At 43.3% G+C, this 131,155-nt stretch overlaps 3 protein-coding genes and 1 pseudogene across 5 annotated transcripts; 2 read left to right on the top strand and 2 right to left on the bottom strand.

The window, feature by feature from the left end:
* Window positions 1–13,610: 13,610 nt before the first annotated feature.
* MTHFSD (methenyltetrahydrofolate synthetase domain containing) lies at window positions 13,611–33,957 on the bottom strand. 3 transcript variants are annotated; one of them, XM_037877953.2, is made up of 8 exons: window positions 33,692–33,957; window positions 33,011–33,114; window positions 31,232–31,345; window positions 30,304–30,417; window positions 27,037–27,127; window positions 26,219–26,331; window positions 25,378–25,503; window positions 13,611–15,444 (listed from the first exon to the last, which is right to left on the bottom strand). In XM_037877953.2, exons 1-8 carry the CDS (start codon window positions 33,717–33,719, stop codon window positions 14,923–14,925), a joined length of 1,212 nt encoding a protein of 403 aa, XP_037733881.1. In that variant the 5' UTR covers window positions 33,720–33,957; the 3' UTR covers window positions 13,611–14,922. The 3 variants fall into 3 exon arrangements, with proteins under 3 accessions (XP_037733881.1, XP_043382200.1, XP_037733882.1); XM_043526265.1 differs by having other exon boundaries at window positions 33,788–33,957; XM_037877954.2 differs by lacking the exon at window positions 31,232–31,345 and adding an exon at window positions 31,396–31,509 and having other exon boundaries at window positions 33,692–33,844.
* A 2,758-nt stretch (window positions 33,958–36,715) lies between these two features.
* LOC114019393 lies at window positions 36,716–36,870 on the bottom strand (annotated as a pseudogene).
* Window positions 36,871–42,069: 5,199 nt separating this feature from the next.
* FOXC2 (forkhead box C2) lies at window positions 42,070–111,988 on the top strand. The gene is made up of 2 exons (XM_007072736.4): window positions 42,070–43,979; window positions 111,624–111,988. The coding sequence occupies exons 1-2, from the start codon at window positions 42,669–42,671 to the stop codon at window positions 111,660–111,662; spliced, it is 1,350 nt and encodes a 449-aa protein (XP_007072798.4). The 5' UTR covers window positions 42,070–42,668; the 3' UTR covers window positions 111,663–111,988.
* Window positions 52,992–55,721, top strand: FOXL1 (forkhead box L1). Its single transcript, XM_007059324.3, has one exon. The coding sequence runs from the start codon at window positions 53,797–53,799 to the stop codon at window positions 55,051–55,053; it is 1,257 nt and encodes a 418-aa protein (XP_007059386.2). The 5' UTR covers window positions 52,992–53,796; the 3' UTR covers window positions 55,054–55,721.
* Window positions 111,989–131,155: the final 19,167 nt, after the last annotated feature.

Below are 131,155 nucleotides of genomic sequence, written 5' to 3'. Positions count from 1 at the left end.
CCAGAGTTAAACCTCTAGTGAAGCCAAGTGCCTATTAAACAGGGTTAGGAAAGAGGAGCAAAATGCCACCTTGACCTCAGGTCCTGGGCTGTTGCTCTGTATTTTAGGCCCCCGGGCCTTGTTGCATGGCCTCATGCCTCAAGGAGCAAGTCTGATCACTGTATTTCAAGTAGGGCCCCTTGAAAAGGAGGAGGGGGGCTGCGGTCTTTTGTAAATTAGGAAAATGAACCAGTGCATGATTTCAAAGGACTTGGCGGGGCTTGGAGGGGTCTGGCTTCCGGGTATCTCCCCCCCCCGCCCCCAGAGAAAAGGGGCGCAGCAGAGCTAAAAGCGAGGAGGGAACTGTCCCTTTCCCGGAGCTGCAATACTCGGCGGCAACGCAAGGGTTACCTGGCACGGAGGCCGCCCAGCAGAGCCCTTTAACACGGCTCTAGCGCCATCTGCCGTCCGCTCGGGGTGCGCTTCTTCAGGCCGTGCGGGGAAGGAGCCACACGTGGCTGGGGCTGCCGTAGCGTGTTTCCCCCTCCGTCACACCGTCTCGCGAGCACAGCTCCCCTCCTGGCACGAGAGCCCCGCACGCAACCCCGCCAAGGGCCTGAACAGTAGAGCAGGCGGAATAGTGGCGAGGGGGGGGGGAGCCTCCAGGAAGGTCCATTCAGCTACAAACCGTGGCTTTGTTTCAGTGGGGGCTGCTAGTCTTTTAGGCTGTGTCTACATAGCCAGCTTCAGTAGGGGTAGCAATATTACCAGGGCAGTTCCTGGGGTGTTAAATGCTTGTTCAGACTCCTGTGCAGAGTTGTTGTTGCCCTGCTGGTCCATGGGTCTTAGGGAGACAAGGTGGGCAAAGGGAATATCTTTTATCGGACCAACTTCTGTTGGTGAGGGAGAAAGTTGGTCCAGTAAAAGATATTCCCTTGCCCACCTTGTCTCTTCTCAGACTCGGCAGAGAAGTCAGCTCTTTGTGCAGTCCCCCCCCCCCCCCCCCCATTTCCCCCATCAATAATGCATTTTCATTAAAAGCAAAATGTTCCGCAAAAATCAGTTCAATTCTGATGATCCTTTCAATTTTTCCACACACACCCTACGCCCCAAAACCCCCCAAACCAAACCAAAAGGAGACAAACGTGTCAATCCAAAACTAACCGGAGCAAAATGATTTGCATTTCTGGGGTCCAATAACCAGATATGTGTGTGCGCGTTTCATTTCAGATTTGTCATTAAAAAAAAAGCCCTTAAAATATGTGTGGGAAAAAAATCTCAAATGAAACCGGTTCATTTGAAATTTTTCACAGAAATAAAACTGGTTCTTTTTCACTGGCCCTAGTTTATATTCTGCCATGGTCACTACTAGAGGAGCTACAGTGCTGTTATCCGTAGTGGGAAATTTTAGACAAGCGGTAAGTTTTTAAAAAGCCTCGAAGAGACAAGCCTAAGTTCCATTTTCAGAAGTGATTGAGGTGCTTAGAAGCCTGCATTTCATTGACTTAGTTAGACTTCTGTTACTTTTGAAAATGGCATTTTGGCTCCTAAGTCACATAGGCCCAGTTGCACAAGGATACCAATGAAATCAATGAGAGTTAGGCACCTGAATTCCTTTGAGGTGCGGGATGATAGGTGCTTTTGAAAAATGTGGCCTGCCGTGGTTTTCTTCCATGCATATTTTTGTTGGCAAAAATGTCTGCCGAAAGAGAAGGTGCTACACATGCTCAGGGAAATATGATCAGCAGAAATGTTTGCCCAGTCGTGGTAAAAACTCTGTGGATTAGGGAGTCATCATCAGGGACAAGAAACAATAATGTGTGCATTAAGTGACCATTCGTACAGCACGGATAATGAATTATGAGTAGCAAATGCTCAGAGCATTAGTGGTGGTTAATAATTCATGCGATTTGTATATAATAATATTAGTGATGGTTAATAATTTGTTCATATAAACCATTCACTGGACAGACTTGAGGAATGAATAAATGAGTAAAATTCAAATGCTCTTCACAATTTGTGATCAGAAGAGGAGGCCTTTATTTATTGGTTGATTATTTTAAAATTAACTGGCCACTCCAAATAGTTCACCCAGGTCTATAAGAAAGTATAAGGGTCAGAATATTCTCCATTAGGGAGGCAGCTAATAGATTCATAGATTCATAGATGTTAAGATCAGAAGGGACCATTATGATCATCTAGTCTGACCTCCTGCACAATGCAGGCCACAGAATCCACTCCTGCGATAAACCTCTCGCCTATGTCTGAGCTATTGAAATCCTCAAATCATGGATTAAAGACTTCAAGGAGCAGAGAATCCTCCAGCAAGTGACCTGTGCCCCATGCTACAGAGGGAGGCGAAAACCCCCCAGAACCTCTTCCAATCTGCCCTGGAGGAAAATTCCTTCCCAACCCCAAATATGGCGATCAGCTGAACCCTGAGCATAAGGGCAAGATTCACCAGCCAGATACCCAGGAAAGAATTCTCTGTAGTAACTCAGATCCCACCCCATCTAACATCCCATCACAGGCCACTGGGCCTATTTACCATGAATAGTTAAAGATCAATTAATTGCCAAAATCATGTTACCCCATCGCACCATCTCCTCCATAAACTTATCGAGTTTAATCTTAAAGCCAGATAGGTCTTTTGCCCCGACTGCTTCCCTTGGAAGGCTATTCCAGAACTTCACTCCTCTGATGGTTAGAAATCTTCGTCTAATTTCAAGTCTAAACTTCCCGATGGCCAGTTTATATCCATTTGTTCTTGAGTCCACATTGGTACTGAGCCTAAATAATTCCTCTCCCTCTCTGGTATTTATCCCTCTGATATATTTATAGAGAACAATCATATCTCCCCTCAACCTTCTTTTGGTTAGGCTAAACAAGCCAAGCTCCTTGAGTCTCTTTTCATAAGACAGGTTTTCCATTCCTCAGATCATCCTAGTAGCTCTTCTCTGTACCTGTTCCAGTTTGAATTCATCCTTCTTAATAATAAAGACTATTAGTGTTATTTGTATTGTTGTCTCATGTAGTAGTCCCAATCAGGTTCAAGACCCCATTGGGCTGGACATTGTACCAACACACAACAAGTGACAGTCCCAGCCCCAAATTAGTTTTAACTCGATCTTGGAACAACACAGCATGGTCCTGAAAGAACTAGACACTGAAGGCCTGATTCTGATCTCATAGTTTCATAGGGTATGTCGACACTGCAATGTAAGCCCAGGGTTAGTAGAACTCAAGTTAGCAGATCCTGGGTTTGTTAAACTAGGGCTTGAGCATCTACTACACTCATTTGTAATCCCAGGTTAGGAATTGTTCAACCCTGGGGATCCAGTGTCTACACTGCATTCTAAGGGCCCAAGTCCAACCACCCATATGCCATACTTCCTAGCACCATTCCAAAATATGGCTTTGTTTGAAGTGCAGTGTGGGAAAACTTGATTGTTCACTGAACTTGATTATACAGGGGACAAAGAAAATTGGCCCATGGGATTATGGAATACTTTCGTGCTCTGGGAGTCTGTCAAGTCCAGTGGGGTTGCATCCACACTGCAGAGCAATAGGACTTGAAACCTAGGTCCTGACTTGTCTGAGGCTCAGACCCTCCACCTAGAGAGTCCTAGGACCCTTGGTCCAAGTCCTGGGTTAGCAAGATTTGTGTGTAGACAGAAGGGGATTTAGGCTTGAGCCAGACTACATTGCAGTGTAGACACACCCATAGAGGTTTTAGTCCAGAAGGGACCATTAGAATAGCTACTCTCACTACCTGTATATCACAGACCATTAAATTTCACCTAAATACCACTGTGCTGAACCCAATCTTTCGTAAACGACTTTTACATTGGTGTGACGTCGTGGATGTCTATGGTGTTAGTTTCTTATTTATACCTTTGTCAATGAGATCAGAATTAGTCCCGGAGAATGCAGAAATAGATACAACCATATTTTAGCAGAAGCTGAAATTTCATTGCACCGCCTGGCTTCATGCTAATTACTGAAAAAATAAGCAAACATACCTGAGAAAGCAAGATGTCAAGGAGCCTGGGAAGTTTGGAAGGAACCTGTAGTGCCAGGAGTTCATGCGTAATAAGAATTGCTCCTACAATTGTATTTATGTAGGCTTGTAAAGAAATGGCCCCATATATCAACTGCCTGAGTAATCACTTCCTGCAGCGGATGAAAACATTACTTTCTGGAGCCTAAACAGCACAAATTACTGGAAACCCTCTGAAAATGTGATCCTCAATTTAAAATGTGAGAGTTAATCTCCTTTAAAAGATTAAGCTAATCATCCTAGCAGACTGTTCAAAATCACTGTGAAGTGACAGCAAAGGATTTTTGAACATTAATGAACAGCAATACAGATGTATTTGCAAGTTTGTTTAGTGACTGCATCTTTCCTCTCGGGCTTTCTCATGCACCATTCTTAGAGAAGGCTGGCCTTTTCTGTACAGGTAAGGGATACCATAGTATCAATAACTGTGGTTCTCCAGCTATGGTCAGCTGGTGGATGATGGTCTTCCATCTGGTCAAAAAACTGGTAAGCAGAGCAGGAATCCTTGCAGCTAAGAGTAGCCCAGTTCAGGACTATTTTAGGGTTTCTAGAAGCTATTTGGACCATCTGAACTGTGTATCCTATGCAGCTCCTCTCAGTCTGGCTTTGTTGCATGTTTCTTTGGGGAAAATTCAACTGCACTCAAATTTGCTGATGACTCCAGAATTGGCAGGGGACACAAACACAGAGAAGGATAGAGCCAAGCTACCAAACGGCCTGGCAACATCACAGCTCTGAGGTTGCAGACAGTGAGGTGAGGTTTGAATCTGTTCAGTGAAAAACCCTGCACTTAGGAACAGGAAATAAAAGAGCTCAATATACAAAACCAAGCTACGGAAGCCAGCATACTGAAGTGAACTTATTACCCCCCATCTCCTTAGAGCTCTCCTAATATTCCTCAGTAGTGTAACCAAGACTATAGTTTGAGCAGGAAAGCCGTGAGCTCCGGACTGAGCAGTTAGGATCAAAGTGCAAAAGCACAAAGACCACGGCTCTAAAAATTTTTAGTGAATGGTTCACTGAAATGACGATGCTCTTACTTTAATAAAGCCACTTTCATACCTGCTGGATTTCAAAGTATGTTGTGTAGGTTACCAATTGCACCAGCAAATTTCTTTGCCCATCCTTGAGGCCCTGCCATCTGCAAGGCAGAAGGAGTTGACTGGTTAATAGCATTACATGATCAGATAGGCCAGGATGAGAAGAATATTGTATGCAAAGAAAATGTAATATGACCCAAATGGGAATCTGGTTAGAAGCCTGGAGATAAGCTCTTACCCTTATAAAGTGAGCCAGGTGCTTGATTTTTTTGATCGAAGATATCTGGAAGATAAAACAAAATAATAACAAACTCTTACATAGCATTTGTCATCAGTAGATCTCAAAGTGCTTCACAAGGAGAAGCAACATAATGCTTCTTCATTGTGGCAGGCATTAACCAAATCAGAGCAAGCAGCGCCACTGCAGAAATGCCGCCGAGAAACGGCAATGCTTCTCGGTGGCATTTCGCCGGGCGGTTCTCCAGTGGCCACGCTTGGCGGCGGTATGTTGGCGGCGCAGTGTCCTGCGGGCGCACAAAACTGCCCCGGCGGGCACCATGGTGCCTGCGGGCACCGCTTTGGGGACCACTGATCTAGGGCTTAGTGCTTCAATTCTCCCATCTGTAAAATGCAGATAATATGCATAGACTTTAAGGCCAGAAGTGACCATTATGTTCATATAGTTTGACCTCTTGCACATTTTAGGACACAGAACCTCAGTCACTCACTTGTGTAATACGCCCATAACTTCTGGCTGAGTTACTGAAGTCCTCAACACTTGGATGCTCTGTAACCTGAAGTCTTTAAATAATTTATTCTAGTTCAAACCAGCAAGTGACCTGTGCCCCATGTGGCAAGAGGAAGGTGAGAATCCCTGCCTTGCAGCTCTTCCAATCTGACCTGGAGGAAGATTCATTCCTGGCCCCAAATATGACGATCAGTTAGACCCCCGAGCACATGGGCAAACCCCACCAGCCAGACACCTGGGAAAGAATTCTCTGTACTAACTCAGAGCCCTCCCCATCTACTGTCCCATCTCCCATCTTCAGGGAGCTCTGCGAAGATTAATTAGGTAGGACCATATCCTGCAATCATTTCTCCTATTTACTTCAGTGGGATGTCCATGCACAGAACAATGACAGGATACATCACTCTAAACATTTATGAAGTACGTTGAAGGTTGAAAAATGAGAAGGACTGAGTTTTTTACCTATGTAAGGATGGGAAAGAAATAGGGACTTGTGTTATTTATAATAGACAGCAAGAACAATATAGATGAAAAGATGGGAAGCAGCTCACTTTTCTGTTGAGACGATTATCTTCTGCAGGTGGCAATGAGGAAATAAAGTCTTTCAGAGCATAAGTGTTGAGGAGGGCTGTATATGCTTTACAAGCTAGCAGAGGTTTCAGACGGCCAGAGACACAGATGTTTCCTCCACTGAAACTGATCTTAGACTGGTCTTGGTCAAGACCTTGAATTAGAGAAATCACAGAGAAAAACAAAACTCCTCACAAAAGAGCTCCCTCCCTGTTGTGGTTTTCAGCGCAAAACTCTGGAGAGTTTGATTTAAAAAAATTAACAGGCAAACAATATTTGCTGTTTTTCCCTACCAGCAATATAAACCTGTTGAATGGTTTTCAAGAATTTAAATTTTTGCTGACAGTTTTTTCCCCCAAAATTTCTTATGATAAATTGTTGCCCTTTTATTGACAAGCTGTGGCAACCTGAGCCTGCAAGCTGCTTCTCAGGGACAGATCCAGGAGTAACCTCAATGAAGTCAGTGTGGGGGGTGCTGCATGGAGGTCTGCCTACATGGAAAAGGATCAGGGCTTACATGACTTCCCAATTTATGAGGAGGCTGTTTTGTTTCTGGTTGGTTGTTTTGTTTTTTTTTGTGTGTGTGTGGTCTCTGGAACAGTCTCTAATGCTTGCATCTGTCATTCAGTTACTGAAGTCTTCACAGCAATCGACCATGCTGACTCCCTGTCACTTCTGATTGAAACTGTGTGGCCAGAGACGGCTCTAGGAAAACTTTCATGATCATATCGTTTCGGAACTGAATGGCAGCGAGCCACCTCATTTGGACTGTTAGATTACAACACTGCTTCATATTATAGTGCCACACACCGGGGCTCTGACGAATATCGTTTAACAAAAGAAAACCAGCTCCAGAGTGCCAGCGTTCTAATGCCTCATGTCCCTGGTAGAGTCGCGGCTTTTTTTGCTACCATGCTTCCATCATGGCTTGTCTATATTGAGAAGTTAAGTCAGATTAAGGTAGGGTGTGAATTTAAAGCCGAATAGCTATTCCTGATTAACTCCTTGTGTGGACACCCTGATTCTGGTATAAGAGTGCCTTATTCTGTATTAGCTAAATCCACTTCTAAAGTTGATTTATTCAACAATAAGAACATCCACATAGGGAGTTAGAGTGCCTTATTCTGAATTAGCTTAATCCATCAGGAATAGCTATTCTGGAATAATTTCCCATGGAGACAACCCTCAGCATCTCTCCAACCAATATGGATAAAACCAGGGGGATCATTCTTGAAAACTATTCATTTATTGTAACACCTAGCGTGGTTGCTTGCACATTCAGAGCCTGATCCTGTTTTGCCCTCTGCACCTTCAGCTGCCATTAAGGTCAATGTGATTTGATAGCACTCAACAGCTCCAGGAGTTCTCATCATCTTGCAGGATTGAGCCCTCAATGACAGCATGCAATAATAAGGCTCTGATTTGTTTGTGCCATGAAAACAGCTTGAAAGAATGCACCAACCACAAGGACACAATAGAGACATCAGGCTGCAGAAAGAATAGAAAGACTTCATTTTAAATTGCTGCTAAACAATGCTGGCTTCGGCCCTGGTTGGGTATGTCTCAGTCTGTTGTTGAACTTTTCCTCCCATTGCGTATCAAAGTGAGTTGCATTCTGTTGTGTGGTTGTGAGTGAAACAGACATGAAAACTGCATGTTAATGACATGCACTGATCACGTACTGAGATCATCCATATTATATCTATCTAAGGTACGTAAGTGGCCCCCCCATTATTGTAGTAGTTGAACGCCTCACCATCTTTGATGCATTTATCCTCACAACACCCATGTGAGGAAGGGAAATGCTATTATGCCCTTTGTACAGATGGGAAAGAGATGCGCAGAGAGGTTAAGTGACCTGCCCAGGGTCACACAGGAAGTCTGTGGCTGAAGAGCGACTTGAACCTGGGTCTTCTGAGTCCGGGGCAGGTGCTCTCCTTACTCCCAATATTATTGTATCTATCATGGATTAGAAATGAACTACATCTGCAGAAGAGCATAACCTGTGCTCTGATTTATAGAGCAACAAATGCACAGCAACTGGTACTGTAATGATCATTCTTAGGATTTACATAAATCTTTTCCTTTTCAAAGCTTGTTAATTCACTGTAAACCATTCAGAGTAGGGACTTTGGTCAGGGCTATATTGAAGCCCATTGCTATGGCTTCAATCCCTGGAGTCATATGATGAGATCATACTCTCATGATTCATTAAAAAAGATGCTGTTTCTAGTTTTTGTGGTTGCAATGAAAAACTTGAAAGTGCAAACAGTATAACTGATGACTGCCTGAGTCTGCCGAAAGCCTGAAACAACAGATCCCAAGTGGGAGCGAACTGCCAGATTCATCTTAATTCTGAAATCTGCTGCCTCCCCAAGTAGGGGGTGGCTGTTGGGAAGACTACACCGGGGGGCAGAGAAATGGGGGCCCACTTACAGATGTGCATATGGATCTGGGTTGCCTTAATTCAGCCCTGTTCTTTGGGTTATTTATATAAACAGTAGTTACTACATCTTGCATTTGGATTTCTGCTTTAGCTGAAAGATGTGCAAAATCACAGACTGCATCCTCGACCCTGACCCTAATTCCCTGGATGTCAATGACAAAACTCCCACTAACTTTAAGAGTGCAGGATCAAGCTCCTGTTGAATATTTAATTGAAGAGGCTTCTGGGTGACATGTATTTCAGCAAGCGTATGACATCCTCTGCACGTGTAAAATGTGGTCCTGAGTGGATAAAGTGCTGGTATTTTGAGGAAAACTCTTTTATTTCTGGCCAAACTACTCCTTATTTGCATGAGCTTACAGCAACAATCCATGAGAGATGCCTGACCTAATACGCTGTGCAAGCTTGTCTTCAGTAGGAAACAAAGGTGTGCATTTAACTCAAGTTAGCTGACACAAAGTCAAATCCTGGTGAAGACATGGAGGTTTGCAATTTTCACATCAGTTAGCGGGTCAAGTTAAAGAGTAGGGACCTGCTAACTCATGTGAAAACTACACATTGCCTTGTCCTCTTTAGGATTTTACCTCGTGTTACTTACCAAATGTTAGCAAAGTAGAGTTCAGAACACACCTTCTTCTTAGTGGAGTCAAGGCCTAGTAGATGGATCACGGATCCACAGCTGAGATCGGGAGTGAGTGCATGGGTGGAAGGATAGCAACACAACATCATTGACTCCAATGCTAACATTAAATAATGCTTATTCTTAGCTAAAACTGTTGGGTCCTGATATTTCAGCTAAAGGTTGTTTATTTTTCTCATGGTGCTAACCACAGATCTAATGTTATGTCTGGTAGATAAATCTCCAAGAAGGCTCTTCCGAACTGGCCAGCGAATCACTAACTGGTTAATCACTACTGCAATCTCTGCTTTAGCAATACCTATGACTGAAACCTTTTGAAGTCTGTTACTCACTTTGTTCTGAGTGGTAGCCGGGGTAGTCTGTATCAGCAAAAAGAACGAGGAGTCCTTGTGGCAGCTTAGAGACAAACAAATTTATCTGAGCATAAGCTTTCATGGGCTAAAGCCCACTTCATCAGATGCATGCAGTGGAAAATACAGTAGGAAGATATATATATATATATATATATATATACATACATACAGAGAACATGAAAAAATGGTATCTTCCTACTGTATTTTCCACTGCATGCATCTGATGAAGTGGGCTTTAGCCCACGAAAGCTTAGGCTCAAATAAATTTGTTAGACTTAAAAAGATGGATCTTCATTTAAGTGTGTCTCTCTCTAAGAATGGATTTAACGTAGGGCATAGATATGGGTTAAACATGGAGCATAGTTACATGGATATGGAAACCCAATCAACAGCTAGATCTACGCACACCTTGTCAAAACAAAAAAGAGCCTCATATTGCACTTAGTGTGCTGCTGTCACACCATCTAGAGATGCAGCTATCTTTTTGTGCTATGGGCTTTATACTAACAGAGGGCATAATAACAAGCCCTAAGTTTATTGCTCTGTTTCACTATGTTATGAATATAGCTGACCATAAATCAAGTCTTACGGTTTCCATCAATTTTTTGAAAAACATGGATTTGCTAAATTACCAATGAAAGTGTTAAAAATGAGCTTTAATTACACAGTTATATATAAATACAAAGTACTCCACGTATAAACATTTACCTAGGCAGAACTGCTATGACAAAAGCATTAAAAATCTCAGCTGTGATTATTCTTAATAGTAATTTATTACCTTCAAATTTTAGGAAAGAAAATGAGGTAGAGTGAGGAGTAACCACAAATTCAAGTGGCCAAGTGAAAATCAGAAATACAGCATGGGAAATTGAGGTGAGAGAGCGGGTGTTGGGAAGACGACTTACTTTTCAAATATTAATCAGGTCAGGTTGTGGGGCAAAATTAGCTCCCAGTTCAAAGATTCACGGTTTGCGAGGCCAAAAGGGACCATTATGATGATCTAGTCTGACGCCTGAATAGCACAGCCCATGGAACTTCCCAAAATAATTCCTAGAGCAGATCTTTGAGAAAAACATCCAGTCTTGATTTAAAGATTGTCAGTGATGGAGAATCCACCACCATCCTTGGTAAATTGTTACCCCTTATTTCTAGTCTGAATTCGTCTTGCTTCATCTTCAAGCCATTTGATCACGTTATACTTTTCACTGCTAGACGGAAGAGCTCATTATTAAATATTTGTTTTCCATGTAGATACTTACAGACTGTAATCAAGTCACCCCTTAACCATCTCTTTGTTAAGATAGATAGACTGAGCTTTTAAATCTATCATTATAAGTAGGGTCCTACCAAATGCACAGTCCATTTTGGTCACTTTCACAGTGATAGGATTTAAAAAACCATAAATTTCATGAGTTCAGCTATTTAACTCTGAAATTTCAGTGTTGTAATTGCAGGGGTCCTGACTCAAAAAGGAGTTGGGGGATGGTTTTTTTGATTTTTTGATTGGGGATTGGTCCTGCTTTGAGCAGGGGGTTGGACTAGATGACCTCCTGAGGTCCCTTCTAACCCTGATATTCTATGATTCTATGGTCACAAGGTTATTGTAGGGGGTGTTGCAGCACTGCTACCCTTACTTCTGCGCTGCTGCTGGCCGCGGCGCTGCCTTCAGAGCCGGGCAGCTGGAGAGCGGCGGCTGCTGGCCGGGAGCCCAGCTCCGAAGGCAGAGCCACCGCCAGCAGCAGCGCAGAAGTAAGGAGGACATGGTGTGGTATTGCCATCCTTCCTTCTGCGCGGCTGCCTGCAGAGCTGGGCCCTCAGTCAGCAGCCGCCACTTTCCGGACACCCAGCTCTTTGTTTTGCTGCTTTGGCAGCAGCACAGAAGTAAGGGTGGTAATCCTGGCCGCCCAGCTCTGAAGGCAGTAAGTGTGGCAATACTGGGACCCCCTCAAATAACCTTGCAACCCCCCCTGCAATTTCCTTTTGGGTGAGGACCCCGAATTTGAGAAATGCTGGTCTCCCCTGTGAAATCTGTATAGAATAGGGTAAAAGCACATAAAAGACCAAAGACCAGATTTCATGGCCTGTGACGCATTTTTCATGGCCATGAATTTGATAGGGCCCTAACTATAAGGCATTTTTTCTAATCCTTTAATCATTCGCGTGGCTCTTCTCTGAAATCTCTCCAATTTATCAATATCCTTCTTAAACTGTGGGCATCAAAACTGGACAAAGTATTCCATCAGCGGTTGCACCAGTGCCAAATATAGAGGTTAAATAATCTCTCTACTCCTCCTTGAGATTCCCCTGTTTTTGCATCCCAGGGTCAAATTAGCTGTTCTGGCCAGCGTGACACTGGGAGCTCATGTTCATCTGATTATCCACCACAACCCCAAAATCTTTTTCAGAGTAACTGGTTCCCAGGATACAGTCCCTCTACATTCTTTGTTCCTAGATGTATATGTTTACAGTTAGCCATATTAAAACATATTATTTGCTTGCACCCAGTTTAACAAGCAATCCAACTCGCTTTGAATTAGTGACTTGTCCACTTTATTATTTACCTCTCTCCCAGTTTTTGTGTCATCTGCAAACTTTATCGATGATGATTTTATGTTTACTTCTAGGTCATTGCTGTACGCTATTTGACATTTTTATCAAAGAACCAATCCCTGTGGGACCCCTCTGGAAACACACTCTCTCGCTGACGATTCCCCATGTACAGTTACATTTTGAGACTTATCAGTTAGCCAATTTTTCATCCATTTAATGTGGGCCATGTTAATTTTATATTGTTCTAGTTTTTTTTAATCAAAATGTTGTGCGGTATCAAGTCAAATACTTACAGAAGACTAAGTATATTACATCAACACTATTATCTTTATCAACTAACTGTGTAAGACATTTAAAAAAAAAGGCATTGAGTTAATTTGACTGGGTCTATTTTTCATAAATGCTTGTTGATTTGCTTTAATTACATTATCCTCCTTTAATTCTTTATTAATCGAGTCTCATATCAGCCACTCCATTATCTTGCATAGGAACAATATCAAGCTGACGGGCCTGTAATTACCCAGGTCATGCCATTACCTTTGTTTATCTAATTATGCTGTTTTTAGACTCATATAACCCCATTGGCATCAGTGAAGATGTACAGGTATAGATCATCACATAATTGCCAGTGATTTTGGAAAGAAGTGATACTGGATTATTTTTAGTTTGCTTTTCAGATCTTCTTTAAACTGATTATGCAATGAACATGTTTGCAAATTGTTACACAGCCCCCCTTCCCCTTATATTTTAAATGCACAACTGCCCATGCAAAAAAGCAAAGAGAAATGCTTTGCATATTTTAGCTTTAATTCACCCTGAGCAGCATTGACAATAATTTGGAGTTTGAGGAACACTCATCACTTGAGAGCATAATTTTATTTCTTCAGAAGTCTCTCCTTTGTTTTCCCTGCAAAAAGTTAAAGCAATGCTTTCTTTGAGCTCTCACATAGACAGCTTTGAGAACGTTTTCTTTAATACTGCATGAAAGGTCTTCCCCACTTGAAGCATAATAATCTGCTTAAAATATACTTAGTAATACCCTCTGGCTAAGAAAAATGTTTCCAACTCCTATACTTAAAAAAAGAAAATATCCATTTAGAAGCTTATTTTGACTTTTTGCCCAGGATCAATTGCAAAGTGCTTCTGTTTAGAAAGGATAGTTCAGCCAAAATTCAACTTGTTTTTCAAGAATAAGGAACTTTAAAAAATAAAAACCATACTAAATAAATCATAATTCTGCTTTATTCCGTAAAAGCATGTGTGTGTATGCATATACAAGCTAGCACCTCCCTGTCAGGTAAACTTTCCTGTAGCACTCTGTACTCAAACCCATATCAATATCTGGCATCCTGGTTACAAAGGAAGACTGCAATGCTGTAATGGTAATGAGAAGGCACAGAATGAATACGCTGTGTTGATACCTTGGTAACTTTTCAAATAACTTTATGCCTAATCAGTTTCCACCAGTCTTTGCAGTAGAGGCCCTGAATCGTCTCTCCCTTACATCTGTTTTACGCTAATATAACTCCACTCACGTCAGAGTTATGCTTACTTTACATCAGCAGCACTGAGAGAAGAATCAGGCCCACTGTCTTGAAAATAATTACATACCACATACCAATCTAACCATGAAAAAGGCACCCAAAATAGCCGGAAAGAAAAGTGATATTCATCTTATTTCCCAGACCAGAATAAAATGTACAAACTTGAGAGCGAGTTAAGAGAGGGACCCTGTGGGGTGCTCACTGCTGTCAGTTTCAGAAGAAGTCGACAGGTACTGAGGATGCTCAGCAGGAGAGATGGTAAAAAAAACACCAAGAACAACGCAAACCAAAACAAACACCTCCCCTCCCCCACAAATCACAATCCATCAAACGGCATTGACAAATTGCTTTTCAACAAAACATTTCTGTGAATTTTTTTTCTATTTGTCACAACATTTTGTTGCAAACCTCAAAACGCCTTTTTTTGTGTGTGTGGTGGCGGTGGGGAGGGTGTTTCCTAGCCAGCTGTCCTCAGCACCTCACAGGATTGGGTCCTGTCTGGGAAGCGCTGCATCCCACAGACTAGATTTTTCAAAAGCTCACCTCTAAACGTGTGCGCACAGCTGTGCAGGTACAATTCACTGCCAGCACCGATTGACAGCATATAGGCACCTGGCTAGAATTGTGGGCACATCGATTCCTCGGGGCAGTTTTTCAAACAGGGCATGTGTGCAAACAAATGTGTATGTGTGCACGACACACCTGTCTAGTGCACCACAACTACTGGGACCTGAAGACATAAACTGAGTAACTGTATGCAGAAAGGTCCAATTTGTCATCTGCATAGGCAAATACTTGATTTGCATGAACATTTGTAGAAACAGTCAGCAAATCAGCTGTGCAACTGCCTGCCTAATGTGCTGGAAAAACTGGCTTTTAAATTCTATTGTTTGACAATGCTTAGTCCACAGAGTTAGAGACTGTGCTGAGATCTTTGAAAAACTAGGCTGGATTCTTGCTGAGCAATGAAGAGATAGCTATTTTTTCTATTCTTATTTGTTTCTCTGTCCATTGATTTCTACTTGCCCTTTGTTTCTCTGGTTCTTGGCCATCTCAACTCGCAATGTCTGACCCCTGAGGCTTAAGCCTTTCAAAGAGGATACAACACTCTCAGCAGTCGTTTTATCCGTGTAATCAAGAAAAGCCCTGCACTGTGCTCCCTGCCAACTGAGCCGCACCGGGGATGCATGGAATTCTCTTAAAGCACTTTTTAACTCACTCACTCTTGTGCCTGGAGGTATATTACCTACATAGACAGTGGTGAGTGCACCATGTGTCTCTGATTTGGTATTTAAAGAATCATTTCCAACATGATAATGTCCAACTTGGGCCAAGGTAGACTCAGTTTGGAGTTTTGTATTTCCAGTCTTGGCATTTTCATCGGAGTCTTCTGGTTTCCTGGCATTTGGAAAGTCTGGATGCTCGTCTTTCAGGATAACATCTTTGCCTGCCTGCTTCTCTCTGTAGCGAAGATTCTTTAGGATTGGGATTCTTTCCAGCATCTCATAGCTAATCTAAAAAAATTAAAACAGAAACAAGTTTGAGGGTGGTGGTTTTTTTTTTTTAATTAACCCAACATATACGGTCAGATCAGACTCTGATCTTGTTTTGTCATCATCCTTCAAAGTGCCCAGAGCATTCAACAAACTTTACTAACTGTGGGGCTGACTTCTGACGGTACTCCATAAATATACGTGGCAGGGCAACAAAAAACACTAGTCACTATGCAGGCTGCACATTGCGGATCCAGCAGAAAATTACCAACCAACCCAGAGCTACTGGACTTCTGAATTTGCTGACTTGTGCATCTTTGGATTTGCAACTTTAATGTTGCATCAATACAAGATTCTGCATATGACGTATATTATGTGTGTTAAAATCTACCATGCTTCCCTGGTGGAAATTGGCCAAAAGTGTATTAATGTTTTTCTCTGACAAGTCGCCTGTCCCTGTCCCCAAAATCTCCCTTACATCATTTCTCACCATCATAGGCACATCCCCCTTTCTGTTGCACTCTGAGAGGGATAGGGAGAGGAAAACACATGAGGCCACTCAAAGTCAATGGGGTGGGGTTGGTCTTCCCCTATCTTGCCAGGATCTTTAGGGGCAGCTGGTCTTTAGAAAGAGGCCTGCTCTCTCTCCATCACACCCCAGTTATCATAAGCCTCATCAGCAGTGGCCCAGGAAAGACTCCTATTCTCACGGCTGAATGCTACCAGTCTGGGCCATGAAAGGGCCCAGGCTACAGCCCATGACTTACAGGAAACTCAAGAACTCCCTAATTACTGTATAACATGGTGGGGCTCTCAGCCTCTGAAATGTAGCAAAGCCACTGCAGTAGTTGGAAGGAGAAGGAGCATTGCTTGCTTGGCTGTTGATGAGCTTGCAGACACAAGCAAGATGTTTACCTTGCCCGCTGAAATTAGTGGGGTGCCAGGGCACCTTGTCAACTTCACCTCAGTGATCTACAAAAGGGGCCAGCCAGCTGCCAAGAAGTTGCTGGTGGTAGATGAGAACAGGTGGGGCATCAGGGCCCATCTAGGGTACAGGGGTGGCAATTCAGCAGAGGTCTCTCCAGGGTTTGCGCATGCCTCTGCAGGATTTCAGGTTTGTGAACCTCAAAGAGTTTTACTTTCAGGCTCAGACCAAAAGTCAGGCCTGGTTTCCTCTTATTTTGGCCTAATAGTTCATATACGACCCAGTGATAGAATGAGAACAATTAGTTTAAAACAGAGGCTGCCTCCATTCTGGCCCCACATTGGTCGAGAGTAAAAGGTGCTGGAATTGGGCCCTTAACAAGCAAACTTTTTTTACTGCACTGTAATTCGTCTAAAAGCAAACCCAAGCTGGCAGTTCAGAGATGTACATGTTTCCATAGCAGCCATGGGAGCCGCAGCACTCTGAAAGGTAGATGCCATTTGCATATTTTGATGAATTATAACTCTGCTGATTCTTGGAGAGAGGCGTTTTTCTCTGCCAAGTACTTTCAGACTGCTGAAACTGACAGCATCTTCCCCTGGGCCGGGCCATATGACATTCGACCAATGGCTGAAGCCATCTTCCTTTGTTTTTCCTGGCCAACAATTAGGAACATTTGTTGTCCTCTGTCAAGTTTCCATGGGAAACGCAAGCTCTACGCTAATTAAACCAAACAGGGGAAAACATTTTTCTGCACTCCTGGAACTAATCACTCCTGTACCCAGAAACAAGCCCAGCCTATTACGAAGCAACTGTACAGTTTCTTTCACCCGAAAGTCAAACTTCGCTCAAAACATACACCCCCAATCTTTAGAAAGATCAACAGTACCAAGGGCAAACCCTCACCTCTTCACACGGCCTGCGTACATGGGATGCGCACAGGGGTGGGCAAAGAATTCCCAGGCCCTTCAGGACACTCTGCAGACAAGACCGAATTAAAACAATCCAGAGCCAAGGGAGACTTCCGTGCCGGCCACCAGGACCAACCCCCAGCTCTGACGTGGCCCAAGCTCGCTGTGTGTGTGTGTGTGTGTGTGTGTGAGATTTCAGCAGATTTCAGAGTTAACATTAAATGGGGCAGTTCATATCTCTTGGAGTTATTGCTTCAGGCTGACTGCAAAGTCCAGGAGGCACCAGTTACACTTGGGTCAGGTTTTCAAGCTTCTCTTTGTTTCCAGGGATTCTGAATTCACCATGTGACTGCAGGGGCTGGGGGCTGCAGTCCCTATACCTTGGTACAATGGACACTATAGAGTACTGCCTACAGCTTCCCTCTTGCACCAGTAGATCTCACACTGAGATACACCGGTGACAAACTCATCTAGGATAGATGAGACAAGTGCTCATAGCTGAAAATCCACCCTGTCCTGCCCCCCAAACCAGCCTTCCTCCTGGAGATCCAGACCCAACAATGGCTCCTCATGTCCTACTACTCCCCCACCCCTGCCCATCCCAAAGAACCACCCTCCTTCCGCTGCCCGTTTCATGCCCACAATGGGAGCAGGGCAACCCAATCTGCCCAAAGGATGTAGTCCTAATCCTACGGGAGTCTTGCTGGTCACTTCCAAGGGAGTACAACCAAAATTTCCTAACTCCCCCACCAAAAAAAGAAAAAGAAAAAAGAAGAGGCAGTTTGGGGTTTCAGTGTATGCATCCAACAAACCCATTTGTGGAGTGGCTGGGCAGCTAGGGAGGAGAAGGGACATAAGCTGCTTGCTCGGTTGTAAAATACCAAAGAACTCTTCTGCGGTAGGACAATGTGTTGCTAATTAGAATCATGCAAAAGCTATTTTTGTCTCAAGAGCTGCAGTGATTTGTCTAAAAAGAAATGTGGCACCTTAGAGACTAACCAATTTATTTGAGCATTTGTCTGGAAGTGGAGGGAATCCGAGGACAGTCTCCTCCTCCAAACTATCCATTTCCTGGTTGGACATGGGCAGTAACTTCCCAGCCTCATCTAGTCGTTAAAGCACAGAACTGAGACTTGGGTTCTACTCGGATGGCCACTGGTTTGGTAGGTGGTCTGGGTAAGTCATGTAATCTCCTTCTGGCTAGGATTCCCCCCTCTGTAAAATGGTGATAATTTATTCACCTATGCAAAGGGCTCTGAGATCTCGCTGCGTGGGGGAGGGGGGGAAGCAGGGGCATAGTCACCCCCCCAGCGGGGGGAGGGGGGACACAGAACTGCTCCGGGGCAGGGAGAGTGAACTTCTCCGGCGTTGGGCAGGGGCGGGAGATGCCAGCTCCTCTGGCTCTGGGCCTGCGGGGGAAGATTCAGCTCCTCCGGCTGCCGGGAGGGAAAGTGAGCTCCACCAGTGCCAGGGGGAAGGGGAAGCGGAAGAGCCAGCTCCTCCAGCCTCGGGGCTGTGGCAGGGAGAACCAGCTCCTCCAGCAATGGGTGTGTGTGGGACAGGAAGATAACCAGCTCCTGGAACCAGCTCCTCCAGCTGCCAGGGGAGAGTGAGCTGCTCCGGCCATGGGTGGGGGGCACAGAAAGTGCCCCTCCAAAAGCAACTACATTTTTATTCCTGTGCACACCCCTGCTCTGCATAATGGCTTGTATGCTCTGGGATTCTGACACCTTTTAAGTGCAGGCAAACTGCATAGTGGCAGTTACCGGACATGTTCACTGCGGCTGCAACCCCATCCCCCATCGTGAGCCTTAACCATGCCAGATTAATGCCATGTGTGGGCATGGCTGGAGTCAGAGCGTGATGAAACTATCCTGAATTTTGCTTCCGTGGGCCGCGGCAGAACTATCCAAGACCCCGCCAAAAAATTCAGCTATTATCCAAAGCTTCCTTGAAAACTAACTGATAATCCTGATCTTCCAGCAAGTACGAACCCTCCACTGCAGTAAGGCTAACAGGGCAGATGTGCCAATATCCAGCTAAATCAGATTTTCTGCCAGAGAACTCAAATTTGATGGTTATATTCTGCTCATGGGTGGCCTCTTTACTACAAGCACTGATTTATGGAAAAGCAGCTCAGAAGGGGAAATTTCCCTTCCCCTTTAGAAGCCTGAGGAAGGCAGGAAGTTGCTGACATGGTGACTGCCCAGACAAATCTCCTTCAACATAATCCTGAGAGTCCACCATGCACTTAGAGACACCTGCTTCAGTCCGGTGTCTGTGACTTGACAGATGGGCTGCGGGGAGTTTCCCACTGAACAGAACCAGCTCATTCTAGTGGGGTCTCTGGCATGCCGGCCAGCACCCCGGTAAATGTAGCCATTTAAAGATGTGCATTTAAACTGGCAGTACAGAGCACAGTGGCATTCTGTGGCAAATCCAGGCGCCACGTTCAAAGCCACAATGGTCCCCCCGGAAGCAGGGCCAGTGCGGTTCTGACGTGTGGCTGGAGGAGGAAGGGAGCTGTATGCAGGGGGAGGGAGGTACTTCATTAGTAGTGTAAATTCAGCTTTGCAAAGATCCACCTGTCATCAGGACCGGATTAACCAAGGTGCACTCAGTGTACTTGCACAGAGTCCCCAAGCTCAAGCGGCCCTCTGACCAGGTTTGGGCCTAGGGTTGCCACCTGGCCAGATTTTAACGGGCCTGGCCAATTTTACTCCTGCCTGGCTGGTTGTAAGGTGCCTTCCCTCCCCCGCGCTCTTGTAATGTTCAAGTTACACGTGAACCGAACCACCCCCCCGCCCCCCCCGCCCCAGCACCATGCAACTGCCAACTGTTGCTGTGTGAACACATGGGGCTGCCAGTGGCTGCTTCTGTTACGGTGCCCAGGTCACACAGCCACTGGGACTGCTGCTGGCACGACATCCGGGTCCCACTCCACATGCCAGGCCCTCAACATGCTGACACGGTGGCTCCTGCCCCCCTTGGTGCCAGAAAGCAGGACGGACCCAGGTTCACCAGCAGGGAGGAGGAGCAAGGAGCGGGAACTGGGTGGGGAAGGCAGAGGCTCCTGGGAACCTGGAAGGAGACTGTGGCTAGCGGACTGTGGCTCCTGGGAGGGGGGCGGGTGTAGGGGTTCAGAGGCCAGAGGGGTTAGACTGGTGTGTGTGGAGGATGCCTGGTGGGGGAAGGGGTCATGCTGATGGGATCTGGCTAGCTTAAGGAAAATGGGGGCCTCCCAAGTTCCATACTGCACAGGCCCCCCAAACGCTTTAATCTGGCCCTGCCTGCCACACCGCACATGGGGCTGGTTTGGACAGGAAGAGCTGCCCAGGAGAGGGGTAGGAATAAGATCCAGCAATCCCTCACAGTACAGGCTGGCCAGTCCTTTCTTCAAGATGGCGGCGCCTTGGGCCATCGGGCTGAAGTAATCTACAAGGAACAGCTCTGCAGCCGCACCACTGCGTGTGCCTGAGGACGCCTCCCCCCCCGCCCCCCCGGGCTCCCCAGGGAGATACCCTGCTTCTTGTGCTGTGCGTCTGTGGGTGTAACCTCTACTTGGATGGCCACTGGCTCGGTAGGTGGTCTGGGTAAGTCATGTAATCTCCTTCTGGCTAGGATTCCCCCCTCCGTAAAATGGTGATAATTTATTCACCTATGCAAAGGGCTCTGAGATCTCTCTGCGTGGGGGAGGGGGGAAGCAGGGGCATAGTCTTAGTCACTTCGCAGCCAACCTGAGTGGCACGTCACTGTGCGCATCCCTGGAGAATGTCACTACAGAGCCCTACTGCGCCCTGTTTCCGCACTGACCCATGCATCTGCATAACCCATGGTTCTTCGGGCTGAGATGCTATAGGTTTCTTTCCCTGTCACTCAGGGGAGAATATGTCTGTCCTTCAGAGGAACTGTGGGAAGGGCACTGGAGGCCCGCCTGTGTCTACACTGCAAAGGGGGAGGCTCCCAGTCCAAGTAAAAGCAGAGCCTGGTTCTACCTCACCACCCCACCTGGGCAAGCTAGCTTGGACCTAAAGCACCTCCCAACCTGGGTCAGAGGTTTTTCTGTGTGAATAGTAGGAGTGTTAAGGCTACAACCCAGGTAAGAGCCCAGTTGGTTGGCAGTGGAGATATACCATTAGCGAACTGCCTGTGTTCAGTGTGCATTAACGTTTACATGGGTTTAAAGCAATGGCACAGACACAGCCTTGCTGCAGACACATATTTTATCATTCGTGTGCATCCACAAAATGTCCAAACACTTGCACACAATGTGAGGGCACAGTTAGGGGGGAGGGCAGCCAGGCAGCCTGCTACCGTCTCTACAGAGAATGTACTTCCGCAGCTCACATTTGGGTCTCTTCATTACTTTAGTCTATAGATGCACTTTTTACTCCTGGGGGAATTCCCTGCCACTGCGCACACGCAGAATGCATGTGTCTAGCAGATTTTTTTTTCCTCCTGCAGAAAATACATGCTGCCTGAGAGGCTCTGCAGTTATGCCTTTCGCCCACCTGCTCTGCTATGGCACCAGAACAGAGGCTGCCAGCACACCGCTCAGAGCAGTCAGCAGCCGATAAGGAGAGAGCAGAGACTGCATTTCTCACAACACCCTGTCTGTGGCGCCAGGTTTCAGAGTAGCAGCCGTGTTAGTCTGTATCCACAAAAAGAAAAGGAGTACTTGTGGCACCTTAGAGACTAACAAATTTATTTGAGCATAAGCTTTCGTGAGCTACAGCTCACTGTAGCTCACGAAAGCTTATGCTCAAATAAATTTGTTAGTCTCTGAGGTGCCACAAGTACTCGTTTTCTTTTCACCAAATTAAGCACATCTCCCAGGGCAATGCTTAGCAGTAGCCTAGTGTTTGCAAGCAGGAATACCCTACTGTATATAAACCCTTAAGCCATTGTTGTCTTTGCTTGAGCAAGCCATGTTTCTGAAGGGTAAACTTTTGTTACAAGGCAATTTACACATCTAACAGACATCCCTTACTAAATACACTTAAACTACATTCCATTGACAAAACATCCTGTTTAGAAGTTGAGTCTTTTATCCACTACCTCTTGGCTAATTTATTTTTGCTCAGAGATACAGGAATGCAATGGCAAAGCCAGGATTTGAAGGAGGAGAAAAGGATGTAGGATTGGGAGTCATGAGCCTATGGACAAACTCTTAAATACCCACAACAAAATCCTGTAGTTTTAAGACCTGCAGATTAACTGGACCTCCCAGCTCTGAGACACTGTGTGTAGCAGTTATTCACAGGGAAACGCCCATAATGACAAGGTAACAAAAACAAGTACGCATGCTACTTTGTTCCCAATGAATTAACAGCCCGGAAATCTGTTGTCCTTTTAGTTCTTTAGCAGTACCAGAAACATGGATGGTTGTTACCACGCTGAGGAACAGAAATCTAAAGAGTCCTCCCCCCACCCTGATCTTGGTCCTCATTCATGTCTTAATAGTGCAAGTACTGATGATGTGTTAGGGAAGGGTAATATTCCCGCCACTGAATCGTAGGTGGTACAACTACACAAGCAGTAGCATTTCGGTACAGTACATCTTCAATATCTTCCCTTTCATTCCGAAGTCCCTTCTTGTCCCGCCATCCGCATGTCCAATGCAATATTTTCCTGTGTCATTTCAAGTCCATCTGACCTCAGTTGTTAGTGTTTCAGGACAAGGACTCTAGTTAAAACTATCAAGGTTGGGTCCTTATTAAAATTTAGGTTCCTAAATAATGGCTGTTTCCTGCAAGATGCTGAGAGCTCCTGGGAGGTGGGGAGTCAATGGGAGAAGGATGTTCAGTCCCCTGAGAAAGTGAGCCTTAAAAATGGCCTGATTTTCAGAGAAAACAAGCACTCCAAAATCTCTCTGAGAGCTGTGGGAGCTCAATACCTTTGAAAATCAGGTCACTTTCATTTAGGTGCCCAAATATGGACAAGAAGCCTAAAGTCAAGCACCAGCTTTGAAAATTTCGGCCCTCGTCTTGGTGGAATTAGGCCCTGATCCAAAGCCCACTGACGTCAATGAGAGTCTTTCTGCTGACTTCCCCGGGCTTTGCATCAGGCACTAATTGCCATTCTACTGAAAACATTCCTAATAGATGTATGTTATTTTGTGGTGAAAACTATACAGTCCATGCTGAACGCATGAGAGAAGAGACACAAACGGTAATGAATAAAGTCAAATCAAGCAATGATGGGAAAACAGGTAATCACACCCAAGTGTGAACACCACCACTGAAAATAAAATGGTTTCTGACACAGCATAGGAGAAGTATGCTTTGGTCAAATATGTCTGATCAAGTTACAAATGTGAACAGATGGAAGTGCCTTAAGTGCTGGTAACCCTTTGTCCCAAGCGCTGTTATATGACTGGTCTTTAATCTCTCTCTGATAAGTGAAGAAAAGAGAAAAAATGCAAAGACCACATCCATTTTGATACACAGGTTAGCTAGAGACCAACCTCATCTGTGAGAGTGTCAAAAGCAGCACAAAGATTAAAGGACTTTTCAAGAGATTTTGTCTTCTCCAGACCTTTGCAGATTTAGCTTGTGAAGGGAAGTGGAGAGAAATGCTAGCAAGGTAATTTATTGAGGCTGAATTCCGACACGAAGGGAGAACATGATCAAAGCCATGCTGGCAAGATGGATGGGGCACAAGATCTGGGACTTCAAACAATTCCATTAAATGAGCTTGAGTATAATAAAATCTCCATGTGAAATATTTCAATTATGAAATGCACCAACACAGAAGGAGCTCTCCTTAACGCAGCCACAACCAGGTTAGAATACTCCCCCCGGACAGAAAAATAAATAGAATTGTTGGAGTTATTTGTTGCAGCTAAGTTACTTTACAAGTTTAGCCCTGTCTTCTGTTTGCAGTGTTTGCCAACTGATCCTGGCTTCTACAAAAGTACTAATTTCTTACAAGTATTTCCTGGATAGTTTATGCAAACAACAATTTGCTACTCATTAGCTGTAGTGTGCAAATTGTCACTTAAGTCATATGGTGTTGTTTCTGCTGCCTGACTGGATGACTTGAGAAAGACAAGGTGGGTGAGGTAATATCTTTTATTGGACCAACTTCTGTTGGTGAGAGAGGCAAGCTTTCAAGGCGACACAGAGCTCTTCTCCAGGTCAGATGACTTAAAGAAGAAAACAATAAAAATCAGATTATAAATAAAGCCCTTTCCAATATGAACTTTTAGACAAAATCATTCATGTGAACATTTGTGAACATGTTTGGATTTGTGACCATCTCTGTGAAAAGAAGTGGTGATCATCCAGATGAGCGAGCAACCAACCAACATAACTCCAGCAGCGTGGATTCATCATGCTGGTGCATGGACGTATTTAGAAATCCCTTTCTGTACTATTCAACAAGCTCGATATCTATATATTATTTTAAAATAAATCCCACACCTAACCACCGTGCAGCAATGCAAAAACCAACATTCCTACCACTAATTCATAAAACATACACTTACTTTTCCTGCAAAGATGGACTGGCAGACATTCCACTCTGGATTTACAGCATTAAGCTCTCCCTGCTGTATTGTCTCATGAAAAGGAACAGAATCAACTTCAACGAGTATTCAAGAGGCAAGACAAACTCTGTGGGGCAGATCCTGAGCTGCTGTCAGTTGTCACAGCTTTACTGACTTCAGCAGACCTAGGACAATTTAAGTCATCTGAGAATCTGTTCCTGTATGGCGCAACCTGAAATCCACAGGATAGGACACCTCACTTTCAAATGCATGTCTCATTTTTGCCACTATCATTTACAACAACCACAGAGACAGCTGAAAACAACATGTCTTTGCCTATTTCCATTTTCCAAACACGTCCCTGACCTTCCTAGTGTTGCTAATGCAACAGACTGCAACCTGATTCCACTTTGTTTACTGGTTTTTATATCATCACCACCATCGAGAGGCCATGGGAATGTTCACACTGGCTATATACAGTGTTTGTTAGTTGGAAATGCAGTTCTCATAGATATTCAGAGGATACACATTCCAGAAGGATTAATGATGTACAGAAGGAGAAGGTACATCATTAGCTTCAGAAGCAAGGATTTGGTATCAATAAGTCATCTTTAGCAGAAGTAACCTACCTTATGCCATATTATTCCTTGTGGTTTTGGTCGTTTGCAGCCTGTTTTAATGGTTCTTGTTGGAGTGAGGATGTAATCCACAGTTAAATCATGGTCATCAAGCAGCTCTTCTGCAATGTCAACCACCTACAACCAGAGGGAAGAGAAATTTGGTAAGTATTTAAAACAACCCCACCAGAACTGTGACTTCGCATGGAAAGTCTCACTCCAGACAGCTTCCCAGATACCAAAAATCTTTCACTTAAGATGACAAGATAAGTAGATTACACCAAAACAACCCCAGACACAAGTCAGCCCTGCTCTGCATCTACTTAACTGTTACAACTGGAACTGGAGTGACTACTTGATTTTTTCAGTTCAGGGACTGAACTGAAAATTTCATTTGAGGTTGATCCAAAGCTGAAATTTTGGGGGGGTTTTCCTTGACAAAATCAGAAACTAAAAAAACAGTGTTTCATTAGAACCAAAATAGTATTTTTGTTTTGTTTTTTGCTTTGTTTGGGAGTCCTTTTTACCTTATTTTAATTTTCTAAAGGCATCAAGCTAGATTTCCGAAACAAAATGTTGCTTTGAAATGAAAAGGTTGAAATGTCTCCTTCTGAAAAGGTTGAAATGAACCGTTTTGACTTTGACTCCCCCTCCGCCCCACACTTCATTTTTTATTCAGCCGAATTTGTCCTGAATTTGCAAATAGTTTCACTCATCCTGAAACTGCATTTTTGGGCAAATAATTTGTCCAAAAAATTCCATCCAGTTCTAATTGTGGCTGCCTAATACACGCCTATAATGCAAGGTATTGAATGGTTGCAGACGTGCCATCAGAGTGGGTTCTTCAGCTCACCTGGCAGTCATGCACGACAGTAACGACCGGGGTGTCCTCTCTGATGGCTCCCATTGACACCATCATTGCATATTCCATATCTGCAAAACCTTCCCCTTTCCCAATTCTCCAACCTAAAATGTACAAATCAAAAGTGAGCTAGTTAACACTGGAGGGCAGCAGAGTGCAAGAGAGGACAATAATTAAGTGGAATGCTTGTAAAAAGGCAACAGATGTCTGGCACATGAACCAAGCACACAGTGATATTCTGAGAGCCCATCTGCACCAGGCTGGATTCAGGAGTCGGTACCAGTTAACCCAAGTATGAAGAAGACAGCTTAGGCTTCACAAAGAGAGGATTGTCTTTTTTTGCAAGCGGACGTAATGCTGATGAAAGGTCTTGCGCTGACAACTGCCACACCGAGGTCAGCCCCCAAATAGTTGGAGAATGGGCAGCTGCAGTCTAAGACCTTTATGCTGCCCTCCCTCACCCAACAGGCCTCTGCTTTGTCCTGGAGGAACCATCTCTACAGGCAGAGAAGATCTGCTCTCATGACTGTTCAACTGAGAACGCAACGCACCCAGAAGAACCCTGTTGAAGGCTCATTGTGCACAGACAACACATTGGCTGGCGTAACTCCACTATCAGACTCCCAGCAGAGGGAACGAATAGTGATGGCATTGTTGTAATGTAGACACCAGCCTTCAGAAGCTGGAGCGAGACCACTAACGCCTCACGTGGAAAGGGATTACCCTTAAATATAAGACAGAGAAATCGATATCCTCCTATCCCCCCAAACCTCCCCAACTCTAACGTGTCTAACAACCTTTACCCCTACCTTTTTCAGAAACAGCCACCGATCCTACAACAACCAGGTCCACTTGGACTTTTGCATCCAGACCTACAGGCACACTGTAATCCTTTACCCCCTAAGAAGAAAAACATGATTGTAAGGGTGTTTCACTTCCAATTCAGTAAGATAGCATCACCATCATCAAAAATAATCAAGCCTCTTTTGCTCAAACCAAATAAATAACCAAGCTCTGAAATGTCCCTTCTTATACACAGCCAAATATCAGAAGTCTGGGAAGTTATTCTCCAAGGATCCAATGAGTTAGAATTCTGCAATACATTTCTACTAAAATGTTGATGCCTTGGGCATACTTCAGCAGAAGCTGGGGCTTTTCAGCACTCCGGAAAACCCAGCTAGTTACCGAACAGCCTAAATTTGTATTTGAAGCCTAACGTCAGGCTCCTATTTTTGAAAATCTTGGCAGATGGCACGTAAAAGTAATGCATCGCTCCAGTCACAGAAGGATCGCAAAGCGCGTTAAAAATTGTGAACAAATTAATCCTCACAATACATCTGTGAAATAGGGAAGTGTTAACTTTGGTTTACAAATGGGACGGCTGAAGTGTAGAGACATTACAGGCTTGTCTACATGGGGATTTATTCCTGATTAACTATGTGTGCAGATGTAGAAGTGGCTTTAACTAATGTGGAATAAGAATGTCCACACACAGAGGGCATGTCTCTGCTACAATGGCACAACTATGGTGCTGCACCTATGCTTTGGCACCACAGCGTGGACACTTCCTCTGTCGGCAGAAGGAAGTTTTCAGCCAATGTAGTTAATCCATCAGCAGCCAGGTCAACAGAACAATTATTCCGCCATCGGGGATTAGGCCCACGTAACTACAGCTCTCAGGAGCGAAGCTGTTCACAGCCCTGAATGACAAAGCCAGGTCAATCTAATTTTTAAGTGTAGAGTAGGCCAGAGTTAATCAGGCATAGATAATTTGCTTTCAATTCACACAATACCTTATTCTGGATTAACTTTCATGTGTAGACAAACTCTAAACTATTTTTCCCAGGTCATACAAGAAGCCCGTCTGTAGCAGAGCCAAGGATAGAATCTGGATCACCTGGCTACCTGTCTTATGCATGAGCCACTAGACAGATTGTCTCTACACACCAGTTATCCCTCAATGCATGCTCCAGTATGACCCACTCTTTCTCCTGAACTTTCCTTCCTTGTCACATTTTGATGTCTGCATCATCTCTGATGTAATGATGTCAAGCTTAGCTACCCGAAGAAAGTCCTTCTACTTCAGAGCCTAGGGTATGGAGGTACAGGTTACTGCCAAACGTAACGAACAGCGTTTTTTCCCCCTTCCCCCTCTACAGCATTTGTTCAAGACAGATTTCTGGAGCTGTAGATACTCAGCCTCTCTGAAAATCAGAGCCAACGTGTCTCTACCTGGACACCCAAAAATGGAAGGCACTCAAAATGTGGGGGTTTCACTTCTTCAGTTTTGTCTTTGTTAGATATTTTTACTTCAAGATGAACTCAAGGTAATTCACATGTTTGTAAAGGATAAGGCGAACACTCCTCACATATCTGATCCAGGGGCCAAACCTTTCTTCTTTATGTTAGGTTGACACCCACAATAAAAAACAAATGTTTACAGCCTAGAATAAAATAAGGCCAGTGAAGACCAGCTCTTTGTGGCTGAGATTCTTCATCCGTAAAATGGGAGACAATAATATTTACTTGCTTATCTCCCAGAGGCCTGGTGAGGATTTTTTGTACTGTACTTTGTGGATGCAAGGTGCATGAGACACATTACGACTAGCACAGGTCTGCCTGAAAAATAGCACTGACGTGATAGAAAGGGCATAGGTCAGATATGAGACCGGGCAGCAGGTCAAGAGAAAGCTATCCTTTGAATGACATAGGGTACAAATTCCAACTCTTAACAGTTTGAATAAAATAACAGTCTGAAGAGAACTGTTAACCGGGAAGTTCACTTTAGAGTTTCACACATTTTCAGTCCCCAAATTATATGTAGGAGTCTATGTTTGGATTGATATCTTTCAATTTTATTCCTTTCCTCACCTCTAGCTGTGGTTGGCCAATTAATTGAAAAAATGCTGTTTTTATTTTAAATACTAGAAATAGATAAAATAATACAGGATTCTCTGGCATACTCACTCAGCTATGGAATATGACATTTTTACACTAGGGGGCAGCAAAGCACCACTTTACAGTTTACAACAAAAAAATGATTCACTCCAATTGCCTTTTTCCGCACATCAGCTGAGTGACAGAAATTAGTTAATTTGGATGCTTTTCGTTCATTTCTTTAAGAGTTAAAATGGTAAAAGATCTGCCCCTTCCTTCCCCCTCCAAAAAAGTATGAACCACGATAAACGTTTTATTACCCAGATTAAGCAACAAGTTAAACACATTAAATACTCTCCCCCCTCTAGGTTTTTAAGCACAAAAGTTCAACTGCACCAGAGAAGGCAGAAACAATATGCATCAGACTCTGAGGTTTTTAAGGGTGTAAATACAGCCTCTGAAACTTTCTTGCAGTGATCCAGGTAAATAAAGCCACTGAGAATGAATATTTCAGTACCACTTCAATTTTAGTTTAAAAAAAAAAAAAAAAAAAAATTGAAAATCCAAAACAACAAAGAGCAAAGCGATGGTGCAGCTCTAAATAGTTGTATGGTTCAGAGGAATACGCAAAAAGTTGATGCTTATTTTAAGCTTATCCACGCTTTTTGGGCAGGCAAAGCAAAGGCCAAAATCCTGTGAGCGCCAGCTATCTGGCAACAGGCCTGAAACGTCCTGCTTCTGGTGAGGCTGGTGTTATCGTAAGTACAGTCTTGTGTGTGTTATTTCAATATTTCTAGTCCCAGGCCCAAACAGGGAGTGGAGGAATGCATAAAAGTGAAAAATAACAAGGGTAAAAATGTTCACTATCCTTTTCCGAATCTCAACAACAAAGTTTGGTTCGCCTTTTCTCTTGTCATTTGTGCTATGGTTGCGTCTGGGGATTGGGGCCCCACTGCACTCATTACACATTCATCTAGCAAGAGCTAGCCCACCGCTGAGCAATTTACAATCTAAAGACACAAGACAGAAATGAAATATTATCATCCCTGTTCTTGCAGAACAGGAGCAGAGGCACGCAAAGATGAAACTGTTTGTCCAAGGCTACACAGTGAAGATCTCCCTAGCCTCAATCCAGAATCTTAACTATAAGGCCACTGCTCCGCTCTTCTGAAATAGTTCCCCACACTTCTCATACCTACTTGAGAGGTTGCACATATTCTCAGTATCTCTTTAGTTGCTCCTGGTGGTGGGACAATCTTATTAAACAGCCCAGTTCTCAGTCGCGGTGTTGGAACCAACAAGGTTTTCCTTGCCTGTGATAACAGAAACCATGAGCAGTTACACGCCAGAATTAGGGGACAGGCTTATTTTTCTTTAAATATATATTAAAAAAATCCTTTACTGTCATGTGTTTGAGCACAAAGACCAATGCTCCTCTGGGCAAAAATACAGAATTACCATTTGTACAAATAAATAATTCTTAATACTTGCAAGGGAATCCTTTCTAATAAGCAAGACAATGACAATAGAGAAGATTATTTATTTTGAAGATGAACAAGACATTGGACGAACTAATCTAAATGTAAGATCATTCTCAACGATGACAGTGGAAGAGTCTGGTTTCCGTCATGGGCTGATCCCAGACAGTCAATGTGAAATGGAGCACATTGAGAGATGTTACATTAATATTATGGATGCAATTCAACCTGGATTTTTTATTTAGTTAGGCGTTTGCAAATCTGTATCATGACATGACAGAAAGCCACGGGGGCTTTTTGAGAGGCATTTTTATCCCACAGCTATTATAGTAGCTGTTCCCTGAAGACTTACAGCTATACAGAGAATACTTTCATTCTGCTGTGAAAAGTGTCATGTACCAGGTAGTGTATGCAGGAGGGAAAGTATCTAGTGGTAAGAGCAGAGGGCTGGGTTTTCCTGAGTTCTATTCCAAGCTCTCCCACAGACTTGCCGGGTGCCTCAGTTTCTCCATTTGTACAAGTGGCAATAACATTTATTTGTAAAGCTGTCATGTGGCTGGTGCCACATAAATGCCAAGAACCCTTGCACAAAGTGGTCTGCTCAAGCACTTGGGGTTGCATCACCTTCACTCAGGGGAGGTTCAATTACCTGTAAGGTCACTAGCCGAACTCCTTCTAGTGGTTTGTCAGGGTCCACTTTAACCTCACTTGTTCTGTTGAACATGTCAAGCTCTCGGACAGCATGGCAAGCCTTATGAGACCCCTGCATCAATGGAACAGTAATTAAAAAGGAAAAGGAATACGGTCACTTACTTCCAGTGTTAGAAAGCGAGCAGTCATCTGGGGAGCATCGGGATTTACTTTAATGGTCTTGGCAGTTTTGAATTCCTGTAAACCTGGGAGCCTACTGGCAGCATGCGAAGCACCCTGTTTTCATAAGACAGCGGCATGTCACCAGACTGTTCACAACCTTCCAAATCTGAGACGGGCAACTCCCACCTTCCATCAAGCAATGCAATTTAATTCCCTACTTCTAACGCTGACCTGCTGGACCAAGAACTTCGTGCGAAATCGGTGACATCTCAAATACTCATAAGCACCCAGACTAAAATCCCAGTGCCTCATGGGACTCGTTGGGTACCCACAACTCAACGGGCACCTCGTAGTCCACCCCAAGTAAGGGCTAGCGCCAGTGATGCTGCCCCAGAAGCAGAGCAGGGACTGAATTGTGCCTCAGTTCTCTTGTTTCAGGAGGAAGTAAAGCCACACCAGCCCTCTTCCTGGGGAAGTTGCTTCCCCCTCTGCACGAACTCACCTGCACAGGCTGGTGCTTTGGGTTCATCCCCTGCCCACTCATTCTCCATCCACCTGCCTGGGAGAGGAAGTAGTGGCTTGGTGGCAGCCGTTCTCCCCCTTGTGCTGCTACCCATGATACTGATAGCCCATGCGAGGCAGCCCGGGGGGCTCACTACACCTACTTATTCCCCGAATAGAACTGTAGCCAGAGCTGTAATACAGCTCTGAATGTTTAGTGGCCAAATCCACCATGCAGATGCACTAGGGGATGGAAAGAGCTTTCTCCCACTCAGTACACGCACACTGGAAGCAGACAAAATGCTACAGCCCTCGCTCCGTGAGAATGACCGCACATCAAAACAGCAAGTCACTGGGCAGGCTGATAGAGTGGCCGTAGCCCTGCACCCTTGTGCATTTTGACGCTAGTGCTGGATAGCCTATATTTTACAGGCACGTGAAGTGCCACTTCTGACCACACTCTCGTTTCTCCCTGCCCGGTGACCAGGGGGCATTACAGCTGCAGCTTCCCTATGCCGAAAATATGGCTCAGCCACCGCTGCCCAGTTACCGCTACATACCTCTGGCTGCCATCATTTACACAACCCTATTTCAGCAGCACATTATAGACAGGGGAGAGAGCACTGGACTGGGACTCAGGGGACCTGGATTCTATTCTTGTCCCCACCACTGGCTTGCTGGAGGACCTGGGGCAGGGCAACTTGATGCCTCAGTTTCCCCATCTGTAAAATGGGGTCATGATACTGACCTCCTTTGTAAAGCATTTTGAAATCTATTGATAAAAACCATTATATAAGAGCGAGATATTATTATCCCATTCAGTATTTAGGAATATGGCCTGTACAAAACCACTCAAATTTTTCAGTTATATTTGCCAATTATTATTCTGATGTTTTTTTCCCCAGTCCATCCCATCCGCTATGGTTATTCACTAATTGCGCAGACTGTTGGGATGCATGATTAACAAACATTTTCTGACATACACCAGAATAACCCATTTGCATTTCATAAATGCAACATACCTTTAAAAAAGAAGTGGATTTCCAGCCAAGAGAACGTTTAGTTTGGCATAAGACAGGAATGTATATTGTTCGTTTCTGAGAAACCACAATACCTTGAAATTGGGGATCCGGTGATGCACTGGTCTTGGGAAATCAGCCAGGTTATTTGCTTCCATGTAGTCCCAGATCTTCTCCCGGATATCCCATTTGGAGACACCTCACAAAAGGCAAAAAGGAGCAGAATCAAAGCAAGGCAAGGCTGAATTAATAGAAAATACAGCATTGTGCCGGGCCAGCGAGATAAAGGTTAGAGTTTCACTGTAACAGAGTGTTGAGGACACACCAGACAGCCACCGTGAAAGTAGCCCTTGCACATCTCAGCCACGCCAGTTATTTCCACGGGGAAGGAAGATTGTTGAAATGCACAAAGTGCTCAATGCATTAGGGTGCTGGGAAGCTTTGCACCCCCTGGTCTGACCTCCACCATCAATGTGGGAATGGGGGCTCCCCCCAGCACAATTTCTCCTTTTCAATATGGGGGCACCCATTTCCTCCTTGTCTAGCCTCCATGGCCCTGGGACTATCGCCCCCCACCCCACCCAGGGTGACCAGTTAGCAACTGTGAAAAAACGGGACAGCGGGTGGGGGCAACAGGCACCTATGTAAGAAATAGTCCCCCAAAATGGGACATCTGGTCACCCCACCCTACCCTACCCTACCCTACCCTGTGTCTATCGCCCCCTCCAAGCACCCCAGTGTGAGCCCCCCGCCCGGGGACTCCCGGCAGTTCCCACCAGCTCTCAGCCGCACCCCCGCCTCCATGCCCCCTGCCCACGGGAGGCGCCGCGCGTGCCCGCCCCCCTCCTGCGCCCATCAGCTGGCAGCCCCACGTGTCTGCTGGGACTACGGCGGCCGGGAGAGGACAAGAAACCCTCAAGCAGACAGGCCGATACGCCGACGGTGGGGCTGGCTTGGATCTCCAGCGAAGCGCTCCGCCCTTCCCCCGAAGCAATAACCAACGCGTCTGATGGTTGCAGCGGCGCCCAGAACCGCCCCCTGCCAGTGCGCGGCGCTGTACAACCCCCCCATCCCGGAGAGCCAGCCCCCGCCCCGCAGAGCTCACAGCCTGGGTGGGAGGCGAACCCGCGCTGAAGGGACTTGCACAAGGGCAGGCAGCAAAAGAGGAGGGTTTCTTTTTGTGACGCTACCCCCCTGCTCAAGCCCCTGGCCCTGGGATGTCTCCAGGGCGGCTGGGACAATGTGTATGGGGGGCTGAGCGCCATTGAACCAAACTGTAAACCCTGGATATAATGGAAACCACTTCAAGCCAGGGGGTGCGGCACTGTGGCACCCTAGTTTCTGCACCTCTGCGTGTCTCCAACAGGGCCCAAAATGTCCCTGCCTAAAGCTGGGGATTTGCGAGATGCCCAGTGGAAAGAGCGTCACAGGGAGCTCTTAGAAACACTAAACCCCGGGCAAGGAATCCACTCCCAAGCAGTTGTGGTAAAGACAAACAGAGACACTCCCTGAACATCCCCTGCAGCGGATGAAGCCCGGGAGTCAGCAATACCAAGCGGGGAAAGTGAAACGACAAAAGAAGCTGGCATCACTCATTGCCATTGTCCAACATGAGAGCAAATAATTAGATTTTAAAAGTTCTTTCACTCTTGCTTCGCCTAGGACTCTAACCCGGCTTCCAGCAATGAGCTCTCTGAGGAAGGAAGTCTTATTATCCCCATTTCACAGATGGGGAAGTGAACAATGCAGAGATTCAAACCCCGACACTGCAGTTGTCCTCTGAATATTAAGTACATGCGTGTAAGAGTGGGAAGTGGTTTACCCAAAGTCACCCAGGAAATCTGTGGCAAAGCCTGGAATCAAATCCAGCTCTCCTGCTTCCCAGCCCAGCTCCTCGAGCACAAGGCCTTCCTTCCTCTCACTTATTTCTGGCCCCTGTGAAGTAACAGCGATTTCACATTCGGCACTCAGCTGCAAAACTACCTTCACAGCAGCAAATGATAGAAGGTAGGGAAAGGGTCTGGTCTCGAATCCTTGGTGGGAGAAGGGTAGGCATGCTCTTACATGCCATAAAATTAAATTGCAATTACCCCAGTGCAAATAAAGTGCACAGGGGATACAATGTATCTAGCTGCATGATTGCTTTACACAGCGTTGTACTTATTTATGTATCTGATAAAAATACTAATTTCTGAGCCCGATCTTGATGTTTTTACTCGGGTTTACTTCTTCACACAACGCACAGTCAACCTGTGGCACTCGTTATCAGGGAATGTTGTGAAGGCCAAAATAGAACTAGATACGTTCATGGAGGATGGTTATTTGCCAAGATGGTAAGGGATGCCACCCCTTGCTCTGGGTGTCCCTAGCCTCTGATGGCCAGAAGCTGGGACTGGACAACAGGGGATGGATCACTCGATGGTTGCCTGTTCTGTTCCTTCCCTTGGAAGCTCCTGGTATTGGTCGCTATTAGAAGACAGGGTACTGGGCTAGATGGATCATTGGTCTGAGTCAGTATGTATGTTCTTCCAGTCAATGGGATTTAGTCCGAATTACAGGATTACAGGAAAGGAGTACTTGTGGCACCTTAGAGACTAACCAGTTTATTTGAGCATGAGCTTTCGTGAGCTACAGCTCACTTCATCGGATGCATAGCATATCTTCCATGATATGCTATGCATCCGATGAAGTGAGCTGTAGCTCACGAAAGCTCATGCTCAAATAAACTGGTTAGTCTCTAAGGTGCCACAAGTACTCCTTTTCTTTTTACGAATACAGACTAACACGGCTGTTACTCTGAAACCTAGGATTACAGGAGGGGATCCTATGCTATAAAGGACATTTTGTTAATTGAGATACTTCCCTGTCATGGATCTACCCATCAGCCAAATTCTACTGTATATGCAGTTCTCAAAACCGGCAGGATTACCGAGCCTTCAAGCTCTGGGGCAGTGGAGTGTTGTTATAGAATTCTGCCCTATTCCAAATAAGGAGCCTTAGTGGAATGTTTGATTTAAATTAAGTATCCTCTTGTGAGTTTCTGGGTATGATATTCTTGGCTCCGCTTTCTTTTTTTGAAATGTCCTCATTGGTGGGCAACTGTTATGTTATAATCCAGCAGTCTGCAGCTGGGGATTACAAGGTGTCTTTTAGCTCAGTTTTAATAAGAACAATATAAATGGTTGCATGGCCCAAATTCATGAACAATGGCGATATTCTTCCTGAAATTAAATGTACAAAGGGACATGCTGTGGAATAAATTTTAAAGTGGAAGCCAGTGGGGAATTGTGCTTAAAAACCGAGAACACAGTGTAGTCCAAAAAGTTATAGAAATATCTTGGTCTTTCTTTTGATTGTGTGCTATATCTGGAAAAGCACATTAATAAAAAAGCCCCACAACCAATTACATTTTCATTGAAATCCAGTCGTTTATGAACAGAACAATGTAAAATCTATTCAAAGTAGCATTTTTTTCTCTCTTGAATTTAATGGGATATTAAATTACAGTATTTATTATTATTTATAGAATTAAAATATTCAAAAAATGACTCAGGGAAGACAGAGTTTCAAGAATCTGAACATTCCTGTATCAACTGGAATACAGGGTCATGGGAACAATGAAACCTAGGTTTATTTTAAAGGGTGGTGGTGGGAGAAGGTTTATGAATTTAGGTTCTAATCTGCTTGGGTTGGATGCTGCTGATATACATCCACAGTCAGAACTGACTGTTACTGTGCCAACCAGAAAGCAGAACAAATTCGGATGCTCCTTTCTGAATAATCACAGATGTATTTTTTTCCAGGGGAAAGCACCGACGCAGTCCCCCACTGCCACAAATTATGCAGTTGAGTTTCCTGCATTTGGGGAAATCACAGGGGTCAGCACACCCACTGTGCAATGGATGATCCTCACCCCGGGAAAACCACCTTGGTGATCATGATCTCTCCCCTGTATTGCTGGGCAGATACAAATGCATTCTCCCTTTGCTATGGCAGTTGATTGCATATGTGTTTTCTCTGACAAATCTGTATAAATAAGCGTAAAAAAGTCAGGTCTTTAGAAACCTTTTCTGCTCAAAGTTCACTGGGCATTTTTGGACATGGATTAATATGAACATGTTTGGCTAAATGCAGAACAGTCCCAATAACCCTGGAGCCTGATGCTGTTTCTCTTGAAGTCCATGGTGAGACTCACCCTGATTTCAATACAAGCAATTAGGGCCGTGGGCAGTGGGATCCATCCAGGAAGACTGGTACACCAAAACTGAGTGCTGTTGAAGTCAATGGTTCCCCATCCAGACATAACAGACCATCCACGTGAATCAGATGTTTGAGGATTTGGAGGCCAACTCTCTACTTTCGATTCATGCAAAACTCCCAATAACATTGATGGCTCATTTATTTGTCTTTGTAGAGAGTTCAGGATTGGGCCCTTGATGAGCTATTTACAACCTCTCTTTAATTCAGGGTAATTATGATACCCTAAATCTGGTGAAGCAGAACCTTTGGAAGGATAATTCCTCTGTGTGGACTGAAGTGCCTATAATTATCCCCTTCCCCTTTAGAAATAATTTACTATATATCAGAGAAGAAGGATGGTCCCATGGGCCAGCCTAGGATTTTGGAGGTCTGTGTCACAGGACCACCACAGACTTCCTGTGTGACCTTGGGCAAGTTAGTTAGCAGCTTAATGCCTCAGTTTACCACCTATAAAATGGGGCTGATAGTACTTTCCTATCTCACAGTGGTGTTGTGAAGATAAATACATTAAAGATTATGGGACACTCAGAAGGGAGGCCATATAATTATCTAAGATAAGACAGATAGATAGATAATGAAATCTATCTAAGAAGCCATCAAAAATAGTTGCTTAAAAGAGTTGGTCTTCTAACAAAGATGAAGCAGAACTGGACGTGATACATTTAGGAATATTTGGGGATGGGCGCTTAAATTAGCAACTTGCCTAACAATTGAGGCCTCTTCTACTGGTTTCATGCATCAGCTATTGTTTGATCCCATAAGACTGAAATCCCATTTGCTCAAAATCACTTTTCCGAGATCTCTTTTCTCACTGTCATACATATATTGCCAACTTGAGCTTTAGCACTAACGGCCCACCTCCCACTAAAGTCAGTGGAAAGTCTCTCCTTGGTTTCAATAGAAGTTGGATCAGGCCCTAAAAATCCCTAATAAAAGGGAGTGTGCTAGTCTATACTACTATAATTCCCGCATTGCACATTTCACTGTGGTATCCGAGTACCTAATAATTTTGCTTAAAAATTGGAATATAGTATAGAGAAAGATAGACAAAGTGGGTAAGGTAATATATTTTCCTGGGCCAGCTTCTGTTGGTGAGAGATATAAGCTTTCAAGCTCTTCAAGCTCCAAAACTTGTCTCTCTCATCAACTGAAGTTGGTCCAATAAAAGATATCCTCAGCCACCTCCTCTCTCTAATCTCCTGCTATCCAGGAGTCTACAACACTGCTTACAAAAATAGTGAAAGATAAACCATTGTCTTATAAGAACTATTAAAATTCAAGCATTTGATTTAGAAGGGAAAATGTGAAAATCTTTCTTGAAGTGTTTTACAGTTTTAGAAGAAGAAGAAAACCAAGGAATGTTTCTAAAAGCCTGGATTCCAAATCCCCTTTGTATTTTCCCCCTCCTCTCCACAATTCTTGCAAGTGCCTTTTATTGCAAATCCTTTCTCCAGCCTCAGAAATTGACACATTAAGGACAGCAATAAAAGAAAGCTTGCAAATTCCTTGAAAATGAAAGCTGAAAAATAGGGGCAGATGCATTTCTGTGCTTTATTTTCTGCCCTGGAGATGAAACCAATACAGTAAGGTAATTGCTTGTAATGCTTTGGTTTGAAGAATTATTAATCAATTAATTATCATAGGCAATACTGTTCAGAATACAAGTCAAGACAACTCTAGAATCTCTATAGCATTGGGTTAGAGAAAAACTAAATTCCAAAAAGCAAACAAACAAAAAACCAAAACAGCTATGCTGCTTCATTTTGCTGAAATTGTATGTTAGATCTGGCTCGTTATGAAACAAGTTTCTATTTGCTAGTAAACTCTCTACGGTTGTATAACGTTTTGCACAGGAAACAATGAAACAACGGAGGCTCTTCAAGGTAGTCAGGGTTGAAACTAACGAACTGGCTTTGAGTCAGGCACGTTTGGATCTTCATTTGCTGCTGCTCTGAACTGATTCTCTGTGTGTGTATTTGGGTCATTTCCCCATACCCATTTTCAGATGTCGCTACCTCTGCTGTGTTCGTTTCTGGTCCTGCAAAGACTTACGCGTATGCTTAGAGTTAAGGCATGTGCATATATTTTTGCAGGAAAAACGTAGTCACTGGAACAGCTAAGCTTCGTTTTTCATTGCCTGTGCAAAGCTTGTTTCTTCTTTGGAATAAACTCTTGCCTCCCGTTTCTGGCACCTACTGACACACGGCCGCAGGACAGTCCCCCCCGAAAACTAATAGACCACGTTCGTGTTTGACATTTGATAAATTTTCGATACTACGACTGCTCTGCCAGGATAAGTCCACACGGTGTCAGCACCGACATTTTTACCATTCAATGCACTGAACGTTTGCAGAGAAAAATATTTACAGTCTCCTGCGTATCCCCTAGAGGGCACCAAAACCCACAAAGTGAGCAAACCAGACTCTCAGGGGGAGAGTTCAGGTGATGTTTGAGGAGAGCTTCACTTGGCTACCAGAAAGCAACTGGTTCTGTTGTTGCCTTTGTAGAAAAACAATGGGACAAATCTCCTGCCTGATTATCCCAGTCTTTGCAACCGGGTCTTTGCAATTGTTCTTGTTTCTCATAAAAACATTCTCCAAGATTGCAAGGACATTTCAAAGGGGGGGGGGGAAATCTGGTAGTGTAAAGGTTCAGAGTATTGTTTTATAGTGTCCACCAAGGGTAAATAAAAAATTTAAAGGCAAAACCTCTAGGCACGTAGAAGCTGTTGTTCAAATAACTCAAACAAACATTGCTCTTGGGAGTCCTAACGGGGAAACCAAAAAGAGCCGGAGCATTCCAAGGAAAAGAGAATATTTCTTGTCCACCTTTGCGCTCTTGGTTGAAAGGCTCTCTCTAGCTCTCTCTCGTTTGGGGCTGAAACTATTTTGTCTTGTAGCTGTTCAGATCCTTTGGACTTAGGCTCCACAGATTTTCCAAATGCGTGATGCGGGGGCACAGGGCGTCTTTTCGATTTCTTTAGAAACTTACGCTCCGTAAAGTTTTGAGAGTGGTGAACTGATGGGAGGTAAGGTTTAGTAACCAGGCTATTTGTTGAGACAAAACTTAAACTTTTAGGAAATAATAGGTTAAAGAGCTCTAACCCGCCAGTGTTTCTTTGGGCAGAGTTGGACGTTTACAACTTTTTAAAATTGTGTATGATTTTTTTTTAAAAAAGTCCCCCTATGCTTGTTGCGTGCTTTAAAACAATTAGGGCTGATCAGAAGTGTTGTTGTACTGAAAGCTGAAGTTTAAAAATGGGAAGTCGTTTAAAAACCTGTTAAATAAACCCCGTTTCTCCGTTAATACATTTAAATGAGACACCAGCAACGCTAACCTAATTTGCTTTTTTATGCTCTTGTGAAAATCACCCTGGCATTTATTCTACCTAAAGAAATCGAAGCGTGTCATTTGAATTTATTGCCATCAAAACGAAGGTGAAAGTTTCCAAGACATCAACTGCATTTTACAATCAATTTCCATTACAGGTTTTTGGTGGATTTTCAAGTGTTGGGTAAAAAACTTTCCCTTTTGTATTAAGACATTCACAGAGAGCTTTTGTGATTCTCAGGTAGGACCATTAGCCCTGCAATACCTACCCGACTTGGATCCCTGATAGTTTATGTACTGAGTACATTTGTTCAGATAAATAAGGAGACATCTCTCTCTCTCGCACACACACACACGAAATTCGCTTTTTGTTAAATGTGTCTCTGTCTGAAGCTTTACCGATTCCCGAAGACTGAGTTTTGCTCCGCACAAATTGTTAGATGGTCTTTTCAAAAGTCGCATGAAGTAAATTGTAGACGGAGGGCCTTATTTCAGTAGGCAGCGGACACAGACTGGGTCTGTAGCTATTTTATTCCGTTTTAATTTAAATTCACCTTTCAGAAATTTGGATCCAAAGGGAGGTGGTTTTGTTCTTTGCTTTTTATTTTACTTGGGGGCGGGAGGAGAGGTCATTTCTTTCTTCATCTGGCTGCGTTGGAGAGAAACGTTATCCACGATCAATGCAGCGCACTTCGCAGAAGCTTTGCAAATGCAGGACTTTGCACTCCCCGAGCATGCGTCCCTAATTAACCGAATCTGATTGCCTGTAATGAAATCATTAGGGAAAGCAGGAGGGGCGGGTTTCACAAACCCAAGAAAACTCATCTCGATGTGGGTCTTTTTCTCCTGGGTCTTTTTTATTTATTGATTCATTTTTATTTGCTCAAATCTTTTGAAAGTGTTCGAGGGAGCTGCAAACTTGCTACCCTCCAAATATCCCAGTGCCGGCTATTTGATCTGGTAGCGTACGCTATGAAACGTGATGTGTGCCATCCCCTAGCTTTCAGTGCTAATGCTTTTATAGGTAGCTACGCTGCAAGAAGCGTGTGAGAAAGAACCCAAGAAAATGATCAGCCCCTTCTGAATAGCCACCCACGGACAGGAGGGTGATTTGATTTTAAACTAAACTGTATTTTAAATGGGAAGCTCTGTGTTTATACAGCATTCCAGGTTTCCTCTGTTTAAAACCTGGAGGAATAATACAGCGCTCGGGGAAGTGTTTTCAGTGATCGCTGATCATTGCGATCAGCTCGTCATGAACCTGGCCTGGCTTACTGCTTAAAACCCGATCCGTTCATACGTTACATTTCATGTCCTTTAAAATCCTACCGCGAGCAACCAAAAGTCACGAATGAGCCGCGCTGGATGCGCGTTACCTTCCAACGCCTTCGAAAAGATGCAGCCCCGGTGCGTTTACCTTGGTCCCAGCCCCGCTGCTCTGCCGCAGCCCCTCGCTCTCGCTCTCCCTGCCCATTGATTGGACAAAGCCATCCCAAAGTGCGCGGCGATTGGCTCAAAGTCGGGGGCAGAGGCGTGGCCGGCGAGGAGTAAAAACTCGCCTTCAGCAAGAAAAGTTTTGAAACTTTCCCAAACCCTATAAGGGGAGTTAGCATTTGCGGGGCTCGCCGGTGGCTCTGCGCGCACGCACACACACACACACACACACACACAGACACAGACACACACACACACTGGACTCTCACACGCTCCTCCACAGCCCTAGAGTTTATTTTGGTTCCGAGTTCGCAAGAAGTGGTGGTGGTTTCCCTCCCAGAAGAATTTGTTGTTTTTGCAAGAATTAACTTTTTTCCCCCCTCAAGACTTTTCTTTGCCTGCGAGAATTATTCCCTGCTTCTGCCTCCCTTTTAGCAGCAGCTTTTACCACCTCTGAAAAAAACAACAACCCAGAGAGATCACTAGATATCCGCACGGCACGCTCCGCCTGGCGACTCCGAAGGATGCTGCTGATTTACTGCTGCTAAGGACCCTGTTGGATTTGGGCAGCTTGTGTTTGAGACTCTCCCTCTCTCTCACCCCTTCCTCTGCAGAGGAATCCCGTTGGGGTGAGCCCCTCTCCCCCAAAACCCCTACCCTTTTCGTCCCCCCTCCCCCGGACCCCGGTGATTTCGTCGCGTCGCCTTGCGATTTGGGGGAGCCCCATCCATGATGCAGGCTCGCTACTCCGTCTCCGACCCCAACGCCTTGGGAGTGGTGCCTTACTTGAGCGAGCAGAGCTACTACCGGACCGCAGGGACTTACAGCAACATGGCCAGCCCCATGAGCGTCTATTCGGGCCACCCTGACCAGTACGCCGCCGGCATGGGCCGCTCCTACGGGCCTTACCATCACCACCAGCCGGCGGCCCCCAAGGACCTGGTGAAGCCTCCCTACAGCTACATCGCTCTCATCACCATGGCCATCCAGAACGCCCCGGACAAGAAGATCACCCTGAATGGGATTTACCAGTTCATCATGGACCGGTTCCCCTTCTACAGGGAGAACAAGCAGGGCTGGCAGAATTCCATCCGCCACAACCTCTCCCTCAACGAGTGCTTCGTCAAGGTGCCCCGGGACGACAAGAAGCCCGGCAAGGGCAGCTACTGGACCCTGGACCCGGACTCCTACAACATGTTCGAGAACGGCAGCTTCCTGCGCCGCCGCCGGCGCTTCAAGAAGAAAGACGTGCCCAAGGAGAAGGAGGAGAGGCAGGCCAAGGAGCAGCCCAAGGCGCCGGGCATCTCCAGCCCGGACATCTCCAAGGAGGCCTCCGAGAAGAAGGTGGTCATCAAGAGCGAGGCCTCCTCGCCAGACCTGCCGGTCATCACCAAGGTGGAGACGCTGAGCCCGGGCAGCGGCAGCCCCAGGAGCGTGGCCTCCACCCCGTCGGTATCCACCGAGAGCTCCCTGCCGGAGCACCACCCGGCCGGCAACGGGCTGTCGGGCTTCAGCGTGGAGAACATCATGACCCTGCGGACTTCTCCCCCGGGGGAGCTGAGCCCCGGGAGCGCCGCCTCCGGCCGGACAGGGGCAGGGCTGGTGGCTTCGCTGCCGCTGGGCTACCCCCAGGCGCAACCCTCCATCTACAGCCAGGCGTGCAGCCAGAGCGTGGACACGAGCGGGAGCTACCACTGCAGCATGCGGGCCATGAGCCTCTACACCGGGGACAGGTCGGGCCACATGTGCGTCCCCGCCGCGCTGGAAGAAGCCATCTCGGAGCATCCCAACGGCACCTCTTCGCCCCTGGCCACCATGAACCTGGCCTCCAGCCAGGAGAGCGCGCTGACCCCCAGCCACCCGCATCCCAGCGGCGGGCCCGGGCAGCCGGCAGCCTCCTGGTACCTCAACCACGGCACCGAGCTCAACCACCTCTCCGGGCACACGTTTGGCTCCCAGCAGCAGACTTTCCCGACCGTCCGGGACATGTTCAACTCTCACCGGCTGGGGATTGAGAGCTCGACCCTCAACGAGCATCAGGTGAGCGGCAACACAAGCTGTCAGATCCCCTATAGATCCACGCCCTCCATATACCGCCACGCCACCCCCTATTCCTATGACTGCACTAAGTATTGATTAGCATTGACTCTCCTGGGTAGGCCAATTAAGCAAACACTTAAGACTGCACAAGGAAATACTTTTACAACCTCTAAGCGGACCTGGGAACCAAAGAGTTTATAGACCCTTAATCCTCTTCCATCGTCTGTAAATTCCAAACAAGTAAATTCTACTTGAAAAGGGATATCTTTAAAATATATAGAGAGCTATCTAAACAAAGTGGCAAAGTTATATGCTAAAATATAGGAGGTCTCCGAAAATAAGTTATGGACCAATATCACAGCGACCATTATGCGATTAAAAAGAAAATTATATATATTATATATATAAATATATGTCCTGGGTATTTTAAGTTCTCTTATTGTGCTGTAAAATGTGTGGATTTCTAATCAGGCTAATTTTCAGAGCCATTAATATAATATTTAAAGTTGAGTTCACTGGATTATTTTTTTTATGTTGCCCAACAATTCCTGGCAGCCCAATTAATTACAAGTGATTTCTTCTTCCTTTTTTTTTGTTTTGTACAATTATGCAAGAGAATTTCTTCCTCTTTAGAGCTGTTCTTTTTACAAGACGAGGAAATAATTTATTTTTGTTGGTGGATTTTTGGGAAAAAAGGACAAAGTCTCTGATTCGTTTTTTTATTTACGACAGTGTGATGTTTTGTATAATAGTCTCCACCCTGACCATTCCTGAGAACTATTTGTTTTTATTCTACTTCACGCTTGTTTGTCTTATGTGGTCTTAATCGTTGTACTTACCTTAAAATAAATCCATGTTGTTTTCTTCTGCTCAAAGTCTGGCGCATGTGTGTGTGTGTGTGTGTATGTATGTGTGAATGTGTGTGTGTGTTTGCAGGTTTTCCTGATCCCATTTTTCAGGCAGAAAACGTGGAACACGTTGATGCTAAAACCGAGTAGATTTCCTGGAGACTAAAGGTTTATTACTCTTTTTTATGATTATTTATTTAACAAAGGCTCAGTTCACGTGACGAAATAGCATAGTTGAAATGAAAGCATGTAGGCATTCCTGGCTTAGTTTAAAGGGGCTTCCCAGGATCGGAAGATTTGCAGAACACTTTGCAAACCCAGGACAATTGGCCGGCTTGAACCTGGAGTGAGATTCTCCAATCCGCAAATTATGTGAGTGAAAGAATCCTCCTCAGGATAGGTTCTGATTAATCACTCTTATTTTAATCTTTTTCTTGACAGTTTTATTTACCGACTGAGATGTCGGCCTTATGTCGGCTTTGAATGTAGTCAGTTACCTCTCGGTTCAGCAACAGCATGCTGCAGGCAGTTGCCCCGATAAAACAACAGTGTACAGGAAAAATAAATTTTTAACATCCTGTGGGGATAATAAGGAATAACATTTGATCTGGATCTCGTTAGGAAGTCCTACGAACTATCCCAGCAAGTTCATATTAGGATGATTTTGCAGCACTGTCTGAACGCATTCTCTTTTTTATTCGTTTCTTGTACAAAAGATCTGGCTTCATCTGACTTCATCTTCTGCTTCCCATACCCGATCTGAGCTCTCATTATAAATGCCCGGGGCTGACAGCGGATATGTGGACGCTACCAGCCTTCTCTCCCTTCAGATCCCTTGTAAACAACTTTAACATGCTTCAGAGATGCAGTGGCTCGTTGTTGCTTAGTAATAATAATAATTAATAATAAAAAAATACCATCACAGGATTGTCTAGCACGTTGGTAACGAAGAAAGCAGCCTTTAGATAAAAATGGCCTTAGGAGCCCTTTTCAAACACAGCTGGTTTCCACCAAGTTAATTTTAATGGTAATAACATACGTCCCCCAACGAATGTAGATGCCAGCTGCAAAGATTGTCAATAAAGACCCATGCTAACCTATGGAATCACAGACTATAAATGCAGCACAATAAAAAAGGCTGAGGAGGCAAATCTCCTCCCATAAAAAAAAAGCAAATCAAAAAAACCACTAAACACTTATTAGGACGAAAAGGTGAATAGCTGGACGGAGAAGATACGCTGTCGTTCGTGGCAGACAATATTCCCCGGGCTGGTTTTGACCTGGCAAATACCATAGGCGGCCGAAGTCTGGCAGCGTGCGTTGAAACGCTTGGTTGAAACGCAACATGGCCCATCGGAGTCGTTTGTGCTGTGTGTCAACAGCCTTCCTACAAAACCCGAGCTGCTCGTGCCAAATTCTCCACTTTTTTTGTCTATTCATAAAAGAGCAAGGCGGGGAAAAAGAGGAGCGAATACACTCTCCTTCCCCGCCGACCTCTCCAAATCCTCGCCCCTTCTTCAAATTAAATCGGGGAGATTTTTCGCTGAATAGCTCCCCCCCAACCCCCCCCCCCCCCAGCTCACAGTCGCCTCATCGCGTTGTTCTGTACCTGTAAGCTGGAAATCAGGGGCTTCTTTTTTGGGTGGGGAGAGGGTGGGCTGGGTGTGAGAATCCCCTGCACGCGCGCGCGTGTGTGTGTGTGTGTGTGGGGGGGAGATAGGGAGACAGAGGAATATCCAGGGCCACTAACATTAAACTTGCCACTTCTCCTCCCTAACAGGTTCCTTGCTTGAGCCAGAGTTCCCAGTGGCAGATTCTCTCTCCCACCTAGGGCCTCCGGGGCGCAGAGTGGGGTTGCAGGCACAGGTGATATGCTGCTTGAGCCTTTCCCTTGTTTGTCTAAAGGGCACTAGGCCCTTGATGGGGGTTAGCAGCGGGTGGGGGCTGAATAACCCAGGACCACTCCGGGGATTCTCCGGCTGGCAGAGTGTAGATAGACGCCTCAGTGCCGATGTGCCAACATGCGGTCCAGGCTGGCCGCACGATATTATCTTATTGCAGTCGCATTTTGCAAATAGCTGACGGGATAAAGGACTGCCCCGTGGCAGGTATCGAGCTCCCGAAGCTCCTGCCAGAGCCGGGGGCGGGTGCTTTCCCCCCGAAAGGGCAGCCACTCGCTGCTGCTCCCAGTCCTTTCCCTCTGGGGGCATTTGGCACGCCAGCTGCGGCTCTCCGGAAAATTGCTTTTTTGCTGGACAGTTCCAGAGTGACACTGGACCCTGGGAAGTGCGGAGCCCGCGTTAAACAGTGACTGCGGGCAGCATCCTCTTGTTTGCGTTTCCAAATTTTCATGATCGCTCAGGCTCGAGCTGTTTTCCCGACCCAATATCGAGTCCTACCCGCCTGATCTCGGCTATGGTAGAAAACCAAAGTCCCCAAAGAAGAATTAGTAATAACCATTTTTTAAAAAAAAGGCGTTGTAATGATTTTTATTCGATTTCCACTCGAAGGGAATGATCTCAGGTAGGTCAAATGCATCCTTGTCTCTGTCTCTTGAAGTCCCCCCTTCTCCGGGTGGCTGACTTCCTGCAAGACCCTGTCACATTAAACAATAAAATAAAAATCCTCAGGAAAAGAAAGCACTTAAATGTCTCTCTCACAGGGCTCCCTGCTCCTTGTCTCCAAGCTGCAACGGTCTGGCCCTGGAAAATGGCAGGGTTTCAGCAGCTAGCTAATTTCCTCTTTGTGGGTGGCAGCATTTTGGGCCCAGGATAAAGTTTGTGAGATTGGGCCGTCGATCTCACAAGCGATTGCACGCCTTGGCGCAGGGGTGTTCATTTGCAGCCTTGGACTCTCTTTTTAAACCTTAGTTTTTCGGGCATAATACGGGCATGCTCATTTTGAGTCCTTTTTTTTTCTTTCAAAAAAGGAAAACCTAACAGAATAATAACACCCAGCAAACACTTACAATCGAAGCATGTTTTTCCCCCATTTACCAGACGGAGACATTCCAAGTAGGTGTTACTATTAACTCTGAGCTCTGGTGAAAAACACTGAGAGTTCAATCTATCCCTGGGAATCTTTTGGTGCGAAACACGTAACATTTTGTGTTTCGATACGTATATTTCCCCCTCTAACGATCAGCTTTCACCCTTATCTCCCTTTGGAAACAGCTGTAGCGTTTTTACCCCTGCCTTCCTCTCTGCATTGTATTCGAAAAATCTTCAAGCAGAAAACAGACTCCAGCATCTTCTTGCAGACTTCCCCCCCCCCCCCCCGGGCAAGGAGAGCTCTACATCACAGTCACTGTTATTTACATCTGTAGACACAGACTTTTGTCAAAGAGAACAAGAACTTTTGTTTTTCTCGGTTTCTTTCCATGTGAAATAGGTCCCTGTTAGTTTATAAAAGCAATCGGCGTGTTCTCCCGACTCTGGTCTGAGATGCTTGCTGGAAAAGCGAATCTAATCACCAGTTTGTTCAGATTTTGGTGAGGGTTTTGGGTTTTTTTTTTAAAGTCGCTTTCTTCCTTTCTTTCTTTCTTTCTTTCTTTCAAAAAAGGGCTTTCACCCGATCTGGATGATTGTCTCCCAGGTGGTTTAAACCAGCCAGGGGAATTAGAGCCGTGCTAAAAATAACACAGTTTAAATCTTTAAACTGTCCAGTCACATTGCCTGGACTCTTGCTTTGCAAGAGTAATAAAGCAACAGCAAAAGCCCCAAGTAGCCCACCCTAGAGTCCTCACAGAATAGCGTGGGACACTGTAGTTCTTTCCAACACGATTGACTCACGTGGCTTTATGGGGGGGAGGGGGGAGGGCTGGATCCTACCCGACTGAAGTCAATGAGAGTTTTGTCATTGGTTTCGATGGGAGCAGAATCGGGGTGTGTTTGCTTGTGTGTTTTGCGTTTGTGTTTAGAGCATTTAAAGTAGTCACGTCCCTTGCAACCGTTGCTGATGATCTCATAATTCTGCCAGCCCAAATACTCCCCCATCCCCAATCATGTTATGGTGTGACGCCACCTTCACCTGTAAGCCTCATTCAGGGACAGAGTCAGCACCTGGCAGGATCGGGCCCTACAGCGTACTTGCTTACAGGTGAGGGACCAAGATAAATCCCAGCGCACCATTAAGGAGCCGACCCTATTGTAGCCTGCGCTCAGGCACCACGCCCAATACTTCAATTGTGCTCAAGTACAAACTAGCCGGGGGCCAAGATCAGCTTCTATCAGGGAAGTCGCTGTGTTGCAGAGTTCACCTCTGCTGGCCCCAGCCTTGTTTGGGGTTTATTTTGGCTAATGAGGATGGTGGGTGGACACCTAGCACGATCAAGACGTTGTAATGCCAAAATGGCTTGGGACTTCAAATCTGCTGCCTAGTTTACTGATCCCTCCCCACTTCCCATGACCTTTAATTCATAAGAACGGCCATGCCGGGTCAGCCCAATGGTCCATCTAGCTCAGCATCCTGTCTGCCCAGAGCGGCCAGTGCCAGGCGCTTCAAAGGGAATGAACAGAACAAGGCAACTTATCGCCTGAGCCATCCCCAGATTCTGTCAGTCAGCGGTTTAGGGACACCCAGAGCATGGGGTTGACTCCCTTGGCTAATAGCCCTTGATGGACCTATCCTCCCTAAATGTATCTAATTCTTTTTTTGAACCCAGTTATGCTTTTGGCCTCACACCATCCCCTGGCAAAGAGTCCCACAGGTTGGCTATGAGTTGCGATCAGAAAAGTGTGTGTTCAAAACCAACAGCTCTTTCTATTGTGTATTTCTGTTCCAGCTCTGCCAATCCAAGCAACAAACTAGCGAATTTCCTTTGTGCTACAAGACTCAAATGCAGTCCGTTTAGGAACTCCCAAAAATATAACATACCCAGACAATCAATTAAGGGCCCAGTCTAGTCACCTGCCAGGTTTGCACAAATATATTAACCCCCCGTTTAGCATCGCTTCCCCTTTAGCATCTCGTTGCAAGCCTCCTTCGTGTTTTATTTTTCCTTCTTGGGGTGGACTCTGGAGAACTTGAAAGGCCTGAGCAGGGCGTGGAAAAAGAAATGAAAAGGCGTCAGGTAGCAAGTGCCTCTGTGAGAGGGATTCGCAGCCGTAAAGCTGCCGCTAACACCCGTTTTGCATCATGCAAAGGGCAAACTGTTTTTAGTTCTCATTTGACACTGAGCACAAACTCGACTGCTGCTCCAGTGCACCATGGACTCAGATGCAAAGCAGGAGGTATAATGATGTCAAGGCCTGGCGGTCTGGGGAATAGTAACACGGGACCATATAGGTTAAAATGGGCAAGCCGGGGTGCCCAAAGCGAAACACCTTTAAAAATCAGATCGTTTTATTGAGATGCCTAAATATGGGTTTAGGTGACTTACTTTAGGCCCCCAAGTGTGAACATTTTGGCTATGGGCCGTTTTGAATAACTTGCAGGGGGTACTGTCTTGGGGGGGGGGGGAACGCTACAGATGTTACACCCCAGGCTCTGCTCCCTTCTCGGGACCACAGAAGCTGCTAATACCCTCTAGGCTGCCAAGTGTGTCTCTCTGCTAGGACAGCCTCCCTCTGTCCCGCTGCCTTGAAGGGACGCGAGTCCCGGGGGTCGGGAAGCGAAAGCACACCCCGGAGTCTCTAAAGAGCCTGGGGGAGGCCCACGTCTCGGTTCTTGTGCCCAGCAGGCAGAAAGAAACTTCCCCACGGAGCTTCTCGGCCACTCGCCTCCAGCCCCGGACGGTGGCGGTGAGAGCGGCTCGGATTACAGACACGTCGGTGGCTGCTCCCAAGCGGACCCTGTCCGGTCAGGACGTCCGAAGAGGGTAACGCACCCAGGGAGCGAATGAGCTGTTAGGGAAGCTCCGACGGGTGGTTTTCAACCCGAGACGAACGTCTCTTCTTCGCCTCCCGAGGGAACTGCGCGCAGCGATGTACAAAAAAGTGAGGCAAGAAACCTCTGTGGGGCCGTGTGAGCCTGTGTCTGTATCCCGGGCCCGCTGCCATCGCAGGGGAGTATTTATTATTTTAATATTTCTTGCTTGGATTTCTCAAGGAGACGCACTAGAGTCGGTGAGAATTTAAATAAAGCCCGGGGGACAGGAGGACCGGGGGGGGGGGGGGGGGGCGACGTTAAACGTTGATCTCCCGTTTAAAATCTCCGCGGCGGATGTCGATAAGGTGTCAGACGAGTGAAAGCATCTGGGCTCCGACACGGATGCGCAGAGCCCCCTTTACAAGGAAGGTTTATGTGAAATAATGTTTAACGAAGGAAGAATTGATGTCTAAACTCAACCAAGGGCCACTTTTTTTTTTTTGTTGGCACACGCTGGATGTGGACAATCAAACAGCCCCTGGGAGCGAAAGGCGTTTGCTAATATAGATCGCCCCCCCCCCCCGCTCCCGGCATGTGATAATTTATATCAAATAAAAGGGTTTGCCATTTACTGACTCTCTGAAATGTGCCGAGTTCCTAGGGACTCGATTTAGTTCCCTCTGGTTTAATTCTACGAAGTAATGCCCGAAATCAAAGAGTCACAATCCTATTAATAAGCGGACTTTGTGGAAGCGAGGTCCCAATCTATAACAACAAATGAGAACATCAGAAATCCACTTTTTTTTAAAGTAATTTGCAAATCCAAAGCAAGAGGATTGCTTTCTCTAGCTGTTAATCTGAACCCCTGCTGGATTCATCTGAAAATGCAGAAATCAAATCAGGTTTCTTCCCCGCTTCTGATCTCCTGCTGGGCACCTGGGGGATAACCCTCAGGGAATTCCCAACTAGCCCTTTTAAAAGTAGTGGGATGTTTATGATGCAGTAAGGGCCCCATCCTGCAGTCAGACAAAAGTCCCATTCGAGTCCAAAGTTTTATCTGGGCAAGGGGTACGGGATCGGGACTCTGGTTTCTAACGGCACACTTAATTTCCCCGATTACGTTTGGAAGTTACCGGTGGCGGCCAAATCCTGCTTGCTCCACTCAAACGAGTGCTGGCGTTACAAGTTGATTGGCCCTCGGTCTGGGCTCGATGCAAAGCCCAGGGAAGCCATTCGAGTTTGGATCAGACCCTAGAGGAGACGTGGCCCGTGCTTCCTTCTGAGCACATTTTGCTCCCAGAAGAGATGGCAGGCAAACAGCCTCTAATCAGAACAGAAACTCATGACTCAGATCTGCCTTTACACAGCTTCCTAAAAATGCTCGTATGTTAGTCAGTTTCCATGGGCCATCTCTTGCCATCGGTTTTTAGCAGATTCCCCCGCCCCATCACTGACTGTTTTAAAAACTGGGGACACAACAGGGCCCTAAGCATCTGTCCTTTTCACCCACAAAGAGAATAGCGAACTGATTGTCGACATTTCACATTAGAGGGCACGCTTAGTGGGGGTCTGTTCATCGCCCTCATTAAAGAGCTGACACCTCTTTCTGAGTCCGACTCAGCCAGTACCTTTGATTAAAATCATTACATCAGTCAATTAAAAAAAAAAAACCTGAACGTTTATACAAAAAAGAGCATCACAAATGCCTAATGTAATCACCGGCCAGCTGTGTGCACTTGTAAAGTTGTTATAATCCCCATCCTTGGTATAAACAGGAAAGTACATAATATAAAGCAACAGGCCTGCATTCACAAATACGAAACCTCCCCCTCATGCCTGCCAAGTTCGCCTTTTATGGAGCGCGGTTGCTCCTTGCAATCCCACTGTGACCCCCAAATAAGAATCAAAATCCCCTTCGATTTTGGTTCCTCGAAAAGAAGGATTGCTTAACTCGCGTCCCCCTGCATTCACACGGCACTCGGGCCTGAGTTCCGAATACAGAATTTCGTCCTGCTGGATTTTCTGGGGACAGCCGTGGGGGGACCCTTCTCACCCTTGAGGTTAGAGAGACTATATTAGCAAGCATCACTCTGTACAAGCGGCCTATTCAAATGGCCGCAGACACACGATTCGAGCATACCCCGGGTTGGATCGCTTCCCCGGGCTTTTGTTTCATCTGTCTTCAGACGTGCTTTCTATTGAATCTTTGATGCAAACCTGGTTGCTTGGATGTCTATCCAATGCGTCAGGAGCAATCCCTGCACTGATTTTGATTTAGATGGGGTAGGTGGTGCTTTGAGCAGGGGACTGGACTAGATGACCTCCTGAGGTCTCTTCCAACCCTCATCTTCTATGACTGCAGGTTTGAAGGCAAAAAGCCAGATCCACAGCGGGTGCAAATCAGTGGGAGCTACGTTGATTTACACCAGTTGAGGATTCATCCCTGTTCTCCACTTGGAGAGAGAGAGAGAGAGAGAGAGAGACAGACCCCTAGGTTCTTCCTTGCAGCTCCATTTAATTGCCTGGTTTCCTCCGCATTGATCCTTTCAAAAAACCAAATCCTCCTTTACCCGGGGGTTTCTGCCCCTTCTCCCTCTGAGCTCCAGCCGTGTACATCCTGCTTTGCTGACTGTGTGCTTACAGCGTCAAAGGGTGGACGTGATATTTCAAACATCAGATCAGTGCGTTTATATATTGGGTGCCCGGAAATTTTTCCAAATAAACACAGCTTGATTCAACTTGGGTGGGCAGACTTATCAACAGACTAATGCTATAAACAAATGAAGGACAAACCCGGCGAACCATTGGCTGGTACCAGAGAGACACGTGGAGGGAGCTTGGAGTTTTGTAGCAATGATATTTTAATTAATGTGGGTGGGCTGAGAACACAAGCGACTGTTTATCGGAGACAATTTATTTTCCAGTGCTAAGTCAACATATAATAGCAAACTTACAACAATTATTTAACATTTTTTTTTCTTAAAAAAAAAAAAAAAAAAGAGCGATGAAGCCGGGACAGAGGGAGAACAAACTCGTTGAGGCAGGGTTGGGGTCTGAGCTCACACAAACAGCTCCCCGGTGGACTCTTGGAGGGTTTCTTCCTCGTCCTTTCGCGTCTCTGAACTGCCAGGGGAAAGACCCGGAGCTAAACCACGTCCGCGATGAGCCACGTTTTCGGCAGCCATCTAGCTCCAATGAGCAGCCCGCTAAATGGCTCCTCCATGGTCTATCTGTACGGGGCCGACAGGGCTGGGCTGCCTGCTGCTTTAGGCTTCGCATCCACCAGCGTGATCTCCAGGCAGGAACCTCCCCAGAAGCCTCCTTACAGCTACATCGCTCTCATTGCCATGGCCATCAAGGAGGCTCCAGACCAGAAGGTGACTCTCAACGGCATCTACCAGTTCATCATGGAGCGGTTCCCTTTCTATCAGGACAACAGGCAGGGCTGGCAGAATTCCATCCGGCACAATCTCTCCCTCAACGACTGCTTCGTCAAGGTGCCCCGAGAGAAAGGCAGACCTGGCAAAGGCAGCTACTGGACCTTAGACCCCCGCTGCCTGGATATGTTTGAAAACGGGAACTACCGGCGGAGGAAAAGGAAGCCCAAAGCCTCAGGATCCCAGGAGACCAAGGGCAAGGCGGAGGCAGAGGAGGGGAAGGAGCAGCCCGCTGGCCACCGAGCTGATGTGCAACCGAAGAGATTCCGGGGGAGCCAGGCTGCATCCGCAGGAGAAGAGACCCTGGAGCCAGCCTGCGCCTCCGGGGATGCACTGGCCCCCGCAGAGGAAGGCGAGAACAAAGCGAGCTCTGTGAGATGCAACCGGGCAGCAGCAGAGCCCCCTCAGGCAGAGGTGCCCCCTGCCCCTTGGGGCCATCCGCATCCATCCAGGTGCGCAGCTGCTCAGGTCCCTGCGCCTGCCTCCAAGGAGGGAAGAAGCATTTCCGAGGGGGAAAGGGTGGAGAGCTCTTCGGAGGGAGAGGCGGAGGAGACGGCGCTGGCAGAGGCCAGGGCATGTCAGCATATACCCACCTCTGGTGCACGCCTGCTCTCCCCAAGTGCCAATCAGAGCCAGGTGGGCACCGCAGCCGGGACAGATCAAATGCCTCCGAAAAGCTCAGAGAAGTCCAAAAGCTTCAGTATAGACAGCATCTTAGCTCACAAAACTCTCCAAACGCCAGCCAAAGGGGACGCGCAGGCAGAGGGAGGCTGGGACCCGAGCGCCTCCAAGTTGGCTTTGGAAAGCCGGCCAGCTGGATACATCAGTGGGTCGCTGGCAGCTAATGCTAATGTCTGTCCAGCTTTCAGTGCTTCCCTGATGCTCGATTCCCAAGTTCAAGGTAGATTTTATCAGATCGGGATTCCCTTTCTCTCTTATTTTCCTCTTCACTTGTCCGAGACGGTATTTAATTTTCAGTAACAAAACCCCCCAAAATGCAATTTGATATCCAATTTTATACACACACGGAATGGGCTTTTATATATATATATATATATATATATATATATATATATATATATATATATAAAACCAAGAATGAATTACAGGGGTTAAGAATATTAGGATTTTATGGCATTTTCAACCGTTTCTTTCTCAGCAGATTTCTTGACTAGATATTTTTTCTTCCAAATATACTTTAAGGTAACTTTTTTTTACCTTGGCTGTAACAAAAATATCACAAACAGTACAGCAGCCTGATGGTTTATTCTTGCCATCCATCATGCATTTAAGACCTGTTTTTGTCCAACTGCTTTGCTTTCACGTTAAAAAACAACCCCCCTCCATGCACCCCAATGTAATCATGTGTTTTTCTTGTGCTTGTGTTATTGTGCAGTGAATACATATATTTCCCCGCACATATATATACAATTGCTGCGACGCTGCCTAATAAACCCCAACCTGGTAATTTAAATAAACCGAATAGATACATGACATATCATATGTGCTAAAAATAGTCACAGATGGAATTTCCTTCGGTACAATCCTGCTTGCTTGGAATCAGCCCCGTATACAATTCATGGCGTGAATTCAAGCTGGTTTACTGCACAGTGCTTGCCTTTTTAGTGTACTTTGGTAGTGTCTGTGTCAAGCTGGTTTACTGCACAGTGCTTGCCTTTTTAGTGTACTTTGGTAGTGTCTGTGTCACTGAGGCCGGTTACAGAGAACACCCGATTTTGAATGATGTGGAATGGAGAAACTGCAATGTTTTATATATGGAATCCGATGCTCTAAACATAAAACCACACGGATCACAATAATATACATTAATCTTGGCGTTAGCTTGTTACAAACTGGACGTCTACCAAGAACAATCAACTCACCCTGTCCCCGTAGGTTTTTATTTTCTCCTAGATGAGTTATAGACCAGAGCATTTTTTTTATTCTTTCAATAAATATTGAGGCTTTCTTTGTATATTAGCCGGCAAATGCCCTTTGGAAATCTTTTATATCATCAGCTTTCATTATGAAGCCGAACCTATATTCAATAAAGTATTTTGTTCAATGATATGGCTGATTATTTAAAAATCACCCCCAGTTCATGCTGCCTAAAGAAATGTTGGGTTTTGGGGGGGAGGGGAGGGGCGGGGAGGGAAGAAGGGGAATAAGACGCTGTAAAAACGCTGGAAGAGATGCATTTTTACAGGACAATTAGTATTTAATTCTCAGAGGCTGCTTGAGGAACAGTAGTAGCTCAGAGAGAATTTAATTCTACGCATTTAATTGTCCAGTGCATAAGAGGCTGAAGAAGGGGTCAGGGAAATTGTTTTCGGACAACAGAGACAACATGTCCCTCACACAAAGCGGAGTCTGTCTTTAAATAAACCCCTTGACCGGTGACTGCCCAGGAAGAGCTGGGCTTGTCGATACAGCTCTGATTCAGACTCCTTCACCATTCCCCACAGAATGGTCTGGGGTTTTCTTTGAAATGTCCGAGCAGCTCCTGATTCCGGGGCTGTTTGCATTTAGACGTGGAGTTCAGAAGCTGAACACCCAGAATCTGCAAATAACTCTCAGCTTATCTGATGTGGGAAAGTACAAAAAGTCAGGGAGCCGTGGGAGGTAGTGCTGACCTAGAGAGAGGGTTAGCTACATTTTTAAACTAACATATACATCCAGCGTACAAACCTTTTCTCTAAAAATCTCAAAACCCACTGAAAAGTCGCTTTTTATGCCTGTCATTGAATGGCAAAAAGGGATTTCAGGTAAGCATGACAACTTGTTTATTTATTTATTTTAAAACCCTACCGAGTATGATGCCAACTGTAGATAAAGCTGTTCAAAAAATGTATGGCACTGTCTAATCCTGTAGTTCATAGGGGAGCCATTACAACTGTGAAGGAGTTCCAGCCACCACAGATCTGTAAAATTCAGACACAGTAGTGTAGCCAAAGATAAACTGGGTTTACTCTCTTCTCATTTGGGCAACATGGAGTTTAGTTTAGTTTAGTTTAGTTTACCCACTTTTTTTTAAACACGTCAGTCTGGATTTAGGTAAGGTTAGTTTGCCCACTTCTTTTTAACCAGGACAGCCCCACAGTATTTTACTCTGATCCCTTGAGACTGAAAGGGTTAATATTTTTACTTTCCCACTTTGTCGTCTGATTTGCTGTTCACCTGTGTAACTCGAGGCAGGTATTACAGCAAACTCAATCGATGGCCACCTTGTGAAGTGTCAGCGATGGCGGATGACATCATGGAAGTCTTTCAGGGCTCAGGGGTGGTGATGCCATTCTTAAGCGGCACAAAAGAGCCAGGCCGATGCCTGTAGCAGTTAGGCCTTGCACAGTTCTGACTCAGCCGTAGCTCCCACTGCAGTCAAAGGCAGCTTCACATGGGTATGAACTGAGGAGGCATTCTGTTCCACCCATGGAAGTCAATGGGTGTTTTGCCTTTGGCTGAGATGGGAATAGGATCCATGGGAAAACAGGTATTGCCAGACCAGATCAGTGGTCCATCTAGTTCAATATCCTGTCTCCAGTGATCTCCAGTATCAGATGCTTCAGAGGAAGGTGCATGGCGGACAATTATGGAACAACCTGCCCATATGGTAATTTCCCCCCTAGTCCCCTCACTTAGCGGTTGGTTTATGCCCTGAATCATGAGAGTTTATATCTCTAAAAAAAATCCAACCAACCAAACCAAACCAAAACCAAAAACCTCTAGCCGCTGTAACTAACTCTCAATGTTCTTATTAGCCCTATCAATGCTTAATCTGAAAGGTTCCCATATTTTTTGTAGTGTGGGCCCCCTCTCAGTAGAGAGATCCTCTAATGGGCCCTCCTCCAAATCAGGCTGCATATCAAGATTAGGCAACATCCCACCTCTAGGAGCTACAGTAATTCTCCTGGGGTGGGGGCGAGGGGGGGAAGTGATTGTCTTTGGTGTAGGACTGAGAATTGCCACACACAGAAATATCCCACCTCACCCACTCTTACACAAACTAAACATCCCCACCAATAATCAATTCCATTTCACTCACTTCTTGGGTTTTCAGTCCTATCTCTGCCCCTGGCTCCCAGCCTACTCCCTTGGCCTCGTAGCCCTCTAGTTCTGCGGCTCCTCAGCACTCAGCCTAGGCCCCAAGGTACCCACTTTTATCCCAGTTCCTTTCCCTCCAGCATATGGTGTATCTGGGTGTGACGGGGTAGGTGGCTTTGAGAGAATGAAACAGCAGCCCCTTTGATAAAAGAGCAGCCTCTAGCGGCAGATCCACCATTTTCCTTCCTTCTACAGGTATCCTGGCTGGAGTGGATCAGGGCTGTTAAGCCAGCAACCCAACTCTTTATGGAGAACAGAGAAAGATTTTGTGGACCACTGCTTGTCTATGGACCACAAACTGGAAACTGCTAGGCAAATCCTTTGTCAAATCCAGCCAAGCTCTGGGCCCCACTGATATTTTTTGGAATGGAGTTCCACAGGTTAACTGTGAGTTCTGTAAAAGATTGCTTCCTTTCATTGTTTAAAATGATCTTTCTTCCAGTGCTGTGGGCCGTCCCCTTGCCCTTGTATCCTGAGAAAGAATTAAGAAATGTGGCTGAGTTATTTTCTCTGTGCCAGTGAGTACTTCAGGGCTGAGCCACAGTCAGGTGGCCATCTTAATGGCTGAAAATGAAACTAGAATTTAGCCCAGCATATACAGTAGGTGTCTTTTGTTCACAGGCAGATTTTTGGAGTATTGTTAATTATTATATTTTGTGGAGGTTTATTTTCTGTGCGGGGTGACACCCCCCTTTCCCCCCCCCGCCGGGGGTGGAATGTGGCCAACGCACTGCTGCTGTTTTTAAAAGCTACATTGGGCCTAATTTTGATCACACCTACTCTGGTGATGTCAATAGACATACTGGTATGACACCAGTTGGAGTGAAATCAGAATGAGGCAAATTATTTTGAGCGGCGATTTGGAATTAGCGCTGACAGTTGACTAATGTATGTGACAGAGAAAGCGTATGCATAATAAAGCATGATGGGCTGATAGAATTATTTATTTGTACACTCCCTTTGTATGTCATCCATTTGTACATAAGATAAGAAAAACAATAATAAAATGAGAACTATGTAATATATGCAGACTCCAATGTGAACCTATGTGCATATTCTCTCTCTCTCACACACACAACTTGTATATAGCTGAACATGCTATTACTACTCCAATAAGAATTCATGTTTACAAATTTTACTGTTGTCTTAAAATGTCATACAAAGATGGGCACCTTGACGAACTCCTGGAATTTGTTGTCAAAAGTTTCACACCTGTTCTATAGGCAAAGGAGCAGCTGCCAATGCTGAAAACTACCACCCACTATTTGACACATCTGTGGAATCTTCAGCCCAGAGTTCTCAACCTCTCCGGCCTGGCAATAAATTTAAGTCTGAAATACTGGGAACAAAGTAGAAAATATTCTATGACACAGAACAGAATACTCCTTATGTGGGCAGTGTATCTGTCTTTCCATTCCACTGGATAGGAATGACCTATGTCACGACTCATCAAGGTTTCATGTCTCTTGAGTTATGCAGCCACTTCTAACTTGCAGGAACACACAGAGTATACAGTGAAGTTATCTAGTTCACAGAACAACAATTTCAAACACAGGTTTCCTATAGGGAACTGCAATTTGCACATAGGAGTGCATTGCAACAATCCAGGAATTTCATTCCTTTTAAGTGAGGTTTCTCATCATTAAATACTGTGTGTGTGTTTGCTTAAAATTGGTCCCAGGGCATTTTATATATTTACATACAAACAGAAGATGTTTTGGGGCACCTCAGTTAGCAAAGGGAATGCGTGTCCTACCCTGGCTGCTTTCAAAGTGAGACAATAAAATAACAAATAATAGTAATAATAACACATATTGTATCACACTTTTTTTTTTTTTTACAATTTAAAATATTAGTTACTTCTTTCCTTCCTATCCTAAGCAAGATACTTGGTTTCATTACATAAGATGATGTCTCTTTTCCAACCAGAAGACGAGAAGTTTTCTGCTAATTGCTCTGTAGATGTTTATAAAGGGCATAGGAACACAGATGTTTGAGGTGGGAAGGAGCTAGCAGATTACCAAATCCATACACTCTGCAAATTTAGGACGTAGTCCCCTGAGACACAGTGCATCAGATATTAAGAATACAGCATATTTGATTTTAGCCTAAAGACTGAGAAAAAGAAATCACAGAATTAGAGAAGTTGCAGATGGAAAAGGACTATTAGGTTATGTAATTCATCAGTCTGGCTATTGCATAATTGCTCCCTACACTTTATTTTTAGTGCTTTAGCCAGACAAGCCATTAAGTGCTTTCTTTATAATAGGCCAGACCCTTCAAGCTTTATGCTTGCTGAATTCCAGTGGACTTCAATATGAGTTTATTGCTTAGAGGGCTTTCAGAATGGGGCCCATTATATAATCAAGGGCACACAGGAAGTTTTGCTTGATTAAGGAGAGAACTGGCCCTGTAGAAGATAAATGCAGGGTGTGATTCTGTATTCCTTAAAGGAATTCAGGACTGGGCACTAAATCACATTTTCAGATTACATAGGATAAGACATTATTACTAATTGAGATAGGAGCTTGCTCCAGAGTAAAACATTGTTAATGCTCATGAAAATGCAATTTGTTTTAACCCAGCTTCAAAGCCAGTTCAGTAACGCATAAAGAATGTTTATTTACAATATAGTGGCTAAATTTAGCATGAGCTCAGTCAGCTTAAATCTTAGTGACATTTTTAGATAGTACATTGCAAATCAGGAATGCACGGAGAAATAAATAAACTTTCCCACATTTTTTGAAATCAGGTCAGGATTTGCAAGTTATTTCTTGCGTGAGTGACTTCTACAGCTTGGACAACATTATGAATAATGCATTTTTCCCACTAAAAATAAATACAAATTGCAAGAACAAAACGATAATTTTCATTATAATTTCATCACAACAATGTAATTTCAAGGACAAAACAACAACACTAGAGCAACAGCCAGCTATTGTTAAAAAATTATGCAAAATACTAATATATCACTAATTTTCATTATTATTATTTGTTAAGCGCTGAAAATGTGCATGGCACTTTACAAGGTATAATATAAAGACCTAATAAAGTCTATGCCCTAAAAAGCTCGCAGTCTTATGAAAGCAGAAAATGCAGGGCAGGCCAGAGGAAGGAATACTAGAGCAGATTTTTTGGTTACGTTGGGTTTGCTTCACTTGATGTGGGCCTTATAACAACACGTATTATTCTTCAAACCCAATTAAGTAAATTCCTTTGCTTGGAGAGATGTAAATACACAAGTCTCAGATTCCTACATTGTATACTTGTAGCAGAGCTAAGGCAAGGGGTAAATTATATGACTTTTGAAAGGATATGCATTACCCAAATGAACATGGTTATGGGCGTGATCCAAAGCCAATTGTAGTCAATGGGAATTTTTCCATTGGCATCAATGGGCTTTGGATCAGGTCCTGTGTAATTCCCTTTAATGGTAACAGTGGAGCTTTCAGGCATCCCTGGTATTTTGATGGATGAATAAACTCCTTGGGCCAGATCCCCAGCTGGTGTGAATCAACATCACTCCATTGAAGTCAACAGAGCAACAGTGATTTACACCAGAGAATCTGCCCCTTTGCAATTTTTCTCTGTAGCAAAGTTCACCTGAAGGGGAGAGGATCAGAAACTCACGGTAGTTCACGCCAGCTCTTGTTCACAATACTGGAACCACTAAATAAGGGTCAATCAGCTGTACAAGGACTTAAATCACATTACAGTGATCTAATTCAGTTGTACAGTGCTCAAAGTGCCAAACCAAGGTAATTTCACTGGAAATTACAACAGTCAATCCATATAGACCAAAGACACCAATTATTTTTAACGCTCTGTCCTGCTTCTCCGCCCCCACCCCCCAGCATTGTTTTGCTGGGTATATTTTGAGATAAGTGGTGTGACTAGGCCATCCTTATACTACAGTGTATAGTGCCTTGAGCAAATAGTGCCAAGCAAATGAGTTATAGAAAGAAAAGTTAATTTGGGATTCTAGCATTTGAGTGCTCCTTCACTGGTAAAGACATCAGGACTTAGACATGTAAGATGAGGCTGTGTGACATACCATGAATCTCTCTCTCTCTCTCTCTCTCTCTCTCTCACACACACACACACACACACAGAATATTTAAGCCAATGTCACCTATCAGTTAGGTGCCAGGAAATTTAAACACAGTTCAGAGATTGGCAAAATCCTGCTCTCTTTTGTACAAATGGAAAAAGGCATAAGAAATCTCATCTCCCTCCCCCAGTCTACCACACTGTATCCATGTGGGTAGGATAAACTCTTAGCACTGTACTGATGTTGAGCAGGGAGGGGGCTGGCTAACATGCCTGAAGGCAATCCATAGCCTTAAAGAGGCGTAAACACCTCACTTGAGGGCATGACCAAGATCTCGAGGCGCCCAGCGTACACGTTGCAATTGGCAGCAGGTGCTAAGGTGGGGGGACATGCTGCTCCTTTTTAAAGGCGTGTTCAGAAGTTGCCCTCAGCCCCACTCCCTCCCCCAAGTGTTCATCCATTCTGCTGTGTAAAAGCAAGGTAATTCCTAGGCCCTCTACCTGGCAGTCTCCTTCACTCCCTCCCAGGAAAAACTTGGGCAAGGTAGAGCAGAATTCTGCCCGATATAACAGCAACATGTGCTGTTATGATTCATTATCTGTTGTGCACTGACAGCAGTAGGTTGAAATTCCAATTCCGTTAACTGGTTACGGCTGCTATAGCACTCTGAGCAAGCAAAGGGTCTCTGCCAGCAGATAAAAGTATTGCTCATGAAAGGAGCTGAGAACTTCCCCATGTCCAGCTAAACCAACCAACTCAAGCTGGTGGAACATGGAGTGGTGCTCTAGATTTTCACCTGCTGAGGGTGACTGAGCAGCTCACCAGTTGTTCTGCTTCCTTTTGTCACTCAGGAGCCATGCAGTGATCACAGACTTGTGAGAACAACCCAAGTGCTTGCCTGCTTTTGGAGGCAGTGTCTTCCTCTCAGGAATCTTCTGTGATTTGCTAGGAGCTGAGTCTTCTCTGGTGGACCTGAGCAGGTTGCCAGATTTGAACCCCCTGCATCAGAGCCTGCCAGGGAGCCTCAGGGGGCATAGATGTGGGGAAGCATAGGTGGAGGAAGAGCATACACAGCCACCCACCCACCTCCTTGACTGCACTCACTCCTTCTCAGGAGTGGAGAACTGGGCCAGAGGGTAGAGTCAGCTGCTCTCTGAGGAAACTGGACAGTTCATCAGACAGGAGGAACTTTGTCAAAGAGATCCCCACTCAGTCCTGCTTCTCCCCACCCATTACTCCTCCTAGACAGCGCCCCCATGCTCTCCTACATATTGCCATCCTCGTCCCGCATAGCCCCAGTCCCCACCATGCCCCCCAAACACATTCAGTTTTTAAAGTTGAAATGCCTGGATGTTTAGGTCTATTCACTCTGATAAACATTAACATCGAGGCCATAGGTACCCGTTAGTTGTTCAGGATGAGGGTGGAGATATAGAATCATAGGACTGGAAGGGACCTCGAGAGGTCATCTAGTCCAGTCCCCTGCCCTCATGGTAGGAGTAAGTATTATCTAGACCATCCCTACAGGTGTTTGTCTAACCTCTGGGCTCTGGGTGGTGAAAAATCTGTTCTGGAAAAACACATCAGGCAAAGCCAGGGCTAGGGTTAGACTTTAGCTCAGTGGCTTAGTCACCAACATGGCCATGCGAAAGATCAGTCTAGTTTTTGAACTGCATCCCCTCCAGTGACATTCTGGGTGTCTTAGAAGGCTGGGAACCCAAGATTCAGGTTTGATTCCCTCTCTCTCTCGGTGTCTTTCCTCAGTCATGACATGAAAATATAAGGAGACTGCAAGATATGTAGTTAAGGAAGGACATTTCGGCTGATTTAGCAGGCTGGGAACCCAACAGCCAGGTTTGATTATCTGTCTTATGCTCCTTCTCACCCCTTAAGTGTGGCAGCTCAGCAATCACAGGAGAATCATTAATAGAATAAGAAAGTCCTGTTTTGCTCCCAGGATGGAAGGGGTAAAGGGCCTAATCCAAAACCCGCTGAAGTAAATGAAAAGACTCCCATTGACCTCAATGGGCTTTGGATCCAGCCCAAAGTGAGTGAACACAGAAAATGAGGGAACACTGAATGACATGTTGTGGGCTCTGTTGGATGTGGGGATTCACCATCCACACAAAGGATCCTGTGAAGGCCACATTCCAGTTAGCTCTCCTTTATAACGGCTGCATCAGTCAACAGAATACATAATCTGGTCTAAAACACTGAACATTCACAACTAGCTAGAGGTTTCACTTTGTGTCTGCAGAATGCTGTGTGTGTGGGCGTTTCCTTTTCTATTACATTTGAGTTTTGTCCAGCTCTTCAGCTGAATGTTTGAAAACACACTGCACGAACACTCTAATTCCTGAATCCATGGGGAGGTGGCCACCTTAATTCTTGACTACATCTCTTAAACTGCTTACTAAGTCACTGTTTTCATTAGAAAAGCAATATGTAATAATAGTTGTTACAATAATTGTATTTCTGTTTTTACATCTGTAAAGATTAACTTAAACAGTATGAGGCCCATTAAACTATTTCATGTCATGCTGCCATAAATTTCCTTCATTCCCATTGCTACTATTATTCCAGAGTAAACTCTGAGATCAGGCAAGCTGCTGCCACAGAGAGTTATTTATAGGAGCTCATTCATCAATAAAAACTTCAAAAGAAATCTGTTACTCTTCTACTGGGAAGCCAAAGAAAACTAACATAAAGACAACCCAGTTAAGAAACAAAGCGAAGGAGACCACAAGACATTTAGTTAAGGAAAATCCTGATTTCTAACAAATACCATGTAAGCAACAACAACAACAAAAAGTAATTGGCAATGTGAGTCCATTTAAGTATCTCCATTCCCATTGGATGGTTAAAATAAACTATTAAATAGTTGTATTTATCTTGGCTCAGTCCCTCTCATTAGACTTCATGTATGTAATAGATTTGCAATCTTACAATGCTAAAGAACGTTTTTCATCTTTAGCAAATGCTAGCATTGTCTTTCTGCTTGTTTAGGCTTCTAATACTCACATTAATCATCACACTTTATTTCTATTTCTCAGTATGCCAGTGGACTAAATTGACAAGCAATAGGGATTATCTCCCCCCAAATTACATATAATAATATAATGCTAGTATTTAATAACTATAATTTTTTCTGTTCTAGTCAGGCTCTTGTTCTATACTCATCACTGTGGTATCTGCGGTACCAGACAAATAAAAATTGAAATCAATAGGAGTTAGGTGCCTAAATACTTTGGAAAAACACTTCAGGCTAAGCCAGGCCTAGGGTTAGGCTCTAGGCCAGTGGCCTAGTGACCATCACTACCATGAGAAAGATCTGGTTAGTTTTTATATTGTGTCTCTTACAGTGACATCTGGGTGTCTTAGAAAGCCGGGAACCCAAGATTCAGGTTTGATTCCTTCTCTCTCTGTCTTACCTCTTAAGTGTGGAGCTCAGCAATGACACAAGAACCTAAGGAGACCGGAAGACATTTAGTTAAGGGGGATCTAGACCTGAGCAACTTCCAGTGTATTTTTAAATGTATTTTAATTGAACAACAGAAAATGCCATATCATGTGGGAAAGAATTTTTTCTTCTTCTAAGGCTCTGATTCTGCAAAGAGCTCCATGTGCATGGATCTCTGTTTATACATGGAGTCCCTTACAGGATCAGGGCTTAAGTAATCAATAAGATTCTGTAATGATTACAGCATCCCTGAGACAACTTGCTTGAAATTTGGCTCCTATTGGCCCTTATTCAACAAGGTAATGAAGCACATACCTAACTTTAAGCATCTGAGTAGTCCCATTAACTTCAATAAGTGCTTAAAATTAGGCATGTGCTTGCTGAATTGGAAGCCATTATTATTAATTTGGTAGTGCCCAAAGGCCCAAGACCATCAGGGCCTCATTGCACTAAACTATGCGCAAACACAGTTCCTGCTCCAGAAAGCTTAGGGTCCAATTTGACACAAGATGCAACAAGGAAGGGCTTCTTTATGTGGTTTTTGTACTGATTTGACCACACTGGTTTAGGAACTCATATTGTTATGTTAGGGCAACCCCTAGTGTGGCTGTAGCTAGGCCAGTATAAAGGTGGTCACTGGTATAACTGACTCCACAGTGTTTAGATCGGTAATCATCGAAACATTTTTTATATTGGCACAACTGACTCCACACCAGGGGTTGCACTGATGTAACTTGATTATTTTCTAAACCAGTAGAGTCATATCAGTGCAAAAACTGTGTGTAGATGAGCCATAAGGGTAACAAACCAAAGGAGGGAGGAGGAGGAGGAAGATAGCAGCCTTAAGATCACGTGAATACAGAGATTAGCCAGGTGCACCACTAGATGGTTCTAAATCATTACAAGAAAAAAACCCAGCATCTAGCCCCGAAAGGTGCAAAACCCAGCCATCGTTCGTTGGCATTGCAGCAGAGGTGCATCCTGAAGCATTCGAAGGGCGGGAGAGTAGTAGGGTAATGGTTAATTCAAGGAGGACATTCATTGTGTAAAGGGCAGCGTGGAAGAAACAGACATTTGTGGGAGACATCTGTGAGGTCTCCCATGTAGCTGCTTTTTGCCTGCAGAAGAGAGCTCTCCTGCTGGCATAATTAAACCACCCCTAACGAGCGGTGGTAGCTATGTGGGCGGGAGAGCGTCTCCCACTGAGATAGCACTGTCCACACCAGCACTTTTGTCGGTGAAACTTATGTCAGTCCGGGGTGTGGTTTTTTCACATCCCTGACCGACAAAAATTTGACTGACTAAAGATCTAGCCTTAGGCCGTGTCTACACTGCACTTCCGGCATTACAACTTTTGTTGGTCAGGGGAGTGAAAAGAACGACAGAAGTTTTAACAATGAAATGTGCCGGTGTGGACAGCGCTTCGTCGGCGGGAGCCGCTCTCCCATCGACGGCGCTACCATCCCTGGTTGGGGGTGGTTTTATTTTGTCACCAGGAGCTCTCTCAGGTGACCAAGAGCCGCTACGCTGAGTGCCTTACAATGGGGCGGCTGCAGTGACCCCGCTGTGCCGTTGTAGGGTGCGCAGAGCGTGTGTGTGGGGGGGGGCGATGCCAGAGGGCGAGAGCCACACGGAGCCATGTGCGTGCCTCCGCCCAGGAGCCAGGCCTGCTGCTGGCCGCTTCTAGGGCACAGCATGGTCTGCGGTGCCAGGACGGGCAGGAAGCCTGCCTTAGCACCCCTGCTGCGCCGCTGACTGGGAGCCGTCCGAAGTAAGCCCACACCCCAACCCCGTGCCCCAATCTCCTGCCCCAGCTCTGAGCCTCCCTAAAACCTGGAGCCCCTTCCTGCATTCCAAAGCCCTCATCCCTGGCCCCACCCCAGAGCCTGCACCCCCAGCCCACGGCTCTGACCCCCTCCTGCACCCCCACCCCCTGCCCCAGCCCCAGCCCTGAGCCCCCTCCGACACCCTGTACCCTTCATTCCCGGCCCCATCTCGCAGCCCTCACCCCCGCACCCGAACCCTCTGCCCCAGCCCTGAGCCCGTCCCACACCCCAAACCCCTCATGCCCAGCTCCACTGGGTCACGGGCGTCAACAATTTTCTTCAGTTGGGTTGCCAGAAAAAAAGTTTGAAAACCACTGGTCTAGAAAGTCAGTTATTTCCCTAGATACATTTCTATTTTTAAAAATTCTCATTTAAGCCTCTCTCCTGGCTTTAATCTTTTCCCTGCTTTACTCTCTCAGCCTCTAATGATTTAACGTCTCTCTCTCTCTCTCTCTATTTACCCAGTTAGCTATCATCACACTATCTTCTCCTTCTCATACAAACACACACACACGCTATCCGCCCAACCCTAATCCAGTTCAGAATGGGCACTTGACACAATAACCTCACTGAAAATAGTACTTCGTAGGAAAACAGATTTTTTTCCACCCAGGTGGCTCAGCGGCCTCAGTTCTGCATCAGGATTTTTGACTTGCTTGTCACTCTGAGCCTAATGATGAATGACAGCGACCTTATAACCTTTCAAGTTCACCAGAGTTCAAAACTCCAGCACACATCACATTACAGCTCAGCTAAAGTCACTATAGCATCACTCCTCCAGATTTTTACACTAGGATATTAGCATCCAGCCTTGTAATGAGATATGCTATTTCCATAATTTATCTTCCTTGCATATTCTTGCTGCTTGCTTCAACAGATATCATCTTTCTTTCCAATAAGAAAGCAAATATGTAAGGAAAAAAAATCTGTACAGGGCTAAGAGTTAAAATTCATCTTTGGGAATGGTCAAATTCACAAGGGAACATTCATCATTTCAACTGTTCGGGATTTGACAGGTTTTTAAAAGTGAACCAAAACTAAAAGGAAATGCTTTAAGATCACAAATCATTAATGCATTGGGCTGAAATTTTTAAAATAAATGTATTTTAAAAAATAGATGAAAAGCAACCTATCCTCTCCTTGCCTGATGAGATCAGAACTGGGGCTCTGTGCTTTCCCTCCCAAACTTTCTCATATAGTTAATGACTAAGGGCAAATCCTACCCCTCTCTTGGGAGGTCATGAAGGAACCTGCATGCAGTTGAACTGCTGATTCATCTCTGTGTGTGTGTGCCTGGAGCAGTAGCCCCTGTCACTCTAGGGCAGTTTGTGGCGGGAAGTGTGGAAGAAATATAGCCCGTGCTGGGTGAATGGATCCATCATTACACAGATCCATTGAGGTGCATCGAGGATAAATTGGACCGTTTACAAACTCCACACCTTAAAGTGCATGCTCAGAACACATGGGGCCTGATCCAAGACCCGCTGAAGTAAAGGGGTGTCTTTCCATTGACTTCACTGGGCTTTGGATGAGGCTCATGGTACATGTGGGCAAGTCAAAGATGCATGTGTCAAGTTACATGCACATGCAGATCTCTGACTTTAATGCATGCACTGGGGCTTTCGCATCTGCAGCTCCTGCATATGCAACACAAACACATCTGCACATGGTGTTTAAAAATCTGGGTGGCTTGCCCTAGGTTCACTCAGGGTATGCCTATACAGCCAGTGGCTTGGAGGCTTGCTGCCGCAGGCTGAGAGTCATTGCCAGGAAGGCTTCAAGTATAAACACTCTGGGGCAAACTGCAGGCCTTTCTTTGTGTTTGTACAGTGCCTGACCCAATGGGTTCCTGATTCAGGTTTTTGAGTGCTCTGGATGGCAATACAAATAATAACAATAATACAGCTCAGAACCCCAGCTCCTAGCTATGTGCCCTCATGGTTGGACCACGCTCACTTTGTTCTGCAAGAAAAGAAAAAATTATTATTTGTGGAAACGTATTTGACAACTTCTGGGTACAGACTTTCATGAATATGTTATGTGTTTTGAAATGCATTTTTAACAACTCTAATAGCTGTAATCTGTATAGACTTTAGATAAAGAAATATAGTGAAGTGGTAACCAACAAGAACTGTTCCCAGTTGCACTCAGAGTTCTGAATTTCACAGCTGCGGTGAGACAGTATTTAAGATCTCAGAGACAGAAATGGCCCTGTGTAAAGCAGAAATTATATGTTTTGGCCTTGCCTCTAACCTTTGGAGATTTGCCCAGCTTCTGACAGTCTGTGATGATGCCTCCATGGAGGAAATCCTATGTTGAAGAAAAGCATGTTGCTTTCTTCCAAAGTTAGATTCTTTCTTTCATATCTTTCATTTGGTCACCATAAAATACATGTCATCACCTTGACAGATCCTAAAGATTCTGTCTTAACATAAAGTGAAGCAGATATTAGACATAAAGATATGAATGCAGAAAGCTTATATAAGGCCAGGAATATAAGAAATTTGAATGGAAATAATAATCAAACTCAACAAAAATTCACACTCTGGTACATTGCAATCCCAATGTTTTCACTTAGGGGTTTTTTTTTCATTTGTGTTTAAGAGCTTTGCTAAGCTCTCTGAAAACAGTTCATATATCACCTGAAGAACTTCTGGGGGAACACAAATACCCTCACAAAAAGAAAAGAATATTTTCCTAGTCTTTGGGAATGAAAGAGTGCAAAGACAGTTGATCCAAATTATTAATGATTAGCGGATGTATCTAGCCAATGAAAAGATCTAAGAATACTCCAAGTATCATGGATTTATATCAAAATGCAATTCTGTTTGCAAAAATAGGGAAAAATTACTTTTTCCATTGCCACAGACCCAATTCAAGAAATCACTTAAGGATGTGCCTAAGTCAATACCTATATTCAGGACAGAACTTAAGCACCTGCTTAATATTAATGTTAAATCTTCAGCTTTATTGGAGTCAGTTGGACTCAAGCACATACTTACAGGCTTTCCAAAGTAGGGATGCTTTCTTGAATTGAGCCCATATAACCTGACTTCCAATTCCTTTGGTTGAGGAAGAGATTGCATCGGACTGTATAGCTGAATAGCAGATGCTCAGCATTGCATAGGATTGGGTCCACAGTGGAAGAAGCAGTTCTGGCTCAGAGAATTTGCAATCCAAGTCAAATTCAGACAGTGCATTTTGAACACGCATGACACAAACTGACATACACAAATAGATACATATGATAAATTACATACACCCAGCTCTGACTCACTTCCTATCAATAGCAGCCAACACCAGAATACTGTCTGCCAGCAACAGGAAGAAATAGAAAGACAGCTTTTCAGACTGGGGGGAGGAGAGGGGGAAATCCTCTCACCAAAGGATCTCAGCTCACTTTACAAACGTGAACAAGGTCAGCCTCACAAGCAACCTCGTGCGACAGGTAAGCATTTCCGTCATCTCTGTTTTATGAATGGAGAAGCTGACACATGGAGAGCAGAATTGACCCCACAAGCTTCTGCAGCTCAGGGTTGTGCGTTAGTCATCACACCACATGAGTCAGCACTGACAAAGCAGCTTATGATGAGATGTTTGTTAAGACTTTCCATTTGTGGCAGTGGTGAAGGGATCCCTGTGATACCGAAATCAGGCCACTTTGAAGCATATGTACAAACAAATAGAAGCTTTTTAAAATAAGTACTCAAAATTTGACAAGAACGTGCTGGAACTGATTTTCACATGAAGCAGGCTCCCTAAGATCCCTGTTTGTTTAATTTTCTTGATCTTGCCATTAATCCTAACAAGAGCTCTTAATTCTTACACAGTTCAGTTTTGATGTGACCTTTCACATATTAGTCACATAACTATAGCTATTTAATATCTCCCTTTGGTACAGCAGTGCCAGACAACAAACCTCTGCTTTATTTTCAGCATACAGAGCTATCAAATTCTTTGGCCAGATCCTTAGCCCAATCCTTGAACTCAAGGTCCTTGCAGTCAATTGAGCTATGCTGATTTACACCAGTGGAGCATCTGGCCAAGAACCTTCATTTTAGAAGACAGAGAAGTTTTAGCTGCTAGATAGTTTTAAAAGTTTTGCAAAACATTTTTGTTATTTTTAGGGAGGGTGCATTGAGGGAATCTCGCTTTTGCTTTATAAAAATAAAATCCCCCTCTCCTAAAAGGGAGGTGGGGGGAAATCAACTTCCTTATGGGCCAAATCTTGGACATGCACCTAAAAGCCAGCACAGTGCGGGTAACAGTATGCAATCTAGACAGGTGCAAGAGAAATCCAACTAGAGCAAGGCATGATGGCACATCTGGATGGCCCAACGGGCTATGTGGTGTTTATGGCTTTCCTCAGAGCAACCTGTATGCTGTGTTTGATGGTGTCTTGAGTGTAGTGTGGATGGCTCAGCCTTGGACCTATTACATACTCATACCCCTTTTGTCTTTGGTTCCTGGTATGTAGCACTGGCTAGCCATTAAGGTACACTCCCTTCTTGCATAAATACCAAGCACATCCTTTGCACATGGGGGTATGTAATAATGTATTGGAGCAAATGTTATTTTTAATTTTCCTCTGCACCCAAACCAAGAAGAAACCATTACATGCCATGTTTTAGTCCCTTGCCTATTTAGAAACTTAGATCTTCTGCGGAAGTCAGCAGAATAGGGATCCAAGAGTTGTTTAATGCAAATTAAAAATCACTTTAGGCAACACTGAATCTTCTTAAATCATGAGTGATATGCCACGACTGAATAATATTGGGAATATAGAGAAATAAAAAGCTGTTCCCAGTTTAAACCACGAAAGAGCAATTCACATTACCACCATCAAGTACCCAGTAGTTGATGTAATGGAATTTGGACCTGATACTCCCTGAAAATGGGCACAAATACTGATGGAGGAGTTCATCAAAAAGAGCACTGGCTGGGATGGGTGGAACTGAGACTTTACAATGAGTAGACATGATAGAAGCTCTGTTGCATAACAATAACTTGGCCTTGATCTCAGCTGGGCATAAACAGTCTTTAGGGGGAAAATCACCTCTGTGCACAGGGCATGACAAAGACTATGTACCACTGACATCCATTTAAACCTTCAAAACGAGGCTTATGGAGGACTTTGGTAGTGCACAGGTTTCTTTTGCCCTCTGCACAGGGATGAATTTCACCCTAGGTGAATTGCCCCCTTCTGGTGTGAAGAGCAGAATTTTTCACTAAGGGTCCCCAGGCCTTCTTCTCTGCCATCTAGTGGATCAGAAGCTGGAAAGGTTCAGAGGATCCCCTGCCACATGTAATTTAATAAATCCAATTGAACCCTTCGCTAGAAGACAGCTCCCATATGGATCCGAAAGGAAAAAAATATGCCAAGAAACCTCTAGGTGTTACTGCTTGATTACTGCAGACTGCATTTGCCTCCTATCATCATAGTTATACTGCATTGTGTTTAACCTCTGTAAACCACAAGAACATAATTTTGCATGCAGTAACATGGAGCAACACTGGCTTAGACTACCCTGATCAGTAAAGAAACACACACCATTCTTTTGGACTTGATTTGTCATAGCTGGATGAACTGTTTAATTGGGTTATTAACAAATCTCCACATTGACATCCACAGTGTTAAGCGCTGTGTTAACAGATTGGGGCAGGATGTTCTGCCAATGTGCTTGGGAAGGGGAAGGGAAGGGAGAAGGCGCAGGGAGCACCCTTCATACACCAGGCAGGCACAGCTATAGGCCCTGTGCTTCCTGGATTGCATCTTCCATGCATCCCCCTGCAGGGAGTGGGAAGGGGCAGAGAAGAGGTAAAGCCATGGCATCCATCAATGCACCAACCACCACAGGTAGCCAGGCATGATGTTACAACCCTGTAACAGTGGGCATACTCCCCTGGTCACCTCCAAGGCAGGGCCATACCTAAATAGCCAGACGGGGTCTATAATTGTTATTGACCCCTGTTTGTGTGTCAAAGGAGGCCAGTGAAAGGGGTGTAATGTTTATGACATTCCCCTGCCAAAGTGGGGAAAAGAGGCTGCCTGCCTGAAAGTGATAAATGGGTGTACCGGTTACTTATGCACACAGCATTAGCGTTAATTATTATTAACCAATTCCTCCCAAGCACTGGCTTGTTTGCTGGCTCAGCTGGAGCTTCAGCAAAACACACGAGCTACACAACACATATCCACAAGGCAGGCGGGTGTCACTTTATGAACCTGTGCCTTATGTTCTTAGGGAACCAGAGGGATTAACAATACACTGCAAAGGTTTATTATTTGTACTTTCCCTCAGTTCCCACTGTTTTCTTTTCTTTATAAAAATGGGAGGGAGGGAGTGTTCCTTAGGGGGTGGGAGTGGCCATCTGGTAACAGATTGTGCCAACGCTTTGTAGTAGATGGTAAGGCATAGCATGCAATGTAGTTGTAGCCGGATTGGTTCCAAGATATTCGAGACACAAGATGGGTGAAGTAATATTCTGAGATTGATAGAAAATCTACTGCTAGTCAACTGTATGCAGACTAAACAAATCAGCAGTCTGATCCCATGTCCATTGAAGTAAACGGACCACTTTCCCTTGATTGGATCAAGCTCCAAATAGTTTATCGGTAATAATCCTTTGTGTTTAGCTTTCATGGCCAAGCATTTGAAAACACACACATTAATTCTTACAATGCTTCTCTGAGGTGGACAAGTATAATCATTTCCAGTTTGTAGATGGGGAAACTGAGTCACGGGGCGATGACGGGACTTGTCTGAGGCCACAAGGTAAGCCGGTATCATAGTCAGGACTAGAAGTCAGGAGTTTCTGGTATCCAGGCTTAGGTTTAGGTTTCTAGCCTGCACACAGAACTCATGGCTTTGTCTTGTATGCACTTCCAAAGCCAGAGATAATGTACTTGTTTCCCAACATATGCCAAATTAAAAAACAAATAAACACACAATAAAATAAAATAAGAAAGTCTGAAATTATGCCCCAAAGGAACAACCACTAGGTGGGTGATTGAGTCATTTCAGTAGTAGCTATTGGTGGAATAATTCTGAATGATGAGAAATGGGTCCTGTAACTTGGAAGGGTCCATTTCTTCGCATTCCTACATCAGGCAATGAGCTTATGATGGTTAATAGATATTTGTTTAGATAAAGTCTTTACTCCAGACCTGTTCCCATCCATGCAGGCTCCAGCAGAACTCACAAAAACAATGTTTCTGTACCCAGCCAGTCCCACCCCCTTTTTGGAGCACCTAACTGGGTGAAGCTAAATGTCCGGATTCCCAGGGTGTCTACATTCTGGATAGTCTGTGGTGAAGAGAGCAAACACACTAATTATGGTCAACTAGTACTTTAAGCACTAACATGTAATAGCAGTTGTACTCAAGTGACAAATAAGTGCAACATACCAACAGAAAAATGAATCACCAGTAGTTCTGGGCGTAGTTTTTGGCTGAAACATTTTTCAGTGAAAAATGCCAATTTGGTGACACTGAAATTATTCATGAATTAATTTCACTTTTGCTCAATTGTTCATCTTTGGGGGGGAAAAATCAAAACTTCTGAAAAAATCAAAATGTTTCGTTTGACATTTTTGAAGTGAAATGTTTTAATTTATAGTTTTGAAAACATTTGAAATGCTTGCAATTGAAATGAAACATTTAGTTTTTGCTCAAACAAGTTTTTTGACCCCTCCAGATTCTCTCTCTCTTTTTGGAATTGACAGAGAACAAAAAAATCCATTATTCACCTGGGACTAACAACAGTTATGTCTTTTGCTTTTCACGCAACAAACATAATATGAAGGGACCACACAATGGTCAAATAACTGTGTTTACTAACGATAAAGACTGCAGCTCCGGCAGGTTTCTAAACATAGAACACAGTAAGCATCGCTAAAGAATTCACAAATGACTTAAAGGACACTATGAATTCCTATATACTACATTCTCCTCCCCCTTCAATGCAAAAGGACATTAAAAACTTATAAATGCATTACTCATTAAAAGTACAACATGCTACAAGTTTAGTCTGAGAGATGGATTATGACTTCTCTCTGGATCACTTCTCCTAGGCATCCTAGCAGGATCTGGAACAGTGGATTTACTTTCTAATTAGCTACATCAGCAACATCCTTCTGCTTGATAGTGGTAGGGCCAGTCGGAGTTGACACAGGGATATAAGGCTCAGTGGTACGATCACAAAGTGTTTAAAGGGACACTGCACAATTCCTATACACTAGAGGTTCTCAACCTTTTACCTTCTGAGGCCCCTTCAACATGCTATAAAAACTCCAGGCCCCACTTGTTCCACAACAACTGTTTTTCTGCATATAAAACCCAGGGCTGGTGTTAGGGGGTAGCAAACAGGGTGATTGGCTGGGGCCCCATGCCGCAGGGGGCCCAGCAAAACTAAGTTGCTCAGGCTTCAGCTTCGGCCCTGGGTGGCGGGGCTTGGAGCCCCAGGCTTCAGCTCCATGTGGTGGGGCTTTGGCTTTCTGCCCTCGGCCAAAGAGAATCTAATGCTGGCCTTGCTTGGGGACCACCTGAAACCTGCTTGCAGCCCCACAGGAGGCCCTGGGCTCCTGGTTGAGAACTGCTGCTATACACTACACAAATAATTTTGTGAAATAGCTGATTTGGCTCTGAATGTGGAAACATTTACATTTTTGCATGCTCTAATGTGAAACCAAAATCACCTGGACGATATTAAATTAAAAAAAAAAAGTTGAGATTTTCACTTAAGACTAACGTGAATTTTTGTTTGAGAGAGATTAACATGAGTCTATTTGTTGTTGTGGTTGTTGTTGAAATTGAACCATGTTAGCAAATTTGAAAGGAAATACAAAACCCTTGAAAGTCAAGGGTTTCTCAGATAAGAACGCCCCCTACTGGGTCAACAGCATCTCTTCTTACAACACCGGAGTTTTGGAGGTTTCCAATCCAATCCTGCTTTGTTTGAGAGCCTGGATAAAATCATAGCCTGAATTTGTAGAGTGTCAATCTAAAAGTTGTGTTGTATCGGCAGTAAAAGAAAACTCGTACAAACCTCAAAAGCACTGACTTAGTGCGGATCAATTCCCATTTATGCAACGTGTTGGTGGATTTAGATGGGAATTATATCAATAAATCTACTGCATACATGGAAACCCCTTATTGAACAGTGTCATCTCACATTTGCCTTCATCTCCAATTGTGTTGAAACAAACGAGAAGCCCAAAGGCCATCTCTCCCCCTCCCTTCAGTTATTCCTACTGAAAAACAAATAGAAGTGGAGAAATGTGCATGTTAAGGCATTTTTAATAAGCATAAAAAACTATAAAGATTTGGGTAGTGTTAACCGTAATTCATAGGTTAAGGAAAAAATACATACACAGACAGGGGATGGTGCTGGGGCACAGTGGTGTAGTGGTGTTTGTATACAGGCCAGGGCTGGCCTTACCATGAGGCGAACTGAGGTGGCTGCCTGAGGTGCCAGACTGGGGGGGAGGGGATGCCACTAGAATCCAGGGTGTAGAAAGTCGTGTCTGCTGCTGGTGCATCTGGATTCTCTGCTCGAGATGCACGGAGATGGGGGAGCGCTGTGCTGGAGGAAGGAGGGCACAAGAGACATAACTGGCAGGCAGGAGAAAAGGTCAGAGGGAATAACAGAAAGCAGCAGGAGCTGCAGGGAGAGAGAGGAGGAGGAGCCTCTTATGTACCTCTCTAGCACCCCCAGGAGCCGGGCCTGTTAACACCAGCTTCTCAGGGAGCTTCCTGTTTCCTGCTGCTTCCCTAAACCCACTTGAGGAGAACAGTAGTCAACTGAAGTAGGAGGAGCCAATTGGGCCCTTAAGACGCTGATATCTTCTCTCAGTCAGGCCCTGCTACCAGCCTGCTTATTTGTCCCCTTCAATTGAGTGTTGAGAGCCACTATAGCTGGCACAGAACAGCAGCCATGAGTGAAAGAAGAAAACTCCCCTCTGGGGCAGCATTCAGAAAAAGAAAGAAAGCAAAGGAAGCTTTTCTATCTAAGCAGGAAGGAGCTCTCCTGAGATACATAGACACAAATGTTCACGGTGAGCCCTCCGGTCCCAGTGAGGATGTGAGTGGTGAGGAGATGCCTGATCTTCCAGTTAGTCAGAGTGCAGGTGACCTGGCAGCTACTGCAGCATCCATATCGCCATCTCAAGTGGATGTAACCATGCACATTCCTGAAGAAAAGTGTAGATCAGAGAAGAGAGTGGTGGAGGAGCAAGAAAAAGCTGCTGCTGAGTTTAGTTCCTTCAGTCCAGATGATCCAGGACTGTGCACCAATTGAGCAGTAGCCTGAGGGATTTCCTTGTACTGCATGGGCCACAGCAAGTGAAAAACTTCATGTTCCCCAAAGACAATGAAAATAGACGTTTCCATCCAACCCATTACTGGCATAAAATCCCCAATGGTGACAAAGTGGAGAGGCCATGGCTTATGTACTCAAAAACCCAGAATGCTGCATAGTGTTTTTGTTGCAAACTCTTCCAGTCTAATGTTCCAGCCACACTGGGTTTTACAGGAACAAAGGACTGGAAAAATCTGACTGGAAATCTGGCATGCCATGAGAAGGCAGCAAATCACAGAGCGCATTCCATAGGTGGAAAGAGCTTGAAATGAGACTAAGGTTAAAGGCCACCATAGATGATCAGCATCAAGAGAAGATTGCATAAGAGTCTCTTTACTGGCAAAATGTTCTGAAAAGGCTCATTGCCATTGTGAGAATGCTTGCTACCCAAACCTTAGCACTGCGTGGCACTTCAGATCAGCTGTATGTGCCAAACAATGGAAACTTCCTTAAAATTGTGGAGCTGATGGCTGAGTTTGATGCTGTACTCCAGGAGCATCTAAGAAGAGTCACCACCCAAGAAATGTACACACACCACTACCTTGGAAAAACAATTCAAAATGAGATCATACAGTTACTGGCAACAAAAGTCAAACAGAAGATTGTGGCAGATCTGAAGTCAGCAAGATATTACTCTGTTATTCTGGACTGCACACCTGACATCAGCCATATGGAACAAATGATTTTAATGGTGCATTTTGTAACAACAACAGAACCTATTGAAAATGTCCCTGCCATGGTGACTGTCAGAGAGCATTTTCTAGAATTTATTGACATTGATGATACTACAGGAGCTGGTATGACAAATGTTCTTCCTAAAAAGCTGGAAGATACGGGAATTGCGATAGCTGACATGAGAGGTCTACAATAATGGTGCCAACATGAGAAGAAAGAACAAAGAAGTGCAGACACGGATCCGAGAGTTAAACCCTCGAGCTTTTTTTGTCCCATGCAGTTCTCATTCATTGAACTTGGTGGTCAGTGATGCAGCATCAGCTTCTAATGAGGCTGCTGAATTTTTTAATGTAATTCAAAGCATCTATGTATTTTTCTCTGCTTCAACTCATCAATGGCAAATTTTGAAGCAACATCTGGGAACATCCTCTCTGACACTGAAACCACTGAGTGCCACACAATGGGAAAGTCAAGTGGAGGCGATAAAGCCTATCAAACACCAAATTGGGAAGATAGATGATGCCATAGTTGCCATTATGGAGGATAATGCTATCACAGGAACTGTTTGTGGGAGAACAGTGGCAGAGGGATATGGAATCACCAGACACATACATAACTTCAAATTTCTGTGTGGCTTAGTGTTGTGGCATGACATACTGTTTGAAATAAATATTGTAAGCAAGAGACTCCAAGGTGTTGACCTTGATATATCTGGAGCAATGGAACAACTGGACAAAGCAAAGTCATACCTACAGTCTTACTGGTCAGATGAGGGATATCAAAACGTTCTGAAGAGTGCACAGAAGTTGGCAGAGGAACTTCACACTGAAGCTATTTTCCCACCCATTCAAGAATACAAGAGTCACTGAAGAAGACATTTTGATTACGAGGCACGGGATAATCCCATAAGAGACCCCAAACAACAATTCAAAGTTGAATTCTTTAACCAGGTGCTAGATTGTTCAATACAGTCAGTTGAAGAACGTTTCATGCAGCTCAAGGAACACAGCAGTATATTTGGGATGTTGTATGATATTCCCAAACTCCTCACTATACCTGAAGAAGACCTGCACCAGCAATGCAAGGCATGAGAGACAGTGCTGACACATGATGACATGCGTGATATCAATGCGAGTGATTTCGGTGATGAACTGAAAGCCCCTTCAAGATACATTTCAGCAGGATCAACTCCAAAGGCTCTTCTGGAATATATGTGCACAAATAAGATGACCATCCTCTTTCCAAATGCTTTTGTTGCTCTGCGCATACGTCTAACACTTCCTGTAACAGTTGCTAGTGGAGAACGCAGCTTCTCCAAGCTGAAGTTAATAAAAACACATCTACGCTTGACAATGACACAGGAGAGGCTGGTCGGCCTTGCAACCATCTCAATAGAGCATGAGCTGGCCCAGACTGTGGACCTTCAGCAGGAAGCAGTTCAAATCTTTGCAACCAAGAAGGCACGGAAAGCACCACTTTGATTATTCAAACAGATACAGATGCCAGTGTTTACTATTGCAGACAAGAAAAGTTACATTTGCTGTTTAGGCTTTTGAAAGTTAAGTGTTACTTAACATTTTTGAACAAGGCATTTTAAGTTGTTAGTTCTCCTTTATTGGGGTAGGTAGCAGAGCAGTATCATGAGAGGAGTAGAACAGGAAGAAGGCAGAATTGAGACCTTTCAAAGTTTTGGCCCAAGTGAAGAGGTATGGGGGCGTCATTTGAGCTCTGGTGCCAAAATGTTGTGGGCCGGCCCTGAAAAAGACTCAATCACTGGTATATATGAGACATGGAAATGTAGTAGCTAGCCACACATATCTTGATGATCAGAGCAAAGAGGCACCAAACAATTATGCTCTTTCTTAGATCTTAATTCAGTAAAGACTTATTTGCATGCTTAACTTTATGCACTGTGAGTCATCCGACTGAAGTCAACGCAAAATCACGGCTCTATTTTGGAATATTCTTTACAAATAATTAAACTGCATATGTTAACAAATGAATGCTGGTGAAATCGGTCTTTTTGCTAGCACTTCAATTAAAAGCAAATCTTTTAAGCGAATGTGGATTCTGGAAGTAGAATGTGCTCTTTGCTTATGAAAAATGAAACTGGCTCATCACAGCAGAGGAAAGATGGAGACAGAAAGACGAGTTTGCTTGTTGCAGGGTATAGTCATTAAAGGTCACATTTTGCCCCTCTTATTCATGTCTGTAGTGCCTTTATTCCTCAGACAGTATTTCTGGGCCTTTCTTACGGCACTTTGGAGCTTTCAGTCTTAGCTGGGAGTTGGAACTGCCGAGCTGTGTGGAAAAAAAGTGGAACATGATTGAATGTCCAATAAAGTTTGGTTTTATTTGGTGTCAATTTTGGATGATGGATAGAGGGTGGGGTTCACCAATTGCTAGCTATATTGACACTAGTAAGTCACTTAATATAAGCTCTGAAGACAAATCCAGAGTCTGTCCACTATTAAAAAATGCTGCAAAACCTTTTTTGCAAAACCTCGTCCCACCAAAATGCTGCAAAACCTTTCCCCACCATAACTGGAACAACATTCAAAGCATCAGCAAGATACCCTACTCCCAAGCAGAGCTTCCTATAACTTGAAAAGGGAGAAGAGCCAGAGACTGTGAGATCCACTTGGTACTTCACCGTTGCCAATCTGTATTACATGGAATTAAATGTATTACATTTGTTTGCTAAGGTACTGAAAGGTCTTGTGGATTTTCCATCAAAGGCTGTTCCTTCTGAGGTCCTTCTATTGTGGACCAACTCATTGGCCAGTTTCCCTGCTGCTCTCCTGCCATTCCAGGGCTGCCCCATTTGTGTTAGAGGATTTTACTACGTTATTATTATTTTGCTTTTATCTCTTGCATCTGTTAACTTCAGCCAGATACGTGAGGTCCCTGAAGGCCATATTCTGCTATCCTTACTCCTGTTGAATAGTGCCTTTGCTCCTCAAAGACAGTTTGGGAATTTCTTCAGGTATTCTGGTTCTCTTTTTTGGTCAGTGCCTCCTACTGTTTCCTTTCCTCCAGTGCAGGGAAATATTTACTGATGGAGTTTGCACAGCCAGAGCTCCATATTAAGGTGTACACCAAAAGAAGCTGGTATACACCCAGCATGAATCTAGACCTATGTTGTTGGGTTTTTTTTAGAAGCAGAAATGGGAAACCATTTTGTTCCAGCTTTTTAAAGGATCTTTGTTTTAAGAGACTGCCACGGGTTATGCAGTGTTTTCACACACGTTTATTTTATACATTAACAATTATGTTGGTCAAAATATTATGGATTTTGACAACAATTTAAAATGTTGACAAAAAAGCAACCCCTTCCCCCTTTTTACCATCCCAAGTTGAAGTTTGAGAAAAGAGATGCCAGCAGAACTGAAAAGCACACCACGCTGAATTTGCTGCTACATACAGTTTGCAATCAAATTTGGCGTCTTTCCTTTTTCACTTCCTGGACTGTGCTAGTTTCTTATTACACAGGCCAACCAAAGCCTAAAAGAGGCTCTCTCCAAATCTGGGCAGAGAGCATGGTGCATAGGGTCATGTGTCAAGGAACTATAACATTCCAGACACAAAGATTTCCCAGGAAATACACATCCAGATCAATATAAAAGTAAATAGTCTGATCATTAGAGTTCAGAATCTGCTAAAAGTAGAGCAGAGTCTATGAAATGGCTGGCCGCAGCTTCATCAAATAGACACAATATTCAGATCCAATCTGATAAGGTGTGAGATAGTCCAAAAGCAACACTTAAAAGTGCACAGTCAGCTCTGGGATCTCGCTTGCTTAACCAAGAATAGGGTAGAGAAGTAAAAAATAAAGAGGAAGAAAGAGAATTTCGGCAGGGAGCATGAATAAGCCCTCAGTAGTGCAGGAGTCACCGGTAATAATAATAAAGCAGTAAAACAAATTAGACCATTATATGAGATCTGATCCTGCTTCCAGTTGTCAGCTGGAATTTTGCCACCGATTTCAATTGCAGAAGGATTAGGCCCGTGATGGAAAAATTTATCAGTGGAACTTTTTAACCCGAGAAAAGTCTTTTAAACACTTTTAGAGAAAATACCAATAATAATATTTGTGTACAAATACATACCCTGGGAAATTGTCTACCCAGGGAGATGATGTCTGATCCCAGAGGACTTTTTAATCTAGCTGACAAAGGTTTAGCAAGATCCGATGGCTGGAAGTTGACGTCAGCAATATTCAAACTGGAAATAAGATGCACTTCTTTAATACTGAGGGTAATTAAACATTGGAACGGATTATGAAGGGAAGTGGTACATCTCCATCACCTGGAGTCTTTAAATGAAGATTAGGGGCAATATTTTCAAAAATGGCTATGGCTAATTAAGGAACTTAAGTCCGTTTATCAGAAGTAAATTTGGCACTTTGGGTGTGTCTACACTGAAGTTTAAGTCCAGGATTTGAACTCAGGCTCAATACTGACTCCCACCCCTTCTGTCTACAGATAAATTGTGCTAATCCTGGGTCCCAGGACCCCATGGGGGTGAAGGATCAGAGCCAGAGTCAAGCTGGGACCCAGTGTTTAAAATCTGTTGCCTTGCAGTGTAGACGAAGCCCCACTGGACTTGTACCTGAGCCATTTGCCAAAAGAGCCCCGTAGTCCTATGGGCCGACTTTTTGTCCTCTGGACAGTCAGGTTTTCCCACACTGCACTATGAACAAAGGGTTAGAGTGGCCACCTTTAGGGAGGGTGCTGGGATATGAGTGGTTGGACTCAGGCCTACATAATGTCATGTAGACACTGGAGCCAGAGACTGGGACCCGGGGTTGATCAATTCCTAATTTAGTGTTTTAAATGAGTATAGATGCTCAAGCCCTAGGCTAACAAACCCAGGGTCTGCTAACTTGAGTTATATTAACCCAGGGCTTGAATTGCAGTGTAGTCATACCCTAGGGTTATGCCTTCATGGGGATAAAAAACCCACGGCTGGCATGGATCAGCTGACTCAGGCTCATGGGGCTTTTGCTGCAGAGCTAAAAACGGCTGTGTCGACGTTTGGGCTCCGGCTACAGCCCGAGCTCCGGGATCCTGCAAGGGTGGAGAGCCCCCAGATCTCAGGTTCCAGCACAAGCCTTCATGTCTACACCACAGATTTTAGCCCTGAAGTCCGAGCTCCATGAGCCTGAGTCGGCTGATACAGGCCAGCCGCGGTCACCCTGTGGGGCTTGTATCACCATATAGACCGACCCTTGGATCCACCGGGAGTTAGGTGTCTGGGCATTTTGCCTCCTTGCATCTTTAGGCACCTACATCCCTTTTAAAAACCTGAATCCCACTGAGGTTTAGGCTCCTATATCACTTTTGACAACATGACTTAGGTGCTTTGAAAATTTTATCTTGATGCCTTTCTAAAAAAACAATGGAAAAAATGCTTTAGTTCAGCCACAAGCTATTCACACAGGAAGCACTGTGTGAAATCAGTGATTTGTGCTGCACAAGAGGTCAGATTAGATGATTGTTATAATGGTCCCTCTGGCTTTGGAATCCATGAATCTTAGGAGGAACACGCCTGAAAAAAGTTTACCAGATCAGAGGGGCTGACTTTTATTTTTCCTTGTGGGTACTCCACCCCCCCCAAGCCCCGAGGCCCCATCCCACGCCTTCCCCCAAGGCCCCACCCTCACTCTGCCTTTTCCCACCCCTGCTCTGCCCCCTCCCCCGAAACCTCCATGCCTACCTGTTGCTCGCTCCTCTCCACGCTCCCCCGAGCGCCTCCCGTCAGCTGCCAAACAGCTGATCAGTGGCCAACCCCAGGGCCTGCCCAACAGCTGTAGGTGATGGGTGCTGAGCTGAATGCTCCCTATTTTTCCCCATGGGTGCTTGAGCCCTGGAGCACTCATGGAGTCAGCACTTACGTACTAGATAAACACAGAGATCATACTGTATGTGGACATGTCTAGCATCCAGGAGGGAGGAAGGGCTGCAACTCTTGAATTGCCATATTAAAACCCTCGTGTATAAATTGAATGAATGACACAGTTTAATCTCAGAGTCAATAGTTGTATCAGTGACTTAACAGATCATTCCTTTAATGAAAAAGAGAAAAGCAGATCTCTGTCGCCTGCACTAAGGGCGTGCTTATTTTTCGAAGTGAAGTCAGTCAGTTTCTCCTGTTCAAAATATTTCTGTTGCATATAAAGTAAATACATTGATACTTTGCAGTTAGGCAGCACCTTCCATTCATGGATCTCACCCTGCTTTTCTAGCACTAATGCAGCTTCCTTACCCCTATTTTATAGATGGTGAAACTGAGCTATAGAGAGTGAAGTGACTTGGCCAAGGTCACGATGGAAGACAGTAGCAGAGCTAGGAACAGAAATCGGGGTGAAATCCTGCTTTCATTGCAAATCAACACCAAAATGCCCATTTCATCCAGATCTCCAGACTCCCAGTCTAATGCTTTAGACACAAGGCCACCTCTTTTCCCCTGTAGTGGAGGGAAGACATAAGGTACAATGGTATATACAAAACCCAGTATGCAAACTGGGACTACACTATACACCTATAGAATTAGGGAATATTGCTAACACCATGGTAAAGTGTGTGATACTTTGGTGTTACCATGTGTTACACATGGTAACACCTGTGTGATAAATGTCCATTTTTAATGGTATCCATTGTATATGCCTAGCATTTACATTAATCTTATAGATCCATCAAACCTTCTTTGCTGCTGTTTGAGATATAAACAATCTTTTGTTCTTTCCTGTCGCCTACCCCAGACAGTGGAAATATGAAGCTGACTGCAGTAGTTTTTCTTGTCTTTAATACTAGTACTTATCATATTTATTAAAAAGATTGTTATACCATAGAAGGAAATCAGAAAATTGACATTTTCAAGGTTTTCAATCCTTCTCCTTCTGAAAACAAGACAGAGAACAGCAGGATAAGTTGGGAGGAAAGTTTATACTAAAATTATTTCTGAGAAACTGACACCAGCAAAACTAGAAACACATTTCCTTGGTGGAAGTACAGTTCAAATTCAAACACTACACATTCTGGGCATAGAGCTACTTATAAACCAATATAGGAATAAAATCATACATTCACTTCAAAAACCATCCTGAACTTGGGTGAGACTAATACTTTAAAATGAACAATGAAAATGATTCTGAACTCCTTTCAAAGCATAGGACTTGGGATGAAATGACAGCTGAGTCCAATCAGACTGCACTGTATTATGCACACTACTTCTGCCATGGCCTGTTACTTGATGTCTCTTATCATCTGCATCAGCCCCATCAAAAGGAATTGTATTCTTAATGAGCTGATATATGAGAAAATGAGAGCTGCAGCTTAAGGGTAATATTGTACATTCAGAGACACCATTTTTCAAAATGAACAAATAGTCTACGAAGCTGTTGGTGATTTTAAGAGACAGATCGTATGTCAAGTGTGTGCAAATGGAAAATTGCAAATATATTACTGAGGAGGTAGCTGGACAATATACTATTAATATGCTGGAGACCTGATTCTGAGCTCAGGTACATTGGTTTTATGCTGATGTAAGTTTTGTGATTTCAGCAGAACTAGTCCTGATATCAATGGTGCCAGTGAGATTAGACCGAGGCCCTATTTCTCTCAAAGGGCAAAATTCACCATTGTGCACAGGGCTATTGTATCTGCTTGCTTTAAAAATGCATTCGGGTATATGGGGGCAGATTCTCAACTAGTCTAAATGGTCATAGTTCCATTGAAGACAATTTACATCAGCTGAGGATCTGCCTCATGATTTGTTACTTAAAATCACCAACAGCTTCATAGACTAATCCCACTAAAGCCTTCCAAGTACATAGACTTTGTGCCTGGCCTCTGCACAGAGGTGAATTTGACCCTAAAAGCATTCTGCTCTTTACACGTAGAGTGAAAATCTGTACTTTCTTTCCCCCCAGTACTCAGCATGAATGGGAGTTCTACGGAAGAGGTCAATCTGCATTTCATCTCCTAATTTTTTCTAGTAAACTACCAAATCTCTTGCATACAACATTGTAAATGTGAGAATTATTATTTGTGTATTGTCTTTTGTCACAAAGGGTCATAAACACCGCATCAACTTTACAAACTACAGGCCACATACAGAAAGAGCATCAATGTCTGTGTAGGCTCTTTTCATCTTACCCTGTTGCTGGGCAGCTGGGACCCGACTAATTCCATGGCATTTGTAGCAAATCCATAGCCTGCTGGTGGACTGGAGCATTTAGCTCTGAATAACTCAGTCTTCTCCTACAGTTCTGGTGCGTTTTAGCTAGCAGACGATGTTCTTGTGGTCAAAGTGCTGCAGTAGGGATCAGGAGATCCTGGTGAGCTACGTAAACGCTTGGGACTCTGTGAGAGTGGAGGCTCCCAGAGGTCGTGCTCCAGCCTGAGCATCTATACAGAAATTTTTAGCCCCGCAGCCCGAGCCCTGCGAGCCTCAGCCAGCTGACCCAGGCCAACCATGGCTGTGCTACAGGTCTTTTTATCCCTATGTAGATGTATCCTAAATTTGGGTGCCTTAGTATTCAGGTGCCTAATATGAGACACCCAGGATCACACCACAGGCCCCTGATGTCAATGAGAGTCTTCCACGGACTTCAGTGGGTTTGGGATTGGACCTCTAGGGCTTGATATTCAAGATGCAGAGTACCTACAACTGGGTGCTCAGCACCTTTGGAAAATCAGGCTCTTGTTTTCTCAAGTTGACCACTCTATAACTAATGCAACCCAAAATTAGAAGCCATTATTGAACATTTGGGGATTAACCTTTTGATGCCTCAATTCCCTTAATCAGAAGGCAACAGTAGTCACTGGCATGTTGAGGATTCATTTCTAAGTGTTTCAGCTATGTTTGAGAGCTATGAAAGAAGAGCTCTATTTTAACCATTGTCATTATTTATTATTCAAACACTTTGAAGCCTCATATGGAAGGTGCTGTAGACCTCCAGGGTCAGATTTTGAAAAACACCTAAGTGACTTAGGAGCACAAATCCCAATGATTTAGAGGCACAAGTCCCATTGACTTTGAAAGTCTATTAGGAGCTTTTGAAAATCCCACTTACAAAGTATAATGGGGAAAAGATTTTCAAAGGCAAAAAAAGGCAATGAGGTGTCCAATGTCCGTTGGGGAAAAAAAAATCAATGGGCGTTCAATGCTTACCTCCCATTGGTGCTTTTGAAAAATCTACCCTGTAATTATTGGAAAATAGGAACGCTTGTTAAACAAAACCCATTTTCCAAAGCCTCACAATGAGGTATCCACAGGAGAGGCACCATGGTACTGGTATATCTAATTTCTATCCTAATCCATGTAGTTATTATGGTAGCCAATTTAAATGAAGCTAGGGATATGGTGCAAAACTCTAGAACGAAAGCTCCAGTTATTATGAAGGGAATTCAATACAATAATATTCAAGCTGACATAATCAACAATCTCTCTAAACTGTTCAAGTAACAACCAGCATTGGCAGTGAAGAAACCTTACTCTTAAATGTAACTTAACTCCTTGTTAGCACTTGGAGCTCTATCAGGGAAAAAAAATCACAAGAGCAAGTTTTCAAATTAGCAACCTTGAGGGTAATACAATGTAAGTCCACCCAGAGCAAATTGAATAGGAATGTTTAATTTATTTTTTCAGAAACTTAAGAATCCCCAAACTTCTCATCAGCTGCAAGTTGCTTGTTAAGTGAAGACCAATGAAAATGTTAATCAGTAAAGATTCACTTTGGGAGATTGTTTGCAACTAGTTATACTTGGACTGATTTAATTCTACTGAGCAGTCTTTATGAGGTCATATATGAATAACATATTACATGAATTACAAATATCCTATGAAGAAGCAATGTTACTTTAAAGAGACTTAAAAGCTGGTCACATTCTTTGTTGAAAACAATTTGTCATATTTAGACATTTTTTCCTGATTTTCAAGTAGCCATGATTTTTACAATTTTGCTTCTTAGAGTATTTGTGATTGTTTTAGAAATAGTTTTATTAATATATTCGTGCCTATAGGCTTTAGCAAACTGTTCATAGTGGCTGCTCTTTGAGTATTCAGAATCTGGGGGATTGGTCTGTCTGATGGGCCACTGAAGCGAAATGGTAAGGTTTCTGTATCCTGACTGTCTGATCTAATCTCTATAAACAGAAACAGTACTTGAATAGATTATTAGGATATTGAATCTCTCAGGAACATGGAGGGGAGTGTTTTATAGAGAGACATGAGGGATATGAAAGAAATGATAATTTTAAAATCTTATTCTCTTTTGCTCAAGAAACAGCACTGGCTACATATTTCTCTCTATCAGAATTAAAAATAGCTGTGTTCCTTCCTGATTGAGGTAGGGAGAAAGATATAAACCTGGTTTATTGGCTGTCCGGCAGACTTTATATTTTATTTCCTCTTGTCACATTCCCATCAGTTAACTGTATGTGTACCTAGGAGACTGGGTAAGAATTTACAGCATAAATGAGGGCATTTATGCAAGTTGAACACTCATATTCACATGAATAAAGTTTCTCCCCACTCACTCAAGCAAAACAAATCCTGGTCACAGTATAATTAGCAGAAAAATGATAAAAAAAAGCCTATGAAAAATACTTGACTGTAACTGCAGATCAGATTTAGCAACATGTTTGTAAATATATTTTTCTGCTATTTACATAGGACCTACATGAATAACTATCTTACTACATCATACCACAATGGAGAAAAATCTGTTTTCCAGGTATCATCTGACTATTTCATTTGCTCATTGTCTTATGCCCATCACGACAGTAATTATATGCTAACCAATACTAATGAAAAGCATAATGCTGCATGTGGAAGTCTTTGCACAGTTTTTAGGGTGGCTCTCACAGTAATTGGTAATTTCATAGTGGGACTTCGTGTCTGCAAGGACTGAGTGAAAAGTGAGCTAGGACTTCAGGATTTGGCTGGCACAGAACTCCAAACTTATAAACAAGCCTGCTCTCTGTAGAGAGTGATACAGCCTACACCATCCACATAACCTGGAAAAAAATACAAAGAAACAAAATAATAATGTGTAACCCTAAAGCTTGCCTTAAACCCAGCATTGCAGCCAGCTTGCCAACCTTGGGCTGTGACCACCTGTCAGGAGGAGTGAGTTTCAAAAATTGGATCTTCCGACTGAGAGTGCGGTTGCTGATTTCCGATGCCAGACGCAAAGTTTCAAATTCTAGGCACTGAGTTCCAGACACTAACAGCTGAGATGCCCAGCCGACTACATCACCAGACAGACTGTTGATTACTAATTGACGGTTGATTTCTTGGTTTATTGACCCTATAACACTAATTGATTTGCGTCCTGGATGCCTCAGAAACCAGCTCTTTCCTCTCCTGTGATATTGCAGAACTTGAAGCCATCTGGTGCACTAGAGCGAACATCTCTTTGGTTTCAATAGGAAGGGGCTGATGGTTAGGTGCTGTTGGGGAGGGGCCCTGTATTCGGGAATTGACTTTCCCTCTTATCCTGCCAGAACCCACATGTGTACATGTTACAAAGCTCACGACCTTCCCTATGCTTTCTCTGGGGGAATTTATTTAGGGTTTGGGGGTGGAAAGAAGGGTATCAGTCAGTATCAAGGCGGTGGTGGGGGGTTGGGGGGTGGAAGGGAGGAGTTCGTTTTATGGACTTCTTTGATTATCCCAGTTGAAGATTTTATGATTGTACTGTCCTCGGAGCTCTGGACGAGCACGTCTATAAATTCAAACAAACCTAGTTTCAGGCTTAAAAAAAATACTCAAAGCAGCAAGAGGAGCAGAACCCCATCTTTTCCCTTTGCAGATCACTTTTACGCACAGGAGAAAGCAAGTTTGTACAGTAATTTCCACCCAGCTCTGACTACAGAAAAATTAAATAGTCCAATGAGTTGAACAATTTGTACAACCATTTCAAATGTCTCCAAATGCAGAATTTCAGGAATATTTCAGAGAATGCCACAGAACATAATCAAATTTCACACCTATTGGTCCATTTCCCTGAAAAAAATATACAAAAATACCTTTTATTTATCATTTCCATAGAAGCTAAAAATATAGTTTCCTCAGACAGAAAGCCTGGCCTGCCATAAAGTATGGTTTACAAGCCTGTATGAGCTTATGGAGATGGAATGAACAGAGTTAAGAAACTAACAAGAAATGTTCACAGGAAGATGGACATGATCCCATTTCCAGGGGGAACTCAGAAACCAACCACGTAAAAACGCTCTGCTAAACATCACTTCAAATAAGAAAGGAAAGGAATGAGACGTGCATTTAAAAATGACAGACATGTTTAAGATGATGAAAAAGGGTTTAATTACGTCTCAAGCTTGGTTCCGATCCCATCCTGGTAAATCAGCGAAATCAGTGGAGTGACATCAGTACTGAGGTCAGGATCTGGCCCACTCTTTATGTCTGCTCCAAAATGCATCCAGCTTGTTTTACTACACTGATATGAAATCATATTTCCACCACGTTGCTATTAAATATGAATGAAACAGTCAGTTACATTGTATATTCCTCTGTATTCCGCCCCCACCCAAGAGCTTAAAAAAGAAAAATGCTTTATCTGACTTGATATACATAATGTAAGTTGGCATTATTAGAGTGTTTTCTATTCATGGTCTTCTGAAACTTTCTGTTAGAAGTCTTTGAAATTAAACACCCCTCTTTTTATCCTATATTACTTCCTCCCTTGGAACCGTTCAATCTCTGCTCTGCAATCCCATTAGGCTGTTAACTTTCTTAAGGAAAAAAACCTGATAAAACTATATGGATGTTTGAACACCATCCAAAGCAGTTGACTTCAAAATGACACACACACAAAAATTCAGTGCATGGAAAAGTGGAAGTTGATTTACTGGGGAAACATATTTTGCATAGAAGCTTATTATGTTTAATGGACCATGTTGGGGATATGCATCATCACTGATGTTTGCTGTAATATTTAAGGTATATTTTCCAGGATACTGAACTATGGTTTTATACATACCGCAGTTGCTTCATTACCCCATGTGCTGTAATTATGAAAATAGCGTTCATGTCATATCTGTGAATCTCTGTAACTGTACTCATACAAAGAAATCACTTGTAATCTAGACCTAGTCTAGATAAACATTTGTTCTTATACCTTAATCAAGTAGCACAGGATGGCTGCAACTTTCATTACAAAATGAGAAATGTTATCAAATAGGTAAAATGTACTTGAAAGACACAAAGCTACTGTATACAAAGTAGAAAATTGTCATTGTGGTGGGTATTATGCAGCTTTCATAATGCTATTTTGGATTGAAAATATCAGATCTTTCCAGAACCACAACCATATACTTTTGCCAAACTTGATTCCCATTTAACTTATGTTTATTATTTTTAACATTTATAAGAGATACCTGTCAACCACAAAACCAACAGCAGCAACACCATAATGCGGCCACCAGTTTATGAGCCTGAACCTGTAAACTAGCATGCAGATTTCAAATGGAGTTGAAATTTTAAGTGCTCAGCGATTCACAGGAGCGCTTTAATGGATTGGGCCTAATGTTCAAACTGCAAATGAGATCTCCTTAGAAACCTTCCAAATCAAGCAGCTAGGCTTTGAAGTGCGAGCTGACAATCAGTAAACTCAGGATCTCTATGACCAAGGAGAGAACAAATTATAGATTTTAGGCCCTTCACAGAGAACTTCTCGCCCTCGGCCCCCAGATATACAAATCTGGGGGCTGTCAGCTCGAGTTTTCAAGCTAACTTTGACAGATGAGGACTAGCAAGGTGAGAAAGGTGGTCTCTAAAATTAGGTCACGTCTTGTTAATGATTTGTGTGCTTAAAAAAATTAAATATACAAAAAGATATTAGTTTTTCCCCTCAACTTGCCTTTCACAAGCTTTGTCCTTACCCCAATCGCCAGGAGGGACTGGATGGCTCTTGGCATCAGTGGTGAAATATGGAGCCTTTTGCCTTTAGAGCTCACAGTTTCAAATTCACTGTGGCTATTTGGTGCCTTTGTGAAACAAACAGGTGGTCTAAATTTGGTTTCTAGCAAGCTGATCTCTGCATCACACAAGCCACCAGACCAACTGTCTTCCTTGTTGCGGTCGCAGCAGGGAGGCCCAGGATTGTTTTGACCATGGAAACTCAACCGTAGAAGTGGTTTCCTCCAAGGCAAGGCTATAGCACATTAACGAAGCGAAGAAGCTTGCACTTCCACTAACTGTGATGAACTTTTTCTGAGGATAAATAGACTTTAGGTGCCAGTGGTATCTTACCTCACGTGTTCCCTGTGAGAGCATCTAAAATGCTTGGCTACTGTAAATGGCTTTATAATAAGGGCTGATGACTGAAGCTTTAGATGTCTATACTGCCATCACTAAAGTACGAGCATAGGATTTCATGTCAGGGACTCCTGATTTCTAATCCCAGAGCTGACACCAACTCCTTCCATGGCTATGAGCAAATCATTTAACCTCATTTCACTTTCTCCATCTGTAAAATATAGCTATTCACACATAGAATCATAGGACAGGAAGGAACCTCAAGAGGTCATCTAGTCTAGTCATCTGCACTCATGGCAGGACTATATACCTATAGTATGTAGATACCATAGTATATAGACTATATACCTATATAAGCAGTAGAGCTGAGCAACTACATTCACTTCTGTGCAGAGGGCCAGAACAAGGTCTATGCAACATGCAAGTCCCACTTACATACTCAGATTCTACCCAGACTTCACACAGTCCTTGATCAGTTTATCCGCCTATTCTTTTCATGGAATCTCTTTGAGCAGATCACAACTTCCTCAAACGTATTTGTTTTTAGAAATAATTTGGCGATTTTATGTGTGACTATTCATGAACAATAAATACTCTGAGTATTTAATATCCGCTGTTCAAACCACATTGGTTAGTTGTAATTGGTCAGATACGTTATACAATAGAGTTTCTTTTCTCTCATGGGAAGTATGCACGTGCATTTAACACTTGGCAACACAAAGGGTGCAAGCATGTTTAAAATTAATTCATGTAAGGTCAGATTCAGGTACCCCAGAAGTGATCCTATTAAAATCCACGGTTGCTCTCATGGGCAACATGAATTAGGGTATCTGAATATGACACTTAACATTTTAAGTAACTATTCACTAAAAGTTTTTGCATCCTTTGTTGTAATAAATATCATGCATCCGTATTATCTACAATATCAATACTTATGTTATTATATTAAAATCTTTCAAACATTTCTTTTTTTTTGGCATTGTAAATCAAAAGAAATATTTGACAGGTATTAATTTTGAAAACAAATGGAAGATTTTAAGATCAGTCTCTGAAGAGGAGGGAAAAAAAAGAGAAAATTGCAGGATGTTTTAATTGTGAATTGGAAACTTTAAAAACAAAATATACACAAGTATCATTTATAAACATGATCCTGGCCAGAGCAATAATTATGATAAATCCTTTGTCAACTCTGCTTAGAAGCCTTTATGAGGTAGTAGGAAATTAGTTCACATTCTAGACAATAGTTCAATAAAAATGCTTTCCAGCTTGTCTGACATATGGAATTCCACATGGCCTGTAATCAGATGTTCCCCGAATCACACTTTTTCATTGCTAAACTCCTTGGCAGTTTAACATAAACAAGCATTGAATTCATTAAGTTGAATTTTTTAGCTTTCTAATTAGCTGAAACTGCTGAATTTCTAGGATTCAAACATGTTGAGGGCTTAATTTTCAAGGTATAAAAGACTATATAAAAACATTGATCATTAACATTTCAAGTTTTCAGTTGACTATATTTTACGTTTTTTTAATGAGTGTGCAGAATAGACACTTACAATTTTTTAAAACAGAAAGTGGTAACAAAAAGCAAAAAAATCCACCTGCTTATATTTAAAATGGAAGGCTTTGTTGCTTAAATATTGGAAAGAGAATCCTTTAGTTTTTTAATAGCTGACCAATTATTCATATCTCATCATATATTCATATTCCATCTGTTTCTTCATGAAGCTTCCATAACATCCATAAACAGCATTTACTTAAGCACTTTGTACCCTGAAAGCAGGTAAGCCATATACTAGTGTCACACTTTAACATAGCAGTACATTAGACATTCACAGTGTAAACCTGGCCCCATTGAAGTTAATGGGAGTTTTCACTCCCTCAGTGTCTTTTAACTACTGTCATCCAGGGAGAATTTATATCTGAAATGTTTTATATTTTATTTTATCCCACTGAAATTCTAAATACGCATTATATTTTAGGGAAATGAGGAGCTTAAGGGTCTTGGTAATGAGACATAACGCCTTGCACCACTAGGTTGATAATTCAAATCTATGCCAGGTGAGTATTGACTACTGCACAGCTCAGTTCATGTGTGTTACTAGACAGAGACAAACAAACTGGTCCTAGTCACTACAATGATGGATTTTTAGTATGAACTGTAGTTTTAATAAATGGCAGATACCTCAGAATTGAGATAGATACTTTTTTACTTTGTTTATTTAAATAAAACACCTCCCACCACCACCACCGGACTTGCCATGATTGGAGCCCATCTGAAACAGAAACACTATAGGTCTCCAGGTTCTAGGATTTAGGGCAGTGGTGAATCTGGTTATAGAGGCTGGGAGTTTGCTGGCTTGTGAGCAATATCGACAACAATCCTTTTTTTCTTCCTTCAGCTGGTTTAGTAAATTTGAACCAGGGACCAGGTGCCTAATTCTATTGGTGAGTTTACACGCAACACGCTAAACAGAGAGGAAGTAAGGAGCTATCCGCAGGGTTTTCATGTGGTTTCTGTTCCCAGGAAGCAACTTCCTTTGTTTGTATGGGTTGAGATTGGGAATGTGAATGTACACGGACTCTTGCTCTCAGCTAATTTTATCAAGTGAAAAAACCACGGGCACCCAACTAAAACTAAAAGATGCTATTTATTTACTTATCTGTTTGTCTGAATTCTGCTGTCAAAGAGCCTTTGCAGTATGCGAAGCTTTCCTTTCTTTCTTTTTTTTTATTACTACCAAAACTGATTATAGTGAAGTGAATTCCCAAGAGCCAGCTTGGAATATGGAAGAAAATTGGACTGTTGAGGGCATACACCCAACACATCCAAAATATACACATGTTCTGTAACAAGAAAGAGAAGACTGTTACACTATGTTACTAAAGCTTGGCTATAGCTGTCACTAATGTCATACTTACCAAGATGATACACAAAGTGCGATCATTGCCACTGGTTTTCCTGCATGGCTGATAATAGTATGACATTTGACTGATGTCTGTCCTAAATAATTTTTCTGCTGAAAGAAATTTTGCTTGGAAAAGTACAAGTGACTTTTGTCTATATGCTCCACTGTCCACTGGTGGATGGGATACTAGGCCAAATCTGTAGTAGGGTTCAAAAAAGAACTAGATAAATGAAGAATGAAGAATAGGTCTACCAATGGATATTAGCCAGGATGGGCAGGGATGGTGTCCCTAGCCTCTGTTTGGCAGAAGCTGGGAGTGGACAACAGGGGATGGATCACTTGATGATTACCTGTTCTGTTCATTCCCTCGGAAGCGTCTGGCACTGGCCACTGTCAGAAGACAGGATACTGCGCTAGAGGGACCATTGGTCTGACCCAGTATGACTGTTCTTATGACCTGAACAAGTTTTTATGATCATCTAGTGGCTGGAGAGCTAAAGAGCAACAAAATGTCACTATTTGCAGAGCCATTGCTAATTTTCTTTTTAGCTCATCTGCATTTTTAGAGGAGAGATGACAGTGAGATCTATTTTTCTCACTGTGCATGAACATTAGCTTGTTAATTTACAACTGTTACGTCATTTTAAACTGAGCTTCTCCCAACACCACTGACTAGCTGATGAGGGAGAATATCTTATGTGGCTGGTAGTTTGGATTTTGTAGTAAGTATTTTTCTCTCTTGATACAAACCATCTTAACATATACACACATGCAGCCATGAAGCTATAGGGAAAAAATATTGTGTCCCCAGATACATTTGAAGACCATTGACATCATCAGTGGGTAGACTTCAATGAGCTTTAGATCATGTTTGTAGGCCCTGATTCAGCAAAGCACTTAAGCACATACTTAACTCTAAGTGTGTGAATAGTCCCATTGAATTAGATGGGATTTGAAAGTCAAGTTAAGCATGTTCCTAAGTGTCTTGCTGAAACAGTACATGCCTTAATCACTACTTTTGTGAATTCCGATAACTACTGACTGCCATCGAATGAGATGCCTCCCACCCACCAGTGCCTCAGGGCAGCCCGCCAAGTGGTCCCTGCCTCAGTTTACCACTTCAAGGGGCTTCTTCAATAACTCACTAACACTTTTGCCCATGGAAACCCCTTCTTGGGCTCTGTTTTTTAATCAACCGAACATTGAAAATAAAAGTTCTCAAATCCTTCCTCAAGTCTGTCCATTTACCTCCTTACAGGCCACCCCCAGGCCTTTCTTGCCCGTAGTCTCACTCACCAAGTCCCAGGCTGTTCTGCTGAAGTCTGCAGACTCCCAGCAGCCTCTGCACCCTTTCCATGTTTCTCTCTATCCCCACTCTGGTCTCACCAAGAATCCCCCCTCTGCACCTTCCTGCTGGTCTTTATAGGGGAAGCAGGTGATGCCTGCTCAGATGTACCTCCTTAGAACCTGGGTCTGGCTGGCTCCAGGTCACCACCGCCTTAAAAGGGGCAAGTCACCCGTTACTCTGGCTAATAGAGTGTGACACACTAATTCTTTTCCCAACCAGCTTTTCACAATGGGCATATGGTACAAAAGTAAAAGGATGGGGTGAATTTGATCCAAAACCTGAGGCCACAGTTTGGTGTGAAGCTAAATTAGAATGAATGAATTTTCCACTGTGGCAAAACCCCTGGCAAAAGAACCCTGTCATCCCAGAACATCTGCGATGGAAAATTTCTCAACAGAAAGGTTTTCATTAGATTCCACTGCTATTAGGAGGTTTCTATAAACCCAACTTGATTATCTAATTAAAAAAAAAAAGTGAAATGTGACAGAATGGAATTGACTTGCAAGCAGTTCCATGCACAGAGCCCATATGAATAGCAATTTTCAATATGAAATGAACAACTTAAGGAAAACATTGACATATTCCATTTAATGCTTACTTGTACTCAACGAAGTGAATGGCTAGGAGTGAATGGCTGTGGCTTGACCCAAGGATAGTGTCGTCAAGCAATGTGCAAACAATTTTATATTAAGCTTTACAATCCTGATCTGTAGCGCTTCTTGCTATTCTATTCCTGGGTTCTCCCTGGGTTGTGGATGCATCTCAGTTAGAGGTGAGCCAATAATTGATAACAAATCATTTGTCAGATTTAACCTCTTTTTCTGCTCACGGAATATCCTCAAGCTGATTGCAGTGTATCCATGAGCTGATTCTCAAATGTACTTGTTCAAATTTATTTGGCAAGGGTCTATTCAAATATTTTACTTAATGGATTGAACGCCGTCAGATAAACAGTACCATGCAAAGTATGTTCCCTGACTGGATGAGCATGCAGGCAGTTGTGTGTGAGAATAATTGCAGTTCAGAACTTAGTATTCAGTTTCCCTGAACGCTTGCCCTACAATGTAGAAATTTGCTTTCTATGAACATTTGTGCTAGTAAAACTCAATCAACTGAAAGATTGTGGAAGGCAAATGTTGCCCAGCTCTGACCTCAGGACTGAGCTTGAATACTCACGACTATATCATTTCTGGACCTCTCTCAAGAAGATAACTCATCCTGTAGAACGGTACCAGAGCAAGAATCCCATATTGCCAGTCCTTTCTCTCCTGAGGAGTCCTTGCCTGTGCTTGCATGATTCACCTGGTTGAAGTCACCAGGAGAGCTTGCATGAGTAGGGGTTGGCAAGAGCAGGTCCTGCGTATGGTAGATTTGTGAAGTGAGCTAAGAAAAGATTACAGAAAGTCTATGACCACAAATGAAAAGAGGCTGCCTGTCTTTGGGTCCACTCCCCGCTCACAGTGCCTCCTACTGACCGTCCTGAGAATTAGCTCTGCCAGGCTTGCCATTCCCCCTCTGGTGCCATCTTCCCCTGTACTGTCTCGCTCTGCGGCCATGCTCATTCCTGGATCTTCTGTCTCCTCTTCATGGCTTGACCCTCTGGCCAGTTCACTCAGTCTCTCCTCTTCCAGGGAGTTCACAGTCTTTCCAGATATGCTGTCTGGCTGGCATCTCCAACATCCTTGCCACTCCTCAGCGGTTCGTAGGGGAATTCAGGCCTGCCTTCTACACTGGATTCCAGCCCAGGGACACTATAACACCCAGTCAAGGTCTCTGTATTATCCTACACCCCTTGCTGCTGTTTCCCTGGGCTTCTTCCTACCTATCTAGCTTCCTCACTCTCTGGGTTTGCCCACCTACCAACGCCCTCCACTCAGGGAGTGACTGCAGCCTACTTCCCAGCAACCTTTCCCAGGAGCAACCCTCTAATTGTAGTGAGCTGTCTGACTTTATACAGGCTCTGCCTGTTCCTGCACAGGTGAGCCTATTCCTCTAATCAGGGCTTTCCTCTCAGTGTTCAATCTACTAGGTTAACTGGCTCATCCGGCCTCCATTAACCCCTTCCACTCCTGTGTGGGGGGACACCCCATCACACTGCCCCACCAAACTAGACAGATTTTGTTCCCTATTCTCCCTGGTGCACTTTTTTGTAACATTGTTTAGTCTGATGTTTGATATGCAAAGGCACCGATAAAGTTTAAAGTTTAGAAGCAAAGGCGTTTCAAGGAGGACGAGACTTATTCTTTTAGCTGTTATTTAACTTTGTCTTCTGGTTTTCTAGAAATGTCCCTGGTTGTGTCTCTTTCTTTCTGGAATTTTTTGGAGGTTTGTCCGTAACAGGTTTGTCTTAGTCGTTCATTGCTCAAAGTGCTTCTGGGGTAAATGATGCTTAGCCTGAACTTTAAAGAAGATTCAAAAATGTTGGGTCACTTAAAAAACCAAACCCTTGCAACTCTTTACTCTTCTGGTGGCTCGAAGACCCCGGACAAATGCAGCTCTCCGGATACGTCTGCCTTGGCTAACAAGACTCACTGGACAGTCAGAAAAGTATATGTGACCTCCTGCACAGTCCTATCTTCTTTCAAGATCGAAGAGGTATGGGTAAGAACCAAAACCACTGTGTCACTTGAGATTCTCCCTTGCCAAATGGTGAAGCTGGTTAGCATTTGCCCTTGAGTCATTTGTAGGGGTGTGGGCATTTTGATCTCCATTGTGACTGGCAACTTTTCCACTGTCCATAATAACCAACTGAAATGGAGTATATGGAAATGGAATAAGAGAGAAGAAAAGTCCATTTCTGACCTTTAACTAATTTCCTAATCCTCTGTTTTACAAATCTTGAAGCTGTTCTTCATGGTGAGCAAAATTCTTCACCCTTGCCTTATACAGGCTTGATCCCTGGTTCACTGTTTCTCCTCAGTGAGAAAAGGTTCTCACCCCCTTAGAAACCTTTAAGAAGCACAAAATGTCTAAATGTGTAACAGAGTCGATGGAGACCTTTAGAATAAATGAGTTATGGCAAAAGGGATGTCAGCCAATCTCTCAGTCATGATTTATTCATCAGTTCATGCTGCCTTTCAATTAGCGTAGAGGCATTCTGGGGTTTACAGTGGAAATGCTTGTGATGGACATGTTGACCATGGCTGGAGAGCAAATAAACATCCATTATAAAACTGATGGGCCTGAACCAGAGCCACAGTCAAATATCTCCAAATGCTGGGAAGGTTCAGAGCTGGATCTAAGCATTGCACTTGGCTGCTGTCTCGAATGGGTTGAAGCAAGGAAAACAACCCTATTAATGAAAGGTGTTTAAATACATGCTTAATTTCAAGCACGTGCTTAAGTCCCATTGAAGTCTTAAAGCCCCAATGAAGATTTAAGCACACGCTGAAGTGTTTCCCTGAATAAGGGTCCAAAACCCTAGATCCAGATGCAATCTGAACTTTGAGTCTCTGTCACATCTCTACTTCATATGGAGGAACTCATTTTGCTTGCATTTGAGTTCATACAACCATCATAAATGAGTATTCCCTTTAGGAGAGACTGTGAAAAAGGAGCAGAGAAGTGAGAGTAGAGAAAAAAAAGTTAGTGAGGAAAAATAAACATCCCCTCACCCGCAAATCCACTCCCTGGGATTCCTAGCTGCTCTGTCTTTCGAAGTCCCTTCTAAATGAAAAGTGAAACCAACAACATTGAATGCCCTTAATTTCAAAGAGAAAAGGAGTACTCGTGGCACCTTAGAGACTAAGAAATTTATTTGAGCATAAGATACATTTGTTAGTCTCTAAGGTGCCACAAGTACTCCTTTTCTCTTTGAGGATACAGACTAACACGGCTGCTACTCTGAAACCTTAATTTCAAAGGAGTTGTAGGGTTTGTATCTGAGGACAGATTTTGGCCATTCATGTCTAAATCAGTAAATAAATGGTAAAGGTTATAATTACTTTGAACCATTCTTAAATGATACAAACTACTGAAGCATGCCAAGATTTTTTACTATCATTGAGAAATCATATGCACACTCATTTTGCAAAGTTGGGAATAAAATGTAACAGGCTCAACGTTTCAATATCATTCTAATTTTCTTGATGGATGTTTGAAATAAAGATTCCCTTAGTTGCAGTTCATAGGACATTCTGCCTTTATAGCTTCATTTTTCTGAAATACTGATCAAAGCAAAGCTGTGAAATTTTGCTATCCCATTGCTAACGGTAATGTTGACTTAATGCAGACTTCCAAAATCTCTTCTTCCCCTCACACCTTTTGACCACCTCATATTTTAAAATGATATTTGCATTTGATACTGTTCAGTGCTTACTTGCTAGGAACGGTTTTGCTAGGGAGCTGAAACATGATTTCCCTGTGCTGAAATTAAAAGAATAAACCTTATTAATGATACCTCCGAGCTGGCTAGGCTTTGAGACGTGGTATCATGGTGTGTACCGTGAGGGAAGCAGTTAGTTAACCTTGGAACCAAAATAATAATAAAAATAATAATAAAAGTATAGTTTTCCCACCAGATTCAGTGCTGATCTATGATTATGTTAATCCCAGAAGATGAGCTCCATTTTCTTTTTGATTGGGACAGAAATCCAGCAGAGAAAGGCTCAGGAGATCCAAAGGTTTCCATAACTGAATTCTATGCCAGCCAAATGCCTTGGACAATAAATCCCCTGTGATCAGTACAAGATGTACGGGAGGTGACAGCAGGACACGAATGCATCTCACTGATATTGACTCCAATGGGAGCAGGAGCAAGATCTCCCTGTTGGGCTCTCATCATCATCTTCTCAGTTTACGTCAAGTTTTGCCATTCATAGTTTCTCTTGCCACTGGGGGTTGAATCATGGTCTAGACGTGACTCTCCTGTGCTGCCTACCTGCATTGCAGGTATCAGGGAAAGAGGGGATGTAGATACCACAAATCTATTAATCCCCTCTCTGTGCATGCCGGTGGGAGGTGAATGGAGCCAAGCCAATGTGCCTGGAGATGCAGCTATGCTACAGCCTTGGGCTTGGCACAGAAACGGTGAGATATACTGCCTCCCAGGAGCAGTGGGGACCAGGTGAGAGGTTTGTAAGTCAGTGAGTCACAATCCGCCTCTCAGGTTGCTCCAGGGGCAGTTTAACAACACACTGCCCCCTATAGGTTTGTGGCAAAGCCATGACTGAGACCTGAGGGTATGGTCCTGTGCAGTGGTTCCCAAACTTGTTCCGCCACTTGTGCAGGGAAAGCCCCTGGCGGGCCAGGCCGGTTTGTTTACCTGCCGTGTCCACAGGTTCGGCCAATCGCGGCTCCCAATGGCCGCGGTTCGCTGCTCCAAGCCAATGGGAGCTGTGGGAAGCAGTGCGGGCAAGCCAATGGGAGCTGTGGGAAGTGGCACGGGCCGAGGGACGTACCGGCCGCCGCTTCCAGCAGCTCCCATTGGCCTGGAGCAGTGAACCGCGGCCAGTGGGAGCCGAGATCGGCCGAACCTGCGGACGCAGCAGGTAAACAAACTGGCCCGGCCTGCCAGGGGCTTTCCCTGCACAAGCGGTGGAAAAGTTTGGGAACCACTGGTCTAGTGATTAGGGCCCCAATTCAGCTAAGCACGTGCTTAACTTTAAACACATGACTAGTGTCCTAGAAGTTAGTGGATCTACTCATCTGCTTAAAATAAAGTATGTGCTTAAGTGCTTTGCTGACCTGGAGCTTCAGGCCCTTAGTTTTGCCACTGACTCTTTGTGTCCTGGGTCAAGAGACAACCTACAGCTGGCTGAAATTTTTCCAACAAAATTTAGCCTAAAAAAAAAAAAAGGAAATTTTCTGCATTTCACTTTAAAAAAAAGTTTAATGGAAATGTTTAAAAAAAGAAACTTTGTTCTACAATTGGTTATATAGGGAGAGAATTGCCAGGTTTGATTGGTCAGGTTAGTTACACTGTGGCTTTTTTTTTTCAAAATAAAAAATATAATCCATCTAACATTTTCATTGAAAAATTGGAAAATGACACAATACAAAGGGAATTACAAATATTTTTGAAATTTGTCGAAAGTGCCACAATTTTGTTTCCTAGTTTTTGACCAGCTCTTAATATCTCTGTCTCAGTTTCCCAATCTGCAAAATGGGCATATATTACTTAACTATGTCACCTTAGAGACTAACCAGTTTATTTGAGCATGAGCTTTCGTGAGCTACAGCTCACTTCATCGGATGCATAGCATATCGTGGAAACTGCAGTTTCCACGATATGCTATGCATCCGATGAAGTGAGCTGTAGCTCACGAAAGCTCATGCTCAAATAAACTGGTTAGTCTCTAAGGTGCCACAAGTACTCCTTTTCTTTTTACGAATACAGACTAACATGGCTGTTACTCTGAAACTTAACTATGTCACATGCATCTTGTGAGGTTTTAATGATTAGGGCCTGATCCTGTTAGGTGCTGAAAGCCCTTTATTCCTATTCACTTCAATACAACTAAGGGAGTTTCGAATTTATGAATCAGTCTCATAGTGCTTGCAATGCACTTTGATATAAACCTATTCCTATGGATTTCAAAGGGAGGAGAATAGGGCATTAAATGAAAAATGCTTATGGCATCCTCTGAGACATACTAGTGCTAGAATAAGACTAAGTCAAACAAGCTGAAGAAGTTGATTGCTTTGAAAATAGTGTGCAATTGAGTATGCACATGAGTGTCTTCCAGCCAACCTTACCCCTGGGCAGTGGAATAGAGAAAGCAGTCACACAAGCAACTAAGCAGTGACTGGTACACTCTGAGATGACTGTGGGAGGACTGTTTGTATCTTTGGTGCTATTATACCAGTGAGCTTTCCGCACTAGTGGAGACTGGCACAGTGAAGGATTGTATACCGAGAGGAGTCTTCTTGATCTAAGCAAATTTAACACAGCTGGTTGCTATAATGGTTGTGCATGATTGGGGACACTCATGTGTGGATGGAAGGTATATTCCAGGCATGCAAAGGGGACCTCACAGTTGGTAGCCCATCAAATCTTTCCGGGTGCTCAAACACTACAGTGACAGCTACTAACATAAGATTCTAGTGGCTCGAGTAAGGGTGGGGATTCTGGAGACTTGGGTTTTGTGTCTGGCTCTGCACTGGCCTGCTGGGTGACCTTGGGCAAGTCATTATGCCTTTGGTGCCCCATCTGTAACATGAGGGTTATGATACTTACCTCCTTTGTAAAGTGATTTGAGATCTACAGATGAAATGCACTATATAATAACTAGTGCAGAGAAGACCCATGAAAATTACATGTTGTTCTAAAGCCACAGCCTGAATATTTCTACACAGGCTGAGCATTTCTGCACACACTTATGTGCTTGTACACACATGTATTTCTTCCTATGTACATTATACACATGCACAAAGTTACTGTAGAAGCTGGCAGTTCTGTGCAACTTGTTTCTGTGGTGTTTTGCCATCATCTTAAAAGTATATCGTCCTTCTGAAGAAAAATTGTAGTTTTGACATTCCAAGAAATCCCAAAAGGAAAAAATACAAAAAATTAATTGGGTTGGTCTCCATCCAACTGCCTAATGCATGGGAGATAAATGATTTCATATGCTAATGACCATTCCCTCAAATCTCTGACATTTTCTTACAACGTACTTAAATGCAGTTTGTTTTGCTTTTCGTCTCCACAACAATTACAAAGATTTATATTTTATTGCTCCAGTTACGTTTACCAGGACCACACTTCCTTTCCTTTTTTAAAGGCACAGCAGCACTGTCTGGTACAGCGCATAACAGAGCATTCTGAATAGCCAAAATGAAAATAAACAAGGCTGAACTTATCTTCTGTAAGAGGGCAGACACTTTCGCTAGGCATGCTAAAGCCAATAAAGGCTTCTGGCTCTTTTCTGCTCGACAGATCAGTACACACAGAATCAGCAGCAGTTCATAAGCAAGACAACTCTGTCACATTTCATGATAACTGAGAATTAATCCCCCCCAAGTTGATTGAGAGCAACTAAACCCTATCACTTTTAAAGACACTTCTGGTGGTAAAAGCTAGTTTCTTCAGAGTCTACTGCTGTGCTGAATGGTATTTACATGGTTTTTTTTTTTTTTTGAGTTGGGCTGAAGGGGTGATTCCATTGTTGGATGAACTTGCCAGAATAAGAACCCTGGACAAACTTGCAAATTAGCATCAATTAGTCCTGTCTATAAGGAACTGGGCTGAAATCACCACATCATTTCAAACAGGCAATTGAATGGCCATCAGACAGTAACCAACCACTGGCTGTGAGGTTAAATGCTCTATTTTTGATCATGCTTCCCACTGGTATTGACTAGCAGGCAATAGCCAGGGTCTAATGTATACAGTCATTTTCAAAACAGAAGCAGTACTGGAAGAGTGGTTGAAAAATTGATAGCCATTTGTGAAAGATTGTCCCATTAATCAAAAGAAATTAAGCCTCCTACATATTTTCAACAGCACCCATTTGTGTATGGATTATGGATTTTGCACATGCAAATGCATTTGTGCATTTAATTGTAGGCAAAGTCCTTCCGTACCTCAGTTTTCCATCTGTAAAATGGGGATAAGAAAAGTTAGAGGTGATTGGAAAAAATCAGTTTTTTTGGAAAATTTTCCAGATTCCCCCCATCCCCTAAATTCCAATAAATGTTGATCAGTTGGTGGAAAAATTTTATGAAAAATGTGTGGAAATTTCTCCTGATTTTTCAAGGTTCAAAATACTAAAAGTTTCAACCAACTCTAATAATGTTTTGTTTCTCCAACTATTTGTCAGTCTTATCTACGTAGATTGTTAGCTCCTTGGGGCAGCGACTGTCTTATGTGTCTGTACCGTCCTTAGCAAAATGGGGCCTTGATCTGGTGCCAGTAGGTGTTACTGTTATATGACTAAATAGCGACCATAATGATAGTTTATTTGGAAGATTCCTTCAATGCTCATTGCCACAGCATTTGTGTACCTTATGCTAAATTGGAAAGAAACAAATGCAAGTTATAAAAGGCACTCACACAAGCGGAGCTGTACCTTTGTGGGGCCCTGGGCCAGAGCAAGTGGAGGCCCCTCCCCACCCCTTCCACCTGCAGTTCTGCCCTCACCCCCCAGCTGGGGAAATGGGGTTGGGGCACAGGGGCTTGCCCCACCCCCTTGCCCAGCATTCCTGCCAGAGAGTGGAGTTGGGGCATGAGGCTTCCCCCGCTCCCCGGCAGGAGCGCCGAGCTGCTGGAGGGAGTGGGGCAAGCCCCTGCACCACGACCTCGCTCCCCATCAGGAGCGCTGGGCGGGCAGAGCGGGTCAGGTCATGGGGGTGCCCATTTTTCTGGGAGCCCCCCAATTGGCCAGGGCCCCTGGCTATGGGCCCTGTTGGCTCAGTGGCTAACCACCACTGCTCACAGGTCATGTTCAGTCTCCTTTCGCTGCAAAGCTGTACCTTGAACATATGTTTGGGAGGTGACGAGTTTCTGTTTTTCAGGTTTCACTTTAGCCTGCCAAATGCCAAGTTGCGTTCAAAACAGACTTTTAACCTACCTTTGTACTTTTTGTGCAGCACGGCCATTTATAAAAGTCAAGCTACTATTCACACAGGGAAAAAGTTACTATTAAAGCCTTCCTAAAGTATGGGTCATTAAAGTATAACAGATTTTAAAAGTGTTCTGATTAACATTTTATGTTAACTTAGTCAGACAAGTTACTGGACTCAATACAGGAATAACTGGATGAAATCCGATGGTGTGCGTTATACAGGAGGTCAGACTAGACGTTTAATGGTCCCTTCTGGCCTCAAAATCTATTAAACTATGAAGTATGATTTCAGTAATGCAGCTGATTTGGAAGAATGAAATACGATCTGCGCACCTCCTAAATCTCACAGATGCAGATTCCTATGTCCATCTTTATTGTTTTATGCCCATGTCCATCTGTTTGCACAGACTGAAGTTTGTGGAGTGGGTAAGGGCCGAATCCTGCTCATGTTGACATGAACTTCCCTTGACCTAGCTCTCGTCATTCAAGTGACAATAGATGCATGTTCTTGCAGATTAGTGACCAGAGGCGAATGACCAAGTAAAGGACACGATTTTGAGGGGGGTTTGTTTGTAATTTCATAGCCAAACTGGGATTGGATGGGAATGCTACTTTACAGGGTGTCTGAAGCACTGGACCAAAGTTATTTTACTGCCCCTAGAACTGCATATTACTTTCCATGCTCTGCTGTGTCCTGTTTTGGCACTGATACAAGATGTTTTGTAGAAATAAAATTGAGCCTGCCTCACCACCTCACCATACAAATAAATGCATTTCCTGGTTGCCCCTGACTAAGAATAAACTCTCTACCACTGGAACATATGCTATTAATATTACACACTGGGGACCAAAGGAAATAATGGGGTTTAGTCATGAATGGATGGCGAGAGGGAGGACATAGCCAAGGCTTGGCACACAGGGGGTTAACCAGCAAGGAGATCAAATGCAACTGCCAGTGAGTAACAGATGGCATCAGGCGACATAGTTCCAGTCATCTCGGAACACCAGCAGCCACATCCGCATTAATCAGGCCTTTTTTCTAAAATCTCATCCTCTTCTGACCTTCCTCTGCTTTATGATTGTGGACACGCTTAGCCACTGCGGGTAGCTTTCCAGCTTACATGGAGTAGTACAATTTGTGTGAAAGAAAAAAAAAACAAAAAAGCACAGAAGGATCCCACTGAAAAAAAGCTGGCTCAGAACAGACTGTGATTAGTGACAATACCTTCCATATTTCTCAAAGGGAAGTGATACATCTTCCCAGAGTCAAGCCCATGAAGGCAGTCGTGCTTTGTGGCTGCACTGGGTATGCAGTGAGGTCATTTCAGAGAAGAAATCAAAGGCTGGTTTGGGTTTTTTAATTTAAACTTTGTCTCAGAGTTGTTGGGTTTTTTTTAAATTCAGAGTTTATCCAAACGTAGACATTCCAAACCAAAACCTCTAATCCACACTCTTTGGAGACCCAACCACCCCTTTTCCCGTTGTCTGGTGCTGGCACCAACAGCTGGAACGTTACTGGGAAATGGGTAGGTCACACAGTTTACTGTCAGCCGCAGTGACCTCTTTGGACACTGTGTGAATCAATCTGGAGAGAATCTCATTTTCTGCTGCACCTCTTGAATGTCAAGGAAAAATAAAACCTGCTGTGTGACTGTAATGAGGCATTTTCTAGTACTGTTGATCTTGAAGGCAAACAGCCACTACCAGCAAGTAATGGTAGGTAAATGCTCCAACAAAATCTACTGCACCAGTATTGTCTGTGAAGGACTGCCAGCTCCTGGCTGGAATGTCTATATTCCAGGGAATGGGTTTTTTGGCTTGTCATTTGCAATACAAAGTCAGATAGCAACCAGGAAGCATGTGCGCATGTGATGTAAAGACCCCTTGAGCTAAATTTGAATCCGTTACACCGGTATAAATCAGGAGTAACTGGAGTAATTAAGTTCAGGATCTGGCCCCCAGACACTCATTAATCTTGCACTGAAGGAGTTACAGTCCTCATCTTGGCTCAGAGCCCACTGCTTGGCTTATCACTCAGCCAAACCAGTCAGTCAACACCGGGAGTTTCCATCTCTGAGGATGGGCTGCAGGAAGCCAAAGTCTGTCACTTCTTTCCTCTGCCTCATTAGATGCTGTGTTTCACAGGATACTGAAATCAAGGCGCTGTGTGTTCACAGATAAATAAAATTAATTCAGACCACCAAATCATGGAAATGAAATGTAGACAAATACCCACGGACATTACATTTGACATTCTATGGTCAAGTTTTATGAAGCAGTAGGTGCTATAACGATGATAAAAAAATCCTAATAACTCATTAAAAAAAGTTAGTCGAGGCAAGTCCTGCACCATAAACACAGTTTATCAGACTAAGCACAACTGACTTACAGGAAGGAAAAGGGTCTGATCAGGATGGTAGGAGAGGATCATATTGCAGCAAAAGGAATTAGTTCCACCAGCTAAATCTTATAATCCAATGCATCAACTAAAACATTTTTGTAAGGAAGAGAAAATGCCCATATTTTAAAACCCGGGGCCCTAATGCTAGGTACTAAATGTCATAGTCAGGATCCTAAATCTAAAGAGCCTGCTTTTCAGAAGTGCTGAATACACGGCAGCTAACTACAGGGGGAACTGTGGGGGCTAAAACAAACAACTTTTATTGAGGTGCCGAAATATAGACTTCATTTGTAGCAGCCGTTTGAACATTTTGGCCTAAACTTATCAATTACATGAAATTAAACTAAACGTGACACTTCTAAGAAAGATTGTGTCTTAGTGAATGTAAATAGCCAAGCTAAAGGCCTGATACTATTAGGTGCTGAGTGCCTCTCTGGTTTCAGTGGAAGTGGAGATACTTAGAGCCATCACAGGATCCAGTTCTATGTACTCAGCTATCTGGAGCAGAAATCTTTCAATGTGGCCTCATCAGTCCTGTTACCATATTTCTTAAACACAGTAACACATGTCTTAAACACATTAATCAGCAAAGTGTAGATTCTCACACTTGGGAAAGACAATTTTAAAGGCAACTTTAAAGGTATTGTAAACCTGTTAGAAGCCAAAAACTTTTCAAAGCATCAGAGTCAAGGAAATAGTTTGTTTAAAAAATTTAGCTGAAGTAGCTTGACATTCATACCACTTTGTTTCCATTCACCTTCATGTCCATTTTTGCTCATGCAGACAGCATTTTCTGTGTAAGCTGTTGCCGTATGACTCCTTTTCCTCTTCCCCATTAATGCTGGGTACCTTATAGACCAAGAAGCCACAATTGGGAATGCATTCAGAGACCATTAGTACAGGAAGTAGGGTCAAATCCAAAGAAATCATGAACCAGTACGTTTGAAAACACCATATGAAAGGCCTTTTCATGCAGTCTTTTTCAGGTGGAGTTTGTTTTTGGATTAAAGGAGTTTATTCAGGTACTCACAAATATCCAAGCTCTCTGAACTGGCTGGAATGTGGAAATCTCCAAGTCATAATCAATTGCCATAAAAGGGATTGGCATGTTCTAACTAGGGAATAGAAGGATGAAAGACCATAATTAGGTGACACACCTTCAAAAAGGGATGAAAGTCCAAAAACATCCTCACAGACACAAGCAAATATAAACACTGAAAATCACTTCTTTTTTTGTTTATTAACTAGACGTTCAAAAAATGTTGGTTTCAGATGTTTTGTACGTGCCCAAATCCCACATCAGGTTCCCCCCCCGCACCCATTGCCCACTTGCCTGGGAATTAAATAAACCCTTAAAATGTGACAAACTCATTCCCTTATAGCTCAATAAATACAGCAACAGAGCTCACTTCTTTCAGAACAGAAAAATGTGGGTCAATCACGATTTAATTGAGATGCCATCCCAGCCATTTAAATGACACGAAGGCCTGTCAACAGCATTTATGAAAGCTAAATTCAATTTATTTTTGTAAGCATGAGAGAGGGAAGGGAAAGGAAATTAAGTGAGAGAGAGGGAGAGAGAGAAAGAGAGAGCGTGATGAACTAAGATTCTGATCTCAGTCGGGAGTAATGCCACCGAAGTTAAGGAGGTTGTTGTGGTTTAACACTTGTGCAAGTGAGAGCAGAATCTCACAGGAGTGAGAATTAGGAATTCCCAGGCACTGAAGTAGACTAAGACAAAAAGGGGAACTCTGACTGCAGCAGCCAAAGACGGGATCTGCTTTCCCCAACCAGAGGGGGGAGGAGATCTCCCTCTGTTTTGCTTTTTCTTTTAAACAAGGGGAGAGCTCAGCTCCTCAGCCTCTATCCCCCATTCTTGCTTATTTGAACCCCTGGCAATTGCTAACTTCTAACGCCGACTCTGGAACAGACTTTGTGATCTTGAGCCGCTCACGTACAGTCAGGACGACAATATTTACAATATCTACATTTTAGGGGTGTTAGTTCATGTTTGTAAAGTGCTTTGAAGATGGAAAGTGCTAGAAGAGTGCTAATTATTATGATTCAGAAGTTGCTGAACTGACAGTTTTGAGCACATTTACGCTGTTCTGTAATAAATATGGGGAATCAGTCTATATGCAACGTTTAGGAACAGCACGGTTCAAAGTCCAACAGCTTTTTGGTGTTGTTGTTGCTGTTACTTCTAGGCTATTGTTCCTGAGCTTAGTGTTAAAAGAAATGGAAAGTTATAGGAAGCTGGCAAGTTTTCTGGAAATAAGTGAAACTTTCTTCCTTTCTCATACTAAGCCCATGCAGTATTGTAAGAGTCATAAACACGTATTATGAACATCAACTATACGGGAGGAAAATCCACATTTTACACATCCTGAAGTACTTGTGCCTCTGGGTTTTCCTTATTTAGAGAAGCACACAGCATGGCTTCAAACATCCTTCAAATTAAAATCCACTCCCATTCTTATTACATGGTGGTAAATATTTGGCACATACTAACTAGTACCTTAACTGCCTTTTTCCCCCCTGCGGTCTCAAACATCCCACATCACATTCACATTCTATTGAACTGGATTCCTTCGAAATGCTTATACAAACAGTGCCCTTTTCTCTTTCCACAGGTGCATGGCTGTGAATGCATGATTCAGAAGCAAAACTGAAGACGTTCATAAAAGAGGATTGGCACTGGCCTTGAAGTGGTGCTTAGGTGATGGTAGATTTGCATGTTAGAATCCAACATGGCCACAAGTAACAGACTGGAACTGATACGGATTTTTGTTCAGTAAGATGCTGATTCAAAGCCCATTTGAAATTGATGGGAGTCTGTTGACTTCATTGGGTTTTAGGTAGCGCTAATCAAAATTTTTGACGTGACAGTTTAAAGTAGCAAAAAAAAAAAAAAAAAAAAGATACAGTTTCACTGAAATCAAAATGTTTTACAGGAACATATTGATTTTGATGAAATTTTCAATGGGAAAAAATGAAAATGAGTTCTTTCAACTTTCGTGTTTCATTTAAATAATGTTGCAATGTTTTGATAATGTCATTATGACTTCATTTCCATTCATTTTGTTTGGACTTTTATATTATATTAAAATATAGTATTAAAATTAATGTTTAATCTTTACACAATATTATATGAGTGCAAATAAAATAATCACTATAATAGTCTAAATTAAACATTTTTACCTTTTTGAAACAAAATGTTTAAACCTTATGAAAGCAAATTTATTTGACATTATTGAAACAAAAAAAAATATTTGAAATGTCAGACTACCCCACAGAATGGAAATTCTGGTTTCTAGCTAGCTCTAGTTTTGGATTTTGTCCCAAAAAGAGTGGCAGTTACATTTTTGGGATTTTGATGGTATAACAACTATATTGTGGAAGCAAATTGTCGAAATATGCAAAGAACGGGTCAAAAGGAAAAAATATGCTTGAATAAAAATATACATTTAATTAGGAGATATATAATGAAAGAAACAGCTATGATCTGTTGTGCAATAGCAAAATGTGGCAGACAACAAAATAAAAGTTACAGCTCTCTATATCATACAGTGTATCATGTTGCTTCAATGGTATACGCTACTGTACGCCAATTAGGGCTGTGTAAAATACTCAGAAACAAAGTTTGAAAACTTAGGAACTCCAAGATGAATTTGCAAAAATGATCCAGTTTCATGAAAAATGTGGCCAATGTCGACATTTTCTTAACAGGATAATATTTGTGTGACAGCCTTGTACTCTTTCAACGCTTGTTGGCAGCCTCAGCAAAGATGCCAAGGATTAAATAGGAATGAAAAAGAAACTAGCATCTCACAGCTATGGTCTCTCCAGAAAAGGAATCGAGGCAAGAATATGGGAGGAGTTCATGTACACTGGCAGGATAGTGTATATTGTGCTGTCCCCATGCTTCACATGTTCTATGGAGTCAGAAGTCTTCAGTCTTCAGAGCTGTCAATCCAGCACTGTTCTCTGGCACTAAATTGACTTTTGAAAGCAGAATTGATTTCCTCTTCTATTCCTAAGTAGTTTTAAATGGGGTTTTTGAGTTCAGAAGAATAAAAAGGAACATGAGAAAAAACCCAGCTCTGACAGCTAATCCAAGCTTTTATTTCTTTGTTTTAAATTGACTTAATCCTAGGAAGCAAGGATAGAGTGGAGGATTGAAGAGAATATGTACCAGGATTGTGCTCTAGTTTGATGAGACCCTGACACTGTGTTTAGGGTGACATTATGAAATATGAAGTATGGAGCCGTGGAAGTGGAAGGGTGTTGGAAATTGATCTGATCTTGTTAGATTGCCTGCCAGGTGTAAAATAACAGGCCTGTATACAAAGTGCTTTTGTGCTAATCTTGAAAAAGAATTTAAAAAACCCACTTAAACGGAGACAAGAAAACAGGTAAGTTGTCATTAATGTCCAATCAGATTTTTAAAATGCCTTTTTTTAACCTGAAGAAGAGAAGCAAATAGATTAACAGATAAGGGGAGAAACAATTGAATCCCTTCCTGATGACAGATTCACTTTAACCATTCAAGAAAAGTGAAAGATGGTGTTTCATGATTAAAAATAATGGCATTAACGTGTGTTTATCATTGGCTCTCCTCTCAACCACATTACTTGTATATTGTACCCGAGCCTCTCTCTCTATTCATCTAGATGGCTTTTTTTTTTTTTTTAAACTTAGGATCTTTGGGGCAGGGGCTGTCTTTTAATGTGCTTGGACAGCACCCAGGACAATGGCAGCTCGGTTTGGGTGCTCCCGCAATACAAATAAATAGAGAGTCAAAAACAGGATTCCTACTGGAATTTTTACACTAACAATTTTACTTTTTCAATTGAATTCAAATGCATCATGAAATGAAATAATGCCAGTTTCTGTTTGTAAATCATTAACTTATTCTTATGTATTCGGGTTCACAATGGACCAGTAGCTGGGATTTGAATGATTGATTTCTGTACCTCATGTATACCCTTTAAGCAAAGTAATATATATTGTAAATATAGGTAAAATGATCAGGAAATAGAATTATAACCCCAAATAGCTAATTTTGCCACTTTAATTCAGGTTGGTGACAGGTTGTTATGGCAAATTCATCACACAACCACTCTCATATTGCACGATGCAATTCACATTGTCAAAGGCAAATAGGGTAAGAGGGACAAAATGTTTTGGGTGTGGGTTCTTCAAGTATCCAGATACCCTATCCTCTGTGGAAAGAAAATGGAATACTTAATGTTTTTGCCTTGCAACTTAGACTGTAAGCTCTTGGTGGACAATTTTTCTCTTATTCACAAGTTGTGGGCCTGATCCAATGGAAGTCAGTTATAGTTTTTTCTGTTGACTGCACTGGGCTTTGGAGAAGACTACGTATGAAGGGCCTAATTTTCTAAACCTGTTTCCCATTTTGCACTTGCAAATAGTTATGGGTAAAGTTGATTGGTGGCACAAATCATGGCAGTTAAATCTCTTGCTACCTAGCTGCAACCACAAATCATGTTATTTAGCAATGGAAATGCTAGCATGTGCCTGTCTCTGTGTGCAGAAATTCCCATCGGACAGAGGAAACAGGCAAATTAGACAACTTGATGGCTAATAGCTTGATTCACAGACATAAAGCACTCTTAGGGCCACATTTTGAAAAGAGACTTGTATGAGGAGCTGTGTTTGTGCACGCAGATTCTGCACTGTACATGTAATGGAGGCAAGTGTATGTGCAAATGCTTAGCTAGGCACCTAAAGAGCCATTTGTGCATTCAATCAATTGATTTAGTTGTGTAGATTAAATAATCATATGCACAAATGTGGGGATGTACTTACACATACCATTTTTAATGTGGACCTTTGGCTTCCTGTATGAAATTTTTGCCTCTTTGGTGCACAGATGCATAGTTTTGCATGTGCATAATTTGTGGTTATAATTTTAAAGGCCCATTAAATAACTTGGCCCTGACAGTCTAGCTCCCTTTCATCAAAATTCATCAAGAGTTGAATGAGTGCTGCCAGTCACTGCAGCTTCTCTGTTCTTTGTTACTCTGCTGAACCTCTCCAGCACCGGAAGAAGTTTACACACAGGTTTGTGACCGGATTAAGGAGCTAGACATTGACAGCAGCAAATGGTGTTGATGCGTACCATGTGCCAGTATAATGCTGTTAGTAAAGTTATTAATTTAAGGTGAAGTTGTGGCTTGCCCTATGCTCATGCACAGGTAAGAGAGCATATGGTGTGTTACAGATCATGTGTTACCTTGAGTCTACTCCTCTCCCAGTGCCTTACGCAGGGCAGGGGAACTGGCCTGACAGAGGAAGTAATCTGCTCCAGGTAAAGACATGGAGAGGACTGAGAGTTACAATTCAGTCCCTGGTCTGCTTCTGGGGCAGTGCAGCTATGTGCTGTCTCTTATCCAGGGCTCACGGTAACTCCACAATTGAGCCCTTAGATTGCTAAATACCAGTCACTTTCCGTAGATGAACCAAACCTTAAAGGCCCAGCCACACAAACTCTTATCACCAGCCAACGGGCTTGCTATACTGCCAGCAGTCACTGGGGCATCTCATGGTCAGAAGCACTGTGCCTGTTGATAAGAGTTTGCATGGCCAGAATCAGACCCTTGGCTCATTTGTGGGCTTCAAGTGACTTCGCCATAAATCTTTTCTTCAGGAAGATTGAGTTTTGGCTCTTTATGGATTTCAGTGTCACCAAACAAAATTGAAATGTTGCAGATGCAACAATGGAAAAAAAAGGGCCATATTTGCATATTTGCCAGTTGGAATATCCCCAGACTTTTCTGAGAAAAGCTACTTAGAGATATCATGGTTATGGGCATGGTATAAGAACCTAGATATGGTTTTAGGTAGGTACACAGAGGAGACTAATTCTGCTGTATACAGAATAACCCAAGGCAGAATGGACTTTTAAAAAAATAAAATAATGAAAATGTAGGAGACTTTCAAATGCAGATATTATTTTCAAGCAGTCCCATTTGGAAGCTACCCAGTGGGATGTCAAACAAAGTATGACTTCTTTCCTGGGGAGAATCAGAATTCCCACATTTGTCTCAAGCAAACCTCCACGTGTTCAGTGCCAAATATTTCCACTTTGCTAATGATTCCAGAAGATGTTGGAATCACATCTTTAGCTTTCGGAGTAGCAGCCGCGTTAGTCTGTATTCGCAAAAAGAAAAGGAGGACTTGTGGCACCTTAGAGACTAACCAATTTATTTGAGCATAAGCTTTCGTGAGCTACAGCTCACTTCATCTGATGCATTTAGCTTTGTCTCCCTGAGTAACGTACACTCGTTTTTTTCCTTTTTATCCAGCATGTGCACGCATGCGTACAGGCGCAGAGAGAAAGAGAGAGGATTCGACGACATGTTGGGCAGAAAAAAGAAGTATTTCAAAAGACCTTGTGTCCAAAGGAAAATGTATAAAAGGAGAGACAAAGAAAGAGATAAGACAGATGCTGCTTCCTGTGGAATGAGAAACTGCTCTTTGGCAGTTGAAGAAGAGGTGGGATCCCCCTTCCTCTGATCCCTTCCATTTGAGGTTTCAGGTGTCTTCTTCAGAAAGCCAAAAGGTCACATAAGGGACAATTTCCTCAGCAGAAGGGCCATCGGGCTGCCAAAATGTCAGCAATTCAAAGACCGCTGACTGAGATAAGAATGCAGAAGAGGTAACTTAAGTGTCATCTTATAGCTACTAGAAGCTTAGATACACTTCAAAGGAGAAGAACAGGGAGGCTGCCAATAAGATAGGAGAGAGCCAAATAATCAGGCTTGAAAGAATGATTATTACTTATCATATTCCACCACTGAATGTGTGAAAATGGGCCAGCAAGACTCTGACGCTAAAAGGTAAATTACAACATTTTAAACAGGCACTTTTTCTACTATAGTAACTACCCCCTAATAAATCTCCTGGAAAAGCCAGGGCAATCTCACTTAGCATAGAAGCCAATGAACCATTGCATAGGGATTCTGCTCTTCCTACACACAGCATCCACATGCTTCAGTTGGAAGGGTGAAATGCAACAAGAGATGCAGCCAAGATAAATTCATGATTGAAAACAACTCAGGGGTCCAACTTTATTCCTCATGGAACTCCACTGACAGCACTGGGACAATTTGGACTCAACAGTCCAGATTCTTCTCTCATTCACACCAGGAGATATTTGACCAAAGTTGATGGAGTTACTGTGGTGTGGGATCAGAGATTCTTCTGAAGAGGTTAGTTTACATTTCAGGCAAAGCACGCAGCATTAGAAAAAGAAAAGGAAAGGCAAGCGGGGTGGGAATCCTTACAAGCTTCATTTCCTCTTGTGTTTTTATTTTTTTGGGGGGGGCTGGCTACACTGCTTGGTGTCTACACGCCTTCCCACTGGATTTTTCAAAATAGCAAAGGAAGCAGAAAATGCTCCAACCTTTTATCTACATTTTCAAACGAATGCAAATCAGGAAACTCAACCTTGAAAGCTTGTGCTGGAAAGAGGCATCCTCCCCACTGCAAAGCATTTCACCTTTAATATATTCTAACCAGCCTATTAGTCTATTTCTGCTGCCAAGACGACTTTTTCTCAATTAACCGTTGGGTTCCAGGAACCACTTGGCATAATCTGAAGCTTTTGGCACTGATGCGGAATACTAATGTCAGGATCACATGCAGGAGAAATTAAATCAAATTTCAATAGCTTGGCAGATGTTACATGTATATAAGGAAAAGAAAGAAACACCAGTGCACTGAGGATTTCAGAAGTCAGCCTGCAAAGAGAAGTAGGAAAGTCCTGACTACATCTGTTTTCATATACCAAACTAGATCAAACCCACGCTAGAGCACCAAAACCAGAAGATTTCAGAATTTAAAATTACACAAAGAACTCTCACTCCACAACATATACACACATACTGTGGGACAGATTCTCCTTTTATACTGGATTAATGCCAGTGTAACTTCACTGGAGCCAATGGAATCATTCCTGATTTTCACTCAAAGTGAGGCCAGAATCAGGCCCCAGACTTGAATTAAGTTTAAAAATGAGAGAAATGCCATTGCTACTAAGCCCCATGGGCATTAATGTTCACACATGAAGAAAATCACACGAGACAGTGTGCTCTAGTGGTGAGAGCAGGCGGCATGGAATCAGGAGAGCAGGGTTCTATTTCCAGCCCTCTCACTGATTTGCTGTATAACTTTGGGGAAGTCACTTGGATTTTCAGTGATGGGTGCCTAAGGCTAGGATCCTAAGTCCATATTTAGGCTCCTACTTAAGTAGTCTGATTTTCAGAAGTGCTGAGATCCCAGAAGTTCCAATTGAATGTGCTTATTTGACACCTAAATATGGACTTAGCCTAATATTGGGCACTCATTTTTGAAACATCTTGGATTTAACCTCTCTGAGCCTCAATTTCCCCATTTGTAAAATGGAGGAAATAAACCATTCTGGCTAAGTCCACACTGCAGCTTCTATCACCCCCCGAGTGACATAAGTTACACCCACTTAAGTGCTGATGTGGACAGTGCTATGTCGGTGGGAGAGTGTCTCCTGCCAACATAGCTACTGCTGCTCGTGGGGGCTTAGAGTGGCTACATTAGAGAGCTTACAGCAGTACAGTTGCACCAGTATAGCTGCACCACTGTAAATGCTCTCAAGTAGTTGCAGCCTCTGACATCTTTGAGTGAAAGGTGCTATTTAAACCTTGATCCAAAGCCCATTCAATGTGAATCTTTCTCTGGGTTTCAATGGACTTTATGTCAGACACCTAAGTGCAGGCATGAACATCCCTGCTCTACTCCCAATGAATATTTTAATGCAAAAGTCTAAATCTTAGTTTCCATTGAGTCTTCCCAAGGTGTTGACACCCTGGCTACTATTAGAGATCTTTCCAGTTTGCCCAGCTGAATTTATAAGTATGCCGATCTTCAGTTTCTCTCTAATACCCAAGAGACAGGCCCAGTCCAGATTCTGTCACCCTCACTCCAGCTGAGTACTACCACTGAAGTAAGGGTAGCTGCACCTGGCCTTAAGCTTATCCACTGAGAGGGAAAAAAGAGAATGGTTTAAAAAGTAATAAGACATAAACGAAGTCCATAAAAGCAATTGAAGTAGGGTGACCAGATGTCGTGGTTTTATAGGGACAGTCCCAATTTTGGGGGCTTTTTCTTATATAGGCACCTATTACCCCCCAAGATTTTTTACACTTGCTATCTGGTCACTCTAAATTGAAGAGAACAGTGCAAATGGAGAACACAACTCTCTCTACCACATGAGCAAGGCTGTGTCACTGCACTGCATCTGCTGTATTTTTAAATGTTATTTTACAATCATGAGAACACGGCTGAAAAGTGAACCTGGCATAATTACAGGCCCAGGTCCACAGATACTAGGTTGAGAATGTCTAGAATGAGTAGCGGTCTATAAATCTCCACATGTCTCTCCTAATTGCTCTAACAGGAAAGCATTTAATTATGTAATCAGGATACCGTATTTGACACACATACAACACACACTACTAACTTTAAACTAGTTATCTCACTTTGTTTCTGGGCTAGTTAAATATAGATGCAGACAGACGGATCTGTCTGTGCAAACAGAGAACATTATGTGTGGGAAAGTAACCTGGTGTTGAACCTGCTGAGTTCTTTGTAGAATCGCTGTATCCAGCTGCAGTGAACTGTTTGGTCAGAGGGGCACTTTTCAGAGAATGCCTCCCCTGACCCAGCTTGTTAAATTGATGCCATTTACCTGGTAAACCCTCCTTTTTATTCTGGTCTGGGGGTGGCCAATCATCTAAATTCCTGTCACCTCCTCATAATGAAAGGTCAGTCTTTACCCTTCCACCATTAGAGTTATTTTCTGGATTAATGCTTATGGTATGCAAAGAGATATAACAGTCTTCATTTTCTGATGGTAACAGATTATGGGCTCGACACTGAATGTTAAAAATTCAGCAGCATATCTTCCTGAATACAGGAAACAATAATAGACTTCTCTATCCCTGGCTTCATGCAGGCCAAACTCCTCCTTACTTCATATACCACATCGAGCACTAGAGGGCAGAATTCATTATGCTAATATTAGCCACATTCCTCCTTTAAGGTAACATTCCTACAAAGGCCAAATCTGTTAGCAACATACTCCAGGCTTTGTGTTTTCTGCAGCAAATGATCTAGTTTCTGCACCATGGTTCTTTGTGTTTTGTGGTACTTGGGTGCATCAGGCTGGAAATTCTGCAGCAGCGGCAGTAAAAATTAAACTTAGATTGAACTACCTATTAAAGGGCATAAACCAAGCAGTACAGAATTCCTTGTTGACTTTATTACAATGACACAAAACATTTTTCAACACTGCCCCTAAAATTTGCATGTTCAGTTTACTGCAGGTTTTATACTGGAAACACTCAACACCATGTTTTCTTGGGCTGTATGAGGAAGGCCGAAGGGACGGAAGTCAAACTTCCCGATGGGCCCATGTAAAGGAGCGGACTCACCCCTGCGGCGCCTCCTGCTGGTCATTGGGGAATTAGCTCTTTCAGCACAGAGCGCCCTCTGCAGGCCGGTGATCCACACAGCTCTGGCCCCTGTGTCCCTCATAGACCCCGGTGCCCCTTTCTCAGGGTTCTGTCCCCTGGCAGCACCCCACACTCTGCCTCTGGGTCTCCCCTTCCTGGGAAACCGCCAACCCACTATCCCCACCTTGCCTCAGTCTGGGCAACTGCCAGTCATCACCAAGCCCCCGCCCCCTGGGGCTAACTGCAGTGTAAAGGCCACTCATCATAGGCAAGGGGTTCGGACCTGTTGCCTTCCTCTGCCTCTCAGTACCTCTATGAGCCTTGGACCAGGCCCTGCAGCCTGGGGAGTTGCCAGCCTGGAGCCCCCCTGCTCTGCCTGCTCCTTCCCCAGCATGGCACCACCCTCAGTACCCTGTCAGGCAGGCAGCCCGGCCCTGCTCTCTCCCAGCCTGGAGAGAGAGACTCCTTAGGCCTCTGGCTCACAGCCTTTTTATACAGACCAGCTGGGGCTGCTTCCCCAATCAGCCATCCCCAGCCTCAGCCCTCTCCAGGGCTGCTTTTAACCCCTTCTATTTTAGGAGCAGGGTACCTACCCCGCTACAGCCCAATTCTGAACTCTGAACATGAGCAAGAGGGAAGCAAACCAAGGGAATAAAGATAAGGGGAGTGTGGATTGAGATACTAAATGACGTGCTTAAAGAGGAAAACCTTTAGGGGCCCCTTATAGTGCTGATTAACGTCAACTGAACGATTCCCATTGATTTAAATGGAAGCTGAATAGGACCCTGTTGGGTGCAGGTGCCTCCTTGTGGTTGGGTCTGGGGATAAGCTCCACTCAGGTCTGATGCCCCCTTCCTCGCACTGTGGCCCTTCTCTCTTCTCTGGGGCTCTGGGTGCTCCCTCTTCATGACTCATCCCTCCAGTCAGGTCACTATAGTCCCCCTGTTCTGGGCTATGAAAGTCCCACACATCAATTGTCCAGCTGCCTTTCCAGACAGTTGGCCAGGCCAGGTCTGGGACCACTTTGCCAGCTGCTGGTAGGGAACTCAGGCCCATCTGTACTCCAGGTTCCAGTCTAGGGACCCTAGATTTAGCAACTCTGGTCTGCTTTCTCCCAGACCCCGTCACTATTTCCTTAGACTCCTTGCTACTTCCCTACCCTCTCCTCTGCCCCCAGTTTACCAGCCTAAACTTCCTCCTCCCAGGGAGTAAGTGTAGACTACTCCTTTCTTTGGCTTCTTGCCAGACTTTGTAGCCACAAACACTCCTCCTTTCTCCCAGAGGACAACTGCACGCTACTTCCCCTATGGTCCTCTTCTGTTCTCAGCTTCCTTCCTTTAAACAGGCCCAACCTGCTCCTTTCCACCTGGGCTTCATCTTCATTTAGTGCTTGCCCTTCAAGCCTAAATCTCTTCCTAGGTGCAGCTGAGCAGGTTAAATTAGGTCACCCCATCACAGACCCATAGTCCCCAACCCTCTATCTGCATGGGCAAACCCCTGCACCTGCAGTGAACCCTATTGACTTCAGTGTGGTACTGTGAAAACTCAGGAGTCCACCTGTAGTTGCAGGACTGGCGCCTGGGGCCTGATCTAAAGGGTAGTGAAGTCAATGGGAGTTTTGGATTAAGCCTTAATGAGGGTCAGCAAGTGACGAGGAGGAAGTGGAATCATGGACTAAATACTGAGGACACAATCCTGTTATTTCATTCTGTGATGGGTGCAGCTATGTAACCAGTATGACTCTCTTTTGTGCACTACACTTTTGAATCTCAAGAGACTGCTGTGGGCAGTGATTGGCAGCCATTTTGTGCTTATTTCAGTGCAGTCTGTTACAGAGGTGAGACACACTGTGCTCTCTAAGGGAGGTTTTACTTTTGTCCTTTCTTGTTTTGTTGTTCTCTTGAACTAAAAGAAGTAATTTAAACTGAATGCTTCTCTTCGCAATTTGTATGTGAAGAAACATAACAATAGAGTAGATGAGCCTTTGAATAAAATGTTAGCGTGTTTATTTGGCTGGTGGTCACAAGTTCTACAAAAATGTCTTTTTTATATATATATATATATATATATGCATGCCAGTATGCAATGTGTTTGATATAAACACTGAATGAGATGGTGTACCATACAAAATAATAAACTAATGTTTATATTAAATAGAATGTTTAAATTTGGTTAGCTATATTTAAAGGAAGGGGGGAAAATAGCTATTTTATTTCAGTCACTCCTATTTTTTCCCACATCTGGTTCCATAACAGAATGTGCCAGTGTAGAATTCAAATATTGGTTGCATTTGATCATATGGGTCACTTCTTGTCATAATTACAATGTTTTTTTAATTAATAAAGCAAATTCCATAAATTAGAGATTTTAGCAAAGGACTTAGAAATGGCATTTACTTTACTCTTAGATGTGGCATCATAACAAAACACTGAGCCAAATAATTAAAACAGTTTATGAAAATGTACCCGCAGTATTTGCCTGTGTAACTACACGTACCAACAAACCCACCATTACTGAGCATACAAATGGGTATATAGGCAAATGTTGCAGTTGTCCCCCATTTCTTATTTGATATCCATTGTTTCAATAACACGGATAGTGTATATGGATCTTAAAAGAAATAAGTGACATTGTTTTGGTAAGTAGCTGAGATACAGAACCAGTAGAAATGGAATTAGAAAACAACCAAAAGGATGTCCTGTTTCTACCTTAAAAAAAAAAAAAAAGGGTATGATACAGTATTAAGGAAGATCAACAGAAAGAGTGAGCTAATTTTTACTAGGGAAAATGTCTGCTTTCCTGAAGTTATTGGAGGGAACCCCTCCAATTCATATTTTAATTTTTGAACCTAAATTTTTGAATTTTAGCTGAAAAATTTTAGTGTTTTTTTTCCAAACTTTTTACAAAACAACAAATTTTGAGGAAAAGTTTGGACAAAAATGGAAAAAAAATATTGAATTTTTTGGTGGTGTCTGAGGGAAAGAAAATTTTCAACCAGGTCAAATTAGAGGATATCCCTTGTTCAAAATGATATCAAGGTCAATAGAGACACAATATCATTTATTGGACCAACTTCTCTTGGTGAGAAGGGCAAACTTTCGAGCTTACACAGAGATCTTCTTCAAGTCCAAGCTCAAAAGCTCTCTCACCAACAGAAGTTGACCCAGTAAAATATATTACCTCACCCACCTTGTCTCTCTCATATCCTGGGACCAATCCAGGTAGAATAACACTGGCATAAAGCTCAGTAAACATTCACATATGCATTTGAGGAGTAGATGTGCCAAAGACAAATTTGTAAATGCGTTGTTAAAACTACATCTTCTAGGTGATTTAAATATGTGCAGGAGTCATTTTAAGGCATAACAGTCCCTCAGACTGAAACAATTTTATTATTTATTTATTTATTTATTTATTGTTGATAGCTGCGTATGGGACCCAAGCTCACTGAAGTCAATGGAAAGTCTACCATTGGTTTCAGTGGGTTTTAGTCAGTCTCTAAATACACAAATCTCAGAGTGGTAGCCGTGTTAGTCTGTATCAGCAAAAACAAAGAGGAGTCCTTGTGGCACCTTACAGACTAACAAATTTATTTCGGCATAAGCTTTCGTGGGCTTGGGTTTTAGCCCACGAAAGCTTATGCCCAAATAAATTTGTTAGTCTCTAAGGTGCCACAAGGACTCCTCGTTGTTTTTGTTAAATACACAAATGTTATCCTGTGAAACACTGTTATTTATCCCACTGAACATCTCTTTCAGTGATATTATTATTGGTGAAAGTGAGACAAAACTGATGAATGGGTCTTACGAAATGTTGGATGCTATTTAGATATATCTCACCATTATTTACTAGATGACATCTTACTAAATAGTTTGCTTTATGACAACTTTTAATCATGTGCTGAAAAGGCAAAGCCATTGTAATAAGAGCCATAATATGGTTTGCTTTTTAACAGCATGCTAATATCATCTCTTAGGTATTTATTCCAAGTGTACTATGTCCAGTAATATATTTGATGCCAAGTTGTTAATAGTTGCATCTGGGACATATTTAAAACACATTTGTAAGTGAAAGATTAATTTCAGGCCAACATTTGCAACTTTACGGGAGTTAAGTAATGCGTTGTAATTATACAATGCCATAACCAAACCATAGCACTGTGTACATATAAATAGCTGGAAGAGATAAAACAACATACACTCGATTTATCAAGCCTTTTTCAATTTGGAGTTGACAGAAAATTTTATGGATGTTTTTCGGAAGAGCTGTGTGCATGTGTGCCCAGACACACACACTGCTGAAATCTTTTTCAAATCAGTCGGTTGGAAACTTTTCAATGAATGTGTTTTTAAATGAAAAATTTATTGAAATTAAAATGGTTTACAAAACAGTCAGTTTTGATGAATCTCCCAATTTAAAAAAAAAGTTTAGAAATTGTCAAAACATTTCTTTTTGAGATTTTTGAAATGAAAATTTCCAATTTTCTGGTTTGAAATGACTTTTCATTTTGAAATGTAAGCTAATTAGACTTAAAGGTTAAAAAAGAAAAAAGGGTCAAACTGAAAATGAAGTGTTTTGAAGTTATCCACACTAAATATTTTGATTGACTCAAACATATTTTTTTCACTTTTTTGATTCAGGAATGATTTTGAGGTTTTGTCCTTTTGTCTCAATTCAGGATGGTAAACATTTTAGAACTCTTGAAAATATTCTGGGGCTGGAGCTGTTTCCTGCCCAGTGGTAATCACCACCATACGCTTTCTTCCTAATCTATCTATCTAATCTAGTTATTTTGGGATTTTCACCATACTCATCACTTTATTATTTTAGTGTGACAACATAACCCAGCTTCTCCATAGATCCATATTCATCTCTGGTGTAACTCCACTGAATGACACATATAACCATAGAGCCACCATTCAGATTTTCATAGGATCACAGGAAACAAGGATTTAGGTTTTACTGCTTTTTCAAAGACATTCTGTTCAAATGCACAATTTATACTTTTATGCTACATGACTGCAACCTGTCTCTTCAGCATACAAACTATAGCATGTCGAGTACAATTGATTGCATTTTTGTCCTGTTTCATCTCACCTTTCCTTGTTCAATCTTGCTGTAAAATAGCAAGGCTGAAAAACTGGATTGTGTAAATGGTGACTGACAAAATGACAGGGACGAACAAATTGCAGTTACACCTTTAATCCTGGGAGCTGGATGGAAGAGAAGATTTTCCTGTTGAAATCCACATTTTAATGCTGAGACTGGTGAGTATAAGTGCATATCTCTTGCTGAAAAATTTTGCTTGTCATTCAGAACTAATGTGCACACAGTTAATATTTTAAATATATAAATGACCAAATTCTGAAGTCCTTATTCTGTGCCTGATTCAAACTGGTGCAATTCCATAAACTTCAGTGGAACTACTCCTGATTTGTACTGGTGTAAATCAGATCACAAGCAGACTCCCAGTCCATACTCAGGCTCAAAATAAGCACTAATGATTTCAGGATTTGGCTCACAGCAGATGGCATCATCTTGAATGGTGTCTTAATGGAGAAGGTATCAACTAATGTAGAGGCAGTGCTTAGGGAGGTCTCAATAGTCTAGGTGATAGATGTTTTCCAACAGCATTACTAGCATGAACATTGCCATTCCTGCTTGAAATCAGCACAATGGGACCCTGTAAATCCCCACTGACAGACCTCTGTGAAGGGTAGCAGAGTGTGCATCAGAGATTGCAACAGAAACAATAGGAGACAGGGGGAAGGATAGCCAGTTAAAACATGTTTTCAATCAACTTGACTATTCAGACGGGGAGATGGATGCTACATAAATGGAGTGAGTCAACCCAGAAACCAAAACACTTTCAGCAAGTGAGTGAAGGAAAGAAAAACAGTTTCACCTGCTGCTCTATCTATAGAAAGCAACTGCTTATTACAATGACAGAACAGTGGGTTACAGATCAAGACAGACGGGTAAAGTCAAAGTTGGTGTTAATGCTGCTCAACAGCCATAATGCTTTTTTCAGATATTCAGTGCCAATCAACTGGGGCATTCAGCTCACAGCTGTTCTATTCCAGAAATACATGCTTTGCTTTTACTTAGAGTCAGTGATGGTGTTTCTTGCTCAGTGTCAGTAGCATCATTTCTAGCACCAACAAATACCCCTTTTTGTCTATTTTATAAACCCTCTAATATTAATAAAATCAGTCTATTCAATCCTAGTAGCACACAAACTGCTTTATTCATAACAGCAAGACGTGATTGAGAAAATCAGAATTTTCAAATTCAAACTCTAAGATGGCCAGATCCACAGATGGGGTAAATTGGCGCAGCTCCATTGAAATGAATGGAGCTACATTGAGTTATATGAGCTCAGGGTCTGCTCCTGAAGTCCTTAGCCCGTCTTTCTTCTGAGACTTCAAAAACTAAACACTTTATCTGCAGTGTCATATAGCCTCCCAAATGTCTCTCTTTTCATTGGCCAACTGCATTACTCGCCATTATGATTGTTTGTGAAGGACAGCTAAAATGGTGAAATCCTGGCTCCACTGAAGTCCATGGCAAAACTCCCATTGACTTAAATCAGGTCACGATTACAGCCAAAAATCTACAATGCTAAATGACAGGAGACAACATTGTCCACTTGGACAAACAGATCTCAACATAGGCTATGATTTGGGATCACCACAATTGTTATATATACCCAGTCTTGACACACTGAATGTATCATTTCATTGGCATTTCATACTAGCTATCTGATGATAGGTGTCATAAATATCTACATAGTTGGATAGACCATTAAGAAATTAAAGGCACACATGGAAAAATACATATTCAAAATTAAAAAACAACAAGTATTAGTGTAACTGGGCCTGATTCTGATCTTACTCACATTGGTGTAACTTCATTTACTCCAATAGAATTATTCCTGCTTTACAGTGGCATAGCTGAAATCCAAACCAGCCATATAATTGCTGCATTTGTATTAGCAGTTGTTATGCCTTTCTGTACCCACCATACAGAAGAGAAAGATATATGTAACACACTTCCAAATGTTCCTTCTTAGTGAATTACTTGGCTTGACATTGGAAATGAATTATTTTCCATTATACCACTGACCCCTGTTGTGTGTTCTATTAACACCACATGTTAAACTTTTATATTTTTAGTAAACCATGACCTTGTACATTCTCTGTCATTTCCCCCTGGCATAAGTACAACACATGTGGTATGAAAGCTAACGGTTTTCATTTGTGTACAGTACTTTTTATATCTTAGACTTCTATAACAGCGTGGAGGTCATGGTAATCAGTGTAGAGTAGGATTTTACCAGCTACAAACAGTCACAACAAAGTCTATGTATGTTTGCTAAAAACATATTTTTGGCATAATGCTCTCCTGTGTGTTGTGTGAATCCAGATGAAAATGGGATCTTGAAAAGATGTGTCAAATTTTTTGATCATGCTAATCCAAACAACACATGCACCATGCAGGCAGAAGCCTACAAAATGTCAGGTTTGTCCTAAATATCTGCCGAACAAATGTAGCTCAGGAACATAACTGAGTGTGCAACACTCTTAATATAAAAAAAGATGTCATAGAGTCAATGTTTTATTTAATCAAATGTTCATCTTGTTTTAGTCCTCTAAAAATGATCTATGAGTTATGAATATAAGATTAGTAAGACAGAGTAATTCTTTTCAGATGCCCAAATATTTTATGTTGTATCTTCTTCCTGGGGGCATTGTGGACCTGATTTTCAGAAGTCTTGGTGTGCTGACGCGCGTTCATAAACATTTTCACGCAAAGGTCATTTAAACCTTTAATTCTAAACCACTATTCAGTGTGTGTTCTGAGGATCAGCCATGAGAAAGGAACAAGTGCTAAAAGTTAAACTCAAGTTCTTCACAGGTTTTGGGTCAGAGCTGTCAACACTGAGTCAGCTCAGGGCCTGGATCATTTAACTCAAGCACTAGAGGGTCATGCTTTTAGTACTGGAGGTCCAGGGTTCAAACCTGCTTTAGGCCTGAGAGAAGATGGTTACATAATCACTACAATTGCACATACAGTTGAGGCAATTGTGTGTCTACACTTCATCTCACTTCAGGCTGTATAACTCTGGGGTTACAGGCAAGCATTAAAGGTCATGGCCTTTATGATGTTTAGTTTATGAGAATGAGTAAATCTGGAGTGGTTTGGATTTTGTTTCTGCCATTTGGTGAACTTGCAAAAGTCAGAGATGGCCACCTCCTCATTCTCTCTGGGTAGAGCCACAGAGAGCATGGATTTTCTTTTTTTTTAGGGCACAGGAAACAGCCATTTTTCTCTTCCTCTTTGTGGTCCATGGATGGGCTCCGGGAACGCAGGATTGCCCTTGATTAGTTATGTCCCCCTGTGGCTGCTCTCTCCTGCCACTCACAGTCTGGGGGTCCTGAAGTATGGCTCTCTTCTGAGTTGGCTCTAGGAACGTGACCATCTTCCCACTGATGTTCCTCTGGGATGGATTCCAAGGACAGTTTGGTTTCTTGTATGTTTACTCATCTCCATCACCTGGCCATTGGACGTAAGCCCGCAGAGCACAGGCTGTTCTGGGCCAGCTCTGGGGAAGCGGCCAGCTCTATTCTGTCTCCCATGCCCCAGAATGCTGTCTCAGAGCACTTCTTGGCCGGCAGCATCACATTGCAGCATGACATAATGCTGTTTGCGATGTAACGCTCTGACTGCCAGGACAAACTTGCAATGTCTGGCTCAAGTTCAGCCAGGCTTGGATTTTACTTATGACAAGTACTTATTGGCTTGACAATTCTATAAGAGTCTTTTTTTGTCTCCTCTTTGTGCTGGGGCCATTCGGTAATGATCTGAGAATTTCCGACATAAAAGAGGCACTCTCGCTGTAGTAAGACCTTAAAACAAACTCACATTCACAGTCATCCTGTGTGGTAACATTTTTGCCTTTTAGGATTCTGCCCAAAGTGGTGTTTAAAACTGTTGCAGCACCCAACAAAAAACCCAAACAAATAAAGGCTTATTGAGCATCATACTGAAAGGAAATAGGAAGAGATGATGTTTGTGTATACATGTGTGTGTACACACAACTGCATGTATTATATGAACTCTGTCGAGTAGGAGATCAAATCTTATTATCATGTCCCATAGTTAGCAGGTTTAATTAGAAGATAGCTTCTCTTGAACACTGAAAAAGCTCAGTGATTTCTCTGTGCCTTGCTAAAGTTTTTTTTTTTCCTCATGGAGAGCCTGGCCTTTTTGGCTCAGGTTGGAAACATAGCTAAGCTGGATAGACATATAGCTGTTGGTTGTCTTTATAGTAGAGATTTTGATTCACTGAGATCTACTAAATTCTTCCATTCACATTGATTTATCCTGTGCCGTGCTCTCAGGAATGCCATATCTTGAGACCTGCTTGGAGTGTTAAAGTAAACCATGTCTTCCTCCGTAAATGCCTTGCTTGATTCAAATTTTGCTTCTAATTTGCCAGCCAAATAACAGCATTATTCTCATGTAGAACCCTCTGCTCCCTCCAAGAGCCCCTGATGGAAAAGGAGGAGCAGAAGTACTGACAGTTAACCAAGAAACAAATTATTCTACAGAGCCCAATTCACAACTAAAATTACAGATCCTAATAAATCATCAACATATACAGTCCACCGTAGGGTGACCTTTAGTACCTCTAGGTTCTGTAAAACTAACAAAAAACCCAACTCATTTTACCTACTGAGTCTGAAAGTTTGACTTAGAGACTGAGAAAAATTTCCACACAGTAGAGACTGTGACAAAAGGGGGGGAGTGAGAAAATAACCAATGAACAAAATAGGATGAAGAAATGAGTAAAGAGTAGAGTAAATGAGGAGACTGCAGAAAAAAGACTAGAAAGACGTCTAATGAACAAATAAACAGAGTAGTGTATATATACTTCATGTACGGCACCCACTCATCCAGGATAACCTTTGAGTGTGTGTCTGAGGGATGGGGTGAAGGAGGGAGGGGAATGGAATTCTTCAGTTCCTAATAGGTACTCCAGGTGCACCATTAACTGGAAAATGTGAGTTATTTTTAAACAAGCTGAATCACCCTTGAAAGAAGACACCTATTTAAGTAGTAGGAAAAAAAACAGTTCACAGAACTAAACTAGTCCAAAAATCCTTCAGCACATTTCCAAGGCCTCAAACTTTACCCGGCTGGTAACGAGTGACTACAAAGGACCTTCCATGTATTAAAAGGAAGGAGTAGCAGACATATTAGCACTCCTTATTTACCTGTGAATGACTGCATTGCTACTGGGGATCTTAAAGAATTGGCAAATAGATGTGAGAAGTTTGGCCACCGTTTTGATAGAGATTGGAAGGCATTACCATCTGATGGCTGTTTGGGGGCCTACGTGTAATGAGCCTGTGGTCTCATTCAAATCCTGATAGCTAGGAGTCCACAAAGCTCAGCTTCCATCACCCAAGCTATGAGTCTCAGCAGAGATCCAAATAATGGCACAAGTCATTGAGATGGGATTATTGACAGGTGCTTCTTCTAGGGTAGGAGTGGAGCCCAATGGTTGGGCGTTGTGGAGAATCTTCCATTGCCGCTACCCAGGCTGTTCCTGGTCTGTGGTTAAATGATGATGCAAGGGT

Source organism: Chelonia mydas, chromosome 12, assembly GCF_015237465.2.
Source record: "Chelonia mydas isolate rCheMyd1 chromosome 12, rCheMyd1.pri.v2, whole genome shotgun sequence".
Lineage (NCBI taxonomy): Eukaryota > Metazoa > Chordata > Testudines > Cheloniidae > Chelonia > Chelonia mydas.
The sequence above is the reverse complement of the archived record's forward strand: the minus strand, read 5'-3'. Positions and strand labels throughout refer to the sequence as shown.

What these genes read in the sequence shown, in the direction of transcription:
- MTHFSD (XM_037877953.2), bottom strand. Translation starts at nt 33,719, where the DNA reads ATGGAGGCGGGGGTGCGGCTGAGAGCTG. An exon ending in ACCGGATCCCCAATTTCAAG is followed by an intron (nt 31,346 to 33,010) that starts GTATTGTGGTTT and finishes CCATTGATGCAG; the next exon opens with GGGTCTCATAAGGCTTGCCA. An exon ending in CTGTCGTGCATGACTGCCAG is followed by an intron (nt 25,504 to 26,218) that starts GTGAGCTGAAGA and finishes CTCTGGTTGTAG; the next exon opens with GTGGTTGACATTGCAGAAGA.
- FOXL1 (XM_007059324.3), top strand. Translation starts at nt 53,797, where the DNA reads ATGAGCCACGTTTTCGGCAGCCATCTAGCTCCAATGAGCAGCCCGCTA.
- FOXC2 (XM_007072736.4), top strand. Translation starts at nt 42,669, where the DNA reads ATGATGCAGGCTCGCTACTCCGTCTCCGACCCCAACGCCTTGGGAGTG. An exon ending in CGACCCTCAACGAGCATCAG is followed by an intron (nt 43,980 to 111,623) that starts GTGAGCGGCAAC and finishes CTCTTTCCACAG; the next exon opens with GTGCATGGCTGTGAATGCAT.